The sequence below is a fragment of the Mirounga angustirostris genome, unplaced genomic scaffold, assembly GCF_029215605.1.
Source record: "Mirounga angustirostris isolate CCGP_5_RB_7025 unplaced genomic scaffold, mMirAng1.0.hap1 SCAF_6, whole genome shotgun sequence".
Classification (NCBI taxonomy): domain Eukaryota; kingdom Metazoa; phylum Chordata; class Mammalia; order Carnivora; family Phocidae; genus Mirounga; species Mirounga angustirostris.
Window position 1 is genome coordinate 86,122,369 of NW_026991714.1, and position 107,296 is coordinate 86,229,664.

A 107,296-nucleotide genomic window follows, 5' to 3' on the forward strand; every position below is an offset into this window, starting at 1 on the left:
TCCTAGCCTCTCAGATGTTCTCTTTTTATGCTCATTTTCTTGTGAAAGCTTGACTTTTCAATAGCTTATCTGAATTGGTACCTTCCAAATTCAAATGATCAGCTCTAAAATCCCACTCAGGATCCACTCCTTCATTCCCATTTCCTGTCAGAATGGTTTCACACTGATACTCTATAAAAGACCTCAAATCTCAAATGGAAACAGGCTCCCCATCCTGATTTACCCATTTCTGTTAGCTGCGCCATTTCCCCGCCCTTCCCCTGTCCACTTGTCTCTCGTCGGCCCTCTTGGTTTCCTCCTTCCTGTGATGACTGCTCCCATTTTCCCTCTTCCATTGAGCTTCAGATGGGCATGCCACTTCTACTCTAGAAGGTTGTGGAAACACTAATAAGTAACCCTTCCTGGGTACATTTTCTACCCTCTTCCAAAAACAGCGATACAACTTCTGGATTTATGGAGTAAGGAAGTGAGGTACCGATTGTTTTTTATTTCTCTGGGCTATCTTGTCAGTAAGACTATGGGCAGCATCCAGAGTTAAGATGTAAGGGGGACAGAATTCTCTATGCTTTCTTCCTTCTCAAGAAAAGTAGTACCAACCCCACACCCTTGGTGAATGCACATAGGAAGCCTTGGCCTCTGGCCTTTTGACATCTTCACATGTGTGAAGGAAGGTGGGAGTTTTTCCACTCCTGGCCAAGTTCTTTCCAAGAAAATGATCTCATTTATCTTGCTGAAAGGTTTATTTTTACAGTGCACATTTCATTTTCCATTATTTAATAGGCACATAATGTCCCGCAGCTTCCTTCTAAGTGATCTCATGCGTGGGGATTATATGCATTGTTCCAATTCATATAGGCGCCCCAGTAAATCTCCATATATTTTTTTCAGCACTGCGGTGATAAAAATACATTGGGCGATGTGTGCCTGTAGTTTGGTTTGTTTGAGGAAAGGTTTTAGTCTGAAAAATAAATACTGTTGACTTAGGAGCAGGGGCTGAGAGGTAGGGCTGGGCAGCAGATGGTCGGGGACCCCCACTCCAGGCGGAGCTTGACATGGGTGGGAGGGGCTGGGGGGGCAAGATGTCCACGGAAAGTTATTCGTGGTGCTTGGCAAAGGTAGTAGGGCAGAATTTCTGCAGGCCCAGTGTAATAGGTGTAAGGACCACTGCAGTGGGGTTTGCAGCTGGGGAGAGCAATGGGGCACCACTCTGAATAGGACAGACAAAAGTGGGAATTTACAAGCAGGGAGCAGGGCAGGGAGGGGAGGCCAATGGATGGAAAACAAAGAGGAAACATCAGGGTAAGGAAGGATTCTGGCTAACCTGAGCTAACAGAGTTCTTGCTGAGGGCTGGACAGGCGGTCACATGTCACCCAGGGGGAGCGGGGGAACCCCATCAGATATCAAGGTGGGGGGATGTTGGAGAAGATGACCGAGCAGGGTTCTTGCTCAAATTGGACAAAGCAGAGATGAACGCTGAAGTCCAAAAGTCGAGGCCTCATTGGGAAGAAGATTCTGAAGAAACTGATTGAGTTTGGTCAAGGAGAGATGTTTGTCAAAAAGGAAAGTCTGATGTATCATATGATCTCACTGATATGAGGAATTCTTAATTGCAGGAAACAAACTGAGGGTTGCTGGAGTGGGGGGTGGGGTGGGAGGGATGGGGTGACTGGGTGATAGACACTGGAGAGGGTATGTGCTCTGGTAAGCGCTGTGAATTGTGCAAGACTGTTGAATCTCAGATCTGTACCTCTGAAACAAATAATGCAATATATGTTAAGAAAAAAAAAAAGAAGAAGAAGAAGGTAGCGGGAGGGGAAGAATGAAGTGGGGGAAATCGGAGGGGTAGACGAACCATGAGAGACGATGGACTCTGAAAAACAAACTGAGGGTTCTAGAGGGGAGGGGGGTGGGAGGATGGGTTAGCCTGTGATGGGTATTGAGGAAGGCACGTTCTGCATGGAGCACTGGGTGTTATGCACAAACAATGAATCATGGAACACTTCATCTAAAACTAATGATGTAATGTATGGGGATTAACATAAGAATAAAAAAAAAAAATTAAAAAAAAAAAAAAAGGAAAGTCTGACTCTACAGCTTTGCTATTTACATTTAGAAGTGATGTTTGCCAAAGCTTTCAGAACCAAGGTCCAAGATCAGAGACAGATGCTTAAGACATCCTGGGAGGCTTTCGGTGCCCTGGATTTGGGGAAGAATACTGACAAATCTCGGAAGGAATCTAAAAATTCAAGCTCAGCGTTGTCTGGAAAAAAGCTCTACCCAGTCTTGGTCTTGTTTCCAAAGGTTTGCAAGCCTAGTGAAGTTCTTGTTCAAGTGCAAATAGCTGGCAGCTACAGGGGTGTTTAAGCAAAATGCGTCTGAGATGTGATGGCCCCTCAGTCTCAGAAATTGCCAGTGAGGAGCTTGCACACCTTTGTGAACCAAGGGAGGTGAGAGCTTTCTGGAGAATCCTGATCCAAATTCCATGATAAGAAATCAAAGCTCTAGGAAACAGTGGTGGCAATTTTTCAGGAAATGGATTTCAACTTTAAAAGCAATAGGAAAAAAAGTTGCAAGTAAGCTTTTATAAATAGGAGAAAAAAATTATTAATTAATCAAATTCTCTTGACTCAGTTTCTTGGAAATTGACCCTAAATCTTCCCAAGAAAGATATTTTTTGAAATCCCCGCCCCCCCACCCAAGTGTTCTTCAGAATTGACCTTGATTAAAGTGTTCTTTTACAGTCTGTGTATTTTAAGTTTTTTAAAAGATTTCATTTATTTATTTATTTGAGAGCATGCATGAGTGGTGGAGGAGGGGCAGAGGGAGAGAAAGAATCTCAAGCAGACTCCCCAGTGGGCGGGGAGCCCGACACAGGGCTAGATCCCTTGACCCTGAGATCATGACCTGAGCTGAAATCAAGAGCAGATACCTAACCAGCTAAGCCACTCAGGCGCCCCACAGTCTGAGTGTTTTAATAGACTTTATTTTTAAAGAAATTTTAGGTTTACAGAAACATTGAGTTCCCATATATCCTGTTTGTCCCCTGACTTTCCCTATTATTAACATCTTGCATTATTGTGGTACATTTGTTACAATTGGTGAACCAATGTTGATACATGATTATGAACTAAAGTCCGCAGTTTACATTAAGGTTCATTCTTGCTGTTGTACAGTTCTGTAGGTACCTTCTGATGTTTGTGGAAAAAAGGCAAGAATTAATTCAGAGAAAACTCCTCATACTTAGGAAAAATGTCTGAGACCTGAGGTGACTGACTATTCATCTGAGTTACACATTCTTGAGAAAGATTTATTCCGTGCAGTGTAGGGCATAAAATTTGCATTACATCTGGTCTTTCTTATAATAGTTGCATTATAGGAAATTCTCTCAGGAAGAATTTCATCATCAGAATGAGCAATTGTGTGTATATATACGTATCTGATGGGGAATTAAAATTCAATTTTTGTATTTGTCCCTGAAGACACCTTTAGACATGTTGCCTCCAGACAGCCCACATTCATGACGCAAGTTGTATCTTTACTCAGAGTGGGAAAGGTCCTTGCGTACACAACCACTGTGCTCAGCAATTGTCACCATGCTTGAGCCAAGTGCCACTGGGGAGGGACGGCGAGGGGGTGGGAGGGTTTTGCTCTTCCTTTCCTGTTGTAGCCCTGGTTCAGTGGCGGACTCCCACGCCCTCTCCCCATGTGGAGGCATGCTAGAGAGGACTATTCTGCTCTCCTTACATCCTGGGTTCTCTCTTTTCCTGGAAGAGTGGCCACTAGGATCACTCAGGGACTGACATCCACAAGCCGGTGTCTGCAGGGTCACTGCACTGAGAGGTCATGGGCATCACCTCTGCACTTTCAGGATGACCCATGTGCAAGGCGTGCCAGTTACTGGACTCTCATCTTTCAGCTGCACACTCACTCTTTCAGACCCGGCTTTGCAATGCTGAGGCTGGTTCTCTGCAAAGCCCATTTCTGCTTTGCCATCTGCTCCCCTTGGACCCTGCCAATAAAAGACCTACATGGAGCCTGCAAAGTGTGTGGAGAAGAGGGGACTCCATGCTTCCTGTCTACTTGCTGTTCCTGTGAGCAATGTTTCTCTACCCCAGAAGCAGCGAGCCTTCCTGTTGCAGGTAAAGTCTTCAGTTTCTCCAACTCTTGCAGACCCAGCCTAATGGCACCCTCTTCAGATGCCACACTAGCTTCAGGCCTCGCCCACTGCAATCCAGAGTTTAGCAGCACTTCAGGGAGGGTTTGCCCACTGATGACTACATCCGGTTCTTCATTCACTCTTTGGCTATTGCTCTTCTTGCATTGCTCCCACTGGTTGTAATCTGACAGAAGAGGAGAGGTTGAGTGCAGCCAGACCCACCTAGCTGCACACTCGTCTTTGTAGACTGTGTGACTGCCAGGCTACATTCATGACTCTAAACTATTGCATACTGCCAATAGGAAAGAGGCCCGGGAGAGATCATAACACAGAAGGAAGAGAGAACCTTCTATTTCTGGTTTTGGCAGTGTAGTATTCCTGGCAGCTGTAAGAGCAGTAAGAGTGGAGTGATGTTGGAGCAGAGGTAAGGCTGCTCTGGACTCTGGGAGGCTGGTGGAGGTAGCACCTGTTCAGCATTTCCAATCTTTGTGATGTCTTTGATGGTTACAGCAGCAGGGGAAGGCTCATGGACTCCTGTATATTTTGTGTGGGGGACAGACATGAATCTGGGGGAAAGGGCACTAGAGGGTGAATTGTGTAAGGCCTAATGACAACCCCTCGAAGATGTTCATGCCCTAATCTCAGAAAACTGTGACTATGATATACTACCTGGTGAAAGGGATTTTGTAAATGTAATTAAGGTTACAGACCTTTAAATAGACACTTAGTCTTGATTTTCTGCATAGTGTGGAATACAAACCTTAAGTTAAATGCTGGTGTGGTTCCACCTAATAAAGCTTAAAAACAAGACTCAGAAGGATCATACTTATTTCAAATAACTTAACTGTGTTCCTGAATAAAGATCAGGAATATTTATAGCAGTATAAAAACATCCAGAAACCAAGGCAAAAGTCATAAGGTTAAGCAGTCAATCAAAATAAAAAATTGTCAATCATGCAAAGAAGCAGGAAAGCACAACACATAATGAGGGAAAGAAACCAGTCTGTAGAAGCTGACCCGGAGCTGACACAGATAAGAGAATTAGTAGACAAGATATAAACACTGTTATAACTGTATTCCATGTGCTCAAGAGGTTATTGGAAAGACTAAACCTGCTAAGTAGATACACAGAAGATGTAAAAAGACCCAAAATGAACTTCTAGAGATGAGAATCACAGTGGATTAGATGAACGAAAATATGCAGGATGGGATTAACAGCAGAGTAAACATTAAAGAAAAACAGTAAATTTGAAGACATAGCAAAAGAAACCCAATGAAACACAGAGGAAAAAGACTAATAAAAAAATAGATCATATAAGCTATAGGACAACTTCAAGTAACCTTGAAGTGCTCAGAATTCAAGGGTGGAAGGACAAAAATATTTGAAAAAAATTAAGACTGAACACTTTCCAAATTTAGTGAAAACTATAAACTCACAGACCCAAGAATTTCAATGGACGTTAAGCCCAAGAAACACAAAGAAACTACGAAGGTACATTATAATCATATTGCTTGCTACAAGTGACAAAGAAAAAATACTTAAATGAAGCCAGAAAATAGGGGCACATTATATGCAAAGAAACAAAAATAAAGATGAAAACAGCTTTCTTATCAGAAATATTGCAAGACTCAAATTACTAGAATTAGAATGAAAGAAGGGACATTACAACCAATTTCACAGAAATAAAAAGGAATATAAGAGAATACAATGAACAAATTGTATGCCAATAAATTGGATAACCTATATAAAATGAGCAAATTTTCAGAAATTCACAATCTATCAAAACTGAGTCATGAAGAAACAGAAAATCTCAATAGAACTCTAACAAGTTAAGGAGATTGAATTAGTAATAAAAAATCTCCCAACAAAGAAAAGCCCAGGAGTAGATAGCTTCACTAGTGAATCTTACCAAACATCTAAAGAATTAGCATGAATCCTTTTCAAACTGTTTCAGAAAAATTGAGGTAAGGGAACACTTCTTGACTCATTTTATGAAGCCAGTATTACTTTGATAAAAAGCCAAAGACACCACAAGAAAGGAAAACTACAAGTCAATATCCCTGATGAATAATGATACATAAATCCTCAACAAAATATTTGCAAACCGAAGTCAGTGACACATTAAAGTAATTACACACCATGCGCAAGTGAAATTTACTCCTGGAGTGCAAGGATGGTTCAACAAGTGAAAACCAATTAATGCAACACACCATGTTAATAGATGAATTTAAAAAACCCACATGATAATATCAAATGCAGAAAAAACATTTGACAAGATTCAACACAATTTAATGATAAAAACACTCGATAAACTAGGAATAGAAGGAAACATCCTCAACATGATAAAGCCATATATGAAAAACCTATAGTTAATATCATATTCAATGGTGAAAGACTAATAGCTTTTCACTAATGGAGAAAGACTAATTAAAGTCAGGAATAAGACAAGGATACATATTTTCACTAATTCTATTCAACATAGTACTGGAAGTCCTAGTCAGAACAATTAGGCAAGAAAAAAAATAAAAAGCATCCACATTGGAAAGGAAGAAATAAAATTATCTCTTTTTACAGATAACCTGATCTTATACATAGAAAGCCTTAAAGATTCAATGAAAAACCCTGTTAAACTAATGAATGAAATTATCAAAATTGTAGGACACAACAAAAGTCAACACATAAAAATCTGTTGCATGTCTATAGACTAGCAATGAACACCCCCAAAAGGAAAAAAAAAACCCACAATTCCATTTATTTTATTTTTTTAAAGATTTTATTTATTTATTTGAGAGAGAGAATGAATAGAGAGAGAACCTGAGAGGGGGGAGGGTCAGAGAGAGAAGCAGACTCCCTGCTGAGCAGGGAGCCCGATGTGGGACTCGATCCTCAGACTCCAGGATCATGACCTGAGCTGAAGGCAGTCGCTTAACCAACTGAGCCACCCAGGAGCCCCTCACAATTCCATTTATAATAGTATCAAAAAGAATAAAATACTAGGGATAAATTTAGTCAAGGAGGCAAAAGTCTTATACACTGAAAACTACAAAACATTGCTATAAGAAATTAAAGAAGACATAAATGGAAAGATAGTTTATGTTCATGGTTAGAAAACATAATTAAGATGTCAGTACCATCTAAAGCAATCCACAGTTCCAACACAATTCCTATTAAGACCTCAATCGGATTTTTTTTTTTTTTTGCAGAAATAGAAAAAAAACCCATCCTAAAGTTTATATGAAATTTCAAGGGTGATAGCCAAAACAATATTGAGAAAGAAGAGCAAAGTTGGAGGACCCACACTTCCTGATTTCAAAACATACTACAGAGCTACAGTATGCAATAGAGCGTCCAGAAATAAACGGTCACATACAGAGTCACTTGATTTTCGGCAAGAATGCTAAGACCATTCAGTGGGGGAAAGACCAGTCTTTTCTATAGACAGTGCTGGGAAAACTGGATAGCCACAAGCAGAAAAATGAAGTTGGACCTTTACCTTACACCATATACAAAGTGTGACTCAAAATGGCCTAAAGACCTAGACTTAATGGCTGTCCCTATAAATCTCCTAGTAGAAAATGGGAAAATCCTGATGATGCTGGTTTTGGCTTGATTTCTTGGTTATGACCCCAAAAGCTCAGGCAACAAAAGAAAAAATACATAAATTAGACTTCATCAAAATTTAAAACTTTTGTGCATCAGAGGATGCTGTCAGGAGAAGGAAAAGACAAGCCACAGAATGGGAGAGTATGTTTGCAAATCATGTCTCATATAAGGAATTAATACCTAGAATAATAACTCCTCCAGCTCAAGAACAAAATCTAAACAACCTAATTCAAAAATGGGCAAAGGATTTGAATATTTATTTCTCTAAAAAGATGCTCAACATCATTAGTCATCAGGAAAATGCTCATCAAAACCACAATGAGATACCACTACACATCAACTAAAATGACTATTCTGAAAAAATAAAAATAAAAAAGGAAAATTACAATGGTTGGTGAGGATGTGGAGAAATTGGAACCCTTCTGCACTGCTAGGGGGATATAAAATGGTGCAGCTGCAGTAGAAAATAGCTTAGCTGTTCCTCAAAAAAATGAAACATAGAATTACCATGTGACCCAACAATTTCACTCCTAGGTATGTACCCCAAAAGAATCAAAAGCAGAGACTCAATCAGATATTTGTACATGCATGTTCATAGCAGCATGGTTTACAATAGCCAAAATATGAGGGTTGCCTGGGTGGCTCAGTCAGTTAAGTATCCAAGTCTAGATTTTAGCTCAGGGCATGATCTCAGGGTCACGAGCTTGAACCCTGTGTAATGCTCTGCACTGGGCATAGAGCCTGCTTAAGATTTTCTCTCTCCCTCCTTACCTCCTCTAGCACACACGCACACTCTGTCTCTCTAAAATAACGAAAACAAAAACAAAACAAAACAAAAAACAATAGCCAAAATATGGGAACGACCCAAATCTTTGTCAACAGATGAATGGGTAAACAAAATGTGCTATATACATACCTATGAAATATTGAGCCACAAAAAGGAAGGTAATTCTGACACATGCTACAACTTGATCAAACCCTGAAAATATAATGCTAAGTGAAATAAGCCAGATGCAAAAGGACAAAAATTGTATTATCCCACTTATTAGAGGGATCCAGAAGAGCAGACTCATAGAGAAAGAAAATAGAATAGAGCCTCCCAGGGGCTGGGTGTAGAGGGAAAGGTGGTGTTTATGTGTTTAATGACTCCAGAGATGATGAAAGAGTTCTGGAAATGGATGGTGGTGATGGTTGCATAACACTGAGAATGTACTGAATGCCACTGAATTGTGCACTTAAAAATGGCTAACGTGGGGGGGTATGTGCTCTGGTAAGCGCTGTGAATTGTGAAAGACTGTTGAATCTCAGATCTGTACCTCTGAAACAAATAATGCAATATATGTTAAGAAAAAAAAAAGAAGAAGAAGGTAGCGGGAGGGGAAGAATGAAGCGGGGGAAAACGGAGGGGTAGACGAACCATGAGAGACGATGGACTCTGAAAAACAAACAGGGTTCTAGAGGGGAGGGGGGGTGGGAGGATGGGTTAGCCTGGTGGTGGGTATTGAGGAGGGCACATTCTGCATGGAACACTGGGTGTTATGCACAAACAATGAATCATGGAACACTTCATCTAAAACTAATGATGTAATGTATGGGGATTAACATAAGAATAAAAAAAAATGAAAAAAAAATGGCTAACGTGGTAGAATCAGATGTCACATATATTTACCACAATAAAGTAAAGTAAAAAAAATATTTTTATCTGGATGATGATATTTGGGATGATTTTGTTCAACCTCATTCATGTATATGGAGTATTCTCCGCTCCTCACCTGTGTTTCCCATGGACTCCGTCAGACTAGAGCCTTGGTGGCCTATCCTGTTCCTTTATCCTCTGATTGTAGAAGGCATTTGCCCAGATGTCTGAGAGTCATCCCATGGCGTCAGGTCATCCTGCCCTGGACTTAGTCACCTCCTTCACTCCGCCTGTGTCCTCTGGTCAAGCACAGTTCGAAATCCATGTATCTCTGTCTAGACTTACGGAAGCATGTTTCTCATTCGGTTTTAGGGGAAATTCTACTTCCTGTGAATCCTGGCTTGGAGTTTATACTTAGGCTGAGTCAAACCAGGGGTTCTGTTTCCTCAATAGGACACAATGGGACCCACTGACACCACTGCAGTGTATGCTCCCTTGACCTGTCTCTCTCAGGTCAGCCTCTTGCCAAGATGGTGACACGCCCCTCGTCGTTTTTGTGTGTGGCTCAACTGGACTACTTTCAAAGGCCTGGTTTCCCGACTCCGAGATGCCACACCATTTCTGCTGTTCCTTCACTCTGTTTCCGTCCACTTATGGAAGTGCTAGAATCTGATTTCTGAATTTTGCAGGAGAAAACAACTTACCAGAGAGAATGATCAGAGCAGCTGATTCACCAATAATGAGGAAATTAGGACCGTCTCTTACATTTCATTTCAGCTGTTAACCCCCTTCCACGTTACTCAGTTTCTTTGCTTTTATGTAGGTCCTTTGTGCCTAGAGACCCGTTGCTATCATTGAGAAGAATAACTGCATTTTGTTTGTTCCTAGTTTCTCCAGGCTAACACAGTTCCTGAGAAAGGAGGAAATAGGTTATAGTGGCAAAGAGTTGTTGGAGACAAACGTGGTTTTGGTTTCGATGTACAGTATCTATTCTCCCCTTTCTCCCTCAGCACCCTGAGAGGTCTTTATGGGAACTACTGTGGCCAGAATTGGATATGATCGGACAGGATTATCATTCATTGTGCCAAAGGTGTGGGCGTATGGCCCAAGCCAAGTCTACCATACGCTCTTCACCTGCATTTCAGAGATGAACCAAGACAAAAACAAAAACAACCCTGAAATGTGTTGGTGGCAATTGGTCACAGAGGCAGTACCCCACAGGGGCAGATGTCTACCAGTCCTCACCCCCCTTTTTAAAATTCTAGTGAGGTGAAATTCACACAATATACAATCAACCCTTCTAAAGTGTACAATTCAGCGGCATTCAGTGCAATCACAGCGCTGTGTGACCACCACCACTCTCTAGTTTCAAAAGCATTTTCTTCACCCCAGAAGACAATTCCGTACCCCTGAAGCACGCACTCCCTACTACTACATCAGTTCTTGCCACCAAGACGCCTGTCATTATTTCTGGGTCTTCAGTGTTCTCTCCAATTCTGTGGGCTACTTCGTATCCTTGTGATAAGTCTTTTTCTACTTCAGTTACTCAAAAGTCACATTCTCTTGCTTGCAACCCAATCATTCCAACTAATACAAAGCTAAGAGTTTTGGAATCAGAGAATTTTAACCTCAAGTGCCAAAAGTAATTGTCCTGGTTATTTTTTTAAAGATTATTTATTTATTTAAGAGAGAGAGAGCATAAGCAGAGGGAGAGGGACAAGCAACTCCCTACTGAGCAGGGAGCCCGACGTTGGGGCTCAATCCTGGAACCCTGAGACCATGACCTGAGCTGAAGGCAGACACCCAACTGACTGAGCCACCCAGGCACCCCTGTCATTGTCAGAATTAAATGCGATAATTCATGTAACGCAGTTGTGGGGTCTTTGTACAGTGAGTGCAGTAAATAAGTTATAGGTAATATTATTATAATTATTATTATAATCATTAGGTATTAGATGAACATTTATTTAAAAAAAGATTTATTTATTTAGTTATTTGAGAGAGAGAGAGAACACGAGCAGGAGGGGCAGAGAGAATCTGAGGCAGACTCCATGCTGAGTGTGAAGCCCAATGTGGGGCTCGATCTTATGACCCTGAGATCATAACCTGAGCTGAAACCAAGAGTTGGATGCTCAACCGACTGAGTCACCCAGGCACTGCTAGGTATTAGATGAACACTTAATAAGCAAGTTACTACTCCATACAGTATCTGATTTCTCCCACGGTGTGTTTGCAGACTTGAACTTTGTCAAGTCTAGATTTGATTAGGTAGGATGAATAGGTACAAAGACAAGACATGGACATATGCACACTTGGCAGGAGAGATGAAGATTAATAAATAAATAGTCAAAATTATTGGCAAGTGTAGAATCATCCTTTTGATTTTTATCACTTAAACCCTTTATAATAAATATATAAAATAATAAAATGAAGTGATTTAAGAAATATTGGGATGGGTTTTAGAAATATCAGGGCTTATAATAGGCCTTGGAACTGTCCTGCAAGAGCCCATGCATTATTGTTGTGTGTAATGCCCTGTGATCTGATGCCATGCCTGGCCACATATCTCTGTGATTTGGGCCAAAGAAAGTTCTGTTTCTGTAGACACAGTGACCAATTACCAACAAAAGAAATATCAGCTTTGGGGCGCCTGGGTGGCTCAGTCGTTAAGCGTCTGCCTTCGGCTCGGGTCATGATCCCAGGATCCTGGGATCGGGCCCCGCATCGGGCTCCCTGCTCAGCGGGAAGCCTGCTTCTCCCTCTCCCACTCCCCCCTGCTTGTGTTCCCTCTCTCGCTGTCAATCTCTCTGTCAAATAAATAAATAAAATCTTAAAAAAAAAAAAAGAAATATCAGCTTTGCAAAAACAGACTGACTTTTATATATTTCTATCAAATGCAATAACAGAGATAAACATGATATAGGATTTCTGTGGGGATCTCAACCCCACATTTTCTGACTTTTCCAGGGACTTTCAACCAACTGAATGCTGCTCAGATTGGGTGGTTTTTTTAAAAACTTGTGTTATTGAATACAGCAGGCAGGTTCTGTGAATGGCACTTTGATTCTTTTGTTTAGAAAAAGGGACCTGCATCTGTTTCCTATCAAAGGTTTTTACCAGAGTGCTCCTTGCTTCAATGAAGACCACCCTGTATGCTTGAAATTTCTCGTATCTGGAAGGCATAATGCCATCTTTGGAGCAGAACACCCTGCATGCTTTTTGAGCAAAGCAGAGCCAATATTGCATGCTAGCAAACAGATGTTCAGTGGGCACACTTCAAGTATCCACAAAAGCTAAGCCTATTCTGATGGAGCAAAGGGATCAAAAGGGTTTAGGAATACATACTCTGGGTCTGAATTCCCTTCCTCCATGCTTGCAGTCCACGCACATTAGAGACAGAGAGCCCAAACATTAATGTGGACCAGAAGCTGTGCTGGGCACATGGGACGCACAGAGGTGGGTATGACTTGACTCTCATCCCCGCCAGCAAGGCATTCCTGGTCTAGAGGGGACACCTAGAGTGGGCAAGAGCGAGTGCACAGTAGAGGCAGTGATCCAGCAAGGCTAGGGGACATGGTTTCGAACGGGAGGACGGCCAACCCAGCTCCGGGCTGCATCCTGAAGAACATGCTTAGCAGTAAGCAGGGCTATACTGAGTTTTGGGCATTTTCCTGGGAGCAAGGAGGAGGCCTGACTGCATCTTAAGTAGGAGGGCCACACAGCACCCAACATAGTGCTGACTGAGTATTCAATATTTGTAGAATGCAGAATGGAGGTGCCTGTGGGAGTCCTCCCAGAACTGGGTAGAGGTGCGTGTAGAGATGATTCTCCTGCACAGTGTGTTGTCAAGGAGCTCAGGAGGGGCCAGGAGTGAGACACGGGGTTGGGAGTCAGTGGTGTAGAAATGGCGACTGGAATCCACAAGCACACGAGATGCCCGCGTGTGCAGAATGGGATGAAAGTGCTGATGGCTAAGTCCTAAAGACACCAATATTCAAGTCCGAACAGAGGGGAGGAGCATGGGAATTGGACTGGCAGGACTGGCCGGAAAGGCAGGGGGAAGCCAGGGAGTAACAGTGCCCAGAGCAAAGGGGTGGGTTCGTAAAAAAGGACATGGCCAGGGGCATCCCGCGCTGCAGAGACCTCACACAGGAGGAGGCCCCCATTGTCCCCTGGAGCTGGCACTGTCCCGACAGAGGTGCCAACCCAGTGGTGGGGGGAGGAAGTCTGTTCTAGCAGTGGGTCAAGAAGTGACCACGGGGGAGACCATCGGGGTGGATGACTGTCTTTTTAGAACCTAGAAGTTCACCTGCAAGGGAATAGAGAGGAAGCTAAAGCATATGGATAGTTGGCTTCTGGTGAGTTTGGAAGAAAGAGGAGCATGGGGAGATGCTGAAAGGAATGAGGAGGACAGAGAATTTCCTAGAAGCCAGGTCCTGATGCGGCATGGAGAGACTCCTCTGGTCTCATTCTTCTAAGAACCCTGAGCTTTGTCAGGGAATCAGGTAAGTGAATTCTCAGGCTGGCCCTCCCCACCTCTGCTACTTCCTACCGGTCTCTCCATACGCCCCACTGGACCAGGACTGAGCCACACTTGACTCGCCTTCAAAGCCCCAGAGTTAGAGAAGGAATCATACAATTGCACAGAGCAAAGCAGCCCAGAGAAGTTAAGTGCTGTGGCTACAGCCCCTACAGCTCGCTGCAGGTAAATTACAGCCTGGAATTCAGGTCTCTGGACTCTGAATTCAATGTTCTTTGCGTTATGTGATCCCACATTTTGTTCCATGTGGTTCGGTTGCCTGACTATGGAAAGAGAGAGACTTTTCCTCCTAGCAGAGTTTGACTGGTAATGCACAGAAAAATCTCCTCCTCAAGAACACCACGGGGCTATGTTCTTCCACCCAGAGGCACCATTCAGGGATCAAGGAAGAGTCTCTCTCCTCTCCCATCTGCACTTTTCTCTTTCTCCCCCTTCCCCTCCCTCCTCCCCCATCCCCTTGCCACCTCTCAGAAAGGCACTGTGGGGCTGGGAAAATGCCCCAGGCGAGCATCAGTAGCAAGCACAGCCTACTGTTGATTCGCAGCTGCGGTCGGTGCCTGCACAGCCCACACGGGTACTTGGCAGGCGGTCTTGGTTCTCAGTAGAACAGTGCTTTGTTAACATGAATGATCCAGTGCGCTGAGTAGAGCTGGCACCACCGACCCCAGGACTCCTGCCAATCGGGTCCCCTGCTCTGGGGCTTGAGCAAAGCAGAGTATTGCTTGCTAACAAACCGAGGTTCAGTGGGCACCCTTCACTGCGTGACTGTGCATAGGGCAGGGCCGAGAAGAGCCTGGTGCATTTCAGAGAAAGGTGGCTGTGGCCCGTGGCTCCCTCCTGGTAGGGCCTGAGGGCTTTGGTCTGAGGATCTATGGGAAACGATTTCCAGTCTCTGGGTTGGGTGCAGCTCTTTACGTGTGACCACAGGGCCGCAGTTGATGCAAGGGCTGGGGGCAGCCCTGTGGGGAGAGATACTGGGGAGGTAGGGCATCTCTGTTATCTGAGGGAACGGGGCTGGAGGCGTGACCACTCCTTACGATGGTCCACCAGCCTATCCCAGAGAGCCCACGGAAGTCTTTATTGAGAGAATTTTTTCCCTTACCTTGTCCTTCATTGAGGGCTTACGGTGTTACAATGTGTCAAACACTGTGATCACATACAGGAATTGCAATCTACGAGCCATCGTAGAGTTTGCAGCCTGCAGAGTTAGGTCACAGGAAAGTTAAGGTACTCTGTGAGTGCTCACTTCGTGAGGGCGAAGCTGGCCCAGGTGAGCAGGCAGCTCCTCGCAGTGGGGGGAGTCCACCCTGCAAAAATAGTAAGTATCCTCCTCTCAAGCTGAAATCCCACCGAGGAACATCACTCCTTAGGCTTAAAGTTTTCATCATGCTTCAAAATGTCAGTAAGAGAGGACATTTTCTTTTTCTTTTTTTCCAAGATTTTATTTATTTATTTGACAGAGAGACACAGCGAGAGAGGGAACACAAGCAGGGGGAGTGGGAGAGGGAGAAGCAGGCTTCCCACCGAGCAGGGAGCCCGATGCGGGGCTCGATCCCAGGACCCTGGGACCATGACCTGAGCCGAAGGCAGATGCTTAACGACTGAGCCACCCAGGCGCCCCAACATTTTCTTTTTAAATATCATTAGTCACTTATACTGTTGTGAGAATAATTTTCAGGTTACTTGATAGCATCATAGAATCTCAAGATGGGGAAGGACACCACCTCCTCCTGCAGAGGCTTGAACATCTTCATCCAAATTCTGCTCAAACAGGAAGCAGCATTGCGTTCAAAAGGCTCTTGGCTGCTTCATGAGCCCCTCTGAGCCTCAATCTGCATAGTTTAGAAATCTGTTTTATGGGGATGAGAAAACCAAACTTGTAAGACTGAATATTAAATGAGCTATTTATAAAGTATGACTGATTAATTTTTTTAAAGATTTATTTATTTATTTTAGAGAGAGAGCACAAGTGGGAGGGGCAGAGTGAGAGAGAGAGAATCTCAAGCAGACCCCACACTGTGAGTGCTGAGCCGGATGCAGGGCTCAATCCCACGACCTTCACCTGAAGTCAAGGGTCGGAGGCTTAACCTAATCATTCTTGAAACTAAGAAAAAAAATACTAACATGGATTATCATTTTGACTACTTTAACAGAAAGCAGTCACCAAGGTAGACAGTAATTAATTCAATATTGTTTATCTGCTTACACTCCCATGTCTCTTATCTGCTTGTTTTTGTCTCTTATCTCACAGATCATGTACTTTTTATTAAAGGGTTTATCAAAGTATAATTTAAATACCACAAAATCCACCCATTATAAGTATACAAACAAATGCTCCTTAGTAAATGTGCAGGATTTTGCAACCAACACCATGATCCAGGTTCAGAGTATCTCCATCACCCCACACAGTTGTCGTGCTGGCTCAGTTAATCCCCACTTCCATTTCCAGCTCCAGACAACCACAGATCTGTTTTTTGTCTCTATGGATTTGCCTTTTAAAAAAGGTTTATGCAAATGGAAAGTAGAAGAAGCATATATTAGCAGCTTATTTTACAATATTTACAATAATTCCATTGTAAGGAATTTTGTTAATCTATTCTCCAGCTATGGATTGTTTTCATTGTCTTGGCTTTATAAATAAAGCTGCTATTCATAGTCACCTACAAGTCTTTGTGTATACATCATATCTTTTCATTTTTCTTAGGTAGGTACCTAAGAGTGGATTTGCTAATTTATGTGGTAAGTATATGTTTAACTTTTAAAGCAAACCCAACTGTTTTTCCAAAGGAACGGTACATTTTACATTCCCACCAGCAATGGATGAGGGGTGCAGTTTCTGCATATTTTTGCCAACACTTGGTATTTTCAGTCTTGTTCGTTATAACCATTACAGTGGGTCTGTGTCGTATCTCACGGTGGTGTGAATGGGTAGGAGTGTGCATTTCACTAATGGCTGATCAGATTGAGCATCTTTTCATGAGCTTATTTCCATTTGCATATCTTCTTTGGAGAAATGTCTATTGAAATCTTTGCTCATTTAGAAAATCAGGTTGTTTGTTTTCCTGTTGAGTGGTAGTTCCTTATATATTCTGGAAACAAATCATTTTCTTTTGGTCAGTTTAGCTAAAAGAGTATCAATATTGCTGATCCTTTTCTTTCTATTGTTGATCTTTTCTAAGAACTGACTTTCTATTTCCTTGAGTTTCTCTATTCTTCAGTTTTCTAGTTCATTAATTTTTGCTCTGATCTTTATTTCTTTCTTATTGCTTTCTTTGGATTCAATTTACCTCTTTTTCTCTCTTGTTTTTTTGGTCTCTCATGTTTTTTTTAAGACGGAAGCTTAAATTACTGATGTGAGAACTTTCTGCTTTCCCAAGTCCTCATTTAGTCCTATCCCATTCATCTTGATATGTTGTATCCTTGTTTAATTCAGCTTAAAATATTTCTGATTTCCATCGTGATTTTTCTTTGACTCATGGATTACTTCTAAATGTGTTTAATTTATAAAAACTGAGATTTCCCAAATTTCTTTCTAGTTGTGATTTCTAATTTAATTCATTTGTGGCTGGAGAACATACTCTGAATGATGTAAATCTTTTTATTTATTTATTTTTTAAAGATTTTATTTATTTATTTGAGACAGAGAGAATGAGAGACAGAGAGCATGAGAGGGAGGAGGGTCAGAGGGAGGAACAGACTCCCTGCCGAGCAGGGAGCCCGATGCGGGACTCAATCCCGGGACTCGATCCCGGGACTCCAGGATCATGACCTGAGCCGAAGGCAGTCGCTTAACCAACTGAGCCACCCAGGCGCCCCGTAAATCTTTTTAAATATATTGAAATTTGTTTTATGACCTAGTATATGATATAACCTGGAGAACATTCCATCTGCTTTTGAAAAAACTGTGTATTTATTTTAAAGTAGAGTGCTCTAAAAATGTCTATTATGTTGACAAGTGTCATTCAAGTTTTCTGCATCTTTGCTGATTTTCTGTTTAGCTGCTCTTTCAATTACTGAAGTGGGGTATTGAACTAATTGTTAAAGTGTTTATTTCTTCTTTCAATCTATGCATTTTTGCTTCATGTATTTTGAGGCTCTACTATTTGGTAGTATGACATTTATAATTGTTTTATCTTCCTAATGTATTTACCCTTTATCATATGTAATGACCCTCCTTGTCTTTAATAATATTTTTTATCTGGAAGTTAAATTTGTTTGATAGTAGTATAGCCACTCTGGCTCATTTATTGCTACCATTGGCATGGTATTCGCTTTTTATCATTTTACTTCCAACCTATTTTTGTCTTTTTGTGTGAAGTGTGTCTCATGTAGATGGTAGCCATTGAATCTTATTTTTTTTTTTTAAGATTTTATTTATTTATTTGACAGAGAGAGACACAGTGAGAGAGGGAACACAAGCAGGGGGAGTGGGAGAGGGAGAAGCAGGCTCCCCTCAGAGCAGGGAGCCTGATGCGGGACTCGATCCCAGGACCCTGGGATCAGGACCTGAGCTGAAGGCAGTTGCTTAACCAACTGAGCCACCCAGGCGCCCTGAATCTTATTTTTTAAATCCATTCTGATAATCACTGCCTTTTGATTATAGTGTTTATCCATTTATACTTAATATAATTATTGCTGTGGTTGGATTTAGGTCTGCCATTTTGTTTTCTGTGTCTCATTTTGAAAATGTGTTCCCCCTCTACTGCTTTTGTGCTAACAATTCTTTCTAGGTATACCATTTCAATTCCTCTGTTGCTTTACTGCATTTTTGTTATTTTCTTAGAGGTTGCTTTACAGATTACAATATGCAAATTAACTTATACCATCTACTTCAGGTTAATACTTGCTTAATGTCAGTAAAATATAGCAATATTGCTTCAATATATCTCAATTTCTTTCCTTTCCTTTGTGCTATTATTATTATATATCTCTACATATGTTACAAACCTAAGAATAGAGTGTTATAATTATTGCTTTATATAGCCTTATGTCTTTTAACAAAATTAGAAGAAAAAAAAACACATTTATAGACTTTTATATTAACCCACAGATACTATTTGTAGTGCTGTTCATTTCTTGTAAATTCAAGTTATTATCTGATGAGACCAAAAGATTAGGAGACAATTGCTATTGAAAAGGTAACTTGTTATATTCACCAATCCCAAAAGGAGGGGGCATGCCATGTCATGCAGGGCCATACAGAAAGGCACCAGACTTGGTCAGGAAGCAGGGGGAGCAAGGGGAAAATGTGGGCAAGAATCTTTATTGTGGTTTCCATAGGAAGGAATGGGTGAGGCAGAGTAAGCAGTCTGACGATTGGCTAGTTTGTATAATTTCAGCAGGCTCTGGGGCTTAGAAGTGTCCCTAGTTGTCTGAAACCTGGCTCTGCGGTGATTAGGGTAGGTGGATAGTGGCCTGGAGTGTCAAAGTCCCATAGAGGAGGTGGTTGGGGTGTGGGCTCTGGATTGGTTGGCTTGTATATGAAAAGCACACTTGCAGGCAAGCTGTTTGCTACTTCCGGGAATTGACTAGCTTTGGGAAGGGCAATCCCTCCAGGGTTAGCAAGCCCTCAAGATATCAAATATCAAATACAGAAACTAGAAAACATTGTTATTGCATGATGCTCCTATTGCTGGGTGAGATCAGGGAAGGGTTGGGAATTGAGAAGAGATCATGTTGCCCCAGCATCTTTAGCCAGGGGACAGGAATCTGATGAAGTTTCACTTCTAACTTGATCTTCATCCCAACCATTGTGCCCCCTTCTCTCTCTGCACACCCCTCCATTCCACCTCACCTGCCACAAGTATATAAATAAGAAAATGAGACCTAACATTTACTGAGGCAATATCACGTTATTTCCTATTATTCCAATTTGGTGGGATTTTCCTATCCAGTGTCAGGGAGCTAAAACAAGGCTTCTCCACTCTGTTCTTCCCCAGCATGGTAGAAATTAATGCAATCCAGTCTGACCTGAATCTGGGCTACCGAGAAGAAAAGCATTGCACCTGACTTTTCTGACCCAAAGCTTTAGACACAAAGGATGTCTGGACTGGACAGACACTGTCTTAGTTACCACCTCTTGGAGGAGGAAATAGGGATTTTCATGTTGTTCCACTCTTACAAGTAAGCATCCAGAATTCCCCCAAGGTTTGCCCCCCAATAAGGAAACACACCTAAGATGAAGAAAATACTTAATTATGACATCACAACTTTCTGTTCTCATCTCAGGCCCCAACACATTTATAGAAACATTGTCCTGTATAGGATGTTCGAGTGTAATGATTGACATTCCACTGAAGCCAGGGCTCTGTGCACTGAGTTACACTTTGGATAATTAGTACTGGGAAGAGGTGGGGAAGGTGGGCGGAGAAATTGCTAACGATGCCTGAACCTGAGCTTAAGGCACAGGTGGTAACCTCAGCCCCTCTTAGGGCAGGGATTGTACAAAGAAGGAGCATAAAATCAGAGATCATAGCTGAGTCCATTTCATTCTTCCAAGATCAGGATGGTGGGGCAGGGGGAGGAGAAGGTTGGATAATGGGAGGAGAGCTCTACATCAAGAAACGTTCTGAAGTTCATGGTCCAAAAGTCAAGACTCGGCCGGACAGACTGCATCCTTGCTGCGGAAGCCTCAGATGTTCATTGTCAAGTTGATGAACTGGGAACAAAAAGACAGAGAGAGAAAGTGAAGAGTTGGTTATCCCTCTACTCCCCTACCAGCCCTGGTTGGTTTGTGTCACAGCAGTTCCGCCATCCAATCATCTTGCCTTTGAATATGGACTTCCACTTCAACATGAAATATTTTTAAAATGTGAATTCCCAACACTTTCAGTTTTCCAGAGGTCCTGAGATCTTTCTGAGTTAGTTCAAGTCAAGTGCAGAGAGAGAGAGAGAAATGTGCTTTCTCCCTGGCAAAGAAGAGAGCCTTCCTGAGGCACCTCAGGCAGGGCAATATGAAGTGCCTTTTCCTCTTTGATGAGGGGTCCCCTGACGGTTAGGACAGAGGTGGTCCATCAGGAAGAGGCTGCAGGCTCAGCATCTGGGGCTCTTTACAAGTGAACTGGTGAAGTTGCATGCAGTTCCTTCTCTAGCCTGAGGGCATCCTGCCTCTTCCTCCCCTTGCCCCCTGCTTTCTTATCACAGCATGGTCACGGGGAAACACAATTATGTGGGATGGTTTCTTCTCTTTTCTCTGCCCCATTTCCTGGACACAGCGTATGCCAAGGTCAGGGTCAGGGAAGGCAGCTGGGTGAAGGAAGACACACAGACTCTTCTAGCAGAGTAACTGTAGGTGGGGCAAGGATCCGATTGTTACCTAGGTGGATGACAGGGGGCTCTTGAACTTGGCTGCATACTGGACTCATGGGGGAATTTTAAAAATATCAATGCTTGGGCCCCACCCCGAGAGATTTGGACTTAATTGGTTTGGGTCATGGCCAAGCCATTGGGATTTTAAAATCTCCCTAGGTGATCCTACTGTGCAGCCAGAGTTGAGGATGATGGGCTCGAAGGGAGAAAGAGGGAGAAGACTCGAAGATTTGTCCTGTTGTCTTAGAGATGGACAACTGTGGGCGGGGCAGGAGCTCACACCAGATGACTTGGGTCTGTTGAGGGGAGGGTGGACAGGATAGAGAGCTCATTCCAGCCCCCCCGCCCACGAACACTTGGTTTGAAAGTGACCCCTTGACTCTGAGGCAATAGAATGCTTCCTCCACGCTTCTGGTACGTTCGTTGAAGCCTTTGGGAGAGAGTGTTGAGTACCAAACCTGCCCACTCACCCCTGCACTCTGGACAGGTGGCCACTGTCCTTTCTTCATGCTTAATAGTGGCCAAATATTGATGTAATTGAGAAATCTGGGTCTAGGGGTCCCTCTTGTTTTCATAAGGGGCCAGTTGGATTATGCACATCTTTTTCTGGAACCCCCCAGGTGTTTTATATGGTTATCGGTCAGAGGAGTTATATTTATTGTGTTGTGTGCTTTGAAGTTTAGAGAGAATACTAGAAAAGGAAAATGCCCAGTGTCTGTCCTCAGGGAAATCACAGTGTATCCAGGGATCGGAGATACACACAGAACATTGGTGATGAGGCATCACAATAAGTGGCCAAATTACATGATATTTTTTTAGACACCAAACTTTTGATGTAAGATTAAGGCCTGATCTCTCTGCAGATGGGGAAACTGAGGCGCAGAGCGGGTGAACTGATCAAAATCAAAGCACAGAAGGGGATGTTCCATCCCATTTAATACATACTGTCATCACCTTCTTTATCTTGATAGTCATTAAAGTGGAACACAAATCCAAAGTTGCTACTGAATTTGGAAATGAGCCAGTGTTTGTGGTGTGAATGTGGAAGAGGGTGGGGAGGGGAAAGAGCTCAGAGACGGGAAGGAGGTTCGGGCTGCTGGCTTTGCTACTGTTAGGTCCAAGGGAAAGCAAAGCTGGACAGGAAGACACGGGGGAAGAAAGGAGAAAAATGGGCAATAGAAATCACGGGAACAGGGCACCTGGGTGGCTCAGTCGGTTAAGCATCTGCCTTCGGCTCAGGTCACGATCCCAGGGTCCTGGGATCGAGCCCCGCATCGGGCTCCCTGCTCCGCGGGAAGCCTGCTTCTCCCTCTCCCACTCCCCCCTGCTTGTGTTCCCTCTCTCACTGTGTCTCTCTCTGTCAAAATAAATAAATAAAATCTTTAAAAGAAAAAAAAGAAAGAAATCATGGGAACCAGTGAAGGGAGGCATTCTATAGTTTCCTCCCTGCCTTTGGGTAGGAGAATGTCTAACCAGCATTCTCAAACTTTAGTATGTGTAGGAATCACTGGGGATCCTCCTAAAACAAGATCTGATTCAGCAGGTCCGGGGTGGGGCTTGGTACTCTGCCTTTCTTGCTTGTGTAATTTTTTATTGTCTTCATTTTACTGACATATAATTGACATTAACACTGTGTAAGTGTTATATATGTATTTACATATTGCAATGTGATTAGCTAACACCTCTTTCAGGTCACATGATTATAATTTCTTTTTTGTGTTTGGCTAGGACAATTAAGACGTAGTCTCTTAGCAACTCTGAAGTTTATAACAGTTTTGTGGGCTATAATCACTATGTGGCACTCTGCATTTCTAACAGCTCCCCTAGGTGATGCGCACGCCGCTGGTCTGCGGACCGCACTCTAGGCAGTGGGGACAGGACGGTCCACACCTGGGACACCTCTTCGAAGCCTCTGAGACTCTGATCCAGGCTCTTCCCTCCATCATTTTTGCTGTGGTTAGCCCTGTAACTGGCAAAAGTTGTGTCTTTCTCAGGGTTTTTGAGGTGAGTGCAAACATGTGCATACATGCATGTGCATGCACACACCCCCCCCCAAGAATCATGAGACCCACAGGACAACATGCGCAAGGGAAGCTAGAAGGCAGGCAGGCTGAGGAACCCATACAGCAGAAGGAAGAGAAGAAGAAGGCAGGGTTTACTTGCTCACTCTGTTCCAGGTGATTAATCATTTTATGTCTCAGTTTCCACTTCTGCCAAATGAGGATTCTGTTAATCCTTAGCTCACAGGACTATTGTAACGACTGCATTGGCTGCTAACTGACTAGTACCTAAAAAATATTAGCAGTTTCATTGTTGTTATTACGCCCGTGGCTAAGTGTGATCTTCACATGCATTCAGCAAACATTTATAGAGCAGGGGCTCTGCCTAGCCCTGGCTGGATCATACCTCGTTTATGTTGAGATGAATGAACTCCTTGTCCTTGTTCTTCGTACTGAGAGCCTGGAACACCCCTAATAGGAGAGACACGAGAAAGGCATCATTGTGGGGACAGTTCCTTCAACAGGTTTCTTTCTTTCCTAGTGACCTTGGGGCCTGCAGGGCAGTCCGTGGAGGAGCTGCTCCATCTGGTGGTAAGCAAGGATCTTCTGGAATGGCAGGCCAGACTCAGGCCAACTGCACAGGGATTTCTGTCACACGGTAGAGGCGCTTGAATTCCTGGGATGGCAGAGCTGGTGGCCTTAGCATTGGGTGGCACGTGCTGTCCTCTACAATATGCCAGTCAGCTGGCCAGCTCCTGGACCCCAAACATCTCCCCTGTGCTAACTTTTTGGGGAGCTACAGGTCCTTCGTAATCCACGGGCCTTCTCCCCAGAGAAAAAGCTCATGTACATGAAGTTTTGCATAAGTCTTGAAAGCCGTTCAATCTCTACGAGTCCCTAAGGAGAAGGTGAGCATTGTAGGCGCCCGCACATGTAGGAGGAGCAGGGGGAGGATGGAGAGCTGGCTGATTTGGACGTCTCAGCTAACGCACTGAAAACTACTTTCCTCTCTGGGCCTCAGTCTCCCCTTTTAATCGAAGTGGCCAAGCCAGTCAAGTCTGGCTTCCCCTAAGAGTCTCCCAGGAACTTTAAAAATATAACAAAAAGGGAGGGGACTGTCATAGAACAAAAGAGACAGAACCCAACAGCCAAGTGCAGTGAGTAGATCCCTAGACAAGCAAGCAAACGTGGAAAGAGGACCTGGCGAAGTTCAGCATGGGCCAGGTCTTAGATGATGTTGAGGGCTCACTGAGAAGTGTGTTGGGGGTACAGACAGCATGAGCACTGTGCTGAAAACAAGCCTACCTGTTAGAGATATTTACAGAGGGAAGGACTGAATTTCTGAGCTCTGTTATCAAATAATTCAAAAAAAGTATATGTTAGAAGAACATATGAAAGATTAGCAGGATGATTGTTGAGGCTGGTGTAAGGCGCTGGAACCATCTGGGGGATTTTTATAAACAGCGATGCTGCGTGCCACCCCCTGGATTCTAATTAATTGGCCTCCTGTGCAGCCTGGTTATCACAAAACATTTTTTCCTTTGAATCCCCTTCCCCTATTTTGCCCACCCCCCCAACCCCAGGTCATCGAAATTTTTTAAAGCTACCGGAGGGGTTGTAATGTGTGGTAAAGTTTAGGAACCCTGGTGTGGGGCCCATGGGGACTGATTATTATTCCTTATATTCAAGTGTCTGATTAAAAATTTTGAGAATTAAAAGTTTGAATAATCCTGGGGTAAAGCCCTAGCCTTGGTATTTTAAAAAGTTCTCCAGGTGGTGGATCTAAGGAGAGGATCCTGGAGTAGGATGGTGTTAAGCCCAAAGTGCCTTCTCCCTAATATTCCTCGATTTTGTAAGAACAAGCTGAGAACCCCCTGCTGGGAAGGATCAGGCTGAGAGGATTTAGAAAGGACAGGGGCAGCTGAGAGAAGAGAAGCTACCAAATCTCATTCTTTTTAGGTCCGTTTTGACCACTGTGTAATTCTAGTAAGTGACTACCTTTCAGGGGGGCCTTTCTAAAACGCACCTCTTACTAGCTAGTGGTAACCACCTAGAGAAAGCCCAGCCTCCTGGCTTGGCGTGCAAGGCCCTTCAGCACCTGCTTGCCTCTCTCAAGTCATCATGATCAGCCCACCCATAAGCCTCACTTGTCCCCTAAGTGCAGTTTTCCCGGGGATTACAGCCTGGGGACAGGTAATCACATGTAGAACACAAGTGTCACAAAAGAAGCAAAGGGACCTCTGGCACGGTAGACCCGAGGATCACAGGCCCTGCCTTGGTTTAGCAAGTCCTTGAGGTCACCTGGCAAACATCCTTTAGAAAATGCCAAGTAGGACAGGTCCATATTTCATGGGGCCCAGCGCAGAATGGAAATGTGGGAGCCTTTGTTAAAAAATGATGAAGATTCAAGATGGTGACACTGAAGCGTGAAACCAAGCATGGGCATCCTCAGGTGTGCAGGGCGCTGGGCACCAACACATTTCTCTCCCCTGCCCCCAATCATGGTGGTCACCCTGGTGCTGGGTTCCAGGCCCCTGGATGCGCTTCGTTCAGCTTCAACTTGGTGACAGTGTGATCACAAACTGCGTGCTCTAAGGATCCCTACATGTAATTTCTCTCTCTCTTCTTGGGGTAACACATCTTGTTTGGGAAAACCAGGTCAGCATCTAGGGCTTAAAAAACACAAAGGTAGGGGCACCTGGGTGGCTCAGTTGGTTAAGCAACTGCCTTCAGCTCAGGTCATGATCCTGGAGTCCCTGGATCGAGTCCCGCATCGGGCTCCCTGCTCGGCAGGGAGTCTGCTTCTCCCTCTGATCCTCCCCCTCTCATGCTCTCTGTCTCCCATTCTCTCTCTCAGATAAATAAATAAAAAATCTTTAAAAAACAAACAAACAAACAAAAAAACCCACAAAGGTAGGGTGGAGGGAGGGGAACAGAGGAGGAAAGAGAAGACGAGGGAGAGAGAGAGACTCCTCTGATTCTATGGGCTATGATGGATTTGACCCCGGATCAGACCTTCCCTCAGATAGGAGGCGGAACCCACCCCCCCAACCTGTCCTGCAAGGACACTGCAAGTGTACACGCGGAGGATGACTCAGCAAGCGGAGTGGCCCGAACCCAGAGGCCGTGGATGAGAAGATTCTTAAGGACGGCCCGGCAAAGAAGACTCCCACACCCCCACCCCTCATCTAACCACGCACATGGCAGAGATCACACGACAGAGCCTCTTGTCGCCAGGATTTATGGCTGGCTGGCTGTCACCCACTCTTGGAAGGGAACTGAGGGGACGGGGACCCCCCTCGGGACCCAGGGGGCGCAGCCCCACCAGCCACTCACGGCTCGCGTTCTCCAGCCGGACAAGGCAGTTGAGGAAGTCATCGAAGCCGAGCTGGAGCCCCTCGTCCGCGTACCTGAGGACGATCAGCTGCAGGAGGTGATGGCTCAGCTGGAAGCCTGTGGGGCCGGGGAGGAGATACAGAACTGGTCCTGGCTGGGCCCCATGGGGCGCACCTTTGGGGCACATCCAGTCAGCAGGTGGGCTCCCCGTCCTCAGCGTGGATGCAGCGTGACAGTGTGCGTCTCCATCAGGAGGGATGCTGGTGGACTTGTGAGGTCATGCTCTTGGTTTTTTAATGATTTTTTTTTAAAGATTTTATTTATTTATTTGAAAGATAGAGACATAGCAAGAGAGGGAACACAAGCAGGGGGAGTGGGAGAGGGAGAAGCAGGCTCCCCGCGGAGCAGGGAGCCCGATGCGGGGCTCGATCCCAGGACCCCGGGATCATGACCTGAGCCGAAGGCAGACGCTTAATGACTGAGCCACCCAGGCGTCCCATGCTCTTGGTTTTGACATTCACCTACCCGTTGTATCTTGCTGACTTTTCAGGAAGCCTCACTTGCGGGAACTTAGCCGGATGGTGTCTGAGCCCTACTCCCACCCCTTCTCCCCCACCTCCCCTTCTGGAGAGCACTTTAACCCAAAGGTGTTGAGGGCTCTGGAAATCGTGTTTCTAGAAGGGATGCTCCTGCCCCAGGTGAGTGACCCCCTGGGGCAGGGGCTCATTCATCCACACAGGCTGAGCCAGAGGCGGTCTGCTTTGCTTCTCTGGGATTCCTGTCCTTATTGGTTAAATGAGGGCTTTAGAGGTAAAGTCACTTTAGATCCAATATTTAATGCTTCAATGTCTAACCTACATCCTAGGGATCCCCCCCTTGACTTTAGTCTACATGCTCACTTCCCAGGGAACATTCAATGTACTGCTTAGACGTCTACCCAGGTCTTCCCTGCTCCTTAGTCCCAATCCCAGACAGAAGAGGAGGCTAGTCAGACACTGGGAGCGGTTTCTGGAGCCAGCCAGTGGTGTCGGTTCTTGGTGATACCCCAGATCCTAGCATGTGCTCTCCATGGGGCTGGAGGAGGGGAGAGCAGGGCACCCTCCTGCCCCCCACGTCTGCCCCTCTGCTCCATCCTCCTCCCCTAGAAACACGGTCACCAGCCCTTAAGAAAATCAGGCCCTCCTCCTCTGTGGTATTTTCCACTTTATAACTAACCTTGGTTTTTTTCCTCCCTTTCGTAGGACCCAAGATGGTCCCGATTTTGGACATTCTGTCCCTTTATCAGACCATGAAGCTGACGATGTTTCCAGATGTTTGGCTCACCTGGGAGGGAACCCGATTCTAAGCTCTGGCAGGGCCCAGGGGGCATGTCTGTGAAGCACGCTTTGTGAGAAACACCACGCAACTTGGCAGGGGCTGGGGGCTGCAGTGGCCTCAGAACCACGGCTGTGAGCCCAGGACGGCAGAGCCCCAGAGACTCGGGGTGCCCTGGTGGTGACTGCCAGAGGGCGAGGGACACCACCTGGCTCCCATCCTTTGTGTACAGAGCTGATATAAACCGTGACTACCATCTGGTTTGGGTTCTGTCTGCTGGGGACAAAGCCGGGGACAAGGCCAGGGACAGGGCTGCAGGTGGCAGAGGAGCTCCGTTCCCCGACCCTGAATCATGGGATCGGGCACGCCCTGCCTCATCCATGGTCATCACCCTCCGAAAGCAGCAATTAGAGGTTTGGGGGCACTGCGGCTTGCCACCAAAGGGTCACATGTACCTCTGCTCGGCCAGAAAACTTGGCCAGAGGTGGCAGAGGGGGTCAGGCTAAGTTCACCCTTAGTGGATCCATTTTACAGATTCCTGCCAATGTCCACACAGTGGTTTAAAACACGGCCCTGGCGTGGGCGAGCGAGTCCTGAGCCTGAGGCCTGGCCCTGGCGCTCACAGGGCTGTGCCCTCAAGAAGCATGAACTCGGGTCAAAGACCGGCCACCTCGTAGGGCATGAGAAGCAAGGGGCCGTCCACAGTCCCTGGCCATGCGCAGCCCACACTTGACCTCCCAGGCTTTGCTTTACCTGCGGCTTTCAGGGCGCTCCGCAGCTCGTAGGAAGACATGGTGCCCGACTTGTCAGTGTCGAACTGAAGGAAAAGGTTCTGTGGGGAGGACAGAGGCATTGAGAACCAGAGGGAGGGTACCCGAAGGCACCACCTTTGACAGTAACTGCATACAGCCTGGACAGGAAGAGAGGCTCCTCCACCTTTTGCTTTCCTTTCCCTTCCGGGGGCAAGCTCTGGGGTACTTCTATAAGCAGGAGAAGGGAACTGGGGAATTGCATCACAATTCCTTCCCTTCAGCCCTTTCCCTTGGCCGCTGAAGACCCCCTCCTGCTCCAGGCTGGCGCAATCCCCAGAGGCCCTGCCCGGCGGGATCACGTACTGTCCACTTCTTCAGCTTGTCCCAGAACACTGTGAACTCCCCGAACTCTAGCTTCCCGTTGCCACTGGTCTGTGCCGAGCACGTTAAGGAAGGAAGGAAGGAAGATGAGCAGGGTCTCAACCCAAGGTGCCTCGCGGGACTTTAGGGATGGAGGGGCAACCGGCTGGCCTGGGGGACAGGTGGCAGAGTCAGGGCTCCTAGGGAGGTGGCTTAACTATCAAACCACGCATCTCTGAAGAGGGGAAATGGCAGAGGTAAGATGGGGATGGCACCAGCAAGTTCGAGAAAGTACAATAAAAACATTCCCTTATTATTCCCTTAGCTGGGACCCCAAAGTGGCAACAAGACCCCCCAAGTGGCACCCCAAGTCCCTCCAAAAGCATCCCCCCCTCCACTGGACAGTCTGTGCCTCTTGATTCTGTTCCAGTTCTAGGGGCTGCCTGGTCTTTGGATGTTCCCCGAGAAGAAGACTATCCTACCGGTTAAAGGTGCCACATTCTAAGAGGGTCTGCACGACAGGAAAACACAGCCCTTTCTGCCCACAGATTGGAAGGATACATCCATTAGAGAAATGATGTTTTTACAGGAAGTCAGGCTTAGTTTCTTGAATTGGAGGTCCTTTTCTGAAATCACACATGAAAGCAGAATTCATTGGACATGGGATAAGATAAGCCTATTGCCGGCTGCTGGAAGTCCAAGAGCGTGGTCAGATCCCGGGGTTGGTGAGGGGGAGACGTGCTCACTCTCAGGCTGCTGGTGAGAGCAGAAACTGACATGGCCTTTGGGAAGGCAACACTGCACAATATAAAAAACGGGAAGATCTTTCCATTCACTTATCCTAGTTTTAAGAATCCCAAGCCAAGAATTACAATTTAACATCTTTATCATCTGGTTATGTATAATGGCAAAAATTTAGAGATGACATAGATGACCAATGGAAGGGTAGGAGCAGAAAAGGTTATGTGCGAAGGATGGATTGTTACACGGTCCTTAAGAACCATGTTTCTGAAGCACATTTAATGATCTGCGGAAATGCTCATAAAAAGTCAGTTTAAAAGGCAGGATTTGCAATTATTGAAGAACCTTGAACACTCGTACACCGCTCGTAAAAGAGTCACTTTGGAAAACAGTCGGATGGTTCCTTAAAACAGGAAGTACAGAGTTACCGTGTAAGGCAGCAATTGTCCGAGGTATATACCCAAGAGAAATGTCCACACAGGTGACTCGTTCATGAATGGTCACAGCAGCATTATTCATAACGGCCAGAGAGTGGCAACAACCCTCATGGCCATCCGCGAGGAATGGAGAAACAAAACCTGGTATACTCCTACAATGAAATATTACCCAGCCATAAAAAGGATTGAAGAGTCCTGGCAAACACTCCAACGTGGATAAATCTTGAAGACGTTATGCTAAGTGAAAGAAGTCACTTAGGATCACCTATTACATGATTCTTTTTATTTTTATTATTTTTTAATTAAAAAACCACAATTATTTATTTGAGAGCGAGATAGTGAGAGAGGGAACACAAGCAGGGGGAGCGGGAGAGGGAGAAGCAGACTTCCCGCCGAGCAGGGAGCCCGATGCGGGCCTCGATCCCAGGACCCTGGGATCATGACCTGAGCCGAAGGCAGGTGCTTCCCCGACCGAACCACCTAGGCACCCCACATAATTCTTTTTATATGAAAAGTCCAGAATCGGCAAGTCTATAGAGACAGGAAGTAGATCAGTTGTTTCAGGGCCTGGGGGAGGTGGGGAGTGACTGCTCCTGGGTATAGTTTTTGAGTGATGGAATGTTCCAAAACTGGTTGTGGTGATGGTTGCACAATGTTGCAAACACACTAAAAACCGTGGTGGGTGAATTGTATAGTATGTGAATTATGTCTCAAAGCTGTTACATTAACAAAATTGTATGTACAATTTAATGGCAGTTGTGTGTGTGTACAGATATGCACACCCTGAGAGACACACCAACGACACATGATACACACACACATATCTCAACAGCAGTTATCTATGGGTGGTTAGATTATTGGTGGCTTCTGTCTTTGTCTTTAGGCTTTTTTGCATTTTTATGTAATTTTCTCCCATAATGGGCATCGTTCTCGTAATCAGGAAATAAGCAATGAAAGCTATTTTGAAAGTCTACCCAAAGTCAGCCCTGGAGAGCAGGGAGCCTGGAGGAGCTGGAGGAGAGCCAGGCAGCATGAGGTCACAGGTCACACGTCCCCTCCAGAGGAGCCCTGGGGTCCCCGATGGGGGGGGGGATGAGCACTTACTCTTTTGCAGCCCAGCATTTAAAACATATTCCAGTTCCTCCGCTGTCACCTCCATGTCCTGTTGAAGGAGAGACAATTGCTTTTTATGGCCCTTAGCGCCTTCTTTGTTAGTTGCTTCTAGTTCTGAGCTTGATTGGGCTCAAGCGACAAGCCCGGCCCTCAAGGACCCAGCTGCGGGCCCATGTACCCATTTCCCATGACTGTAGCCTGCTTAACTTCTCAGGGACTCACATGCCCAGCCCAGAAAGGATGGAAAAACTGGGCCAGGGGAGGCAAGCGTCCCTACCCCCTGAGCTAAAGCTCCCCACGTGGCGCTTCTGTTGGAGGACTTTCGTGTCTGGGTCTCCAAGCCCCTGCACAGCAGAACCGCCTGGAGAGTATTAAAAATGCCCACCCTGGGGGCTCACTCCGCGCTGGGAGCTCACTCCAGGGACCATTTCAATCAGAAGACTGGGAGGATGTCCCATGGATTCTTTTCAAAACCTGTAGGGTGTTTTCAGAACCACTGATCTCGGGCCGTCCACTAAGTCCACGAGATCTCAGCATCCAGGGTCCTTAGAAGCTTGTCAGAATTGTAGAGTTTCAGGCCCTTCCCCAGACCTTCTGGGGAGGAAATCGGCATTTTCCCAGGATGCTCTGGCAAGGGTTATGTGTATGACAGTTTGAGTAGCACGGACTCAGGGCTCCTTTGGTCCAGGGTTTTGAGCTAGTGGTGCGAAACAGTCACCTAAGAAGTTATTTCCATATGCGCCTGCCCAGGTTCCACCCCTGGAGCTTCTGAGGCCTGGGGAACGGGGTTTGGGGTGTTCAGCCCTAGAGGAGAATCGCTGATGCAGCCCAAGCCCCCCTGGGACAGAGCAGGCCAGAGGTGGAGCCACACGTCTGAGCCATCAGGCCAGTCCGAAGAAGAGCAGGACTGGAACCAGCGAGCTGATTCTACAGGTGCTTTTTGGTCATTAGTAAAGTTGGAAAGAATCTCCTGCAACATTCCCTCACTTCTCTTCCAAACCTGGGTCTCCATTTCTGGCAACTTCTGTCCCTCCTCAGCCGTGAGGAGGAGCTCATCCAGGCCGGTCTTCCAGCCAGCACCCAGAGCTGGACGTTTGGCGTTCCTATCCCGCCCAGCCCTGCTCCACCCTGCCCGGGGCTGCAGGCCGCCCTGGGAAGAGCAGATGGCCACCTTGCCTGCTGTGGCTTACACAAAGTAAGTCACACGAGTCCCCATTTTTCTCCACCCAGACTGCAGTCCCCAGGTCTCCCTGCCCTGCTAGTTCTTACACTGCTTGAAATCCCACCATCAGGGCTCCCCCCGCCCTGGTGCAGGTGTCCCACCTCTTTTATGATTCAGGAGCCCTGGCAGGGGAAGGAACCAAATGGAGTCATCAGCACCCACCATGAAATGGTCAATCAGGCTAATTTTATTTATGGCTACGAGGGAGCACAGGTGGGGCAGTTTCTAGGAGAACGGAGCCTGGGGCGAGGGATACCTAGGGCCCCCAAGAGTGGCCAGGGCCCCCAACAAACAAGCTGACAACCGAGGGGGCAAGAACGGGGTCGGGGTCGGAGAGCAGGAGGCGAGAGACAGATCCTCTCCTTCCCCAGTGGCTGCCCTGGCCTGAACTGCCAAACCTAGCCATGCCGCTGATGTTACCGGACAAAAATCATGTTTGCAATTTCATGGTGACGTCCCCGAACAATACCACCTTCCACCAGAGCAGAGAGAACATTCTAAAAGCAGTGGTTTGTGGACAGGGTGCAATGAGCCACCTCTTCAAGGCTTCCTCTAGCCTTCCACAGAAAGCCCCTGGGCCGGGCTGAGCTCCTTTGGGGGCCCTTGTCCCACCAACGGTGGCAGCCCGGCAGGAGGGGTGCGGTGGGGGAGGCGGTCTTTAGAGCCTCCCAAATGATCAGGCCTGGCCTCTCGTTGGCTCTAGCTCCACCAGGCCTCTGGGAAGTGCTGCTGACAAACACCTTACTGCATCCCTGGGCTGTGGAGGAAACCAGGCCCCTTCTTAGGTGACTGCAGGGGGTCAAGGCCAAGGGCAGCCTGCAGTCAGCCCTACCTCACCCGCAACTTGTTCAAACAGGGCCCGGAACTGCAGTTCCTCCTCTGTCTCCTGGCCAGGTGGAGTCGGCTTCGGAGGCTAAAAAGAAACCAGAGGAACTTACATGGGATGCACAGAAAAGACACTTGGCGTTTACGATTATCCCAAAGAAATACCAAGAAAAAGAGGCGCGCACAGGAGACCTTGTGGTCCCACGGGAGAGGCTGGGACCTCACTGCGGTGAGGAGGGGCCAGAAGTGGCCACTGCCTGGAGCATTAAGAATGGCAGTCGGATTCCTTGTGAAGGCTCTTCAGCGGGAGAATCTGGAAGGACCAATCAGGGGGGACATTAGCAGATAAGCGCGCTAAGGGAGGCTGGAGTCCTGACCGAGCTGGGGTCCCAGCCAGGGTGGCCACGGCTCCCTGCACCTCCTCTATCAGACTCCTCACCACTCTCAGCTGTAATTACTTGCTGAACCATCTGTCTTGACAGGTGGTGAAATCTCTGTAGGCCGCAGTCTGTCTCTAGCAGGCAGGCCTGGGCCTAGCGCATGGAACGAGCTCAGCAAATGCTTTGGGTGTTTTAGTTTTGTTTTGTGCAGATCAGTGCTGACTTTGGAAGCGTCACACTGTCCCAGGTACACCTCAGCACCTCTTCAAAGTCTTACAGCCCTTGGACAAGTATAAAACCCACTCCCTCTGCCTCCTACCAATACACATATGGTAGGGAGGAAGTCCCGTGTTCCTCCAAGTCCACTGTCAGGGAATCTACTAGCCACTCTCATTTTCTTCTTGATTATTTTTCTTAAACCGAATGCATTTTAAAGACATCCCACCCCCTTCAGAAGCAGCACCCAACTCTCGGAACAGAGCGAGTTGGACAAAATCATGTTTGCAATTTCATGGTGAAGAAACATCGTGCACAGAGAAACACTGGTCCAAACAAAGCTTTCTTCAGGGCACCTACCTCGTTCCCATGCCCCATCCTGGTGGGACATGAGAGCCTTAGAAGGTAGAAGGAGTGTCCCCCACGAGGTTGGAATCAAGGTACTCACCGGATCGCAGATAAACCATTCCCTGAACTTCAAAGCTCTGAATGACACTGTGATTGAAGGGAACTTTCGGGACAGTCACTGAACCCCACCCTCCAGAGTACCCTACGAAGGCTCACCTCCGGAAGTTCAATGTCCACGTCCCCATCCATGTCCCTGGGGGGCAGAAAACACGCTGGCTTACTTGTGGATTAACTTCCTCTCTAGGATCTGCAGCACCCAAGGACCCAGAGGTAGTGGAAGTTTCTGGCCCATTGAAGCCCTTCTTTTTCCATGAGGTTTACCTTTCACAGGGGCCGCAGACCCCCTGCACTGACCTCCCTCTCCTCCCCCTTATTACTCAGACCCTGCTGGGCATGAAAATAAGAGGGAGGCAATTGAGCCATCGGCAAGGAAAACTTGTAAGTTCTAAACTTCTAGAAGTAAAAGAAACTGAACCAGCTGCCACCCCTGTTTCCTGGATGCCCTATAACAAGGGATATTTATGAAGCGTTACATAGGCTAGCAGAATCCTAGAGGATCCACAAGTGAAGCAGATTCATTAAATATGCCCCATGAGCTCTACATCCCCAAAGGAGATTCAGTTCCTTGGACACCATCATTCAGTCTACTGAGGGTGAATTATTTCTGGGGGAATTGGAAAAGATTATAGAGCAAGTTGAGTCAGAACTTAAAATTCCCTCCAAAAGCTCCATCCTTTACCCCTGGCCCCTCCCCGAGGAAGTGAATCCCTGCTCTCACTGTGGGTGTCGGGGGTAGGCTGTGTGTGTGTGCTTATGTCTGGGGAAAAGAGGACAAACAATGGAAATGTTTATTTCCCTGTTCACATATTTAAGGGAACCTATAGTGTTTGGGAAGTGGTAATATTGAGAAGAGGACCAGGCTTTAGCTTTCGGTGATGCTAAAACATTTGGAAGAATCTAATCTTACAGAGTAAACACGAAGCACTCCCCAAGAAAAACTGCTAAAACGTCAAAGGGGATACCAACAAGCAAACATTAAGATGGAACTAGGTTAGTTCTCCCCTCCTCCTTATCCCCTGGGCACACACAACAGAACGCTTTTCAGAGGTTATTTAGGATAATCTCATGAGGACGAAGCCAGTGGAAATAAAGCTTCATGTGGTTCTTCAATCACTGAGCTACAAAGCTGGTGCTTATGTTCCAGATCATAGCAGATTAAAGGACCTCATTTGGGGGCAAGCGTGAGTATGGGCTTAGCTTTGCCACGTCGAACCATCTACAAATGCCCAGGACTCGGACTGTGCCCCACTGCTGGGTCAGGGAACACAGGTGTGGGGCAGGTACAGCCTGGCTTCTCCTCTCTTGTTCTTCTTGCCCACAAGAGCAGTCAGTCTGCACGACTTTCGTGTGGGTGCTTTTGTGTGAGCAGATCCATCCTCAGCTTGTACCAGTATCTGGGAGAAGACTGGAGATCAACTCTCCAGCAGAATTTTCAAAAATTAAAGAAAGATCTTTAATTGCTTCTATTTAGCTGAGGAGAAGGAACCATAGCTTTTGTAATCAGCTTGGGAAACCCAACCAGACTGGACAACTGGGGGTATTCTCAACGCCTGCCGCCAATCCAATCTTAACCCACTAAACAAAAGATAAAACCAGAGGCCATGAACTCACAGCTGGCTCCATCTTGTTATCTAAGGCTGGTCCCTAGTTGGGGATTGATCTAGCTCAAATGCAGAATTAGCCAATTTGGCCATTCTCTGCGATCTCTAGAGTGTCTCTACTGGGAAAAGAAGTGGATGCTAGTATCTTGTACCATTTTTTTTCCCTCTGCCATAGAGCAACCAATGGCAAAGGGTAGTAATGGGAAACTTTTCATAGAAGTATCTAACACAAAATAATTTTGCTAAGACACTGCAAAGGGGGAGGTGGCAGAATGTCGGGTATATAAAATAGAAGGCAGACTTGTGTAGTGTAAGCACTTGACAATTAGCTTTTTTGATTGTAGTGTAAGTGCCTGGCATTAAGTTTTTGACCGTCGAGGCATCTATTTCAAAGACATTCATCTCAAACACACAGCCAGCTACACAGCTAGATACAAAGCCCAGCCACCCTACCCACGAGGTTCCCTCTTTTTTAAAAAAGCTCTGGTAGACCACTTGGCCCACTGCTTGATTTTCCTTCAAGCACTTTAATTCCTGCTTTTATGTTTGAAGTTCACCAATAAGGAGCCTGCGAAAACTTAGGGGCCTACCCTCGACCCCAATAAAGGCAGAACCCCAGGCCTGTGTACTCTCTCTCTCTCTCTCTCTACTCAGGACATCACTCTGTGGCCCCAGGTGTGCCATGTACCCTCCAGAACCTGTAAGTAATAAACCTTGTCTTTTCAAAGTTCCTTGGGTTGTTGCCGAGATACATCTTGCAATCCTAAAAAGATCCACAAGGGTCAGTCTGGCCTCAACGTTGGCTCTGGTTGGGGAAACGTCTTTGGGGGTTCACCACAGGAAGTACAGGCCCAGGTGAGTTCTCTCGGGCATTCCTAGTTGATGGCATCGCTGCCCATAGGCTGAGACCAACCCCAAACAATTTGGCCACATTTATTTAAACTGAAGCTGAAAGAACGGGTCATTTAGGAAACTTGTAATAGTCATCCCCTTCACTGTGTTCAAAAATGAGTCTAGCACTTCTAATTGTGGGTCCCACTCCAGAGATTTCTTGAAAATAGGGTCTGGAAAATGAAGGGCTCCACCCGAGAGGGTCTGGTGAGCATGATTCTGGGAGTGGTTGGAGAGAACAGCTTTTCAGTGGCTTGTTCGAGGGAAGGAAGGAGCAGAACCAAAATGGAAACATATCCTGCTTTGCAAATGGGTTAAGAAACCCTCCTGGTTTCTCAGGTGGATCGTGGAGAAGGGCAGAAAGGGGTCATGGCTCCAACAGTCTCCTGTGACTTCCCAGGGACTGAGCCACTAAATGAAGAGGAATTCTTGAGCCTGTTACTCACTGGGTGATGGCTTTCTTCTCTGAAAAGATCCTCAGGCAGAAATCGGCTTCCTGATGGGGCTCAAAAGTGCTGGGAATCAGGATGTATTCCCCAGGGGGCAATTTGAAGCGGTCGGAGACTTCTCTCAGGTTGATGAACGTTTTGCTTCTGGCCTGGGAAGCATTGTACCTGAAGAAGTTTTTGTTCAGATGCTCGTCTTTGCCAGGGCTCTGCAATGGAAGCATAATGGGGTTGATTCTATACGGAGGGCCGTTGGTTTTGGGTATTTGGACACAGTTGGGGGACTGGCCACTGAGTCTTGGGCATGTGGCCAAGGAGGAGCTGAGAGTCCAGCACCTTAGGCAGTGGGCTCCGAAGAGTGGCTTAGTTCCTACCCACCTGGTAAATGGTGTAGCCAATGGTCAGCATGTCGGCTCCAAACCTCTTGAGTTTCCTTCGATCTTTCTGCATCAGGGCTACGAGGAAGGTGCAGTCCTCCTGCCCCTCATCTTTCTCAGTCAGGGACAATTTTATTTGTGGATTGGTCCAGAAGGTATCTGCCCTTTGAAAGAGGTGAATTATTTCATCTTCCTTAAAAAAACCACAAAAGACATGCACACACACACACACACACACCACACGCTCCATCCACCCCCACCACATCCTCCCAAACCTGAGAAAGTCATTCATTTCTTCTCTCCCTGTTCCGATGGCCCTTGTGCTCTACTTCCCGTAACCCCGGTGAGAAGGCCAAGTGCTCCCCCTTCAACTCCACCTTCTCTTGAGCCATTTCCCATGCAGCTTATAAAGACATTCTTCTGGGTCTCCCATTTGCTCCATCTTATTTTTCCTTTGTGATATTTCAGAGGAGAGTGCTGTGCCCCTCTGGTTGTGCAGTGTGAGCAGAATCCACCCCACTCCCAGCTCCAAGCGTGAACGCTGATTGGTTCATCCTAGTCCCTCTTGCTGCGGACAGTTGGAACAAATCCAATCAGCCTGAAGCATTCACCAGGCAATATGGGTACAAGGAATTCCCAGTTAGAGGGAAGTTGGGGCCTTTCGTTGGATGACCCTGTGAACAAGTGAGGGCTCAGGAAGTCCTGGATGGTGCTGGCAGCCCTCCTGTGACTATAAAGAAATCCAGACTGAGGAAGAAGTCAACAGAGGAAAGAGGACAGAGCAGAGAATTCCAGACCAATGAGTTGATGGAACTATGCCTGAAGCCCACCCTACTTCTCTGAACTTTTCAGCTATGCAAGGAAAAAATTCTTTGAATTGCTAAACTAGCATGAGTTGTGCTTTCTATTACTTGTCATGGGAGATAACCTAAGTGACCAAACAAGAGTTTCCCCGAGCAATTCTTATCTGACTTCCAGCTACATCTCTGCAGCCCTCACCAGCCATCCCGGAAATCCTACTAACTCCACACTCAGGCTTTCTCTAGGGTCCTGGCGCTGACCTGCTGATGTCCCCCAGACTGCACTGGACACTTGGCAATGACAGAGAGAGTGACAAACAGATTACCAACCCAGGAAATTGCGGCAGCCCCCGGCCGTGGAGCCCCGCACCCAGCTTCCTTGATGGACCGTCACCTCCCACTTGTGGAGAGCATCCTCCTCCAGGGCGTCAGGAGTGAGGTTGCAGATTTCCACTTTGTCAAAGTGGGCCTTGAAGTCCCTAAACGCCATCCTGCAACAAGGTGGAGAGACACCATTCTCCATAGGAAGTGATGGTGATGCCATGATCCATTCATTCGCTTAATCATCTAACCAACCGGTAGTGAGTGCCCGCACCTGTCCTCAAGGATGGAGGAGAACTCACATGTGGGCAGACAGAAAATACACAAGCAAAGCTAAGGAAAACCCAGGTTCAGGGACTGTAGCCCACCCCTTGCATCTAGAGTGGGATGTAAGCAGTGATGTGCGGGTCAAGGCTCTTAGGAAGTGGGGGTGTCTCCTCCAATCTTTCCTCTTCTGCTGGCTTCCTGCAGATGGCTGGGTGACCCCAGGGGATGGTGGAACCACACAGAGGAAGGGGCTTGGGTCCCTGAATCACTGCATGGGGAGAGCCACCCACAGAATAGGGATGTCCTCCTGGACTGTTACAATTAGTGAGAAATAAACTTTATTGCATTTGAGTCTTTATACGTTTTGAGTCTACTTCTTACAGCAGCTGGTGTGACCCTAAGTCATTGGTGCCTTGAAGTATGGAGCCACTGTGACAGAATTCTAAACTATGTGATATCAGCTTACCACTTGGGCAGGTTTCAAGGAAATATTAGAGCTGGAAAATAGATATTCACATTACAAATGGCAGTATACTTGTTAAAACTGTAAAAATATGGAAGACAGAGGCTGTGTTCAAGGGGAAAAGGATGGAAAAAGCTAGCATATTAGTATGTGTGCTGGTTTTTGCTTGCTGTGTTTAATAAGGCCTATAAGAAAAAAAGTGAGCTCAGACAAGAATTGACTGGTTTGCTCATCAGGGAAGAAAGCTGGACATCAGAAATGTGTGGTCTTGCAGGGTTGGAAGAGCCAACTGTTTTCTGGACCCCACAGGAAGAAACAAGATCAAAGAAGCTTCTAGAAACAAAGGCCCATTAAAAACTCCCAGTTAAGCAAAGAGATTCCACCCCATAGAAAGTCCAGATTAGGAATATTTCCTGCCCACTTAGGTCTATTTTTTTGGATGCTGTCAAGGTCACTGTCCTCAGGGGCCTTTGTCATCAAGTGGGACAAGGGAGTAGCCCCCAGGAGCAGCGGGGCTGCCTGTCTTCAAATACACCACGCAAACTTGGATGATGGGTAGTTCAGAGGAGGGACGCTGGGCTGGAGACCCAGGCTCAACCCCGTCTTCATATCAAATTCTCTGCCAACCTGGGTGAACATAAGGGGCTTGAGACCAATGTATTTGATTTACCAAAGAAATTGAACAAAGACAGACAGAAAGCAAGCAAGCAAACCAAGGGCTCTAGGGCACTGTGCTCATACCTGTTATATAGTTAATACAGAAAGGAAAACAGAGACGAGCACCGTACCAGAACTCCCCCTCGTCGAGAGCCGTGTGACACAGACGCTTTTGCTCGGCTGCACCAATGGAACGCCACTCGGAGGAACTAGGAGGAGTAAGCAAAGCCGGCTGAAACAAGACTGGCCTTGTCGGGGCGTGAGCGTCCCTCCCGAGGCGCCAGGGTGGTGGCTATGTGGGGCTTGATCCTGGTCAGTGCCTACGCCCTGGGCCCCGGGAACGCCCCAGGGGATCTAGAAGCTGGTTGCAAAGTGCGCGTCCAAGAGCAGCCAATGGCCAAAGGTCCTCAGGATCATTTGAAGTCCCTCTGTAGGGGCTTATCACAGGACCATCATAGGACGTTGAACACGAGCAAGGTAACAGAAACTTCCACTGCAAGTCAGAAGGGGACTGACGTGTGCCCCAGAGCATCTCCCGATCTCTCTTCTTCATTGGTAAGTGACTTTTCAAAAAGTGATAATAGTATCTTATGTTTGCTTGGGCTTGACATTTCACATACTAAACGCTTTCTTTAGGTGAGCTCTCCAGGAAGCCTCCAAGTTCACCGTGTCTCTGCGACCCCTACAGCTGCCTCCCAATTGTTCCAGCTGAGTAACTGCGGCCGGGGTACCCAACCGACGTGGCCCCCTCATCCACACCCTGCAGAGCTCGTCCCGGGAAGGACCCAGGAGGAGCCCCTCTCCAGGTCCTGCGCGGCAGGGTCAGAACAGCAGTACCCAGAGCCAGGACCTTCCGAGGGGCTCACACCCCAAAAGGGGCCTGCCAGGCTAACGCGCTTTCAGTACTTTGCTCCTAACAGGCGGGGTCAGGAGCAGGGATCAGGATGGGGACCTGCCCTCCGTCACCCCGAGGCTGAGTGGGAGCAGGAGGAAAGCTCGCTTCCAGCCTTGACCCCAGGAAATGCACTTCCCTTATTTCTCCCTCTGCGTGTTTCCCAGGAGAAGAAAAAAAAAATGGCCCTTTTACACGCTGTGTTCTCTAAACGGAAGAACACTCTAATAGTCTATGTGTGATATGAAGCAGGCTCATTAATTTCAATTTCAATATTTCTGTTCTTTCCATTTCTGCCAGGAGAGAGAGGCCGATCTCTTTCCTCCTGTGATGTTGGTGTGAATCCATCTCTGCCAAAGGCCCTGGGCTCTGAGACGGCAGAAGCCAAAGTGGGGGGAAGGTGGTGGGACAAGAACCACGATGGGACCACAAGCCCCTGCACCCTCAGGCTGGAGTCAGGTTAACAGAGACACAGACACTGATGGCTGGCGACATGGTGGCCTCGTGCTCTGAGGACAAACACAACTCAAGTTCATTTACTGAGGCTCTAGACATGCTGAGGTCTCCCCAGAGTCCCACGAGCTGTGAGCAGGCAGGGGTGTGACAGCAGGACCCCAAGATGGCAGAGTCCTGGCTGAGGGAGCAGGTGGCTCAGGTGGGCCCTGCCCAAGCACATCTAAACGTTCCCGGATGCTAGCCACCTGGGCCGCTTCGCGAGGGATGAGGAAGGGACACATACCCGCAAGGGAGATCTTTCTATATAATTGGGGGCCAAGAAATAACCCTGGTTGACTGCTATGGAAGTCCAGGCTCCAGACTCCACTGGATCTCTAGCCAATGGCCAGGGACCAATCAGAGAGAACCCTGTAGTGACCGGCTTGGCAATATTTCGGGGATTCTCACACCTCAAATACTCATGGCCACCCCTACTCCCCACACGTGCGCTCACACACACACACCCTGCATATTGGAGCTACTCATCACTGGAGATAAAGCCTCTCACAATATCATGGGGAGACGACATCTCCCCATGGGAGGGAGTATATCCACTAACGTAAGTAACAGTACCTGGAAAGGTGAAAAAGCCGTTACAAGGGTGTTCAATTTTGACTGCATGGCGGGCCAGAGGGCTGAAGAGGGAGGAAGTGAGGTCACCCCAGCAGCAGGATAGTCCCCTGAACGAGAGCCAGGAGGGAACTGTAGACACAGTGCCCCTTCTTCATATGCCTGCAGAAGCCCCAGGAAGGCAAGGAGGCAGGGACTGACCTGTCACTCCAGGACCCCTTCCACTCAACCTGGCCCCAAGGGTTCCGCACTCTGATGAGCTCCGTTTTCTGGCCTTGGAAGTTTACCTAGAGGGGAAAAACATCAGGGCAATGTGGAATGATAAATTCATGCGTGAGCTCCAGAGTACTTTTCCTCCAGCCACGGTTGGCTTTCCCAAAAGCCTCTTGGCAATGACACGCAAAAGACATGTCAAAACTCATCAATTCTTAACTAGCCCTTGGAACTCTCTAATTCCTAGTGAGCACAGAGGCTGGCATCACCAACAATGATTATTAATCACCCCAGAATTGGATACGCTGCATCTGGGAAATAAAGTAGAATTACAAATAACAAGAAATTAGTTCACGTGAATCTTCAAATGAATGAGTTTTCTGTCTGGATTGGAATCGCCCTAGAGGCGGGGGCCGAGTCTTATTTATTGGTGTATCGTCAGCATCTAGCACAGCGAGAGGTAAAGAGTAGTTTGTCCCAAGTGCTCAGGGACCTATGAGTGAGTTTTCTTCATCCGTAATATCTTACTCACAGATGAACGAAAAGTATATAGGCGCACACTGGGAATTTAAACAACGATAAACAAAAACCACTTCCAAGTCTTCTGAATCCAATATTCCCCCTTTCAGGTGTCAGGTGAGGATTTCTGCTGTCCATATGGAGAGCCCTTGAGCCAGTAAAGAAAGATGTTCAGCCATGCCCTTCATGCTCTGCCCCGGACCAGGAGAAAGGGCCAGTGCATTTCAGAAAGATTTTGGAGGAAAGAGAGTAGAAGTAAAAAACTTCTATTCATCAACTAACCAGAAATTTTAGCTCAAAACACTTTATCCTCATGCACTGGGCACAAATCATATTTTTGATGTGTAAAAATTAGGTTAGTATAACTTCTCCAGAGTCTAGGATGCAGCTTGCAGCTCATCATTTAAGATGTTCATTACGTGAAATGTGCAGGCAAGGTAAATGTCTTGGAGGTGGACAGAAAGGAAAAGCCATTGAACAGATGGGGTGGAAGGTTTCTATTACTGGAAACAATATTTGGAAGCTGCAACATTAAAAATCACATGCCTACTGGGGCGCCTGGGTGGCTCACTCTGACTCATGACCTTCGGCTCAGGTCATGATCTTGGGGTCCCAGGATTGAGCCCCGCATCGGGCTCCCTGCTCAGTAGGGAGCCTGCTTCTCCCTTCCCTCTGCTCCCCAACCCCCGCTCGTGTTCTCTCTCGCTCATTCACTCTCTCTCTCTCAAATAAATAAATAATCTTAAAAAAAAATCACATGCCTACTCAAGTGAGTGATTGGCAAGGCATTATGGGCAGGGAAGGAGGGGAAAAGAGCCTATGCAAATAGTTCAGCTCTAGAGACTCTCATTGCATCCACCACCCTGTAAGCTCTGCTCACAGTCCCCTGGTGAGGAGGCAGGACAGGCTTCCTTCCGCACTCCTTACTCCCCACTCCTCTGGACTGTGTTACTCAAAATGTGGGCAGCAACAGGAGAGGCCAGAGGTGCTGCGTCCTCTACAGACCGGGTTTGAGACTTGTCCAGCGGAAGCATGAAGTGGGCTTTTGGACTTCACTGAACTAGAACCTGAAAGAATGTGGCCCTTGGCTTCTTGTCCTCCTCTTCCATGTCATTCCCCCTCCCTTCTCTTTCCCACATGTCCCTTCAGGAGCTCTTGTCTAAACCAAGCACTCCCTAGAAGTCAGAGGGGGTACTGTGTGGGGTCTAGTAACCCCTGGGGGTTACTAGTTCTACACTGGGCCACTGCTGCAGAGAATGGGACTTTTGACGGTTATTTTTATGTGTCAACTTGACTTGGCCACTGGTGTCCACATATTTGCTTTTACACAATTTTGGGTGTGTCTGTGAGGGCGTTTCTGGATGAGATTAGCATTTGGATTGGGAGACTGAGTAAAGCAGAGGGCCCTCCCAGATGTGGGTTGGCCTCATCTAATCCGTTGAAGGTCTGACTAGAGCTATAGAAGTTGGAGGAAGGGAGAATTCATTCTCTGTGTCTGACTGCTGAGCTGGGACTTTGATTCTCTTCTGCTCTTAGACTGGGACTTATACCATTGATTCTCTTGGTTTTTGGCTTTTGGACTTGGACTGGAACAACCCCACCAGATTTCCTGGGTTTATAGCTTACAGATGGTGGATCATAGGACTTCTCAGCCTCCATAATCATGGGAGCCAATTCCTCATTCCCTATCTATTTATCTATCTATCTGTCATCTATCTATCTATTTATCTATCTATTATCTATCTATCTATCTATCTATCTATCTATCTATCTACCTATCATCTATCTATCATCTATCAATATCTTATTGATTCTGTTTCTCTAGAGAACTCTAGAATTAAGGAAGAAAAAAAAAAAGAAAAGAAAAAACAAAGCCTAGACTCTTACACTAGCTAAACCAGGTTGGTACTGTGGTAGAATCACATGTTTCTCTTTCTCTCTCTCCTGTTTTGCTCTTTTGGATTCCAGCCTGCCTCCTTTAGATGAGACCTTCTCTAAAATGTCTGAAGGTGTGGTTTAAACTGTGATGCACTAAATCAGTATAAGGGATTAGCACTGCTGAGTCTATTCCTGTACCCTATCCACAGGGGTTCACGTCGCCTACCTGGTCAATTCCTGTCACACTGTAGGCATGGCCCTTAATGAGACCAAAAGGTGTCCGGGCTTCAGATTCTGTAGCATTTCTGATCTAAAATGTGAAAAAAGCAGCGTTGGACCCATTGGGTAAGTCAAGCCTTCCCTACCTGCCCAGACCCAGCTCTGTGCCTGGCCTGGCCCCTTCTACTCCCCCATGTGCCTGACGCATATAAGATCACCCCTAAGATGGTTAGCTGGGACATAGAGCAATTCCCAGTCTCTTACCAGGGTGAGGAGACCCTCATTCTGAGCTCAGACTCCAGGGAAAAGTTCACTTTTTTGCCCCCACACAGAGCAACTTGACCCCACCCCCCATCATGTAGCCCAGCACAAGATAGAGGTATGATCCCATACACCAAAGAGAGGATAAGAAGCATTTAACAGTCTCACATACAACCCTATGTCACAAACTTGGAAACACAGAGGAAAGGGATAATTTAGTAGCAAAGAAGATATTCCCAAGGTTAATGCAAGAGGAAACACAAAACTTGAATATGTTCTCTTAAAAAACTGGGTGAGGTAAAACTATATGTGTGTATGTTTGCATGCATAAAGACGTTGGAGAAAATACTGTTAGATTCCTGTCTACTGATGTGAATGTTTTAATGCTATAGGAAGTAGAAAAAAACAAGTTTCGGAAAAGTATGGAGTAAGACTCCATTTAGTAAAATCTATGGAGTAGGACTCCATTTAGTAAAATCAAACTGACTTCTCCTATGGTTTTGTATTTAGGCACATGCCCATATGTCTGAGTAACGAGGGGGGTGTGAAGGGCACACACTGGGTGTCCCAGGGCTGGGACTTGGGCAGGGGCATTGAAGTTTGCCTTTATAGATCTAGGATTGTTCCACCTGATACAATAAGTGTGCCCTAACTTTGTAATTTGAAAAACATTAAATTAAAGCTTTTGTTTTAATGAAAATACATAAACATCGACACCACTGTGCCTCCCCGCCGCCCCGCCCCGAAAGTTATGCTCCTGGTCTCGCCCAGCCAGGGCACCTGCTGGTCTACAGCCCGGGGGCAGTGCCAGGAATGTGAACACGCAAGTGAACGACTTACATCAATGGAGCAGCCCACCAGAGAGCCCCTCTTCAAGGCCTTCTCTAGAATCTCATAGAAGTTCTCTGGAGCCTCTTTAGTTGCAAAGGTCTCTGCTACACCCCCGGTGAAGTCTTCCATGGCCTCGATGGTGCTGCCCCCCTTCAGAGCCTCATAGCTCCCATTCAGCCTGTCTCGGAAGGAAGGCAGGGACACCGCTGCAGGGAACAAGGAAGGCCACCAGGTGGCGCCCTTTGACCAGAGTTTTCCGAACTCTTCTAAGAACCATTGTCTGTCCTGGCCTTGCCCTGGGTTGGGTGGTGTGGAAGGAAGATGGGAAGCAGGGATTCAGCTTTACGTGGAGCTCCAAGGATCCTGGGCTCTCTATGAGACAGGCAGTGCAGTGTGGTGGTAAAGAGCGTGGACTCTGGTCCCCGACTGGCCGCGGGTGCAAGTGGCAGACCCACCACTTGCAAACTGAGGGCTCCAGGGACAACTCGCTTACCTAGTGCTTCAGTTTCCAAATTTACAAAATGGGGGTGATGGGCGTATGCTCCCTCCCAGGACTGCTGTGAGGTGTAAATGAGGCTCGCCCGCCCTCCCTCCCTCCCTCTCCCTCATCTTACACAGAACAGGGAACAAGACTTGACCATGAGGGTGTTAGTTATACATAGACTGAGACAAAGTTGAGGATCTTTCTCTTCCTTTCTGGTCTCACATACTCACAACCATTTTTTCTCTACATAATGGTCTTTTTTATTAATATAATTAATATATTATTAATATAATATATTAATATAATATTATATTAATATAAAATTAATATAATTAATATAATATACAGATATAATAAATTAATATAATATAAACGTTTCCATTTAGAACGGTTTCAGATTTATAGAAAAGTTTGTAAACAGTAGAGTTCCCATATACTCCTCACCCAGTTTCCCCCAGGATTAACATCTTGGTACACTTGTTACAGTGACTGAACCCATACGTTATTATTATTAAAGTCTCTACTTTCTTCTTATTCCCTTAGTTTTTACCTAATATGCTCTGTTCCGAGATCCCACCCAGGATATCACATCACACTGAGTCCTCAAGCCCCCTCTTGGCTGTGACAGTGTCAGACTTTCCTTGTTTTCCATGACCTTGGCCATCTTGAGGAATACTGTCGGGTGTTTGTAGAATGTCTCTCGATTGGGATCTGTCTGCTGTTTTTCTATTGATTAGACTGGGGTTATGGGTGTAGGGGAGGAAGACCACAGAAGTAACATGTACTTCTCATCATGTTGTATCCAGGGTCCATACTGTCATCATGACCCATCGCTGTTGATAGTGAGGTCATGTCCATTAGGCTTCTCCACTGTAGTTACCTTCCCTCCCCCTGTCCACGCTATCCTCTTTGGCAGGACACCATTATGAGCAGCCCTCCCTTCAGGAGCAGAGGGGTTTGCTCCACCTTTAATTACTTGCAATTCTTCTACGTGGAAGATTTATTCTTTTCTCCAATTTATATTCAGTCATTTATTTATGTCAATATGGACTCAGGGATATTTATTTTGTACTTTGGTTTATAATCCAAAGTACTTATTTTATTGCTCAAACTGTCCCAGCTTTGGCTACTTTCAGCCTCTTTAGCTGGTTCCTGCGTCCTTTTGACATAACCCCACCAGTGTGTGTGTGTGTGTGTGTGTGTGTGTGTGTGTGTGTAAAACATGTTCTTTCACTTCTTGGTACTACAAGATGCTCTAGGCTCATCTGTGAGTTCCCCGGCCCAGTCCTAGAATCAACCTTGTCTCCAAGGATCTCTGGTTCCTTTCTTTGGAAAAACGGTATTAGAGACCAAGACCCGGGAAGTAGGGGTGCTTGTTCCTGTGGGGCTGCTGTTCTTTCTAGGCCCCCTGTGCTGACAAAGTGAGGAGATGATGTATGTACACCGACCCAGGATATATACATGTGTCTATCTGGAACGATCTCTATTAAACAAAACGTGAGAGCGGCCTGAGTCTCCAGCCCTAACCCACGACCACAGGCATCATTCTAAGCCTCCTCCCCTTGCTTCTCTGTAACCTCCTCTCCAAAAGTGAGAAACCTAGCTCCACCACCTGCCATCCATCTCCTTAACTGTTCAACTCATTATATACATATAATGGTATCAGAATTGCTGTCCTTGCCCGTATGAGAAACAACTTAATCAGCCTGAGTAGAATGCTTCCTTTTGCTTTTAATCTTACAGACCCCATTCATGCCCACAGTTACTCAGGTCAGCTCCTTTTTCTCCTACCCCTGCAATGAGTTGGTTGCATAAATTTGCAATACAATTAGATGAAATGCATGGTCTGCATTTCATCCTGGGATTCCTCATCCTTCTCTATGATTTTTAAATCTTCATGTATTAAGCTTCTTTCTTTGTGCTGTGAAGTTTTATGAGTTTGATAGATGAATGGTGTCACGTATTCACGATTACAGTATCATACAGAATAGTTTCACCACCCTTAAAAAGATCCCTTGTGCTCCACATATTCATCCCTACCTCGTCCTTCCCTCCACCTGAACCCCTGGCAACCACTGATCTTTTTCCTGTCTCCATAGTTTTGCTTTTTCCAGAATGTCATATCATTGGAATCATGCAGTATGCATGTAGTCTTCTCAGATTGGCTTCTTTCACTTAGCAATATACATTTAAGATTCATCCATTTCTTTTCATGGCTTGATAGCTCATTTTTAAATCACTAAATAATGTTCCATTGCCTGGATGTACCACCATTTGTTTATCCATTCATCTTGAAGGACATCTTGTTTGCTTCCAGTTTTTGGCAATTATCAATAATGGTACAATAAATATTTGTGTGCAGCTTTTGCGTAGACACAAGTTTTTATCCAACTCATTTGGGTAAAAATGACTTTTTACCGGACTCATTTACCAAGGAGTGTGATTGCTGAACTTTTAGGTAAGACTATGTTTAGTTTTATAAGGAACTGCCAAATGTCTTCCGAAATGGCTGAACCATTTCTCATTCGCACCACGAGTGAATAAGAGTTCCTCTTGCTCTACATCTTCGTCAGCAATCGGTGCTGCAAGTATGTAGTGGTATTTCGCTATTGTTTTCATTTGCAATTTCCTAATGACAAATAATGTTAAGCATCTTTCCATGTGCTTATTTGCCATCTGGACATCTTTTTGTGGTGAGGTACATCCCAATCATTTTTGGCCTCTTTGAATGACCAAAAATTAAAGATTTTCTTTTTTAGGAAACTTATTCTTCACTCTTTGAGTGAATACCCTTCAAATTCCACTGGATCCCACCAGCTAGAATTCCTGACTCAAGCCTTTTCCACAGCTGCAGGGGGAGGATTTCCCTGGGCTGGGCTCACCGAGGATGAAGCCATGCCCGCCCAGCCCTGGAGAGCACAGGCACTGGCCCTGGAGAAGATCCTGCCGAGGTCTCCTGGTGGGGGACTCACCATGGGGTAGAGCTGGGGCTGGGCTGCCTGGCTGTCCTGTGCCCCTTTGCCCATCTGAAACCTGTCGGGTGCCTCGGAGGGGTGTGCATAGACTTAGCTGGAGCAGATGGGCATGGGGGGCAGGTAGTATACCTTTGGTTCTTCTTTGATGGCTTTAATTCTGTCCTGCTGATTTCAGGATCAATTAAACCTCCGTTTACCTTCACTTAATTTTGCCACTTGCCAGAGTTAGAAGCACAAATGTGCTTCCCAGTTCCCGTCTCTGAAGACAGGTTTCCCATGGCCTGAAGATCCGGGATGAGCCCAAGAGGGACTCCCAGGGGAGCTCTGCTGTCAGCTGAGCACAGAACTCAGGCTGCTTGGCCTTTTGCTGACAAGCTGACGGGCTAGACATCGAGAGTGCTGGCAGGAACCAAGGTCGTCTGGCAGGCGATTAAAAATGTTTGGGTTCCACTTACCTTGAGCTTCCTCAGCTCATTAAATCCACAGAGGTTGCCAGGGGCTGGGCGCAGGGGATGGGGGGTTGGAGTTTAGCAGGTGCAGAGTTTCAGTTTTGCAAGTTCTAGAGGTGGATGCTGGTGATGGTTGCACAACAGTGTGAATGTACTTAACGCCATTGAGCTGTACACTTAAAAATGATTAAAACGGTCCCTTTTACCACAGCCCAGATGTTTGAGCTATGACGGTGCTTGGTGGCAGGTTGGGAGAGACCAGTTCTGGTAACACATCCAGATTTTCCTCCGCCTATCCTCCCAGCTCTTTGGAAAGTCAAACACAGGGGGGACATGTGTCGCCACTCACTGAAACTCCCTGGAAAGGCCCCGGGGGTGGAGACCTGCTTCCTGGACAGCACCCCTCCTCCCCGGGCAGGGGGCACTCACTTGGCGTAGGCTTTTTCCAGCAAGGCGCTCCAGAACTCGCTGTGGTCGGCGGAGTGGAGGAAGATCAGGCGGTCCCTGAAGGTGGGCAGCCGGTCATCGATGACCACATCCAGCCACTCACTGTGCTGCCAGAACTGTTGGCCAGGACGGAGATCGAAAGCACGGGGGGTGAGTCCCAGGGGAGTCCAGCCCCGTCCGTGTATGTTTATCACTTGGCTCTTTCTCCCTCAGACCACACACTGCCCTTAGGGTCCTGAGGAAAATCACATGCAGGTCCCATGATGGGGCTACCTGGACTGTGTCCACTGAGCCACAGGCTGAGCACCCCACCCGCCGCGGACATCCACCTGAAGACCCCGTGTGGACCCATCAAAGCCGGGGGCGGCGGGACAGGGTCACACGCGGACACCGCGGGGTGGGCTGGGTTAGCTCTTCTGTCTCCCAAGAGAGGGGCGCAGTGTGGGGTTTGCTCTGCTCTTGCGACACCGCGGTTCTCTATACGCCCTTCCGTCAACTGGCTGCTGGGCATCTTAATGTTCCTTCATCTTCAGTCCCCTCCTTGCCCGGGGGTGGAAACTCTCAGACTGACTTTTTTTGGCCATTCACACAGAGAGAGAGAGGGGCTGTAATGGGGCAGGTGGACACTTGTGCTGGGCGTGCAGACACGAGGTGAGTGTGTGTGCATATATGTGTGTGTGTGTGCATGTGTTTGCGTGTGCTCACACACGTGCTTGTGTGTCCATGTGTTCACACACGTGTGTGCATGTGTTCACGTGCACTCGTGCATGTGCATATGAGTGTGTGCGTGTATCTGCGTGTGCGTTCCTTCTCACTCAGATGGCCTGAGAGAGACCCTAAGGTAAGAAGAAAGAGAAAGTAGAAAGAGGGGAGCTCTGGGAGCGGTCCATTTCCAGCTTTGCTGGGGCATCCCAAGCGGTTCCATGTCAGTGATCCTGCCCCAGTCCGACCAGGCCGCCGGTGTCTGGCCGAGGTTGTGTGTGTTTGAAGGAATATTCCCCCGGGCTCCCAGTGATGGGCTCTAAGGGGTGTGTTGGGAGGCAGCACGGCGTGGGACACTACAACCCCCCCCCCCACAGCTGGGCTCCCGCTTGGGGGCTTCACCCTCCCAGCACGTATCACTTCAGGCTTTCTTGGGGGCCTTTGTGACTTAGGGTTCCACGGATGCACTGCTCGGGGCTTCCCGAAGCAGGTGCAGGGTTGGGGGCAGTTCCGGGCTGGCCTTCCAGCGGGGAGCTGGCTCAGGGGATCTTACAGGGCGGCACAGAGATGGCCCCACTGGCACCCTCATGCCCGCACTGTGGCTGAGGACAGGAGAGGAGCAGCGAGGGGGCCTCACTCCCAACGCCCCCTCCCAGATGTCAGCATGTGACTGACAGGCCCCCGACAGGGCAGCCCCAGCCGATCAGAGGCAGGGCAGCGGAGCACGACAGTGCACTGGAAGGAGTACTCAGACAGCCGGCCTTGGGGACGGAGGGGACAGTGTGGTGGCCCGGGAGGGGAAGGTGACCGTGCGGGGGCAGAAGTGCATGCCGGCCCCATGCTGCCACCTTACTAGGATCCCTTTTAGTTCTGCGAACCCCACAAGGTAGATATGAGTCCTCTTTCCAGACAGTGTGAAATCTGCCCGAGGAAACCCGCGGACGTACGGGGCAGGGCAGGCGTCAGTGCGAGCTGGGGCCCTTTGCAGGGGCTGCGGGGGAGGAGAGGACAGAGAACAGGGCCGTGAGCAAACCGGAAACCAGCTCCCAGGCAGGCCGTGCCCCAGGGGTGGCTCTGCGGGAGTCCCACAGGGGCGACGTGTGTCACCCCCTGACCTCCAGCAGGCGATGCCTCCATGCTTCTGTCCATTTCTACTTCTTACCCTCACTCACGTCTCCAAATCTGTATTTCTTCAATAAGGAGAATCTCCCAGTTTATGAGAAATAATCCAGTCCCAAGGAGGTAGAATTGTTTTAGGCCATTTATGCTAAAAGCACAAGTTGTTCCAAAGACTAAAACCTGTTGGCAAGGACCTCCAGACTTGCCACAATCGCACGTAAAGTCGTACTGTCTATTTTCCGGAAGGGCTCACCATGTCCTCCTCCCGCATTGAGAGGCGATCCCGTGACACAGCGCGGTTTGGGGTGCTGCTTTCACGCAGATGGGATCACATTCCTCCCAGGGTTACTGAGCAGCTGAAGAGGCTCATGACATCATGCTGGACCCCAAAGAGCTAACACTTCTGGTCAAGGTTCCCTCTTACCTGGAAGTGGAATATTCCGGCATAACCGGGTCCAAAGCTTTGGTCCTGGGGGACGACTCTAGCCAGAGCATTGTCGTTCAGCGTCAGGGAGGCAATGGCAGCTAATAACCAGCAGTCCCCTGCAAAACGAGAGCCAGACATCACGGTTTTCACTGCCCACTCACAGTGAATGGGAAAACTCTATGCTGGAAGGAGAGGAGGGGCGTTCCAGATGTGGCCACATCTTTTCCGCATTTAGGAAAATGGACAGGATACCAAGAGATACCTCTGTCCTTCCCTTCTGCCTCCCTTCCTGGCTCTTTCCGTGCCCGGTTTATCACGCACAGCTGTTGTTGTCCGGGCCATGCTATAGGACATGCTCACTTGGGTTTCAGACTGACGCTCCATTATGCATCAGCTCTGTGCATTTCCAGAGGCTTCCCCACCAGAGCGCCAAGGCTGCGGACGCTCGTGTCAGCGGGGCTGGGTGAGTAGGCATTTCGTAGCTACAGCCCAAGAAGGTGGGGGTCCTCAGAAATAGCCCCCCGTGGCGCCCGGGGAATGCATTTCTGGGACTGAGGCCTCCCCACAGCACAGACTCGGTTGAGTTAGAGTTGAGAGTAGCTCCAGTTATTTTTCATTTTCAAGATTTGCTGACCGGTCTACTGATTTCTGCAGCCGTGACTTCACACTGACACACATCTGGAGGACAACTCCAAAGGGAACTCAGACATCAGACAGCATTTTATCTGTGCTGTGTCAGCCTCTCGCATATATCCACTCGCTCGCCCTGAGGCTGGGACCAGCGCCTCTTGCCAGGGCTGCCATGAGCTCCGTGTGAGCAGATACTTGCAAGTATCCATTTCCCCAACCTCTCTGTTTTATCCCTGATCTCTTTGTTGGCAGTAGATCACACCACCGTCATTGGAATTCTAGACCCCAGCATACTTAGCTTGGCTTCCTCGGGGTTCACATTTCTGGAAAATACCATACAGCCCACGACCCCTTTCTGATTGTTGTGCACAGGCAGGAGCGACTCTCAGAGGGTGTAGCATCAGGAAAGCTACTTGCTGAGTCACCCTGCTTCTGGCTTTCCCTAGAGTGTCACCGGGGGGAACATGCCAACTGGTTCCTCAAGCATCCACTGCTCTTAACAGCCTGGGGTCCGGCTTTGGGGAGATGCTAATGAGAAGGGACACAGAATCTTTCAGGATCATTTGTTCAGCAAACCTCACTGAGTGCCTCCCGGGGGGCGGGGGGCGGTTCCTGCTCTCAGCTCTGGGGTGGTCCTGGCCAGAGTCCGGGTGGAGGGGGCCCCCTGCTGTACGCTGACCTCCTCCCGGTTCTTCTCCAAGTTAGATCTTTCCCCAATGTAGGAAAATGCGTTTCTTTTCTAGAGCGCAGCACCTCGTGTCTATTCAGCCGGGAAGGCCCTGAGCTTTTGAAGGGGGGCATTCAGAAGCCAGTGCTATTCATACAATTTAAAGCAAAGGAAAAAACTCAACAACAAAGCAATATGGCTTTATCTCTCTGCTGGGCCTGTGTGGATGCATGGCATTGCCCAGAAGAGGGTACCCTCTGAAAGTCAGTTTGTCAGGCAGTACGGTGGACAAGAGCATGCAAGGGGCTGCTAGCTAGCTGGGAGGGACTGGCGATGGTGTTGGTCATGTTCTAGCTCTTATTTTGGGTGTCAGGCTCACTGCCCTTCATTTTATTGTTGTCCTTCCTGGCTTATCCAGATGTTATGTACAGTATTTGGAAGTAATAAAAGTGTTACAAAATGGGGCGCCTGGGTGGCTCTGTTGGTTGAGCGTCTGCCTTTGGTTCAGGTCATGATCCCAGGGTCCTGGGATTGAGCCCCACATGGTCATGGTCAGGCTCCCCGCTCAGTGGAGAGTCTGCTTCTCCCTCTCCCTCTGCCCACCCTCCGACTCGTGCTCTCTCTGTCTTTCAAATAAATAAAATTTTTTTAAAGTGTTACAAAATAATAGTTATATTCAACACCAACCAAGGTTAAATATGCAGTTGGAATTCCAAATAGATACTTGCACTCATGCCACAAACGAAAACCTTGAAACACAAAGAAGCCTATACACTGCCTTTTTATCAAATAGCAACATAGGGAGAAGGCAGGGGCCGGGGAGGGGGCAGTGAGGGGAGGCAGAGGAAGAGTCTGGAGGGAGAGATGAGAGAGGAGATGAGGAAGGGGCAGGCAGAGTCTCCCAGGAAAGGCTGACCCCCAACAAATGAAGACCAATCTGGATGTAATTTTTTTTCAAAAGGTCAAAGTCATACCTAGGATGTGTAATTCTATCATCTGTGTACAGTTGACCCTTGAGCAACATGGGGGAAGGGGCGCTGACCCCCACCCCCAACCCACCGCACAGTCGGAAATCCACGTATAACTTTTGACCCTCCCAAAACTTCACAGCCAGTAGCCTTACTGGTAACCTGTCAATTAACATGTATTTTGTATGCTCTATATATTCTGTACTGCATTCCTACAATAAGAATGCAGCGAAAAGAAAATGTTAGTAGGAAAATCCTAAGGAAGGGAAAATCCACTGACAGTAAGATACTGTGTTATTCAAAAAAATCCATGGGGGCGCCTGGGTGGCTCAGTCATTAAGCGTCTGCCTTCGGCTCAGCTCATGATCCTGGGGTCCTGGGATTGAGCCCCATGTCAGGCTCCCTGCTCGGCAGGAAGCCTGCTTCTCTCTCTCCCACTCCCTCTGCTTGTGTTCCCTCTTTCGTTGTGTCTCTCTCTGTCAAATAAATAAAATCTTTAAAAAAAAAAATCCATGTATAAGTGGATCCGTGTTGTTCAAGGACCAACTGTATCATGGATCAATCTGTTGATCTATCATCAACTATCATCACTCTAGGTCTGTGACTCTGGGTTCTTGGTTTGGGGTAGCTGGTTGGTGAGCACGGTGGTAACTCAGCTGTAGGCCAGGCCTCATAAGCTAACCCACTGGTGGTTTTTTGGGGGTTTTTTTTGTTTTTAAGATTTTATTATTTATTTACAGAGAGAGAGGGACGCTAGAGAAAGAACACAAGCCGGGGGAGTGGGAGAGGGAGAAGCAGGCCTCCCGCCAAGAAGGGAGCCCGATGTGGGGCTTGATCCCAGGACTCTGAGATCATGACCTGAGCTGAAGGCAGCCGCTTAACCAACTGAGCCACCCAGGCGCCCCTTTTTTGGGTTTTGAGGAGGTTTTTTGGTTTTTGTTTTTTTTTCCATAGATAGAATAAAGGTAAACTCACTCCAATTTTGGGCTAAATCCTGAAATGCAAGGCCCACTTTAACAGACTTGGGGGCACTCTCAGGTTAATTTTAGAAAGGAGACTGTGAAACTCCAGGGGGAGACCCCCCAAAGTCTGAGCCCCTGGTGCACTGTGGCATAATGGTTAAGAGCAAGTTCAGATCCTGACTACCTCGCTATCAGTTCTGTGATTTACGTTACTCAGCCTCCCTCAGCTTCGGTGTCTCATCTGTAAAATAGGAAGGGTGACCAGGACGGAGATCCAGGGACCGAGTTAACGCATGCATGTGTTAGCCGTGTCACGGTGCAGGGAGCCAGAGCAGCGCCGTGGGGTATCTCCGTTCTCTGTGAACTGAGCCCCACACTGCAGCACACCCACCCCCAGGGGTACAAGAGTGCAAGGAGCCTGGAGGCCCCGGGGCTCCATCCGGGTGGGGGCAGACTGGCAGACTGGGAGGGAAGAGAGGAGGAAGTAGCCGGTGGTAGCAGTCATATTCTCCCAGACCCTGTGCCCCTCGGGGGTCCCATGTTGCTCTTGCCGTGGGGGCAGCTCAGAGGCCCTGTCCTGCTGGCCCCAGGGGTGCTTGTTCCAACCCCCTCTCTCCGTGCCCCATCCCCTCACACTTACCAAGCTCCCCCTGGCAGATATCTGTCCTGGTGGCCCCTCCAAGAATGAATTCTGGGTTTTTCACTATTTCCTGGAAGAACAAAGGCGTTACTGGGCCGTTGTGATTGGGGCGGGCTCGGGGTCTCTCTCCCTTCTGGGAGCAGAGGGCTTTTTTCCAGTGGAGGGGTGCCACAAACCTGGGCCCGTCTCTGGTGGATGGCACCCCCTGGGGATAGATCCTGCCTTCTGGGCAGCCCCTCAGCGCTGGACGAACAACGGACCATGAACTGAAGACTCCCATTGTCACTCACTCAGGCCCTGGGCTAGCAGTCGGGGCGGGGCGGGGGCAGGGCATGAGTTCGAATCCTGACTCTCCGCTTATCGGCGTTGTACCCTCTGTGAGCTTCAAATTCCTCATCTTAAAATGAGGTAATACACATACCACAGACCAGTGCCTAGGATTAAATACAAATTCATGCTCGCCCACCCAGCTGCTTTCTTTTTTAAAATATGCATTGTGTATATATATATATACACACATTATATAGTGGGAGATACATGCAATATCTCTCATGTAACTTTATCTCAGTGCATTACATATATTTTATTCTATATTGCACATAATTATATTATTATGTGTACATAATTACTTATATATACATATATAGAGAGAAAGAGATACTATAAAGCATTAACAAAAAAGTGTTTGAAAGCAATTGTATAAAATTCGTCTATTCTTGGGGCGCCTGGGTGGCTCAGTTGGTTGAGCGACTGCCTTCGGCTCAGGTCATGATCCTGGAGTCCCGGGATCGAGTCCCGCATCGGGCTCCCTGCTCGGCGGGGAGTCTGCTTCTCCCTCTGACCCTCCCCCCTCTCATGTGCTTGCTCTCTCTCATTCTTTCTCTCTCAAATAAATAAATAAAATCTTTAAAAAAAAAAATTCGTCTCTTCTTTATATTTTGCTGTGTCATTAGTCTCCATTCCTGACAGGGACGAAGGCGAAGAACAAGAGAGAGGGAGTCCCTGCCCTCCTGAGTTGCTGAGGGACTGGGGGCCAGACCATGAACAGAGGCATGGACATCCAAGTTCAGGAGCGGTAAGTTCCAGGATGGAAAGTAATAGTGTGGAACGGGGGCTGTGTGGGGGCTGGAGCAGTCAAGGAGGACCTCCTGGGGAAGCAGACAGTTGAGTAGGGAGTCACGTGAGGGTCCAGGGAGAGGAAACAACAAATCATCAGACATAGAGGAAAGTTCTGACACACAGCAGATGCTCGGTCGTTTTAAGAGGATCTGAACGGGGGCGCCTGGGTGGCTCAGTCGTTGGGCGTCTGCCTTCGGCTCAGGTCATGATCTCGGGGTCCTGGGATTGAGCCCCGCATCGGGCTCCCTGCTCCGCGGGAGGCCTGCTTCTCCCTCTCCCACTCCCCCTGCTTGTGTTCCCTCTCTCACTGTGTCTCTCTCTGTCAAATAAATAAATAAAATCTTAAAAAAAAAAAAAAAAGAGGATCTGAATGCAGGCCGAGTGAGGGGTTTTTCCCACCTCTTTCCAGAAACAGGACTGGAGCAGGAGTCCTCACCAGTACCTGGGTGGTGGCCTAGGGGACAGCTCTGCCCTGAACAGTCTTCCTCAAGCTCCCCGGGACCTTACTTCTCCTCTGGTCTGCGTCCAAAGTATCAGCAGGAGGATGGCGATTTCTTTGCAGGAAGGGGGATTGCTTAAGACGAAGAGCCAACGTGTAAAATGATGGCGCTCTCCCTGCAGCCCCTGGGATGTGCCGGCCTCGTGGAGTGATGGACACCCCGGACATCTGCCCAGAGAGCACTGTGTGGGCTTATGTGTTTTTCCAGTGTTTCAGTAAACTGGGCCAGGAGAATCTCTGAACACTGTGCCATCAGCTCACCACAAGCCCAGGCGTGGCAGGGGTCCGACCGACACCCCGAATGCCGGCTCCTGAAGGGCAGGCAGGGCCATGGATGGGGATGGGGGCAGCTCCTCTGGGCCAGTCTCCTGGCCCGTGCAGACCCTCTCACACGGCTCTCCCGACTCCTCTTCCTCAGGTGTTTGCAGGTGGCTCCGGCCCAGGCCAGTGGGAAGGTGCAAACAGACCAGGAAAACGTGCTCCCCTCAGGAGCCCTCCCCAATGAGCAGAGGGGCTCTGGGCGCGCCATCTAGCTTCTCCAGGCTCTGTCTCCATCTGTCATGTGAGACAACCTTCCTCCGTCGTGGACATTCGGGGCCAGGTGCACAATGTGTACAGGAGCCCCTGCTCCCAAGGGCCCCCCAGGAGCTCCCACGGCAGCCAGCCCCTATCGGGGGAGCGCAGCAGGGCTCCAGCCAGCAAAACTCCCACCGCCCCGGCCCCATCCCTATCTCCGACTCCGAAGGCGGGCGGACCCCGCCCAGCAGGCTGTCGCAGACGTGGGCCTCTGGAGGCCAGATGGGCTGTGGGCGAGGAGGCCCCCCGCCCCCCCTCATGGCCCTCCCCTCCCCCGCCTTTGGCTGGCCCGTCCTGCCAACAGCACCAACTGGGCCAACAGCTGCCACTGCCTCTCGGCTCCATTGTTCAGCTAGCTGTTTTTGTCCAGGAGAGTTTTACCAAATTGCCTCAAACTGTGGATGGATGGAGAAAAATGCAGAAGGAGAAAACTCAGAAACTCTCACCAAGTGAACAGGAATTAGCCATCAGGTGTGAAGTTGTGAGCTCCCCGGACGCGTGGCTGATACAGGGGTCTGTCCAGCGTTCCTGGGAGTCAGTGAATCCGCGCGGGGTCCGTGAATGTCCAGGCCGAAGGGGCGGCCCCGCGGCCACCGGCCATGTGGCCGTGAGCGCCGACAGATGTGGGTCTCAGGCGCAGGGAGCATGTGACGGGCGCCCGTCTGACACGCATATTGGTTCCGTGTGTGCTCTGGATGCATTGCGCTTGTGCCTGGACGGCCTGCGTGTGTGGGGCCCAGGGGTACGTTTGTTCTTGCAAAATGCTGTTTGGGGGCTTGAGGATGAGGGTTACCTGTTACTGTCCTGGGACAGGAAGATCAGAGGAGTCTCGACAAACCCGAAGTGAACCCAGACAGAGGACCAGGCGTCCCGGAATGTTCCCTCTTGGGGCCTGTTCTGTTCACTTCGTACATCATCAGGGGCTCAGCCACGCACATAGACTTTTCTTTACTTAGTCATTAATTTGAACGGGGAGAAGCCGCGTTTGTAACGAGTTTGGAGGGGCTGGGCCCTACGACCGGCAGCTGTGTGTTACCCAGGGCTGTGAAGACGCGTGGGGATACGGGGGTGTCTCTGGAGGCACAGAGTGGCAGGCCCGGTGTGCAGGGCAGTCTCAGCCAGGGGGCCGTCAGCCTGGGCTAGAGGGGTATGAGCATCTTCAGCAAAGAGGTACCCTGGGTTTAGGCTGAGAAGTTAGGAAGGGAATTGCATAGGAGAAAGCAGAAAGGATGCAGGCAGACAGGGAGGCGAGGAGGAAAAGGCCGAAGGAAGCGCTTGTGAGCTAAGGAAATCAGGCTGCGGGCCCAGGAAGGCAGGCCCTTGGCTGCACCCCAGACCCAGTCCTCCCCACTCCGACACATAGCCCTTTCCAAGAGGCCCACTGGAGGGGATTCCCCCTTCTCTCCCAGCGGAGCCTATCGCCCCACCCCCGCTGCAGGCCCCCAGGGGCTCCCCCTCGGTGCGCGCCTTGCCCGGGGCTCTCTGGAGGGTGGGCCCGGCTGCCCACTGCCCTCTGGTGTCCTCCTGACTTTTCTGATTCCGACTGCTCTGGTGCTCATGCCCCCGCCCGTGAGCACAGCTGTGTTTGACAAGAAGGTGGTGCTGGGGAGGGCAGCACGGTCCCACTGGGCAGCTCGGCACTTGCTGCCCGAACGTGCACCACCTAAATGCTGAGCAGACATGCAAACAGCACGCAAGCCACAAAAGCCTTCTGGAGGGACACTGGCAACACTTAGCCTTTCCCTCCTGCCGCCCGCCCACCTGCACAGAGGGGACGCTGGCCCTCCATCCTGCAAGGGGAATCTCAATCCTCACCCCCACCCAGCCCCTCGCTGCTGACTTCACACAAGTCTGTCAAAAGTCTGCAAAACCCCTAGCCCCTCAGATTGCAAACAGACGGGGCTGTTTCTGGGAGTGAGTACAGAAGGGACCATCTCAGGGGCACACAAAGGGAAAGGCAGAACGGATTCTGAGAATGAATCCATAGGAAGGACAGCAACAGTAGACCTGAGTTGAGGTAAATAAAGAAATCGTTCTGCCCTTGGTGGCGGGTGGAGGGCCCCCGAGTGGATGGCGGCCTCACCCATCCTTTGGGGCAACCCCGAGAGAGATCAGTAGTGAGGATGACCACCTCCTAGAGCTGGGATTTGGGACTCTGGACTCCCTTGGGGGTCCGGGTGGTCCTTGCTCCACTCCACGTGCGGGAACAAAGGCGTTCTCCATGCTGGCCTGTGTGCAGACAGCTTTTCTGTTGGAGAAACTCCAACTTCGGCAAAGAGGTGAGTCGAACGCAGCGGCGGAATCACACATTAAGCCAGTGGGTGGCGGTGCAGACCGCAAGGCAGGGCGCCCTCCTCCAGCGGGGAGGGGACAGTCGGGTTACAAGCACGGTCCTGTATGTGCTGCCTAGCAAACACAGTCAGAGACACCCATCTACGGACTCCTTTCTGCCCGCTCTACACGCTAACACGGGAATCCCTGTAACAGCCCTGCAAGGGAAGCAGCATTATAACCCCCCTTTTGTGAAAGAGGAAAGTGAGGCTCTGAGTGGTGCATGGCCTGGATCCCCCGCAGCGGGGAGGGGCTCTGCTCATTCCCTCTGTTGGGGCTGCTAAAAAAGCTACCTTTTCCAAGGTCATGGCTCTCGGGGGTACTGCATCCAGTGACTCATCGGTGAGGGCACAGACACAGATGACGCTGTCACCCCGACACAAGAAGACTCTGGCGGTCCATCCTAGGCCAGGGCACCCCGTGCAACTGGCTGAGGGCTTTGTGGGGCCATTTATGGGGCCACATGACAGCCCAGAGGCTCCATCTGCCCATTCCTGCTGCCCGTCCGGCCGCAGGTGTTGATCCTGAGAGCGCCTGTGATAAACGTCCTACGGGCGCTGTTTGTATGGGGTCCAGAGAGGAGGTCATGTAGCCATCGGTGGCATTGCTCTGGGGTGACACCCGTAATAGCAATCATGACATCAGCTGCCACTTACTGTGGACTGTTGCTGGACATTGGATCTACATTGGTCGTTTCTGTTCCCGTTTCACAGGGGAGGGGACTGAGGCTCGGGGGAGTTAAGTACCAGGACCAGAGTCGCAGGACAAATCAGTGGCAGGGTGGGACCAGCACTCAGGGCCTCACCTTTTGTTCAGTCCTCTTTGTGCTCTCCTTGTCCATAGCAACCTGTCCCCATAGGGGCCCCACCTGGAAGGTGTCCCCACCTGGAAGGAATGATAGCCAGCGGCGCCCGGGCGGAGGTCAAGGCCTGACTAATCCAGCACAGCAAATATTGACTCCTTGTGGGAGGCACCAGCTGGTGCCCCTGGGGACCATCACCTCCAGACTGTTGGGGGTGGGGCAGCTCGGACGCTGGCTCCCCTCTGGGAAGGGAGATGCATGGTTTGGGGAGAGAGGCCCTGCTTCCCGAGTGTTCTATCCATCACATATGTACTGAGCACTTGCTGCGTGAGTGTCCATCCACACGGAACATCCTGGGCTGCAGCCAGAAGCTACGGGCACCCCCCATGCATCCCAGCAGCCTCAGCACACGGGGCAAGACTGCCTCCCACCCAGCTCTGCATGTTTGCCTTTGGGTTCCCATAGAACGTGTCACCTGAGACTTGTCTCCCATTCATCACTTAATGACAAGCCCCTCTCTGGCTCTGGGTTCTCGTCCCGGGCTCACCTCGGTGGGAGTCAGAGAGCTGGGGATGGGGTGAAGCCAGACACCCTGGGCACGGCCCCGGGGCCATCCCTGGCTTGCTGTGTGTGCCCCCTGCATGTCATTCCCTCTGCAAACTGCATAGCATCTCAACAGTGGACTTGGCAGATGTGCTTGGCAGATGTGTCTGTGTGTAGCCCACCCACCCAGCCCCTCCTCTCCTTGCTCCCTTCTGCCAGGCTGCTGAGCCCACACCCCTGCCTGCCACCCCCACCACTTCCTCTTACACTCACCCCTGGCCGTTTCCATACGAAGGGGATCTGGGGCCTCTCTCTATAGAAGAGAGAGGAGCTGTTGGCTGGGAAGTCTGCATCCTCAAACAGGACTCCCTTCTGCACACACTCCTGCCTCAGTTGCTCGAAGCTCTGGCCTGAGGAGTGGGTGATGCGGGCATCCTTGGGAACCGGGTGCTTCTGGGGCCCTGGGGCCCGATAGAGGTAAGGCATGGCTGCTCCCCTGCTGGGGGGCTCAGGTCGACAAGATGACTGTACTAGTCAAGAAGGAGCCAGCTCAGGGAAACCAGGGCTCAGTGGCCCTTGGCCTCTTCCTGTTTGCCTGGGAACCTCCCTGTGAAGACTAAAATGAGGCACGCCCTGATGGCAAACTGTAGAGAGAGCTCTCTGCCCTCCCAAGGGCTCCTGCAGACCTAGAGGGAGCAGTGAGCCTGGGCCAATCCCAGGCAGGGGCAGCAAACTCTGCTTAATGCTCTGGGGAGACTCCGTGGGAGAGAGAGGATTGCTTTATGGGAAAAGAGAGCAAGAAACCAAATTGGTCTGGGAGGTGGCAGGCAGTGTTTGCTTTGCAGGAGGAGAGTATACTGTGTGGTCTTGAATCACATCTGAAGTCAGAGAACTGCAGGGTTTTGTAGTCGGAAGGGAGCTTAGTGAACCGTCATGACACCTATTACATGAACCGAGCTTACCCAGCTCTTTCTCAGACCACCTCATTTTGATTTAGAGCAGGGGTTTGCAAACTTTTTCTGTAAAGAGCCAGTTAGTTAATTTTTCGGCTTCGTGGACCATGTGGTCTGTGTTGCAAGTACTCAACTTTTTGGGTTGTAGCACAAAAGAGCCATGGATGCTATGTGATGAATCCAGCATGGCTATGTGCCAATAAAACTTTATTTACAAAAGCAGCGGGGGGGCCAGATGTCATCCAGCCGGAATTTGGTGACTGACCCCTGATACGGGTGTACACACAGAGGACATCAGCTCCTCCTCCAGGGTACAGGCACCTCTGTTCTCCAGCATTCCTGGCAGTAGGTGTTGGGAAATACTTGCAAAAGCAGGTATCATATTAGTAAAATTCTGTGTCCTGTAAAACTCTACAAACACGATTTCACATTTGAGAAGAAATGAGCTTCAGAGGTTGGAGGCAATTTAATAAAAGTATTAACTGCCATGTGAAGCCCCTGGTCTTCTAGGAACTTAACGATGTCTCTGTGATTCCCGAACTAGTCACAGCGGGTGTTGGAGGCACAGGGTCTTGAGTTAGTGGGTGTAGTTAAAAGCCTATGACACGAGTTTTTATAGGACCTCCCAGTTTCCAGGCATGTTCATTTAGTTCCACACACTTCCTGTCGAGTGGACCCTGCGCATTGTTTTATAGAGAATGTGTAGGCATCGAAGTTGGTGACATCAGGGTTGAACTCCCAGTTTTGCCTGGGGTCACCTTGGGCAAACACTCTGTGCCTGTTTTCTCGGCATGAGTCAGGACAACGGGGTCTCTTAGAGTTGCAGGGATTATGGGATCAAAGCAGCTTGTGGAGTCTGGCATATGCAGGGTCAGGAGCTGTGGATTCCTCCCATCCCTGTCCTCTCTGTCCCCTGCCTCATCCCACAGACACAGGCTCTCATGACCCTACTTCTGAGCCCCTTTTGTTATATCTCTTTGCACAATAAAGGATTCTGGAATGATTCTGTGCTAGAAACAGTGGAGTTGCCGGGAGTCCTGCATTCCGCTGCCCGACAGACAGCTCTATTTAGAAGTGATTAAGGACAAGAGCCAGGGAGACAGGTGTGACAGCAGGAGGGTCATTCATTTCTGGATCATTTCAAGGAAATTAGCAGCAGCCCAGGTTCCTGAGAATTTCCCCCTCAAATGCCCCATCGAGGGGTAAAGGGAACTTGCAGTGAAATTCAACACCGTGGAGAGTCATGAAGGATCCACTTCATGCCGGACCTTCCCCAAGTTCCGGGACTGTGTATCCTTATTCCTTTCCCATTACAAACCCCTGTCTGGGCAGGTGTCTTTCCCCTTGGTCTCTCCTGCAGACTGGAAGAACCAGCCTTTTTCCTGAAAGCCTATTTTAGTTACTAGGAAATCAGAAACTGCATTGCCATCTGTGACTACTGTGGAAATGCCTGAGTGAGAAACGCACTGAAAGCGTTTAGCAACCCGCAGCCTATTGGGGTTCACCTTGCACCCTGCTCCCCAGGACCATGTCCCAGCACGGGAGACAGGACTGCAACTAGGACCCTGTCCAAGTGCTCCTACCTGCCTCCTGGTCCTCAGGTGAGTCAGCCTTCATGACCCCTCCCAGCCCTGTCCCTTGGGATGACCCGGGTGCAGGCCGGGATTCCCCTGTGCTGACGTTCTTGTGAACCTCATTGCCCCGGGCTCAGGGCTACATGGGAGCGTCTCTGAGCCCGCGCCCAGCTCAGCCTGCCATTCAGGCTGGGGAAACATCGAACCAGTGCCTCAGGAAAGCAGATACCATTCCTGAGCCTCTCGGGTTAATTTTCCAAACCTTGGAAAGCCGTGGCCCCTCTCCCCTGGACATCTGGGCGTGCACCCTGGCTCCCCTCCCCTCCGGACTCTTCCTCCAGCCGCCCCAGCCATTTTGCACACAGTACCCAGCGCCGCTGAGCCAGGCACGGAACACAGAACAGTCCCCGTCGCAGGATTGGGTCTGGTTTGCGCGCTTGGAAGTCCTGGTGAGGGAGAGCCCATCTGCCCTGCTATGAAGTCCAAGGCCACTGGACTCCTCGGGCAAAGTAGCTGCACCTGGGTAAGGGCTCAGACTGTTGGTTCCATCTCAGGATGGGAAATGGTTAGAGGAACTTCAGCCACACAGTCTGGATGCCCGGCAGGCCCTGCACACCTCCTGCATGCAGGCCCCCTCACACACACCCCCCTCACACACCCTAGGAAACGCTCTGAACACCTTGGAGGGGAAGGTCCATGGGTCTGCCCATGGGAATGAGGTGCATTTCTTATAATGAGGTCTGTCTGCTTGTCACCAGCCTAGAGAGACACATGGGTGGCTTCGAGCCCAGTGAGCCTCACGGGAACCATTTATCATTTGAGCTGTATCTCCTTCCCCTTGACAGAATAATGTGCTGAAGTGAATTCTAAATTAATTGATCCCTATCAGGGCCTCGGGGGGCCTACTAGTCCTTCCCCTCCACACTGCTGGCCTGCACTGAATATGTTTTGTTTTCCTTTCCAAGCCCAGGTGGGTTTGTGCGTGGGGCAGAGGGATGCGAGCATCATGCCCGGGTGGGTGTGTGACATCTGGGGGCGAAACTCAAGAACCAACGGTCTGAGCCCTTACCCAGGTGCAGCCACTTTGCCCGAGGAGTCCAGTGGCCTTGGACTTCGCAGCAGGGCAGACAGACTCTCCCTCACCAGGACTTGCCAAGCGTGCAAACCAGACCCGATCCTGCAACGGGGATTGTTCTGTGTTCCGTGCCTGGCTCAGCGGCGCTTGGTGCTGTGTGCAAAATGGCTGGGGCGGCTGGAGCCCGGAGGGGAGGGGAGCCAGGGTGCGCGCCCAGGTGTGCGGGCGAGAGGGGCCACGGCTTACGGCAGGTGTGGTAGGAGAGCGGGTGAGAACGGGCAGATTCTCTTGGCAAGATGACTGTCAGGGCTTCTTTGTGGGGTGCTGGGATGGGCTTTCTGCTCCCAGACATGAGTCCAAGGACGGAGGAGGGACAGACCAGCAAGTTCAAAACTTTCAATATGTTGCGATGAAGACGCCCTCCTCACTGCTCGTGATTAAAATCTATCAAATTTACAAAAATTTACACCCCAGAACCAGCTGTTTCTTCCTTGCAGCTTCTCCTGCACCCTTGAAAAGTGAAAGGTACGCAAGTTTGTTCACTTCACTGCAACATTATTTAGTTTAGAAAAAAGTTGAGAAGCATGCAGGGCCCACTCTTAGGGGCCACGATCAAAAATTACGGCCCACTACCATGAAATGGAACACCTGGCAGCCACAGACGGGAACGAGGAGACTCCATGCTGCCGCGGATGTTTGACGGAAAGTTCCCCGTGCGGCGTGCCATGCAGAGTCGGCCACCGTTTGTGGAGAAAGGGGGAAGAGCATATGCATTTCTAGTTGCAGAAGCTCTTGGAAAATACACGAGGCATTAGCAAGAGGATCCCCTCTTCTGGGGATAGACTAAGTAGGCAGGGGCTAGGGTGTCCGGGAGACATCCCTATAAGCCTCTTTATACTATTTTATCCTTGTAACCTTATAGACATACTCAGTTGAATTTCTTTCAAGTTTGAGATGCCCAGGAGACAGCCAAGGTCGAGGTCCAGTGGGCGGTTAGACAGCAAGCAGGAGTGGAGACGTGGAGAATGCTCCATTCCCCTCTCAGAGCTACCGAGTCCCTCTGGCAGCAGGAACCTGGTGTGGTGCCTCCCCTCAGCATGGGATGCTCTCCACTCTCCACCCTCCCTGCTCTCCTAGCGACGCCCCCTCATACTTGATCCCTGTGCCCCAGCATGTGACACCCACAGTGTGTGCGAAGGGGCTTCTGCAGTAAGTGCTGGGGCTGGGATGGGGGTCTCGGAATTCATGCACCGCATCCCACGTGTGCAGAAATGGAATTCCCTCTCTTCTGGGGCCTACGCCCCTATGGCCCTTGGGCCCGCAAACTGCCCAGAGCACACGGTGATCCTGCCCCTTTGCAGGGTGTTCCATCTAACACATGGAGTTCGAGGCCAGTCTTAAGTATTATTGGCTTAGTCACTCTTTGGGCCAAAACTGAGTCCTCTGAGGTAAGCCCAGTCACCAGTCTCCCCGGGGGGCATTTGGGCACAGGGAGATGGGCCTCCGTGGTGCCAGAAGCAGACCAGGGGTCCCCAAGTCTCCTGGTCTACGGCAGATCTGTCCTTCTCCCCCAGCCCCAGGGGGCTTTCTTTCTAAGGTGGGACTGACCCTCCTGTCACCATAGAGTTTACAAAGTCTAGCTTGAAGCTCAAAGCCGAGAAGTGATGTCTTTGTTCCCTCCCTTCCAAGAAGTCTATGTGTTTGCAAAGGGGGCTCAGGAGTGGTGGTCACGAGCGCCACCCCCATTTCCTAGAAGGTGGGAGCTGGTGCTCCATCTATCACCTCCCAGGTTCACAGTGGGAAGCCTGGGTCCCAGGTGAGACTCACTTCCTTCCCCAGGAACAGCCCCCATTCCAGCATCTGGCTACCCACCGCTCCTCCCCAGTGGGCCACCCACAGCAGCATCGCATCATGGTGCAGGAGGTCACCTTCGGGCACCGGGCCCAGATCTTCCCCAGGTGCTCTGCCCAGTCTTTGGCCTCAGTTGTCTGACTGCAGAGAGCTTCCTACCCGGAGATGCACACTCATCAGCTGCTGATGGTTCCCCTCGGTTTCCCAGAGCTCCTCGGCTGCGGGCTTGCTTTCTGGCTCGACTGTGGGATACAGTTTCCTCCAAGGCCTTGTCGCCCCAGATAAGCACTAGGCTCCTTCCCTACGGCCCAAGGTGACACTATTGAAATTGCCTTTGCATTCCTGAGAGGTTTCACTCTGTAAAATTTCAGCGTGGGGGCGCCTGCGTGGTGCAGTCAGTTAAGCGTCCAGCTCTTGGTTTTGGCTCAGCTTGTGACCTCGGGGTCATGACATTGAGCCCTACATGGGACTCCATGCTCAGCGTGGAGTCTGCTTAGGACTCTTTCTCTCTCTGCCCTTTCTCTTCTCTCTCTCTCAAATAAATAAATAAATCTTTAGAAAAATAAAATAAAATACAATTTCAGCGTGGAAGAAAGACCAATATCCCTGGCTTCCTTCTGCTGACCCTCTGGTGCCTCTGTCCCTGCAGTCTGGTCTCATTCCAAGAGGACAGCTTCCCGGGCCTCCCTCAGGGGCTGCAGGCTGATGCTGCGCACAGACCCTAGGATGCCTTGAACCCCAGGCACAGCGTAATGGAAATGTGCTCTCCGTGGTTTAGCATGCAAATGTTCTAACTTGACTTTTTAAAAACTGTACATCTTGTCGCCTCTTGCTCTGGAGCCCACATTCTCATATAGTAATAAAAATGGAATTTAAATTTTGCTGTATGATACCCTGTCTCATTTTAAGAGAGTCTCTCACTCTGTCAACTAGCAGTCACTTCAGAGTTCAAACACCCTCTGAGTCTGTCTCTCCCCACTCGACAGTCTTCCTCTTCCTTCTTCTTTCCAACAGTGGCACCTGGAACGGCACGGGGGGGCGGGGGGTCTGACTTACCCAGGGCATGGGGCAGGGCCTCTGGGGCTCTGGGAGTTCACCTCTTTTCTCACTGTGTTTGCTGCTGGAGGCTCACAACCAGTGTAACCTGTGTTTCGATTTCTTATCATGGACAATGCTTTGTAATTCCCTGGGGGTGCGGCATGCCTCCAACATCTTCCCCTGATGGGAGCCCCTCCGCCAGGGTCTCTCTGAGTCTCCTCAATCTCTGGCCCTTGGTTCCTTCCCTGGTTGGGGTCTCAGCTCTGCAGCTTTCCCAGCACATCTCTTGCCTGCTCAGGGCAATGCCTGGAGAAAGTGACTCGATTCTCAGCCACACACAACACCACCCCCTCCACTCCCCGACAGTGGAAATTGTCATGTTTGGGCTACGCAGCATCATTTGAACACCCTTCTTCCAACTAGAAAGTTTCCCATTTCATAAATCCCGTTTCCCGGGGATGCGAGCAGACCTTATTACCAGGTCTTCCTGGCTGCCTGGAGCTACACGACTCAGGCTCGGCTCCTCAGATGCACCCGTGCAAGACTGATTCAGAGCGTGAGGTGGAGAAGCAGGAGAGAAAGAACTTGTTTTGTGTGTTGTGGGTGCAAGGTGGTGGTGGAAGCATTCCGTCTTTACAGCCTGCGTGGCAAGCTTTTGGTGTCCGCGTCCTGTGTGAGACTCCAGCGTGTTGGCCTGAGGAACAAGATCTCTGCCAGCAAGCGACGGTGAAGGCGGCCTCTCTCCAAAGCAGCCTCAGGATGACCTTGAACAGCACTGCTCGTTGGTTCTTTCCAAGCCTGGGTCTCTGGCTTCCCTAGAAATGGTTATCTCCCTCTACCTTTTAATAAATGTTCTTCTGGGGCGCCTGGGTGGCTCAGTCGTTAAGCGTCTGCCTTCGGCTCAGGTCATGATCCCAGGGTCCTGGGATCGAGCCCCACATCGGGCTCCCTGCTCTGCGGGAAGCCTGCTTCTCCCTCTCCCACTCCCCCTGCTTGTGTTCCTGCTCTCGCTATGTCTCTCTCTGTCAAATAAATAAATAAAATCTTAAAAAAATAAATGTTCTTCTGCTTTAAGTAGCAACAGTTGCTTGTGGCTAGGAATCCTGGGGCCTGTGGGCACCCTTGGCTTATTTCCATGTGATCTTCAGGTCCTGGGACCTGAGCGGGCTCGCAGGTCTCCCTCTACCTGAACAGCCTTGGTGGCCCTTCTTGTCTGGTACCCCCAGGAGCCCTCTGGGAAGCTGTCTGCTCCCACGGATGCACACAGAACCTGGTGCTCAGTGCACTGATTTCAGAGTCTCCTGCAAACATCTGGAAGTTTTCCATCACTCTCCCTCTGCAGGGTCAACAAGAGGAGTGTTGGGACGGGTGGAGGCAATGACTTCAGACATGGGAGCTCCATTCTCACCTTCAGCTTCTCTCCACCCCCACCAGCCCAGCCTGGGCTCCGGACGCTTTGGGACTTCTGCTCTGGTCCTGAGAACCCCTCTGGCACTGCATCCACGAGCCTGGCTAGTGTTCTGCTGGGCGGGTGAGGGGCCGCAGGGAGAGAGGGTCCAGCCATCTCGGCCGTCCAGAGCCATCCCAGCTCCGTTGTCTGCTTCCGAGCCGGCTCAGGGGCAAACAACAAAGCCCACCCAGAACAGGACAGCCCAGCTGAGCCTGACGTAAAACGCCATCCACAGACTCTTGGAAAGCATGCGTTCTTTAAAGCCCTTAAGTTGGAAGTGGTTTGTTATGTAGCAAAAACTCATTGATACGCCTCCCAGGAGACAATAACTATTGTGGAATTAATGGGACATGTACCTCTGGGCGTGAATAATGCGGAGTAATGTCCTGAGGCAGCTTCCATCATGTAGGAGGAAGGACAGTCCCCGGTAGTTTGTGAAATTTTTCTATAGCAAAAAGAGATGGAATAAAAAAAAAAATCCTTTCGTTGTAGAAATTTTTATATTCTCCACAATGTTGCTGGGTTTATTAAAATAATTAATATACTTAAAATATCTCATTTGAGCTCTCTCTTACATGATATGGTCCAGGTGCATATTTAGAATTGACATAGATCTTTTTTTTTAAAGATTTTATTTATTTATTTGACAGAGAGAGACACAGTGAGAGAGGGAACACAAGCAGGGGGAGTGGGAGAGGGAGAAGCAGACTCCCCGCTGAGCAGGGAGCCCGATGTGGGGCTCGATCCCAGGACCCTGGGATCATGACCTGACCTGAAGGCAGAGGCTTAACGACTGAGCCACCCAGGCGCCCTTGACATAGATTTTTATTTAATTCCCATCTTTTTCTGTGGTAAAGGTTTATCTTCAGCAACTCTTCATGTGTCTCATCTTTTGTCACCGCTCATTTCGTCTTTTTGACACATCATTTTCAGACTCTCATAAATTGTATTCTCCCACGTTGGGAAGGCGCCATTAGGCAGCAAACACATGCTATGTTTGTGTGGATGAATGGCTCAGGAAAAGAACTATTTGTCTCCTTTGAGCTAATGGCTTTCATAAAATCTCATAGCAATCCCTATGCTCCAGCTTTTGAAGGGATTTATTAGCTCAGGCTCCCATGAAAAGGTAATTTATAAAGTCACTGACTGTCAGTCCTAGCTGTGAGGACGTAAAGGCACATAAGAATCGCTTATTTTGGATAGGACTTTTTCTCATCCGAGTACTACGATATGAAGTACTACAGTCACAGGTTCGATTACTATGACTGATGTATAAATATACTTTCCTGCTTAATTTAGGTAATTAAAAACTGTGTGAGCTGGTGGGGATGTAACACCATGTCACTACTTTGGTACATAGTCTAGTAGTTCCTCAAAAGACTACACCTAGTTACCATGTGACCCAGAAATCCTACTCCTAGGCATATTCCCCCCCAAAGTGAAAATATATGTCCACACAAAACCTTGTTCATTGGGTGTGTATAGCAACATTATTCATAATAGCCAAAAGGTAGAAACAATGCATATCAACTGAAGAATGGATAACCAAAATGTGGTATGTCCATGCAGTAGAATATGGGCAAGTCATAACAAGGAATCAAACACCGGCTACATGTAGCTACAACATAGAGGCACCATGAAGACATTATGCCAAGTGAACGAAGCAGTCACAAAAATCCACGGATTACATGCTATAGACTGAAGTTCTGTGTCCCCTCCCCGCTGCCCCAATTCGTAGATAGAAACCAAACCCCCAGCGTGATGGTATTTGGTGGTGGAGCCTTGGGAGGTGGGGCCCTCATGAATGGGACTACTGCCCTAGAAAAGAGGTTCAAGAAAGCTCCCTTGTCCCCTGCACCACTGGGGACCCAGGGAAAAGACCACCATCTTTGAACCAAGAAATGGGTTCTCACCAGACACCAGACCTGGTGGTGCTTTGATCTTGGGACTTCCCAGCTTCCAGAACTCTGAGAAATAAATGCTTGTTGTTTAAGCCCTACAGTCTGTGGTATTTTTGTTACAGCAATCCAAACAGACTAAGATGTTCTATGATTCCATTCATATGAAAGTCCAGAATAGGAAAATCTGCAGAGACAGCAAATAGATTAGTTGTTGCCAGGGGCCGGGGGAGAGTGGGGTAGAAGTGGGGTGATAGCTATAGGATCCGGGGTTTCTCTAATGTGATTAAAATGTGCTGAAATTGATGGTGGTGATGGTTGCACATACCTGTGAAGATACTAAGTATTGTTGAATCGTATACTTAAAATAGGTGAATTGTGTAATATGCGAATTACATCTCAATAAAGCTGCTTATAAAAGAAGATGTGTATGAGTTCTGCACTTGATTTTGCCCCAGGCAAGGTTTCATAAAGTTACGTGCTGCAAATGTGACTTAGGTTTTAGTAATAGTAGTAGTACGAACAATAATCCCCAGGTATGATTCTTGGCCATCCCCTGCACACACAGTGTTCTGTGCAGATGGCCCCTTACGTGTCAAGGTTCTCCTGCAAGTTGTGCAGATCAATCTGCGTAAATTAGGCAAAAAGGCATTTATCAAAAGAGCTCGGGAAACCCAGAAAATGGGTAATGGACAGGAAAACTAAGAACTAGGCATGGAGATGAGCAGGAACTGGGGGAGATCCAAGAGATGCGAACAGGGGGGCACCTGGATGGCTCAGTCGGTTCAGCATCTGCCTTTAGCTCAGGTCGTGATGCCAGGAGGGTCCTTGGATCCAGCCCTGCATCAGGCTCCCTGCTCAGCTGGGTGTCTTGCTTCTCCCTCTCCATCTGCCCCTCCCCCTGCCCTGCTCTCTCTTGCTATCTCTCTCAAATAAATAAATAAAATCTTAAAAAAAAAAAGATCTGTGAATAGGAACATTCTCAAAGCAGGGTCAGAAGCTGGGTGACTGGAAGCCAGTTGTCTCCACCGTTTACACCTCTGTGCTCTGGAGTCTGATGCCAGACAGCTGCCCCTGAGCCCAAGCAGAGCAGAGCTTCCAACTAACAGCCCTTCCAGATTCTACCTGAGACCCACAGGGGTCCAGGTGCCGAAAAGTGACCAATGCCCTCTGCAGTATCCAGGGACACTTCCGGTTTTGTCCAGGGCGAAACTTGTGGCCCCATCAGGAAACGGAGCTTCTGGATTTTGCAATTTGGCCTCAAAGTGCTGCTCAAAGAATTATATTAGACAGTATAGCAGCATGTGGCTGACTCAGGAAAAATAAATCTGGAGTGACGAAAACATTTAATTAAACCCTGAACACCCCGAGTAACAGATTTCTTCCTTGCTCAGCCCCCATTTGTAGTTCATGCTCCAGATGTTGTGAAAATCCTGGGGAAACGAGGACGTTTGAAATAAGTTTTCTGATCAAGAACAAAATGAGAAGAAATCAATCAAGTTAACAACTTTGTGTTAAACTTTTATATGTAAAGAATGACTTTGTTTCAGGGGCTTGGGAGCAGAGCTGAGTATTACTATTACTGAACAACATGTGTTTTCTCAGCCGCACCAAAGCAAACCCTTTGGATTTAAGGCATCCTCTTTGAGTTTTGATACTCTTTTCCAAGCTCTCTTAAATGTCCGTGAGACATTTTTCTTTTAAATAGTGAAATCAGGGGGCGCCTAGGTGGTTCAGTCGTTAAGCATCTGCCTTCAGCTCAGGTCATGGTCCCAGGGTCCTGGGATCGAGCCCCACATTGGGCTTCCTGCTCAGTGAGAAGCCTTCTCCCTCTCCCACTCCCCCTGCTTGTGTTCCTGCTCTTGCTATCTCTCTCTCTCTGTCAAATAAATAAATAAATAAATAGATAGATAAATAAATAAATCTAAAAAAAAAATAGTAAAGTCAGGGTCCTGGGAAGAAATAGGAGGTACACCCACTGGGACATCCAAGAAGACTTTCATCAACGAACTGTTGACAGGATATAGGCAGGAAAACTCACAGTAACTTGAGCAGCTCCCTGGGGCTTGGGGCAGCTGGGCACATTTAGAACGTCCACATCTGGGAGGGGGCATGTAGGGGGCAGTTCCAGGATGGGGGGCCGGGCAGGAGCTGATAGAAGAGGATGTGGTCCCCAGAGAGACTCCTATAGGAAGCAGGGGCTGCAGGAGTGGTGGGCAGGATCCATAAGGATGATCCCCCCCACTGGCAAGGATCAACAGAAAGCCCTGCCAAGGGAGCCCTGTGGCACCATTCATGTCAATCAACCTCCCAGGGGACAAGGCAGGGAGGTGAGGGCGGCAGGAAGTCTTGAGCAAGGTCTTTGCAGGGGGTACGTGGTCCTGGGGCCCAGCAGTGCTGCTGGCTCTGCTCTCCCACAGGAGGGTGGGAAGACCCCAAATAGCAAGCACAGCTCCGAGCTTGGTTCCCTGAGCCAGTGAGTGATCTGATTATTATCCACCTTTTCCTCCAGTGTGCCTCTGGCTCAGGTCTTTTGTTAAGACGATAAACATAGCCAATTATTTATAGAATTTATGAGTTAAATTCTTTCCCGGAGTCTTTTTGTGGTAAAATATGTGTGTCACATAAAAGTGACCATTGTAAGTAAGTGTATGGTTCAATGGCTTTAAGTACGTTCACAATGTTGTGTGACCATCACTCCCATCCAGCTCCAGAACCTTTTCATCTTCCCAAACTGAAACTCTGCCCCCCAGTAAACAACAGCTTCCCTGATCCCCCTCCCCCAGGCCCTGGCCACCACCAATCCACTTTCTGTTACTATGAATTTGACCTCCTAAAGTGGAATCATATGGTATATGTCTGTTTGCGAATGACTTATTTCACTCAGCATCATGTCTTCAAGGCCCACCCGTGTTGTAGACTGGGTCAGGATTCCCTTCCTTTTTAAAAACTGAGTAATATTCCATTGTATGTACAGACCCGTCTGCTGATCCTTTCATCCATCAGTGGATACCTGGATTGCTTCCACCTTCTGGCTACTGTGAACAAAGCATAGCGGATTTAAGTGAAACAAACAAAATGCAAACACACTCAGGCAAACTCCAGTGTGTGTTTCTGACCGCACTGGTTAGAAGATCGTCCACACAAGAGAAATAGAAAATGCATGTGTCACCCGCAAGAGAGTGCATGAGAAGCTTCGACCAGGCCTGAGCTCCGCTCCTTATGGTATCATAAAAGCAAAACCCAAGTTGCTGCCTGAACCCTAACCCTCACCTTGCATATGGGGGTGGTGGTCCCTGAATGATTGGCAGAACAAGGTCTCCTGGTAGAAGAGATAGAAGAAAAGGCATGGGGGTGGCTCAGTGATGGGCCAGCCAAGATGAAGACTCCAGTCCCCATCACAGTTGCTCTCAAGTGGTCCCATCAAGCCAGATGTCACCAGTAGGCAGAGCTTGGGGTGGAGCTGTTGTGGAAATCCACATGATCAGATGAGTTCACCGCATCTCAACCGCATTGGCAAGTTTTCCAGAGGAAAAGTCAACCCTTCAAATGCTTCCTATTTTCACAGCATAGCAAAGATGCCATTTTGGCCTGCGTGGGTTTATTACATTGTAGCAGATGAGACAGCTTTTTGGGGGTAGGTAAGTGCAAACAAATCTCCTAGTAAGAAAAGCAGCTTTAGGACCAAAGGTGCTGGCTGAAAAATACCATCAAGTACTTGCTTTCACAAGCTTTAGCCTTTAGATTGTTTTGTTTGTTGGGGTACCTGGTGGCTCAGTCGGTTAAGTGTCCAACTTTTGATCTCAGCTGAGGCCTTGAACTCAGGGTCGTGAGCCTTCTCCGAGCCCCGTGTTGGGCTCTGTGCTGGGCATGGAGCCTACTCAAAAAAAAAAAAAAAAAAAAAAATAGTAGATTTTTTATTTGTTTGTTTGTTTGAAACCTGGTGAACATGTAAAAGTGTGCTTGGAAACATCTAGTGAAGAGCTGAGTTTAGGAGTCGATAGAAATATTCTATCATTTCAATCAGTAGGAATTCTCACAAAAAGGGGCTGAATTTCAATAGACCCGCTACTTGGTTGAGCCCGCTCATGCCTGGGATAGTTTTCGGTACCTCTCCAAATTTCTTGCGCTCATTTGCTGCACTCATGGATCAGTTCACCAAGAAAGCCAGGGCCGCTCCACCTTGGGGGGCACACGGATTTTTGAGACCTACCTGTGGCCGGACACTGTTCTGGATGTAGAAGTATTGCCACAAACAAAATCAGCCCTCAGCAAGCTCATCGTCCAGAATTCAATATATAAACCATATAATTTCATGCAATGATCCCTGGTATAAGGAAGGTAAGGAGGAGTCAGGGGAAAAGGTGTGGGGCAGGGTGCTCCTCTGAGGTGCTCACGAAGGCCTCCAAAGGTGAGATTAGAACTAATCGAATGAGCCATGGCTCACAGATGGGGGAAGAAACCGTGCTGGGTGGTGGTTTCTGTGCTCATGGGACAGGAATGAGGTCAGAGTGGCCGGAGCCCAAAGGACAAGGGGGCATGTACTAGGGCTTACAGAGGAAGGCAGCAGTCAGGTTGTGTAAATGGCTCCACGTGGCGAGGGTTCTGATTTGTCACCAACTACAATGGGCCGCGTTTGGAGAGTCTTGCTCCTGGACGGAATGGGATGTGATTTACACCGAAGCAAGACCTCACCGCATGCCATGTGAACAACAGATGGGAGGGAGCCTCGGAGGCAGGAAGCAGGGAGTCTAGTAAGGCGGCCTGTGGGACATGTGGGGGAGCCATGCATGCATCAGACAAGCGGTTATGGGGCACTGTTGGGGACACTTAATTAAAAAACAGAGTCTTCTCCCAACCCGGCAATTCTCTCCACAGAACAGTAGAGAAAGAAAACACTTCTTTGAGTGAATAAGCATTAAAGTGCATGTGATGGGCATCCCACAGGGAATCTACGAAAAGATGACCAGCAGATACTACCATTACACACGTGTTCTCAAGACAGACGACAACTAGTCCTCAAGCAAGAGGACGCAATGGCACTGCTGGTCACCCAGAGGTCATCTGACTTTACCTGGTAATTGGAGTGACCATCTGCTAACTGAAGGAAAAACACACTTCTCACCCCTTTAGGGCAGGAGGTAGTTTGGCAGCGTGGAGCCGGACACCCCCTCAGCTTAGGCTCCTACGTACGGCGCTCAGGGACTGGGAGGTAGGGGACTCTGGTCCTTGCTGTTTGTATTTTAAAAAGAAGAGAACTGTATTGACGACACCAGGTTTTCGAAGGTAAGTGCTCTGAGAAAACGGACGGGGGAGGGGAGATCCCTTTCCCCACTCTCAACAGGGAGAATGGGGTCTCTTATTATTTCATTTGAATTTGTCCTTACAGGGCCCTCTGGGTGTCGGAAACACTGCCCAGAAGCACGGGGAGCTGTACCAAAGACTAGTTGGGCGCCATCGGGCTCTTGCTGGCCATGGATGAAAGTCCGGGGAGAGATGACCAGTGGAGGCCAAAGGGCAGTGTGGGAACCCAGAGAGGGAGAGGGTGGACAAAGTGCACAGGATAGAGACCTTCGGCTCTGGGTCGGGTGGATGGTCAGGTTACCGTGGCATTTCTGCTTGCTGTCAGCCGAGCAGAGTTAGCTCTCTCTCCAACCACCTGGCGGAAAACCACATCCCATGCAGACCTTTCATGAGTGACAGCACACTGCGTGCCAAGTACTCATCACAACCCTCGACGTAGGAATTTTTCTCCTGGGGCTTGCAGAGAATATAACCGTGGGCCCGATTTGTTTCCTGACCTTAATTCAAGAGTATATGATACAAGAGCAAGAATAACACCTGCGCTCAAAGAGCTATGGTGCATTTAGTACGTTCTACCCTTTTACCACATGCCCCGTGATGGAGAAGGGAAGTGAGGTAGCAGGTGTGAGGTCTTAGAAGGGTGCCCTGCGCATCAAAAGTGCTTAGGAAGGGGCGGCGTCTTATAATTGTTGCTATGATCTTATAGGTGACATCTACATGTGCAGACATAGTACCTCTCCAGATGGACATAAGACCGTGGAAGGCTGGAGAACTTCCTGCGCTGTGCCTCCCAGGGCTGGGTCAGGACCTGATACAGAAGACATGTTCAGTAATTATTCACAAAAGATGAGGATTATTGGTCCCTCAGAAGTGGATAGAACTTGCCATTTTCCCCCTCGGGCATGGTGTCTTTCTGGAGGATAGAACCTCAGCAGAACTTTGTTGTGCGCTCCTCAATTATTTACTTAAGGTTTCTAGTGCTTCCTGAGCCTCTATTGATGATTTGAATTTTGCTAGAGAATTGTCACAGTCACGTAGGCTTTCATACTTCCTGGCATAAAACTGTATATAGTATTCTCTCTCAATTTCCTAATCTCCTTTGTAACTGTAATCTGTTTATATGTGCTTGGTAAATATTTGTTGACAGTCTGATTGATAGTTTTAATTTATTATCGTGGAATAACCCAGCAAGTGCGGTTGGGTATTTCTTCCCCAAGGGAAGACCCCTGTGATTCATAATTTTAGTGCATGGTGTTATGTGATGGTCTCTCTGCTCTGGCTTGGGAAATCACCCTAACGGGTTTAGGTAGGAGAAGCAGTTCCAGGCACAGGGGGTCACTAATGTCTGGAGCAGGTAGCTGAAGAGAATTGTATTTTTCCTTTGCCTAGAATCTTTAGGAAGAGAGATCATCCTTTTGGGGCATCAGGGTCATACCTGAGCACCACTGGTATGATTTTAGGGCTCTCCAACTGGGGTGCCATTTTCATGGGACCTTGCCAGAAAGTCCCACCCTTCATCATCCACAGTGCAACCTTGACTCCAGAAAGTCACCATTGACATGACCATCCAGGGGAGAGGGAGAAGGGAGGACTTCGAGATCCCTTATCCAAATTCTTTACTCCTTACTAAGATCGCCAAGGTGTCTTCATGGAAACATTTTGAGATTAAAGGGAATGGCATGAGATGGAGAAAAAAGAACTGGGGAGACACAGTGGCTGGGTTCTCCCACTAAAGCTCTGTTGAAGAACATATACAGATTGAATTATTCACCAAAATATGGAGCAGGGATGTTTGGACAGGATGTTAGAAGAGATTCATGCACCCATCAGAATCCCTACTGTTGATAAAGTAATATAAGTGGTCCACCCAGCTCAGTGTTTTTGTGTTTGTTTTTAAATATCGTAAGTGCAAACCACATAGAGCCCTCCTCCACCTTGGCTCATCGCATGACATCTTAGGCCAAGCCCCAATGTCCAGACAGCTTGACCACTTGCCATAGAACCATCTATAAGGCAGCCGGTCCCTCTGTTGGTAAGATGGGCAAAGCAACTGTCGTGGGCGCTTCTCTTCATACCGAGGTTCAGACGGGACGTGTCACCCAGCTCTCTCCACAACGGCCAGGGGGAGGCCCCAGTGGTGACCCAGGAATCCTGGCCTCCACTGTAGGGCTGGCTCTGGCTGGCAGCTTTTGCTGGCTCTCCTACCGTGGCTGGCCTCCCCACTGCACCCTGACTTCTTTCTCCACTCCCTCCCGTTTGCAGCAGGAAGGCACTTCCTCAGATTTCTCTTCCCAAATTTCTTTGCAGTGTTTTCCATGGAAGAAGAACCAATTGTTGCGTAAACACTACTTCTGGAACTCGGTTTTCACAACAGATACAACTCGGGCCCAGAAGGACAGCATTTCTATCATCACCCGTGGAGCTTCAGTGGGAAAAGGGTGACAACATTTTCCCATTGGACAGCCATTCCTTATCTAAACTTATTAAATGGTGAGCAGTGCTGTCTCCTGTAGACTTTTCCCAACCACACGGCTGCCAAAGCAAACACGTGGAGTCCAGCCACCTTGCTGTAGTAATAATATAGGTGTAAGACGGGCTGAGTAGAAAAAATAGTTCTGGAAAACAGTACTTTCTGTATCTGCTTTCATGTATCTGTATCTGCCTCCCTCTACTGAAACAGAAATGGAACCCCAGGCCTGTCCAGGGCCATCCCCCAAACAGGGAGGCACCCACAAAACAAATTGAGAGCCCCCGAGAATGTGCCATCTTAAACAAGAATGCTGAATTCAAATTTGTGTGACTCCTGATGAATTCTCATTGAAAATGTATTTTCTGGGATAAAAATGTATTTTCTGGGATAAAACCCATTCAGCCAATTTAATTCACTAATCAATTTCTATTATATAGAGTAGTTAAATCATTTTTGTTTTTCTAAAGTTAATGAAACATTTTCCATTCTTATTTCTCAAAAGTGATTTTCACCGGGATAAATTCTTTTCCATTTAAAATTTATCGTGAAGAGCTAATGAATCAATTAGCTTTTGTCTTCATTAAATTTTCTTGATTGTAGCATCTGCCGCTCAGAGTTTTCTTTTATGGCCAGACCCAAAGTTTCCTTTTGTTTTTCTCCCCCGCCCCCTTTGGTCAAGTCCAATGTCTCAGGCTTAAGGTTTGCAGATCTGAATTTTGCCAACAGTAGAGTTTTTAAAATCAAGTTTCTGTTAGTGATAAAGTTTGTAATGTGCAATTCTAGCCGTCATCTGTAAGTTATTTCTACCTGTCCTTTTCATTATGAAGGGGATAGAATAAGTTCTCTAGCTTTTTTGTGTGTCACTTTGTTCAGAATTTTCTGGATAGTCATCTCTTCATGCAGCAATAAAATAGTAAAATTATACATGAAATAGGTGCTGTAAATAGAGTAGATGTTTCCAAAGCTAATATTTAAATACGTTTTAAAGTTTTATTTATGTTTTATGTTTTAAAGATTTATTTTTTTAAATTTTATTTTATTATATTATGTTAATCACCATACATTACATCATTAGTTTTTGATGTAGTGTTCCATGATTCATTGTTTGTGCATAACACCCAGTGCTCCGTGCAGAACGTACCCTCTTTAATGCCCATCACCAGGCTAATCCATCCTCCCGCCCCCCTCCCCTCTAGAACCCTCAGTTTGTTTCTCAGAGTCCATAGTCTCTCATGGTTAGTCTCCCCTTCTGATTTCCCCCCTTCATTCTTCCCCTCCTGCTATCTTCTTCTTCTTTTTTTTTTCTTAACGTATATTGCATTATTTGTTTCAGAGGTACAGATCTGTGATTCAACAGTCTTGCACCATTCACAGCACTCACCATAGCACATACCCTCCCCAATGTCCATCACCCAGCCACCCCATCCCTCCCACCCCACCCCCACTCCAGCAACCCTCAGTTTGTTTCCTGAGATTAAGAATTCCTCATATCAGTGAGGTCATATGATACACGTCTTCCTCTGATTGACTTATTTCGCTCAGCATAACACCCTCCAGTTCCATCCACATCGTTGCAAATGGCAAGATTTCATTCCTTTTGATGGCTGCATAATATTCCGTTGTATATATAGACCACTTCTTCTTTATCCATTCATCTGTCGATGGACATCTTGGCTCTTTCCACAGTTTGGCTATTGTGGACATTGCTGCATTAAACATCAGGGTGCACGTACCCCTTTGGATCCCTACATTTGTATCTTTGGGGTAAATACCCAGTAGTGCATTTGCTGGATTGTATGGCAGCTCTATTTTCAACTTTTTGAGGAACCTCCATACTGTTTTCCAGAATGGCTGCACCAGCTTGCATTCCCACCAACAGTGTACGAGGGTTCCCTTTTCTCCGCATCCCTGCCAACATCTGTCGTTTCCTGACTTGTTAGTTTTATCCATTCTGATTGGTGTGAGGTTGTATCTCACTGAGGTTTTGATTTAGATTTCCCTGATGCCAAGCGATGTTGAGCACTTTTTCATGTGTCTGTTGGCCATTTGGATGTCTTCTTTGGAAAAATGTCTGTTCATGTCTTCTGCCCATTTCTTGATTGGATTCTTTGTTCTTTGGGTGTTGAGTTTGATAAGTTCTTTATAGATTTTGGATACTAGCCCTTTATCTGATACATCATTTGCAAATATCTTCTCCCATTCTGTCGGTTGTCTTTTGGTTTTGTTGACTGTTTCCTTTACTGTGCAAAAGCTTTTTATCTTGATGAAGTCCCAATAGTTCATTTTTGCCCTTGCTTCCCTTGCCTTTGGCAATGTTTCTAGGAAGAAGTTGCTGCAGCTGAGGTCGAAGAGGTTGCTGCCTGTGTTCTCCTTTAGGATTTTGATGGACTCCTGTCTCACATTGAGGTCTTTCAACCATTTGGAGTCTATTTTTGTGTGTGGTGTAAGGAAATGGTCCAGTTTCATTCTTCTGCATGTGGCTGTCCAATTTTCCCAACACCATTTGTTGAAGAGACTGTCTTTTTTACACTGCATGTTTTTTCCTGCTTTGTCGAAGATTAGTTGACCATAGAGTTGAGGGTCCATTTCTGGGCTCTCCATTCTGTTCCACTGATCTATGTGTCTGTCTTTGTGCCAGTACCATACAGTCTTGATGATGACAGCTTTGTAATAGAGCCGGAAGTCCGGAATTGTGATGCCGCCAGCTTTGCTTTTCTTTTTCAACATTCCTCTGGCTATTCGGGGTCTTTTCTGGTTCCATGCAAATTTTAGGATTATTTGTTCCATTTCTTTGAAAAAAGTGGATGGTATTTTGATGGGGATTGCATTGAATGTGTAGATTGCTCTAGGTAGCATTGACATCTTCACAATATTTGTTCCTCCAATCCATGAGCATGGAACGTTTTTCCATTTCTTTGTGTCTTCCTCAATTTCTTTCATGAGTATTTTATAGTTTTCTGAGTACAGATGCTTTGCCTCTTTGGTTAGATTTATTCCTAGGTATCTTATGGTTTTGGGTGCAATTGTAAATGGGATCGACTCCTTAATTTCTCTTTCTTCTGTCTTGCTGTTGGTGTATAGGAATGCCACTGATTTCTGTGCTATGATTTTATATCCTGCCACTTTACTGAATTCCTGGATGAGTTCTAGCAGTTTTGGGGTGGAGTCTTTGGGGTTTTCCACATAAAGTATCATATCATCTGCAAAGAGTGAGAGTTTGACTTCTTCTTTGCCGATTTGGATGCCTTTTATTTCTTTTTGTTGTCTGATTGCTGTGGCTAGGACTTCCAATACTATGTTGAATAGCAGTGGTGATAGTGGACATCCCTGCCGCGTTCCTGACCTTAGGGGGAAAGCTCTCAGTTTTTCCCCATTGAGAATGATATTTGCTGTAGGTTTTTCATAGATGGCTTTTATGATATTGAGGTATGTGCCTTCTATCCCTATACTCTGAAGAGTTTTGATCAAGAAAGGATGCTGTACTTTGCCAAATGCTTTTTCTGCATCTATTGAGAGGATTTATTTATTTATTTGAGAGAGTGTGAGAGAGAGAGCATGCACACATGTGCATAGGAGGAAGGAGCGGGGGGAGAGAGAGAGAATCTCAAGCAGATTCCCCGCTGAGCGTGGACCCCAATGCAGGGCTCGATCTCCTGAGATCATGACTTGAGCCAAAAATCAAAAGTTAGCCAGTTAACTGACTGAGCCACCCAGGCGCCCTCCAAAGCTCAATTTTAGATAGAAGGATGCTATATAAGTATAGATCTGTTACTTTTGTCCCTGGCAATCTGAATTAATAGATTAGGGTTCAGCAAGGCTTTTGTGCAAAGGGCCAGGTAATAAATATTTTAGGATCATATCTTCTCTGTTGCAACCACTCAACTCTGCTGTTGGAGCCTGAAAGCAGCCATAGACAATATGGAAGCTAATGAGCATGATTGTGTTCAATTAAAACTGTATTGTATAGGGTGCCTGGGTGGCTCAGTCGTTAAGCGTCTGCCTTTGGCTTAGGTCACGATCCCACGGTCCTGGGATGGAGCCCCGCATCGGGCTTCCTGCTCCGTGGGAAGCCGGCTTCTCCCTCTCCCACTTCCCCTGCTTGTGTTCCCTCTCTTGCTGTGTCTCTCTCTGTCAAATAAATAAATAAAATCTTTAAAAAAAACCCCAAAAAACTGTATTGTATATAGATAAATATATGTATGTATATACTGTATATAGATAAATATATATAGATTTTATTGAAGTATAATTAAGATATAATGTTATGTTCATTTCGGGCATACAACATACTGATTTAACAATTCTGTACACTACTCAGTGCTCCCCATATAAGTGCAGCCACCATCTGTCACCATACAGTGTTATAATGATATTATTGATGGTATTCCCTATGCTGTACTTTTCATCTCCATGACTTATTTAATTTATAACTGGAAGATTGTACCTTTTAGTCTCCTTTATCTAATTCTCCCATTTCCCCACTCCTTCCCCTCTGGCAACCACCAGTTTGTTCTCTGTATTTGAGAGCCTGCTTTTTGTTTGTTTTGTTTTTTACATCCCACATATGAGTGAAATCATATGGTATTTGTCTTTCTCTGACTGACTTATTTCACTTAGCATAATACCCTCTAGGTCCATCCATGTTGGCTCAAGAGGCACGATCTCCTTCTTGTTTAGGGCTGAGTAATATTCCACCATGTGTATGTATACCACATCTGCTATATCCATTCATCTTTCAATGAACCCTTGAATTGCTTCCATATCTTGGCTATTGGAAATAATGTTGCAGTAATATAGGGGGGTATATATCTTTTCAAAGGAGTGTTTTCCTTCTCTTTGGGTAAATACACACTAATGGACTCACTGCGGAATGTCCATACTATTTTCCACAGTGGCTGCACGAATTGACATTCCCACCAACAGTGCATGAGGCTTCTCTTTTCTCCACATCCTGGCCAACACGTGTTATTGTCTTTTTGGTTCTAACCATTCTGACTGGCATGAGGTGATACCTCATTGCTCTCCAATAAAACTTTATTTATAGGGCTCCTGGGTGGCTCAGTCGGTTAAGCATCTGCCTTTGGCTCAGGTCATGATCCCGGGGTCCTGGGATCGAGCCCCGCATCGGGCTCCCTGCTCCACGGGAAGCCTGCTTCTCCCTCTCCCACTCCCCCTGCTTGTGTTCCTTCTCTCACTGTGTCTCTCTCTGTCAAATAAATAAAATCTTTAAAAAAAAAAGTTTATTTATAGAGTTGTGGTCCAGACTTGACCTGTGTGCCATAGCTCACCAATCCCTAGAATAGAGGAATGTTATTCTAGTATTTGTTTACTTGCCCGGGTTGACCATAGATGCCTCTGGGTAGAGAGCTCCTGGAACGCACATTAGAAATGATTTCTCTTCACCCAGAGAAAATACTCAGGATCACAGCTGTTATTAAAGATCCTGTACACCAGCCAAGCGTCTGTCAGCAGGGTCGTACCCAGATTTCTTAGAGAAGCTTATCACCCTGCAGACTTAAATCAAGAACCATAAACGTCCTGGGGAGGGATAAAGGGAAGGCAAGCCTATTCCCATCTTATTGAAAACAGAGGCAAAAAGATCCTCCCGACCTTCCTCACAGGGTTAATTATGGATGGAGCATATTATGTGATAAAATAAAACCTAACTGCAAAGCAAGGCATGACACTAACATTCTTATTCATTCAAGGTTTAGAGTTTATATGAACCTCTCTGGGCATAGCAGATTAAGTTCTGAATTTAACTGGGAAATTATTACACTTTATACTTAGATTACTCCCTTAAATACAAAAACAATGACACTTCTGAGTGTAGCGTTAGATACAGGATTGTCTAATCACTGTGTTGTGTACCTGAAAGAATGTAACACTGTGTGTCAACTGTACTTAAATTAAAAAAAAAAAAGGAAAAACCAAAAATCCAACTAAAACAAATGTAAAAGGGAACCTCATTACAAAGAGACTAAAATTTGACAGGAAATTTAGCGTACTCAAAGGATTTGAATTTATTTAAAGATTTTATTTATTTATTTTTTGGGGGGGTGCAAAGGGAGAAAGAGTCCTAAGCTGAGTCCTCACTAAGTGCAGAGCCTGACACGACCCTGAGCCGAAACCAAGAGTCGGATGCTTAACTGACTGCACCACCCAGGTGCCTCGGAATTGAATTTTTGAAGAACGCGCTTTTGGCCTCTCAGTGGGAATAAAGGTTATGTTATTGGGGATGTTCTCCGCTGCGCATAACTGTCCACAAAGGCTACTAATTGTGCTCAAACAAGCAGAGGCCCAGAGACAGGCAGCTGTCGATCCTGGCTGGGCAGCTCCATGTGCCAGTCAAAGCGCAGGTTTTCTCTGTCTTCCTACTGTGTTAGCCTTTGGTCCTTCTGTTTGTTGTCTCCTGGTTGCAAGATGGCTGATCTGTCTCCAGGCATCACGTAACGTCTGAGGGAGGAAGAAGGGGTAGCAGAGTCTGGGTACTACGAGGGAAGCAAAAAGACTCCCAGAGGCTCTCAAATTTCTGCTTATATCTCACTGGCCAGAACCATCTTACTTGACCATTAATGGTTACAGGGGAGGCTAGGAATGTGAATGCTCTTCTCAATTTCTACGTGGATGTGAACAAAGGAGAAAGGTGCAGGGGGAGAGGAGAGGTCAGCATCCAATAGCATTTTGGCATAAAGTTTATTACTACTTTTTCCAATCACCTGGAACGGGATTCACTAATTGTATCCCCTAATATCGAAATTGTTAGAAACAAATAATCCACTTCTTATTTATGCTACTGTAAATGGTGACCAAGAAAAGCCATCTGTTTGGCTCTAACTTCTGAAATAGGCTCCAATCACAGAATTTCCCACAACTGTGTCATCTCGAATCCCCATTCCCTCCAGCCCACGGTCTGCTGCATCTAGATTGGCAGCCACACCCCCACCAGGCAAAGACTGCTTGCAGAGGTCTGCAGGGCATGGCCCAGGGCAACGTGTGATGTCCCACAGGGCTCCCGGGGGAGCAGATGCCTCCTGCTGAGTTGGGGGTGCTGACACTGCTTTGTTTTATTTACCAGGAGTCTAAAGCCCTTGAGAGCTGAGAATACTGTCTTTGTACTTGAGTACTCTTTATTGGAAGGAGATGGACTTCTCCCTAATGAGTCCATTTTACCAACTGAGAGAGCCCCCAGAGCTGTTCCAGTTCCTTTGGCCCAGATGAGCAGAGATGAGGACTCACAAGTGGGGGAACGTGTCCTTGTCGTAAAAAGAAAAGCTTGGCTGCAGGACAGGGAGCTCCTCCCTGCTGCCCGGTTCCAGAAAATGATGTGTTCTGTACTCATGTGTCCCGGACTACACATGTTCGGGGGACAACAGCTCTGATCCAGGCAGAAGCAAGTCCCCCGTGAAATAACGAGTTTTGTCCTAGAAGCAAAAATAGAGACCCAGTTCCTGTGTTTATGCCTCGTTCTTTCCTTACTTCATTCTACCAGCCTCAAAGTCCGATTGCATCACGTACATCAATAAAGCATCGCCTAGTTCCCCAGTTTGGCTTTGTTTTGCTTTAGAGTATGAGTTTGCGTGTGTTTGTCCCGTGGCTCGCTGATTGGTCAAGAGATGGGAAAGCGGGAGCCTCATCTCCGTAACCACAGGGTGGACTTGACCTCCAGTAGCGTCAGCCTGAGGAGCACCCCCTCGCCAATGCATCACTGTGGCCTAGCGCTGCCTCCTAGCCATGACTGCGTTCATGGACCCCATTTTGCAGGATGGCTTACTCAGTTTCCACAGCCAGTATGTGCCGTTCATTCCACAGTCTTCATTTAGCCGCAGATAGACCGTCCCTAACTTCCATTTACGGAGTGGACACAAGAAATGGTATCTATTAGAAAGAAAATTGTCCCAAATCTGTACCAGGTCAAATGTCGGCCTGTTTGAGTGGCTGTTGCTTCTGGGAATAATTTACAGTCTTGACCAAATGCTCTAGCAATTTTCTGATTTATTTTAATGAGCTTAAAAGCCCGGCATCGAAAATCCATCCAGCTCATAGTCAGTCTTGGGAACTGATTAATGGCCTTGAACCAGTCTTGCAAGAAGTCGAAGCCGACATCCTTTACTGTGTCTCGCTTAACGATGATTGCTTCCTTATTTTTTCCTCAATAACATGTCATTACCAAGAGAGAAATGTCTGCTTAGAGGCCTCTCTCTACTTGTAACTAGTTTGAAATGAACTTTGACATGTGTTGTAATCCCTGAGAAGCTGATTTCAAATATACTAAAAGCTGTAATTGTGTGACAGGGACTCTCCGGGCTGAAAAACTTGAAAGAAGGGGGAGGAAATTGCTCAAGGGCATTCACGAGCATGGTTTGCAGAAGCTCATGGACTGGGCAGAGGCGGCCTGGGTCTAGGGAATTGGGAGGCGGGGGCACTCAGAGGAGGGACACATCGGATGTTTCCTTGAGGCCAGGCCACCACTAAGCTGTGTGGGGCCACAGACAAGTAACCTTTGAGGGGAACTTGTCTATATGAGCAAAATAATTGTAAAATTATGTGACAGAAGTCATGGGCCCATGTGAGATACAGTGATTTTTTTAAATGAAGATTTAGAATAGTGGTTAGAGAAGAGGTACTTAAGTCCCTACTGTCTAATCAGTGAATGTCAAGATTCTTTCTGTTCTTTATTGTCAAATGTGCCATTCCTGGATAATTTCCTATCTGTATGTACTGTGGCTCCTCCAGCCTGTTAGTGTCGAGACAGTCCAGGCCTCCCTTACCTGACACTCCCGAAGCTGTGTCCTCTGTCGTGCCCACTGGGAATACTGGCTTCCGATGACTCAGCAAGGTTGCCCTGTCCTTTGTTGATGACGACCACACATGCAAGGCTTACCTATAGGGCAGTGAGGGAAAAGGGGGGGGTGTCTCATTGTCCCAAGGGGTGTCCGTCTCTCGTCTGCCACAGCAGAAGCCCACCCCACAGAGCACGATGTCACTGCATTGATTTGAGACAAGAGAGGGCATCTATCAGAGGGACCAGTTAGTGAATGGGCATTGATATTGAAAGGCCTTGGAAGGGAGAGGACAACCACCCCTGGAGGACTAGCTGACACAGAGCCTGTGGAAGGTATGGGGTGAGCATTCTGAGGGCCAGAGGCAGGGGGTCCACAGGAAGAAGGATGCCTGCTGCCATCCACACCCTGAGGCACTATAGAGCAGAAAAGATACATGGCACACAGGTGGATGAGACAGATGCATAGGCCCACAGATGGCCCAAGCCCAAGCAAGGCTCATGGTAGCTCAGAGCTCTGAAGTCTCAAAAGGAGCACATCAGTACCATCCTGACAGCCCAATCTTACATGACCCTGCTCTTTATTATCAGTGAAACATTGTGCCAGCCAAAAAGAGTGATCTGGTGAGCAGACTGCCCTCCCAAAACTAGGATGCTCCACAGGCAAGAGTCCTAGAGCTACTCAGACATCTGGTCACCCCCCGATGCAACGCGGGGAATGTGTAGAAGGTGAGGGAGTGTCTTAATGGGGAGAAACAGGAACTGGGGACCACACAGGTCTTGATCCTGTCACCCTACCAGTCCCAGACACCAGGGAACTTAAAACATTGAAAAGAAGGTGCTCTAGCGCATAGTTTGCAGGATCTAAGCATGGTACCATTGGGAGGCTCCTTCCAGTTCTATGGTCCCATGATTCAACTCTTCATGCCTTGGTTTGTTTACCCAGTGTGTTGGGCTATTTTGAGATAATACGGTAAAATCTAGTTTTGTACATTATTGGGGTTCAGGACCCCTCCCCCAAACTTCACTAGTTTAAGAAATATGTGTGCGATATGGTTTGTCTAGACAGCAGATGTCCTCCTGCCCCTTAATACTGTCATTTCTGTGAAATATTTGCTATTCTTTGGACAGCTGGGCTAAGACTCATGATCAGACATTGAGCTTCAATTCTTGGTCCATAGTAGGCTTTCGATAAATAGTTGTCAGACAAATGCCTGAATGTGCTAGGAAAAGAACAGGTGTGGGTGTCAGACAGACCTGGATTCACCACGTTCTTTCTGGGTGACGTTTAGCAAATCGCTGAACATCTTGGGGCCTCAGTTTTCTCTCCCTGGATGACGGCGGGTACGCGCTAAAATGTGCACTGCAGACATCTAAGATTTACGCACTGGGCATGGAGCCGCATGTTAGAAAGAAAACCACAGGCCCAAAATGGTGTCACTTAGGCTACCTCAGCAAACCAAGACTTAACACCCAACCGAACTGCAGTTTCGATCCCCCCAGGAATGTGACCTTTCACTAGACAACATGGAATTTTCTGGGCGATACCAGGAAATTTACTGAGAGACCCCTTCCACTCCCTTTAGGAGGCCAACATTGCCTAAACAATGCACTCTTTGCTCTTGCTAATAAATTCCTCTATTTGTTGTTTGCATGCCCTCTCTTTGCCTTTAAAAACCTGTCTTTTGTTTTGCTCAGTGGAGCTCCCCTCTACTTGCTAGATGGGATGCTGCCCGATTCATGAATCATTTAATAAAGCCCATCACATCTTCACATTTGCTTGGTAGAATTTTGATTTTTAACAAGCTGCTCAATAAATATGAATTCTTTCTTCCTTCTACCTGGGAGTTGAGAATACAGAGTTTTCCAGTCCCTGCACCCCTTCATTATAACAATCTTTAAAGAGGAGTCCACAGTTCAATCTTCCACTGGCTTCGCAAACCATCTCAGCCAGGCCCCTCCCTCGTCCTTCCCCGAGGCCGCTCTCCAGCTCCCTGGGGACTCTTACCCTCCTCTTCATGGTCTTTGATGAGCAATAAAGAGTTGGTAAATGATCCATCAAGAATGCTCTGGGTGGAGACAGCTCCACACCAATGACTTGAAGCCATTCCGACATGCTGCCCAAAGGGCCTCCTTTGGGCCCTCACTCCTCACCTCTCAGAACTCTCCTCTTGGCTTCTGGAACACCACCCCCTGTGTCTTACAACCCACCCATACCCCACCCCCTTTCTGCGCTGACTCCCTTCCCATCTCCCAGCTCCCTAGGTTGTCCTCTTCTCCCCTCTCCTCATTTCTAACTCTTCTCAGGGTGGGCTGGGGGACATCTCCACCCACAGGCTTGAATTCCCCCGTGATGCATTAGCGCCCCATGTCTGTGTCTCCAGCCCAGATCTCTGTCCTGAGGGCGGTGATTGTCTACCCGAGTATTCCCCACTGGGGTCCAATAGATGCTCGAAAGAAACCCATCCAAGATCAAACTCTTCCCATTGCTTCCCCAGAGTTCTTGTGCTTCCATGGTCCCACTCTTGGTTATTGGTTTCAACATCCTCTCCGGGCTGGAGCCTGGATGTCTGATGCCCGTCACAATTAGAGGAGATTCGTAAAAGCAGAAATCAGGCTTCATGGCATTCCCCCACCCAGACATCTTCCATCCCTCCCTCCCGTGGCATCGACTTTGACCTCTGAGCTGGTGTTCAGACTCTAACCAGCATCCTTTCTTTCCACGTCACTCGGTCCCATGCCCCAGATCTGCGGTGGCAAGCAGGTTTTGTCTCATGCGTCGGCTCGGATCCTGGAGAGTTTGGCCTGAAGCCCTGTGTCCAGGGGACACTCAGGGAAGACAGGGCGCCCTCCTCGGCCATGGGGGCAGGCACAGGGAGCAGTGGCCATTTGCTGTGATCCCTGCTCTCCCTCGTAGCATCTTTAAGAGTGCTGGTGTCCCCTAAACAAGCTCCACGCTTTCCCACCCCTCTGTTACTATCCTATAAGCCTGTAAAGATCCCTTCTTCAGCATCCAAGCCCAACTTATTTATCCGTCCAGCTTTGACTGAAATGACATTTCTTCCTGAGACCTTCCCCAGTTTTAACAATTGTTCCTTCCCAGGATCTGAAAGCATCTTGTCGGTGCCCTTCCATCTGTCTGTATCATTGTTGGCGTCTAGCAGTCTCCCCAGCTAAATCACGAGTCTCTAGAAGGTGCTTCTGCTTGGTTGTGTGTCTCTCCCCATGCCCGTCAGAGGGCCTCTCATGGAGCAGGTGCCTAAAGGTTGTTTGGACAACCATTGAGCCGGTCAAGCCTGCGGGGTCAGAAGTCGCCCCCCGGGCCACCCTCCACTGCTCCTTCTCCTGCCCACTGGGGACTCAAGCATGTTCTTGGGGACTCTCAGAAGCACACCTCAAGAGGGCTCTGTCAGAAGGTCTGGGTGGCTGTCACACCTCAGGGCAGAGACCCATCACACACCTACACACACCTACGTGGGATGCCCCCGTGTCCGTCACCACGGCCCCAGTGAGGTGAGCTCGGGTAAATGTGTAACTCGACACGTACCGGCTCATTCTGTTCGGCACTGAAAGTGTGTATTGATCACCCTGACTTCCTGGAAGGAGTCCCAGCCTGAGAGTTGCTCTGGCGCCTGTCCCTTGGTCAGGCCTGGCTGCCTGAGGCCCCCACCCCCCTGGCGGGGCCAAGTGATGTCACTTCTCTCCTCCCCAGCTTGGGCACAGAGCGGTCTGGGAACAGCTCCATCCCCACCCCTCAGATATAAATAGGGCCTCGGTGGCCCAGCCAGGGGAAGAGGCTGCTCTTGTTTTGGGGACTCGAACAGAGGGTAAGTGGGGAGCCCCTCTCCATCCACACCCCTGCCCCGCCGCTGCCCCCTCCCCATCTCTCTCGGGGCAGCTGAGTTATCTGCTGGGAGCCAGAAGCCAGGGGTCAGTGGTGACATGCACTGCAGGGGAATCAGTACTGAAGACGACGCAGAAGACGTCTCTCCCCTCCTGTCACACTGGATGTCCTCTCATGGGCTGTCCTCCCCCTCAGCCCACCCCAGGTCTTAGCGGAGGAACTGCCCCTCCCCAGCAGTAGGGCAGGGTGGCCCGGTCCTCCCGCTGCCTCTGAGCAGGGCTGGGTCCTCAGGGGCCGGTACGGGAGCAGAGCCACGGTGGCCTAGAGTCCACGGGTCTCTTCCGGTCAGAAGGAAGTGTCAGGCTTGTTGTGCAGGTGCCGGAGCCGGGAGGGGGGTCGGGGAGCAGACTCAGTTAGCCCGGGGCTGCATCCACAGAGGCTCAGGTGAGGGTGGCCTGCGTCTGTCTCCTGCACCTCTCCTGAGGCAGTGCTGCCTCCGGTCCTGGGTTCAAGGTTTGGGTGCCCTCAACTCATCACTTTGTATCCCTGAGCCTTGGTTTGCTCATCTATAAAATGGGACAAATAGCAATGCCTGGCCTCCCTTGCTCCTCAACTGTGGTGTAAATTAAGAGAGCTAATAGAATGTGAAAGTGCTTTCTAAACTTTAGGAGAAACTAAAAAGACAGATTCTTATTAATTTGTTCAAGAGGCACTACAGATGGGTGCTGAAGCGTGGACTATGGCATCAGGGGGTCTGGGTTTGAATCCTAGTGCTGCCTCTCACTTAGCTGCGTGACCTTGAGCAAGTCACGGAACCCCTCTGTTCCTCTGCAAAACAGCATTAATTAATCCACTTAACAATTATTTATCAAGTACCTACCATGTCCCAGGAACATTTCTGGAAATGTGATATATATATCAGCGAACAAAACAGAGCAAGGACCCCACTCTCGCAAGGTTTGCCTTCATGGGGGAAGAGACCAGCAATGAACACTAAACGTAAATAAATCTGTTAGAATTAATTATTTATAAGGTCATAAGGTGGTCAGTGCCGTCGTGAAAGGAAGTAAAGCGGGGTGAGTGAGTTCAGGGTGGCAGGCGTGGTGGGGACAGTTGCAGTGTGAAATGGGGTGTCATGGAAGCCTTAGCAGGATGAGACGAGTCGGTCCATGGAAAGCACGGGAACACTGCCTGGCCATACAGGCATTAGAACAGTGTCGGCTGCCGATCTACCATTTCGGGAAGCTATGGAACCACAAGGAGTAGGGACACCGAGAAGCAGGGAGGTGGAGAGAGAGACTGAGCAGGGCTGGTGGAGGAGGGCAGATCCACAGGTGCCTGGAGCCCCCATTTATTCTCGGGCCCTGGCTGTGTGCTGACTTAGGACCAGCCAGCCCAGAGGCCACTGATCTCAGCTGAGAACAACAGCAGTCTCTGCCCTGACAGTGACCGTGGAATTGCTTCACCCCAGATGGTGCCCGCGCCACGCGGGACTGGCAAAGCAGGGAGGGGGCTGTCCTCACCTGCATGGCCCCAGCCCGGGCCTGGGTGCCGTTACTGTAAGATTTCTCCAGCCCTCAGCTTCTGCAAGTTTCCCCTGATAACTCAGTGTGCTTTGGCATGAGCAGGCAACAGAGGCCTGTCTGGACAGGAAGGAGAACTTTCTGTTCCATTTTTGTATGTCGTGTGGCTTCTCATGAGAACAGTGCTTGAGTCAAATGCACGGGGAGGAGGGCGAAGCGGTGGCCGAGGTCAGAAGTCAAAGTTCCTTTGGTATTTGATGACCAGAGCAGAACTAAACACACAATGCTTTTAAGTTGAAAGCAGGTGCAGGTTACCAGACCCGGGACAGGAGTGCAAGGTGTCAGCAGAAGGGGATAACTGGGTATGCGAACGTGTACTGGAAAGACAGTGGTGTTAAGGTGACCTTGAGTTAGTGGAGACATACCTCAGTTCCAGGGATGCCTGAGGATTAGGATGGGAGCACGAAGAACTAAGTTGGTCCACGTCTTCACCAGAAATGAGGGAGATATCATGGAGATGATTGGAACCAAATGAACCCATACAATGAACATGGATCCCCCTCAACTGCAAAGAGTTAGACAGTGGAATAAGTTAGCAGAGCCAGCCCAAGAACCTTGTCTTCCAGGACCGCAGGCTACTCTGTGTGCCTCATGTCTGGAGCAGAATCACAGGGCTCTAGAGAAGGGTGCTGGAGATCCTCCTGCCAACCCTAGAGACCCATGTCAAGGGCAGAGGATTGGTCTACTCCATGGCTGGCATCAGACTCACCTGGGAAGCTTTAAAAAAAATCGATACACAGACCAACGCCATTGGCTATTGGTGAGAGGTGTTGGTGGGGCTGGTGTTGAGCTCCATGGGGGCTCCACCATGTAAGACATAGTTGCTGGCTGGTTTGGGGCATTGGGACAGGTGGAAACACCAGGGCTTTAGGCTGAGCCTCTGGTGCTCAAAGCTAGCTGTCTGGTAAGGCCATGGGGAGGCTGAAAAATCCGTTCCCAGGCCACGTCTCAGGGCCATTTTAACTGACATCTCTGGGGGTGAGACAGACTTCCACAGTCTCTAAGGCTTCCCAGGTGAGACCAATGGGAACCGGGGCTGGGACTGACCGGTGAGAGTAAACGCAGGTCTGAATTGCATCTGTTACATGCTTGCTGTGTGAGCTCGGGAACTTTTCTTCAGGCCTCAGAACCGCCCCCTCCTGTGTCTGCAAAGAGGTGAAACACTTCCTTCCTTGCCTGAACAGCGCAAGGACTAGATTGGGTAATCTATGGGCAGGGGCTTCTGGGAACTCTCACATACTACCCAGTTATAATATCTCTATTCTTAAATTAGGCACCTTGTCTGGGAAATGAGACGTATATTTCCTGGTTGATATACACGTTCCATCTTTCTTGCCAGGCCAATTTATAACATAGGAAAAACCCCTGTGTGTGTTAGTCTTGTATTCCAAACTGGTTTCCCACCTACCCTGGGGCCAGGAGGCCTCCTGGAGACTGGCGGTCTGGTCCACGGCTGGTTTTCTAGGGGAAAACTCGCAGCCAGGGGTATGTGATTGCATAAGTTTGCTCAGGCTGCCTTATCAAAGTCCCACAGACTGGGTTACTCCAACGACAGAAATCTGTCCTCTCATGATTCGGGAGGTGACAAGTACTGGGATAACCTGCATGTCACACATAGGCTGCAAGTCCGAGATCAAGGTGTTAGCAGGTTTGACTTCTTCTGAGGTCTCTCTCCTTGGCTTGTAGATGGCCATCTTCTGTCTTCCCAGGGTCTTCCGTCTGTGTGTGTCTGTGTCCTAATCTCCTCTTTTAAAAGGGACACCAGTCAGACTGGACGAGAGCCCATCCCAATGACCTCGTTTAACCTAAATTACCTCTTTAAAGACTCTGTCTCCCAATATAGCACCTTTTGAAGTAGTGGGATTTAGGGCATATGAAGTTAAAAACTTTAAGGCAACAAGGGAAATTTTTTTTTAAGTTTTAAAATTAAAGTTCCTTTAAAATAAGATTAAATGTTTCCATATTACTCTTAAAAAAAAAAAAGGTTTTATTTATTTATTTGAGAGAGAGAGAGCAAGCACGAGCAGGGTGGGAGGTGTGTGGAGAGGGAGAAACAGGCTCCCCGCCGAGCCGGGAGCCAGACCCAAGGCTCGATCCCAGGACCCTGAGATCATGACCCGAGCATAATTATTGACTAAAGCATATATCACTGATTAGCACAAGGTAAAAAATAATATCAGCCATTCACATATTCTTGAAGAGAAGCGCTTACAATATTTTGTGAAAACATTTGTGTACATTTTTACCTGACGTAATGGACAATTTTGTATTTCTGTTTAAAATCTACCAATGTCTTCATATCAAGACATTCCCCCATTATAAAAATCAGACAAAACAAAACCAACCCCAAAATAAGCCCCCAAAAGGCCCAGCTCAGCCCGCAACAGTGTGCTGTGTGTGGATCACAGAGATATTTTCCTCAGAGCTTTGACTCTATTGCTTCTCTTCGAAATGTGTAGACTCAGATAGATTTCTCCTGGATTAAATGACCGCGGGGAATATTGGGACAGCTGGAAGTCTGGCTGGAGGGCACTTACTCACTTGGTAATCTGTCGCCCTTCGTGACCTGATGTTTCAGGGAAGTGAGCGCCCCTGTCAGAGATGGCTCCTGCCGGGGTGAGCTTGGGGGCCACCGTCCTCTGTGTCCTGGCCTGGGCCTGCCTGGCCGCCGGGGACCGGGTGTACATACACCCCTTCCACCTCCTCGTCTACAGCAAGAGCAGCTGTGAGCACCTGGAGAAATCCAACACGGAGATGCCCAAAGACCCGACCTTCACGCCGGTCCCGATTCAGGCCAAGACGTCCCCTGTGGACGAGCAGGCCCTTAGAGAGCGTCTGGTGCTGGTCACTGAGAAGCAGGAGGAGGAAGACAGGATGCGGGCAGCGAAAGTGGGGATGATGCTCAACTTCTTGGGCTTCCACATGTACAGGGTGCTGAGCGAGTCCTGGAGCACGGCCGGTGGGACCGTCCTGTCCCCAACGACTCTCTTTGGCACGCTGGCCTCTCTCTACTTGGGCGCGCTGGACCCCACAGCCAGCAGACTGCAGGTGTTCCTGGGCGTCCCCGGGGAGGACCAGGGCTGCACCTCCCGGCTCGATGGCCACAAGGTCCTCTCCGCCCTGCAGACCATCCAGGGCCTTCTGGTCGCCCAGGGGGGCGCTGACGGCCAGTCCACACTGCTCCTCTCCACGGTGCTGGGCCTGTTCACAGCCCCGGGCCTGCGCCTGAAGCAGCCCTTTGTGCAGGGCCTGGCTCTCTTTGCCCCGGTCACCCTCCCGCGCTCTCTGGACTTGTCCACGGACCCGGATCTTGCTGCAGAGAAGATCAACAGGTTCACGCAGGCAGTGACAGGGTGGAAAATGGACAGACCCCTGTCAGGAGTCAGCCCAGACAGCACCCTACTTTTCAACACCTACGTCCACTTCCAAGGTAAGGCAAACTCCGGGGGTGCCGCTGGGCTGGTGCCAGAGGGTGACATTCTCTGTGCCTGTGGACTTAATGTCCAGCACTCAGCTCAGCAGGGCCGGGCCTTGGCGAACATGAGGAAGTACCTGGGAGCCGCTCTCAAGGAGCCGGAAGTAGCTGCCCAATGGGCTCCTTGGATGAGTATCCGCCTACCCCCTCCTGCTCTACTATGTGTAGCTCCTACAGGACATCCTTGTACTCTGATCATTGATGCCCTTGTGATGTGGTAAATTGGTGCTCCTGCCTCTAGAAAAAAACACAGTGACTTCCTCATGATGGCACAGCCACAAGTCGGGGTCTTGGGATCCAAACCCACACCTCCCGGCCCTGTGGCCCAGCTCCATGCTCAGGAGGGAGGGTTCTTTTCTCTGGAGAAGCTCAATGTCCCAGCAGAAATAACCAGTTTGTTTGCTTACACCACTTTCATGTTGGGAGGGTCATTACCCCTACCCACCCCCAAATCCCTGCAAAGATAGTTCGCTCATTCAACAACTAATCGCTGACCATTTATTATGTGCATGCCCCTGAGCTGGGCGTCCCAGAGGGGCCGGGGAGGAGGGATGCACAGGTCCCGACCCCAGGTTGCCTATTCAAGTTCAAGACGGGAGATAGATAGATCCCACAGGCAAATGCCCCCAGCTACAGAGCTCTAGGTAAAATCGCCCTGGGAAGGCACTCTGGTGGTGCCAAGCACTGGGAGGAGAGAGGGTCACTGGGGAGAGGACAGAGGCCTGGGGGCAGGCGAGGGGAGCGGGGCTGCGGAAGAACAAACGTGTGAGCAAAGCCTGGTGAGCTGAGGGCCAGAAACCAGAGCAAGGGCAGCTCTGTCTGGCCAGAGCTCGGAGTGGATGTGGCCCGTGGAAGGCAGAGCCCGAAAGATGGGTCGGGCCAGATTTTGGAAGGGCAGTGGGCGGCGGAGCAGGCAAAGTGTTCTGGTCAGAGGGCATCCAGGCAGCCGGGACTGTGTGCCTTGGAGGCAGGGAGGGTCCCCGGAAGGTGACGCAACAGGCACGCTGTCCTGGGAACACATACTAAGGTAGAGGCTCTGCAAACCGATGGGTGGGCTGGGGAGGGTGCGTTTGCGAACCAAGTGAGCCCACAGCCCAGAGATGAAACCAGAGACAGGGAGGTTTAATAGACAATGACTACTTTCTTACTCTGAAAATATCCTGGAAGTCTGTGAACTGCCACGGTGGAGGACCTCCTGCCTGTTTTGGGTGCAGGAGGAAGATGCGAGACCCAAGAACAGAGTCCAGCACAGGTGCCCTCCAGAGGAGGGTGGCCGCCCCCTGTGGAGGACAGAGGGGACTCATGGGCTCAGCCCGCCGTTCCTAAGAGGAGCCCCAGGAGGAGAGCTCACTGAGAAAGTCCTGCCCCCCAAAAAGGAAAGCTAGAGAGTCACAGGGGCCTGGACACTCGGCCAGCCCCACCATGCCTCACCCTCTGATCTTGCTCCCTGACCTTTCTGTGCCTCAGTTTCCATCAAACAGAGATGCACCGCCCCTCCCTGCCCTCCACCGCGTGCCCGCTTATGAAGCCGCAGGCTGTCTGGGGAGCTCTAAGTTCCCCTTTGGTAGTGATGTTCTATTACCACGACCTCAGTGCACAGCTGGATGTTCCTGGCTGGCAGAGACTCCGGCACTGGGAGCCCCTGAGCAGCAGGGCGCCCTTTGCCCAGGCGGTGCAGTCATCCCGAGCTGGCGCTGGCTCTGGCAGATTCCACAACACCAGTTGACTTAACCTTGAGAGATTTACTTAGCCTCCGGGTGAGGATGGTATGCTGTGCTTTTCAGCTGAGCAGATAGGACAGGACAGACACCTCTTTCAGATTCTCACGTCTTTCTGTTCTGGTGGGAAGAGATGCAGACCTTTCTTCCCCTAAATGAACAAGTCCCCGGCCAGGCCTGATGGGCCAGCACTGAGGGCCCCCCGGGGAGCCGGGCAGGAAGGACCCTGAGGCTTCTTACTCCTGTCTCCCCACAGTCTCTGAGTGTCAAAGAGCAAGAGGACGCTGGGTCCACCAGTCCCTTCTCAGACCCAGGCCCGGGGAAAGCAGCCTGTCCAGCCCCCTCCCCGGCACCTGTCCCTCCAGCCCCCGCCCCGCCACCTTAGAGACTTCTGCTCCAGGAAAAGGGAGCCCCGGCTCTTTAACGGGCCTCTACTCAGGCCCCCAGCCAGCCGGCACCCAGGGGCTACTCTGTGACAGACGGCCCTTCACCTCATCCTCCCAGAAATAGCCCCAACATGGGTGACTGAGATCTCAAGGTGACTGAGAAGAGCACAGTGCGGGGTGGGTGGGGGCTGTGCCAGGGGCTACAGTCAGGGAGAGGCCCCCAGGGACAGGGCCTCGAGCAGGCGTCCGCCCCTCCTCCCGTGATGGCAGAGCCAGCCCCTGCGCAGCCCCAGGAGGGAGGGCACCAGACAGGGCTCCCCTCCCCGCAGGGCCCAGGGCAAGCTCGCACGGAGCGGCCGGTCACACCAGGTCATATGTCTGTCCCGGGCAGCACAGAGGCCTGAGACGTGGAGGCCGCATTGCAGGACATGCGTGCTCAGCCCTGCGTCCCGACACGAGAAGGGGAGACGGCCCTTGCAGCTGGCCCTGCTCACAGTTGAGAAGTGGGTACGCCCCGAGGCTGCGTAGGGCCATGAGGCTGCTCTGGGTGACACTGTGATGGTGGACACACGTCACCGCATGTCTGTCCAGCCCCATGGATCGTACGGCCCCGAGAGTGGGCCCTAATGTCAACCCTGGACTCTGGGGGACAATGATGTGTCCACATAGGGTCATCAGTGTTAACAGGTGTTCCACTCCGGTGGGGGTGTCGACGTGCGGGGGGCTGTGTGTGGGGGGGGCGGTGGGTAAACGGGAAAACCCTATGCCTTCCTCTAAAGTTCACTGTGAGCCTGACTTCTCTAAAAAAAAAAAAAATTAAGTTATTTGAAAAGAAGCCAGTGAGCGTGGCGGACCACAGGCTTTGGGCCAGGACAGATCTGGGGTGAGTTTACCCGGTCAGTTCGTAGTGGCCTAAGTTCCCTAAGGCCCTGGTTTCCTCTGTGGGCCTTACAGTGACAGGTGGTGTGGAAAATGTCTTCAATAGCTGGTGTCGCCGTCGTGAACTCAAACGGTTGGATGCTGCAGGAGGAAGACTTGGCCGGCCCTTGGGGTCGTGGGTCGGGCTGGCAGAGCGCTGGCCCAGCAGCCTGGGGTGTGCCGAGAGGAGGCCGGGGCACAGGCTGGGCTTCAGCTCTGTCCGTGGTGTCCCCAGCCCACAGCCCACCCGCCTGCCCCTGCCTCGGCTGACCCATCCCTCCTGCTCTCCTCTCTGGGTCTCCAGGAAAGCTGAAGGGATTCTCCCTGCTGGCGGGGCTGCAGGACTTCTGGGTGGACAATGCCACCTCGGTGTCGGTCCCCATGCTCTCAGGCATGGGCACCTTCCAGCACTGGAGCGACGCCCAGAACAACCTCTCCATGACCCGTGTGGCCCTCAGCAAGAATGTCTACCTGCTGCTGGTCCAGCCCCACGACGCCTCGGGCCTGCAGAAGGTGGAGGCGCTCACCTTCCAGCACAACTTCCTGACGTGGGTGAAGAACCTGTCTCCCCGGTACGGCTCCCGGGACACCACCTGGCACCTCTGGGGCTGCTCCCCCTGGGATGTGGGGGGGCTGGGCCCATCCTTCTGCCCAGGGCGGAAGGGCACGTGGGGTGGGCAGATGGGCCGGTGTTGGCTGAGCCCCGGGCACAGGACGGGGAGGGGCCGGGTGGCCCTGCTGTTCCTGAGCAGAAGGCCGGTGAGTTCATGCATCATCCCTCCAACCATCCGCTGACCTAGCTCTGCAGGTATGGTCTCTTTCTGGGCCCAGGAGAGGCAAAGGAGTGGGGAGCGTGCTTGCCTTGCGCTTGGGCTTACCCACTGGTTTTGGGGGACTGCATTTCAATCTGCCGTGGGGGTGGGGGACTTTTTGATGCCACCCCCCACCCCCGTCCTCCCCCCCCGCCCCACGATCAGCTGCATTCCAAGAGTTTGTTGGGGAGTGGCTTTCCGGAAGGGTTTGCACCCCCTTGAGACGCCTGGGGGAGGGGCTTTCCAACTCTGGCGGGAAGAAAGCCGTTCCCCTCCACTGGGGCGCTACACCTGACCCGCATCCGCGGCCCAGAGCAGTGGGGTCCGGAAACCTGCTCCGAGACCAGCACTCAGGGGCCCACTGGCCTCCTGAGGGCAACGCTCCTTTTTAAATCAGTTTTTGTTGCGCTGACGGTAAACACCTAACATCAAGTTTACCACACGAACCATCTGTAAGCGCACAGTTCAGTGGCATGGAGCATACCCACGCTGTGTGCGTCCCTCGCCACCATCCGTCTCCAGATCATTTTCATCTTCCCAAATGGAAACACAAACCCCAGTTCCCCCTCCCCCAGCCCCTGGCCGCGGCCGTTCCACCTCCGGGCTCTGTGAACCCGTCTGTTCTAGGACCTCAGATGACTGAACTGTGATGGGCTTACTTCGCTTAGCGTGACGTCCTCAGGGTTCATCCATGCAGCAGCATGGGTCGGGATTTCCTTCCTCTTAAGGCTAATATTCCATTGTGTGGACAGACATGTTCTGTTTATCCAGTCATCCATCAATGGACACTTGGGTCACTTCCACCTTTTGGCTATTGTGAATAATGCTGCTATGGACGTGGGTGTACTGTAACTCTCGTGAAGGTTTGGCATGTCACTGGAAACATCCACGGGCTCTCAGGAAGCCAAAGGAAGGCAGAGGTCCTACAGGAAGGTCAACTGAGTTGGTGTAAGCAACATGGCCGGCACGGAGAGTGACAGGACATTCCTCCCATCGCTCTCCCCTCCATGGGGGTTTCTATGTCAAGAACACCATTGAAAGGTGGCTAGTAAGACACGATGCATTATTTCAGAGAAGAGTAGTTTACAATTATCCAGGTAATACAGCTTCAATGCAGCCAACTGAAAACCAGAGTAGAATGAAGAACAGGCAACAATTCATTGTCAAACCCCCAGAAAGCGCTGCTTTAAAGGTACATCCTTCTCACAGTACTTCCAAGGACATGAAAGTTTTTTGTTGTATTTCGTTGCTGACGAACTTTTCCCGAGACAGCCTAGCTGGGTGAGGGGGCCCCAGGGCCTCAGAGGGGGAGCCACCCAGGCCCTCCTAAGTGTGCGTCATCCCCGCAGAGCCATCCGCCTGACCATGCCCCAGCTGACACTGCGAGCCTCCTATGACCTGCAGGACCTGCTTGCTCAGGCCAAGCTGCCCACCCTGCTGGGTGCTGAGGCGAACCTGGGCAAAATCAGTGATGACAGTCTCAGACTCGGAAAGGTACCGTGCTGGCGGTGTCTGTCTGGGCCCGAGTAGAGCCCGTGTGTTCACAGGGTGGGAGGTGTAGACCGGAGGGACACGGAGGGAGCTTCTGGGAGGCAGGCAGTGGAGGAGGGGAGGAGAGCATGGCTAGGTGAGTGTGCACCCGGGGTGGGAAAGAAGTGACCAGAACTTTCTGGAGCTTTCCGGGGACAGGTGGAGAGCTGCAAACCCTTCCTCACCATGTGTCCTTAGCTCTGCCCAGCCTGGCCTAGCCTCGGGGTCCTTCCCAGATCCCACAGCAGGGTCAGGACTCAGGCCGTGAGAGCAGAGCAAGTGCCCGGTGCCAGAGAGTTGCCTGCTTCAGGGAACACTCAGCAGTAGGCAGATGGTCCCTCTGCCACGTGGAATGAGGCATCCCTGCAGCCGGGGGGCCTGGATGCACTGGGCACTGTGCTGGGTACTGGGCAGAGGGGGGCCCTTCACAGTTCTGACCTCGGAGATCACTGCTGCGGGGCGTGAGCCCTCTTGCTAAATTAGTAGGATGAACCAAGCACTGGTGCACAGCCGAGGGGCCCAGGGTGCTTCCCTGGATGGCAAGGTGGGAAGTGGAGACCGGTGGGTTGGAGGGACTCTTTGGGAGGAGCTATCATGTGAGTTGGGCCAAGTGGGGGTCGTCTACACTGAGGGGCATGCATGGTGCGGGCAGGCTGGAGAAACCGCTGTCGTGCACTGTCTCCCTGGGCCCCGAGGGCCTTCGGGAGCCGCCCCAATGCTTGCTGCTTTGCAGGTGCTAAATAGCATCCTTTTGGAACTAAAAGCAGACGAGGGAGAGCAACCCACAGAGTCTGCCCCACAGCCGGATGGGCCCGAGGCCTTGGAGGTGACCCTGAACCGCCCGTTCCTGTTTGCCATTTACGAGCAAGACTCCACGGCCCTCCACTTCCTGGGCCGTGTGGCCAACCCCTGAGCGCGGTGTGAGGCCTGGCCCGCCACCGAGACGCACTTGTCACCGTGAGCAGGCAGGAGCCCACAGCAGTGTCGATTTGTCACCCGTCTTCCACTCTGCCTCCCAGTGAGTCAGCTTGGAGCTGGAAAGAAGCCGTTGTCCTCCCATCTAACGAGCAGCAGAACCTGCGGGCAGAAGGCCTCCTGGGTTCTTAGGTTTATCTTGGGCCATGTGGGGTGGGGAGGGGCCAAAAACCGGAGTTTAGCACAGGACAACTGTTCAGGAAAAAGTCTGAACAGACCAACTGGTCCGTGAAACCAAAAAGTGTTTCCTTTTTATCAGAGAACAGAAATTGGGTTTTACAATTACACAGTTTTCACTGCCCTGGGTGCACGTTTGGCTAGGGAATGTGAGCGGACGAGCTGCCGTCCCCACGATGCCTTAGCCTTTGTTGGTTTCCCGGTCTTCTTTCCCAGGATCCCGTGATCTTTGAAAAACACAAGCATCTGAATTTATGTTAGAATGTAATACCATGGCTGATTATCCCTTGTGTTATTAATAAATGTCTTGCAACAATAAACAAAAAAGAAAAATTCTTGGGGCGCCCGGGTGGCTCAGTTGGTTGAGCATCTGCCTTTGGCTCAGGTCATGATCCCAGGGTCCTGGGATCAAGCCCCGAGTCAGGTTCCCTGCTCAGCCCCTCCCCCCACTCCTGTTCTCTCTTGTATGCACTCTGTCAATAAATAAATAAAACAAACAAACAAACAAATAAATAAAATCTTGAAAAGAAAAATTCTTTCACTTAGCAGCAAAACAAAAACCTGCCATTTAGCTGACGGACCATACACACCAAGTCCTTTCTAGGGCTTTGAGCTGTATTTTGGGTGGAATTTCCAGGGAAGGTGTGGGTTGCTACTTAGCCATCATTTGGAGAAGTTTGCTTCTGGACGCTTCCATCCCTAAGCGGCAGGGGGGTGCGTGGGGGAGGCCCCATGCCCCTACATGCAGCCAGGAAGGAAGGGGGCCGACGGTCACTTCTTCCTTTCCGGGGACACAGGGTCAGATCACTGTTGCTGATGACAGTGAAGATGTTCCCTGACATACAGAAAGCACCTTCTCTGGCTCCCTCTGCAGACGCTGAAATTACTAGGCAGGCTACGGATTACGGTGCCCACCGACAAGGGCCCAGGGGCGCGCGGCAGCCAGGCAAGCGTCCGGGGGTGAGAGTGGGGATGACGGTTTCCAGGTTGAGCCAGGTCTTTCCCGTATGCGATGTCAGTGGTGTGAGCAGAAGCGTCCGTGTTCCGCTTAACGACAACTATGCTGCCCACAGTCCAGAGGGGATCGAGCGTGCTGTGCGGACGAGAGGCAGGCCCGCGATGCCCTCCGAACCTCAGTGTCCCCCTCACGTAACCAAGCACCCGGCTGGTCCGGCATACACCTCCCTGTTCCGAGGCCCAGGGGACAGCTGGGCCACACATGAGAGGGGGCATGGTGGGTGCCTAGGAGCATGCGTTCCAGAGATGGACCGGCTGAGCTGGAAGCCCACGTCCAACACTTACTGTGACCCAGAGCGGGTGACTTCCCCTCTCTGGGCCTCCCTGCCCTTCTGTGCCACTGTGGGAAATCCTTGAACGGATAAATGAGAAATAACCACCAACATGTCAGGGGCCATCAGTCCATAAAAACGTCATGACCTCTCCCCTGTCTGGAAGTCCCGTTCCATAAACCTGCAGCAGGACAAGGATCCTGCCCTCGGGCCTCCAGAGGGAGCACCGCCTGGCCAGCGCCTTGATTTGGGTCAGTGAGATCCGTCTTTGCCTTCTGGCCTCGGAACCGTGAGAGAATCAGTTTGGGTTGTTGTAAGCCACTGCGTTTGCGGAAATGTGTTACAGCAACAAAGGAAACATGCAACAGCCTGGCGCACACACTCAAGCCTGTCTCCTAGCAGCACCGTGGGGGGACCCTCAAGGCCCACGTTCCAGGCCCTTCAAGAGCCTCCCCTTTGGGATCGTCTTCCAGGGCTAGTGCTCCCGCCATCCATTACAGAGGACCACCGACCATACAGGGACAGGGCTGGCACCTGGGGAGCGGAGAAGGTGAAACGTCCCAGGGGAAGCTTCTGGGAAGGGCTTCAAGTTCGTAAGCGTTTCAGGGCGCAGGCAGCACCCATCCCTGTCTTTAAAGCTGCAGGTGAAGCTTTCTGCTGGGGATCGTTTCAGTTCCTGGCCACCTCCCCCCGCTCCCCTTTCCTCAAATCGGCCTCTGCTTTCTGGCCGCACAAGGAGGCCCCGGACACGTCACACAGATACGGATGGATGCTTGGAAGTTCCAATGCCTGTGGCCGGCTGCCTCCTTCCAGAACGTGAAGGAGCCTGGGCAAGGGGTGCACATTCCCCACAAACCCCCAGGCCCCCAGACCTCCCACAACGTCAGCCTGAGCGATGTGGACCCCAGGGGGATAAATACGACAGCACCTGTGTTTTGCATGGTCACTTTGAAGAGGCAGCAATCCAGACGTCCTGAGTCCCGAGCCCGCCGTGTGTTAATGAACTGTGGGTGCTGATCAGGGCCCCCCTTGCCGCAGCTATTAGAGACTCTGTTCCCCCCGCAGCCCCGGCCCCGCTGGCCCGGCCCTGGCTTCATTTGGGTCTATCTTCCGCCACACTCTGCGCTCCCTGGGTCCCTCGTCCCCTCTTCCCCTCTTCCCTCCGAGGCCCGGTGTGGAGCAGAAGCTGCCACCCAACGCCTCTCTGGTTTGGCCTTTCTGGAACGGCTACTAGATGCCAGGGCTCTGGGGAGAACCGGACATTCCAGAAGCAGGCGCGCTTGGGAGTCTCATGGCTGAGCCTGGCCCGAGGAACGAGTCAGAGACGCAGAGCCTCAGGCCGAGCTCGGGCCCCGGAGTCAGCGTCCGCATCTGCCCAGGGGGCCCGAGGCTGCACACTGGACTTTAGGGCTGGGGTTAGGGCCAGCCCCGAATCCCCCTACCAGCATAGGCTTCTAGAAGGGCCGGCAGCACCAGCTCTTGGATTCCTGCTCTCGGGCGGATGATGCATCTTCAACCAGAACTCTAACCGTGACAACTCCTGTCGTCCCTAAAACAACCGCACACGAGAAGCGGTCTATGTATGTGTGCACGCTAAGGGTTCAGGGCCTTCCCCCCGACCCCCAGCACGTCCCTCCCCGCATGGGGGCGGCAGGGAGCCTGAGGCACCACCGCTGACGTCATCCTGACTCGTGAACCGTGCTCTTGAAGTTGCTCACGGTGACACGGGACAGCACGGTCACGC

At 49.3% G+C, this 107,296-nt stretch overlaps 2 protein-coding genes and 1 long non-coding RNA gene across 5 annotated transcripts; 2 read left to right on the forward strand and 1 right to left on the reverse strand.

Annotated features, from left to right (window-relative positions):
* Positions 1–20,568: 20,568 nt before the first annotated feature.
* Positions 20,569–62,936, reverse strand: CAPN9 (calpain 9). 3 transcript variants are annotated; one of them, XM_045876211.1, is made up of 20 exons: positions 62,724–62,936; positions 56,581–56,650; positions 52,711–52,829; positions 50,448–50,581; positions 46,120–46,288; positions 45,026–45,109; positions 42,391–42,476; positions 40,364–40,441; positions 38,855–39,015; positions 37,726–37,883; positions 37,348–37,556; positions 34,506–34,542; positions 33,353–33,433; positions 31,290–31,347; positions 29,569–29,633; positions 29,011–29,079; positions 28,649–28,727; positions 26,582–26,698; positions 23,652–23,716; positions 20,569–20,595 (listed from the first exon to the last, which is right to left on the reverse strand). In XM_045876211.1, the coding sequence occupies exons 1-20, from the start codon at positions 62,934–62,936 to the stop codon at positions 20,569–20,571; spliced, it is 2,079 nt and encodes a 692-aa protein (XP_045732167.1). The 3 variants fall into 3 exon arrangements, with proteins under 3 accessions (XP_045732167.1, XP_045732168.1, XP_045732169.1); XM_045876212.1 differs by lacking the exon at positions 40,364–40,441; XM_045876213.1 differs by lacking the exons at positions 52,711–52,829; positions 56,581–56,650.
* Positions 22,744–30,454, forward strand: LOC135364757 (uncharacterized). Its single transcript, XR_010412435.1, has 3 exons — positions 22,744–23,249; positions 23,787–23,836; positions 27,823–30,454. It is a non-coding gene; the product is annotated as an uncharacterized LOC135364757 (long non-coding RNA).
* A 29,623-nt stretch (positions 62,937–92,559) lies between the features above and the next one.
* AGT (angiotensinogen) lies at positions 92,560–104,583 on the forward strand. The gene is made up of 5 exons (XM_045877846.2): positions 92,560–92,672; positions 96,851–97,702; positions 101,074–101,341; positions 102,931–103,075; positions 103,845–104,583. The coding sequence occupies exons 2-5, from the start codon at positions 96,874–96,876 to the stop codon at positions 104,022–104,024; spliced, it is 1,422 nt and encodes a 473-aa protein (XP_045733802.1). The 5' UTR covers positions 92,560–92,672; positions 96,851–96,873; the 3' UTR covers positions 104,025–104,583.
* The last annotated feature ends 2,713 nt before the right edge of the window (positions 104,584–107,296 follow it).

Excerpts from the sequence above, each read along its gene's own strand:
- CAPN9 (XM_045876211.1), bottom strand. The coding sequence starts at position 62,936 with ATGCCTTACCTCTATCGGGCCCCAGGGCCCCAGAAGCACCCGGTTCCC. Across the intron at positions 56,651-62,723 it reads TCGTATGGAAACGGCCAGGG|GAAATAGTGAAAAACCCAGA; the intron begins GTGAGTGTAAGA and ends TTGTTCTTCCAG. Across the intron at positions 20,596-23,651 it reads TTCATCTCAACATAAACGAG|TTCATCAACTTGACAATGAA; the intron begins GTATGATCCAGC and ends TTTTGTTCCCAG.
- AGT (XM_045877846.2), top strand. The coding sequence starts at position 96,874 with ATGGCTCCTGCCGGGGTGAGCTTGGGGGCCACCGTCCTCTGTGTCCTG. Across the intron at positions 97,703-101,073 it reads CACCTACGTCCACTTCCAAG|GAAAGCTGAAGGGATTCTCC; the intron begins GTAAGGCAAACT and ends CTGGGTCTCCAG. Across the intron at positions 101,342-102,930 it reads GTGAAGAACCTGTCTCCCCG|AGCCATCCGCCTGACCATGC; the intron begins GTACGGCTCCCG and ends TCATCCCCGCAG.